The 101,618-nt window shown below is 44.1% G+C and overlaps 2 protein-coding genes across 3 annotated transcripts; both read right to left on the bottom strand.

Moving 5' to 3' along the window:
* Positions 1-16,615: 16,615 nt before the first annotated feature.
* KDSR (3-ketodihydrosphingosine reductase) lies at positions 16,616-57,383 on the bottom strand. Of its 2 annotated transcripts, XM_069958119.1 has the most exons (10): positions 57,015-57,382; positions 54,039-54,128; positions 39,807-39,863; positions 39,651-39,716; positions 36,996-37,091; positions 35,341-35,532; positions 33,383-33,466; positions 29,782-29,865; positions 28,467-28,568; positions 16,616-17,333 (listed from the first exon to the last, which is right to left on the bottom strand). In XM_069958119.1, exons 1-10 carry the CDS (start codon positions 57,120-57,122, stop codon positions 17,214-17,216), a joined length of 999 nt encoding a protein of 332 aa, XP_069814220.1. In that variant the 5' UTR covers positions 57,123-57,382; the 3' UTR covers positions 16,616-17,213. The 2 variants fall into 2 exon arrangements, with proteins under 2 accessions (XP_069814220.1, XP_069814221.1); XM_069958120.1 differs by lacking the exon at positions 29,782-29,865 and having other exon boundaries at positions 57,015-57,383.
* A 9,697-nt stretch (positions 57,384-67,080) lies between these two features.
* Positions 67,081-94,272, bottom strand: VPS4B (vacuolar protein sorting 4 homolog B). Its single transcript, XM_069958113.1, has 11 exons — positions 94,009-94,272; positions 88,431-88,542; positions 84,401-84,557; positions 79,053-79,117; positions 74,946-75,065; positions 74,467-74,623; positions 74,087-74,235; positions 73,923-74,004; positions 72,724-72,943; positions 69,886-70,026; positions 67,081-68,633 (listed from the first exon to the last, which is right to left on the bottom strand). The coding sequence occupies exons 1-11, from the start codon at positions 94,033-94,035 to the stop codon at positions 68,532-68,534; spliced, it is 1,332 nt and encodes a 443-aa protein (XP_069814214.1). The 5' UTR covers positions 94,036-94,272; the 3' UTR covers positions 67,081-68,531.
* Between the last annotated feature and the right edge of the window lie 7,346 nt (positions 94,273-101,618).

Genomic DNA, 101,618 nt, shown 5'->3' with positions numbered 1-101,618 from the left:
CACGGAGCAGACACCAGCCCAGCGTCCTGCAGCCTCTGCGTGACCCCTGATGGCAGCAGCCGGGGATCACTGCCAGACGCTGCAGGACGCTGTCTGTGCTCTCCTCTCCTACTGGAACTGCGGGAGGGGGCCCCTGGGGGATGGGGGCCCTGGGCATTTGCCCTGCTTGCCCCCCCCTAACGCCGGCCATGCCGGTGCTGCCGCCGCCTTTCATCTCCCCCCGCCGTGAATCTACGGCGGGGGGAGATGAAATAAGTGTCCCCCAGACCTCAGATCAGCCCCCCCTAGTAGGGCGATCACTAACCCCCTTCCCCCGGCGGCCATCATTTCCAAGATGGCCGCCGCCATCGCTGTGAACCGACTAATGTCGGTTCACAGCGATGGAAAAGTTAAAATGAATGAAAGCCCCATGCTCTCCGCCACCGGAGGTAGCGGAGAGCATGGGGCAGTCATCGGGGACCCCCTGTTGGGTCCTGGTACAAGCGATCAGCGGTATATACTATATACCGCTGATCGCTTGTACCATGTGCTCCTGGCACTTTTTATCCCCTGTCACCATGAATGATTGGTGACAGGGGATAAAAAGTGATGTCCCCCCACCCCCCCTGTCACCCCTGTCCCCCAGTCACCCCCCCTTCCCCATATACTCACCTGATCCTGGAGCTCCTTCCTCCTCGACGTCCTGGCTGGTTATGAAGTGCGCATGCGCTTCACAACCAGCCAACTCTGAAAATTTAAAGTGACAGAGACCAATTTGGTCTCTATCACTGAACTATGATTACTGAGATAGAAAATATCACAGTAATCATAGTAATACAGTGAAAATGAATATGTAAAGTACAAAAAGTGACAAACATACAAAAAAAATAAAACACACACTTTTTATTATAGTAATAATTGCAGTTTACTCCCAAATTACCCCTAACCCCTCCCCAGATTACCCGTAACCACCGCACGTTGCCCGTAACCACCGCACGTTGCCCGTAACCACCGCAAATTGCTAGTGACCCCCTCCCGATTGCCCGTAACCACCCCAAATTACATGTACCCACCCCAGATTACCTATAAGCACTTCAGTTTATCAGTAACAATCCCAGATTGTCTGTAACCCTTCCAGGTTGCACATAACCCCCCCAGGTTCCCCGTAATCATGCCAGATTACATGTAACCCCCCCAGATTGCACGTAACCACCGCGCGTTGCCTCTGACCACGCCACGATGCCTCTGACCACCGCACGTCGCCTCTGACCACCGCACGTCGCCTCTGACCACCGCACGTCGCCACTGACCACCTCACGTCGCCTCTGACCACCGCACGTCGCCTCTGACCACCGCACGTCGCCTCTGACCACCGCACGTCGCCTCTGACCACCGCACGTCGCCTCTGACCACCGCACGTCGCCTCTGACCACCACACGTTGCCTCTGACCACGCCACGGCGCCTCTGACCACCCCAAATTGCCAATGACCCCCTCCAGATTGCGGTGCCCATGCCAGATTACAGGTATCCACCCCAGATTGCCTATAAGAACTTCAGTTTATCCGTAACCACCCCACATTGCCCGTAACCACCCCACATTGCCCGTAACCACCCCAGATTGTCAGTAAGCCTGCAGGTTGCCCGTAACCACCCCACGTTGCCCGTATCCACCCCAGATTGTCTGTAAGCACTGCAGGTTGCCCGTAACCACCCCACGTTGCCCGTAACCACCCCAGATTGTCTGTAAGCACTGCAGGTTGCCCATAACCACCCCACGTTGCCCGTATCCACCCCAGATTGTCTGTAAGCACTGCAGGTTGCCCGTAACCACCCCACGTTTCCCGTAACCATCCCAGATTGTCTGTAAGCACAGCAGGTTGCCCGTAACCAGCCCACGTTGCCTGTAACCAGCCCACGTTGCCTGTAACCACCCCACGTTGCCGTAACCACAGCAGGTTGCCCGTGACCACCACACGTTGCCCATAAGCACCCCACGTTGCCCGTAACCACCCCACGTTGCCTGTAACCACCCCAGGTTGCCGTAACCACAGCAGGTTGCCCGTGACCACCCCATGTTGTCCGTAACCACCCCAGATTACCTGTAACCACCTCAGGTTGCCCATAACCACCCCTGGTTGCCCGTAACCACCCCACATTACCTGTAATCTCATTTTTTTTATTTTATTTTAGTAACTGCGCTATTCTAATAACTATTACTAGCTGCGGTTTTGCTCCTGTAAATTGGCGCTCCTTCCCTTCTGAGCCCTGCTGTGTGCCCATACAGTGGTTTATGCCCACATATGGGGTACCGTTGTACTCAGGAGAACCTGCGTTACAGATTTTGGGGTACATTTTCTCTCCTGTTCCTCGTCAAATTGAGAAATTTCAAACTAAACCAACATATTATTGGAAAAATTCGAGTTTTTCATTTTTACTGGCCAATTTTGAATACTTTCCTCTAATACCTGTGGGGTAAAAATGGTCACCACACCCCAAGATGAATTCTTTGAGGGGTGCACTTTCCAAAATGGGGTGACTTTTGGGGGGAATCTATTCTGCTGACACTACAGGGGCTCTGCAAACGCACCTGGCGCTCAGAAACTTCTTCAGAAAAATCTGCACTGAAAATGCTAATTGGCGCTCCTTCCCTTCTAAGCCCGGCTCTGTGCCCATACAGTGGTTTATGCCCACATATGGGGTACCGTTGTACTCAGGAGAACCTGCTTTACATATATTGGGGTGTCATTTCTCTCCTGTTCCTCGTGAAATTGAGAAATTTCAAACTAAACAAACATATTATTGGAAAAAATCGAGTTTTTCATTTTTACTGTCTACTTTTGAATACTTTCCTCAAATACCTGTGGGGTCAAAATGCTCACCACACCCCAAAATAAATTCTTTGAGGGGTGCACTTTCCAAAATGGGGTGACTTATTGGGAGATTTTACTCTGCGGACACTACAGGGGCTCTGCAAACGCACCTGGCGCTCGGAAACTTCTTCAGCAAAATCTGCATTGAAAAAGCTAATTGGCGCTCCTTTCCTTCTGAGCCCTCCTGTGTGCCCATAGAGTGATTTATGCCCACATATGGGGTACCTTTTCACTTAGGAGAACATGCGTTACAAATTTTGGGGTACTTTTTTCCTCTTGTTCCTCATAAAATTGAGAAATTTCAAACTAAAAGAACATAATATTGGAAAAATTTGAGTTTTTCATTTTTACTGTCTACTTTTGAATACTTTCCTCTAATACCTTTGGGGTCAAAATGGTCACCACACACCAAGATGAATACTTTGAGGGGTGCACTTTCCAAAATGGAGTGACTTATGGCGAGATTTTACTCTGCTGGCACTACAGGGGCACTGCAAACGCACCTGTCGCTCGGAAACTTCTGCAGCAAAATCTGCATTGAAAAAGCTAATTGGCGCTCCTTTCCTTCTGAGCCCACCTGTGTGCCCATACAGTGGTTTACGCCCACATATGGGGTACCGTTGTACTCAAGAGAACCTGCGTTACAAATTTTGGGGTACTTTTTTCCTTGTGTTCCTCGTGAAATTGAGAAATTTTAAACTAAACGAACATATTATTGGAAGAATTCGAGTTTTTCATTTTTACTGTCTTCTTTTGAATACTTTCCTGTAATACCTGTGGGGTTAAAATGGTCACCACACACCAAGATGAATTCTTTGAGGGGTGCACTTTCCAAAATGGGGTGACTTATGGGGGTTTTTCTCTCTGCTGACACTACAGGGGCACTGCAAACGCACCTGGCGCTCGGAAACTTCTTCAGCAAAATTTGCATTGGAAAAGCTAATTGGTGCTCCCTTCCTTCTGAGCCCTGCTGTGTGCCCATACAGTGGTTTACGCCCACATATGGGGTACAGTTGTACTCAAGAGAACCTGCATTACAAATTTTGGGGTGCTTTTTGTCTCATATTCCTTTTGAAAATGAGAAACTTTAATCTAAACGTATATATTATTGGAAAATTTAAATTTTCCATTTTTTTACTGCCTAATTGTGAATACTTTCCTCCAGCCCCTGTAGGGTTAAAATGCTCATTATACCCCTAGATTAATTCTTTAAGGTGTGTAGTTTCCAAAATGGGGTCACTTATGGGGGTTTTCAGGATACCAGACTTCTAAATCCATTTAAAAAAAGAACTGGTCCCTAAAAAAATCAGTTTCACGAAAATGTGATAATTTGCTGATAAATTTCTAAGCCCCATAACACCCTAAAAAAGTAAAATATGTTTACCAAATTATGCCAGAATAAAGAAGACATATTGGTAATGTGACTTAGTAACTAATTTATGTGCTACGACTTTCTTTTTTTAGAAGCAGAGAATTTCAAAGTTCATAAAATGCTAATTTTTTATATTTTTATGATATTTTGATGTTTTTCACAAAAAACACACAAAGTAGTGACCAAATTTTGCCACTAACATAAAGTGCCATATGTCACGAAAAAACAATCTCAGAATCGCTAGCATACGTTAAAGCATCACTGAGCTATAAGAGCATAAAGTGAGACAGGTCAGATTTTGAAAAATTAGCCTGGTCATTAAGGCCCAAACTAGCTGCAGCACGAAGGGGTTAAAGAGATACTCCAGCAAAAAAAATATTTCAAATAAACTGGTGCCAGAAATTTGTACTATCGAAAAAATCTCCAGTCTTCCAGTACTTATTAGCTGCTGTATGTTCAGCAGGAAGTGGTGTATTCTTTCGCAGTCTGACACCATGAGATCTGCTGCCACCTCTGTCCATGTCAGGAACTGTCCAAAGTAAGTTCCTGACATGGACAGTGGTCGCAGCAAAGAGCAATGTGTCAGACTGGAAAGAATACACCACTTCCTGCGGGACATACAGCAGCTGATAAGTACTGGAAGGTTTGAGGGTTTTTAGTAGAAGTAAATTCAAATATTGAACAAAATACTGAGCAAAAATACTGTGTAAGCTATAATATACAGCAGACACCTGCTACAGATGGTACAGTCACAGCTCTTGTACCAGCAGCAAAATCTCTGCGTTATATGTATATGCGCTCATATGGTTTAGTCACCTTCATAACGCTACATGCTGCAAATCACTAGAGAAGTGCAGGTTACAACCTATGTTACAAGGCAGCATTACAATAAATTCCATGATGTGAATACAAAAGGACAGGTGTCTACCCTCTGCAATATAATAGTGCCTTCAGATTGCCAGCATATATATTATAGCTAAGTGAGTGTAGTGGTATTCGTGTAGTAGACTATATGTTAGCCTAAGCAATAAACCCATAACAGATTACAGGCTTAACCAGGATTTATCCAATATATAAAATAAAAACATCACAACAGTTGAAGAACTTAATGTATTAAATAAATCCTTTAAACCAAATATTTCTGAACAGTGTAACATACCTTCATTTGCGATACAATGTATTGTGGAATTTAACTAGGTGACCAATATGGAGGAATAAGCTGAAGCATCTACTACAGTGGAGTAAGAAGGAAAACTCCTTTAGGGTATATTCACACGGGCGGGCTCGCAGCGAGATTCTCACTGCGAGCCCGGCAGGTCCTGGCAGTTCCCATACACTACATACTTGCTGCGGTCTAAACGACCGCAGCGAGTATGTAATTCTGCCGCCCTTAACCCCTTCTGCTCCCGCCCGGCTCCCCCGCTGTAAGTATACATTACCTGTCCTTGCTGCACGGGTCCGGCGTCCTGCTCTCCCGCCCGGCCAATCAGTGGCTGCTGCTGGGCAACACACTGATTGGCCGGACGGGAGAGCAGGACGCCGGACCCGTGCAGCAAGGACAGGTAAAGTATGCTTACAGCGGGGGAGCCGGGCGGGAGCAGAAGGGGTTAAGGGCGGTAGAATTACATACTCGCTGCGGTCGTTTAGACCGCAGCAAGTATGTAGTGTTTGGGAACTGCCAGGACCTTCCGGGCTCGCAGCAAGAATCTCGCTGCGAGCCCGCCCGTGTGAATATACCCTTACAATCTAAGTGAAGAGGAGTGCGGGATCTTGTGTTTGGATCCTAATGGAGTTTTTTCTTAGGGTATGTGCACACAGGAATAATCTAGGAATTGAAATCTCCTTTTCTTCAGCTCTGGCAGAATAGGAGCGGAATTCAAGCCCCATTGACCTCTTTAGGATTTCTCTAATGACATGTCAATTCTTTGGGGGGGGGGGGAAAGCAGACCCGCGGCAAAAATTCTTCGCAAAAATTCCGCAGTGTGAACAGAGCGGAAATCCTATTAAACACAATGGGACATTGCTCTGTTCATATTTTACAGGCAGCATTTGAAGCAGGAAATGAAGTGGCTTTAAATTCCTCGCCTATTCCCCAGCGTCCACATACCCTTATCAGACACAAGATTACAAAGCAAGGTGTCCCAGGGTATAGACAAGACAGGGTTGAGCCATTCAAAATAGGTCATCACAGCTCTGCTCTTTTCTCCATCTCTCTGTTAACAGAGCAGAAATTCAAACAATATTGTTGCCCCTGAACGTGACAGTTTACATATGCAAACTTTGCAGTCTCTTCAGGGAGACACATTACTTCTTTAGACTGCCAAAAATGTAAATTAAAAATCAATAAATTACATATAAATTGTTAATGGTCTAAATTAAAAAAAAAAAAAAAAGGGTGTGCAGATCCTGTTCAGATCTCCATGGTTACAGACTACAGATGATTTCTGTGTAGTCTGATACTAAAGTAATTGTTCCAGATTTATCAATCTAAAACAAAAGCAGTCACATTTTGCCTAAAGCAACCAATCACAGCTCAGCCTTCATATCTTAATTATATCTGGTTTTGGAAGGATTATTAACTCTGAGCCATTTTCCTTTTCCTGTATTCCACTACTTTTGGTTGTAGAAGGCTATTAAAAGGGGTTATCCAGTGCTACAAAAACATGGCCACCTTCTTTTAGAGACAACACAACTTTTGTCTCCAGTTCAGGTGCGGTTTGCAATTAAGCTCCATTCATTTCAATGAAACCGAGCAGAAAAACCGCACCCCAGCTGGAGACAAGAGTGGCCTGTCTCTGGAAGAAAGTGTCCATGTTTTTGTAGCACTGGATAACCCTTTTAAGATAGTTTGCAAATACTTGAAACAGAATAGATCTCTGAGTTCCAGAGTGTGGACTGATTTATTACAGTTTAGACTCAACTTGATAAAACTGCAACATTTTCAATTCCACTTTCTGACCATTTTAAGAAATAGTGAAGGTGAAATGGAATGAAATCTGCCATTTCAATACTATATTCTAACTGAATGTCCTATATGTAATTTCTCCTCATCAATAAGTTTTCAATATCACTTTCAAATTAGGTGAATAACTTTAAATAGCTTTCCCTTTAAATAAAGTTATGCATTAGCAGCAGATGCATTATTTACAGACTAAAGTCTTTGTACAGGCTATATGTATTACATACACATAAATAAGAGGCTCAATAACATTATAATGGTATAATCACACAAAGGATAAGAGGTTTCAGCAAAGCATGAGATTTCTATGCTTAATACTTACAGTATTCCTATATGATTGATGTTCTCTCTGTGTACTGCCATGACAAATACAAGCGAACGCCCGCATAGAAATAGGATACATTGAGATTAAACAAATCTGTACATCCTGAATACAGATCTTGTTTCAAGTACTTAATGGCCACTGCCTGGCTTTGAAAGTGCATAACTTTAAACATAGCTCCATACCCTTGTTCCCACTAATGGGAATTACCCAATTATACTTCTGCTGTGGGTTTTAGGAATATAATATAGTGTCAGTTTTAAAGTTAGACAACACCAAACTTAAGTTTCAAACATATTTTATTATTAAGTCAGTCACAGCATGATATACTTTCATCTCACTCACAACACAAACACAGTGGTAATGGGTATGGGGCCCTACTCTTGGATGTAGTAACAACTAGTAGAACAATGCACCACTTGGGCTGAGGCACATGGTCACATAAGAGCTCTGCATAAACTCTTTGGTATTTTGCTGCTAAATCCATGTACTGCCTCTTCAGATTCTGCACTAGGCAAAACAGTGTAATTTCAGGCCAGAGTCTTCCTTTCACATGAATGACATGAGAAATTTAAAGGGGATCTGTCATCGGCAATTCAAGTTATAAACTGCTGACACTGTTAGGTCAAAGACACCCATGGCTCCTTTCATAGATCTGTCTGTGCTTCCATAATGTAGAGAAATACTTTTATTCTAAAGTACAGAGTTAAAGGGGTTTTCCCAAGCTCCTGAAGTGTAGCAAGCTGTAACACCTCCTTACTCCCTCGATTTGACAGGTACCATGTGCCTCTTCGTCCTAACATTTAACAGTGTCAGCAATTTGGAATGTGAATTAATATTAACATATTTTCTTTAGGTTACATTCACACAATGATTTTGAACGGCCAGTTATTTGATACTTATTTGAGTAACAAATAATGGAAGTTGCTTAACATACGTTGGCTGGTACATATTTTAAACATTTATGTTTGCCATCGCCGCTTTTTTACACCATTTTCGTTGTGGCTATTTTAAAGTCTCATTAACCCCTTAAGGACGGGGCCCATTTTTGTTTTTGCGTTTTCGGTTTTTCCTCCTTGTGTTTAAAAGGCCATAGCACTTGCATTTTTCCACCTAGAAACCCACATGAGCCCTTATTTTTTGCATCACTAATTGTACTTTGCAATGACAGGCTGAATTTTTGCATTTGGTACACTACAAAACCAGAAAAAAATTCAAAGTGTGGTGAAATTGAAAAAAAAACCCGCATTTCTTTTATTTGGGGGGGAACTGTGTTTTTACGCCATTCGCCCTGGGGTAAAACTGACTTGTTATGCATGTTCCTCAAGTCGTTACGATTAAAACGATATATAACATGTATAACTTATATTGTATCTGATGGCCTATAAAAATTCAAACCATTGTTAACAAATATACGTTCCTTAAAATCGCTCCATTCCCAGGCTTATAACGCTTTTATCCTTTGGTCTATGGGGCTGTGTCAGGTGTCAGTTTTTGCGCCATGATGTGTTCTTTCTACCGGTACCTTGATTGCGCATATACGACTTTTTGATCGCTTTTTATTACATTTTTTCTGGATTTGATCAACCAAAAATGCGCAATTTTGCACTTTGTTTTTTTTTTGCGCTGACGCCGTTTACCGTGCGAGATCAGGAATGTGATTAATTAATAGTTTGGGCGATTACGCACGCGGCGATACCAAACATGTTTATTTATTTATTTGTTTACTTTTATTTAAAACCTGGGAAAAGGGGGGGTGATTCAGACTTTTATTGGGGAAGGGGGCTTTTTACTATAAACAACACTTTTTTTTTACATATACTAGAAGCCCCCCTAGGGGACTTCTAGTATATACACTTTGATCTCTCATTGGGATCTCTGCAGCATAGATATGCTGCAGAGATCAATGAGATAGGCACTCGTTTACTTCCGGCTGCTGCAGCCGGAAGTAAACGAGTGCCGAGCCGGGGACGGCGCCATCTTGGACGAGTCCCCGGCCGGCATCAGTAACGGAGATCGCTCCTCCGGGACAACGTCCCGGAGGAGCGATCTCCCCCACTAGACACCAGGGAAAGGTTGCCTTCGGTAATCGGAGGCAGCTGTCAACTTTGACAGCTGCCTCCGATTAGCTAATTAGCGGGCACGGCGATCAGACCGTGCCCGCTAATAGCGGCGGTCCCGGGCTACACGTGCTTTGAAGTGCTAATGAGGACATATGACGTACCGGTACGTCATATGTCCTTAAGAGGTTAAACAGAGAACAACGTAAAATAACACCCGGTTTGCTTAATTGACACAAACATTAATTTGACAGCGCCCGTTACTTTATACATTGTGTGAACCAATGGCCATTCAATAGACGTCAATGGAAATCATTAAAGGGGTTATCCAGCATTAGAAGAATATGGCCACTTTCTTCCAGAAACAGCATCGCTCTTGTCTCCAGCTTGGGTGGGCTTTTGTAACTCAGTTCCACTGAAGTGAATAGAGCTAAAATGCAAACCATACCTGAACTGGAGACAAGAGTGGATGTTTTTCTAGCGCTAGATAACAGACTTTAAGTGACACTGTCACCTCCTTTGTGCATTCTGACATCTCTACACAGGTGTAAAGGGTAAATTTAGCGTTTTTCATACCTTATTTCATATCATACGTCATGGTGTTTGTTCAAGTAAAAAGTGTCCTTTTATCAGCTGCAGATTGTATTAAGTGGGCATGGCCTCACGGCATTAGCGCCACTTAGCCCTGCCCACAATGGCACCATTGGCCCCGCCCCTTTGACAACCGTTGGTTGGCTGACATAAAGAGGGTGTTTGATCAAATAGTTTGCAAAGATCCTCACTTTTCTAAAAAAAATAATTTATATTTTAATTTTTAATATCTACAGAGTAGGTGTTTACCGTGTGTACGCTGGGAGAAGTATATACGGTAAGCCCATACACCTGTGGGTTGCTGTTGCACCTTTTGTTTTTTGTCTGTACTTAAGCCACAAGCAGCGTGCAACCTGCAGTGTGAACAGAGTCATAGATGTGCTGCCAAAATTTCCCTTTTTTTCTGTTGAATGTGGGGGGTGTGGCTACCTCCTCTTGGCCTGCACTCCACCCATGTCCCAAGGCTGCTATAAAAGATCATTTGGCTCCTATCTGCCCAGTTGTAGGCTTATTCAGCCCATTGCTAGTGTGAAAATGCTAGAGTAAGGTCAATGTCTCGAGGACGCCTTAACGTTGGTGACATGATACACTCTGTTTAATCAAATAGTTTGCCAAGATCCTCACTTTTCTAAAAATTATATTTTAATTTTTAATATCTACAGAGTAGGTGTTTACCGTGTGTACGCTGGGAGGAGTATATACAGTAAGCCCATACACCTGTGGGTTGCTGTTGCACCTTTTGTTTTTTGTAAAGGGGGTGGGGTCTAGAGCTTTCGGCCAACCTGTTCCAAAGGTCGACGAGGGGGTGGGACCAATCATGTGTTGTGGGCGGGGCTAAGTGGCACTAATGTTGCGAGGCCCCGCCCACTTTACACAATCTGCAGTTGATAAAAGATGACTTTTTACTTGAACAAGCACCATGATGTATGATATAAAATAAGGTGTGAGAACTGCTAAATTTACCCTTTACACTTGTGTAGAGAAGTCAGAATGCAAAAAAGGGGGTGACAGTCTCACTTTAAAACAATAGCGGTTATTTTAACAAAGTGTCGGCTGTTGTTTTACAGCGTGACTATGGCCTTAAAAGGTTTCTAATAGTTACATTACAAAATCTGAGAATTACTGAAGGATGGCAACAGTTTACTTTCTATTACCTTATGTCAAGATTGTTTGCAGTTATAAAGCTTTTCATTTATCAATTAATTCAACCCATGTAAGAGACAGATTTTTTTATTGTTTTTTTTGTTTGAATTACAAAAACATTAATCTGTTACTGGTATGTTATGGCACAAGTAAGCAAAGCAAAAACAAAATGATAAAAATAGTAATTACTTAATGTGGTGACAAACTGTAACCTGATGTTATTATCTTGCTACTTTACATTTTACAGTTCAACTGCAGCAAGACCATTACTAACACAAAAAAAAAAAAAATTACACACAGTAAGTACATATGGTAAGTATGTATGGTCACAAAATGTGTTAGGCCAACTATCACAAAAAAAGCTGTGTTTTGCAGCCCAAGTAATGTCTACCAGTAATGTTCGTCAAAATGAGGTTTCAGTCAGTTGGGCAACCAAAGGTTTCTAATATCCATAGCTTAACAGATAAAATTAACAAAAGGGTTGCCTGCAGTGAATTAAAGAGAATGTACCATCAGGTACATCCTCTTTAATTTGACCCACTGATAGAACGGCGCAGTCACAGGGAAGCCGGTGCCGCGGTCCTTTTTTCGATCTGCTGCCCGGTTCCCGTATTTGGCGCCGTTCTTTGCACGGGTACCGGGCCGGTGCTCAAGCACTGGAGGCCGGCCTACCCCCAGTGGGAGGGAATTCCCCCCCCCCCCCTTTATGACGCCGCTCCTTTAGAATCAATGGAGCCACGTCATAGAGGGGAGGGAATTCCCTCCCACTGGGGGTGGGCCGGCCGGCCTCCAGTGCTTGAGCAGCGGCCTGGTACCTGTGCATAGATTGGCACCGTACACGGGAACCGGGCCGTGTATGGAAAAATGGACCACTGCGCCGTTCTATCGATGGGTCAAATTAAAGAGGATGTACCTGATGGTACATTCTCTTTAAGAAACAAGCAAACCCTACTGACTTCTTATAAAGGATCTATATAACTCAATTTTGTGGTGATGGTGAAAGGAACACAGACACACATTTCCTTCATTTTAGTGTTAACTTATTTGTAAAAATAAAAAAGGGAAAGGGGAGAGGGCTGATTTTTAAATAAGTCAGTAAAGCAAGGTTATGCCAACAATAAAGTGCAAAGCATTTAATGTTTTCTTTGGCATGAGGCAAGTTTTAGCAACGAAAGAAGCAAGAGATGTCTCTCACTTTTCCTACATAACATATGTTAGGAATAGAGACAGGCAATACAATGTGTGTCTAAATGGAATGGTAATAAAACAGACCTTTGGAATGGTGGCTGTGTAGAACGGTTTCTGTAATTTTTAGAAACACTTAATAAAAGGGCACCTATGCAGCCATCCCTCCACAGTGTCCTCCAGTATCACATCTAACCTAGTACCATGAATATACCAGAAATGTATTAAATGTGGATACCCCTTTAATATTGTAAGAATGGAGCTAAGGTACATTAATATTAAAGAAGACCTGTCACCCCCGGTGCCGGAGTGACAGGCTTCCCCCCCCCCCCCCCCCGCTAGAGCCCCTCATACTTACTTTATCGCGGCAGGTCCCGCTTCTTCGGCCGATCCCGGGATGGAGATATCCCCGCGGGAAGCCCGGTGCACACGCCACTGAGATGTGTCCGACGCTCGTAGAGAATGAATGGTGAGTCCGACGCTCTATTAATTCTCTATGAGCGTCGGACTGATCTCAGCGGCACCCCGGCACCAGGGCTGACAGGTCCTCTTTAAAAAACTGTCAATAAATAACTGCAAGTTCCAAATGTTAATAATTTCTGCCAGGCTCATCTAACAGAAGAAAATAGCTCTCTGTATCAGGGTTATCAATGTTAATATTCTCAAGAACTTCCAAATTAGAGTAAGCAGTAGAATTATATATATATATATATATATATATATATATATATATATATATATATATTTTTTTTTTTCTAAACCATCTGCAAAATCCAACAATGTGAGATGTAAAGGCTGCCAAGGCTGAATAAAAGGAATGTTAGTTGTGGCTAAGATGGCACTGCACGTAATATCTGTGATAAGCACAAGTGCAAAGAAGGATCCAAGACATATCTAATAGACTTCAAGAAGATATAAAAGGAGTTATTGTATGAGTTATTCAACACACATACTTTATCTGAGCTCTCACTCCTGCAGCACAGGTTTGTGGTTACAGAGATTAAAGAAGTATTACTACCACAAACATTTATGCACAGGTTAGAAGGGGGTATGATCATATGGTTGTGACTGCTGGGACCCCTGCCATCTTGAGAAATGGTCTACTAAAGCTCCATCTCTAAGTATATGGGTGTGCCGAAGATCAAGTCAAGTACAGTTAACTCCCACAATGAAGGGAGCAACAGTGCATATACACGACCACCACTTCACCAGACCTTTGTTCTTGAGACTGTTGAAGTTCCTGTGGTCATAAACTTACCCAATATAGCTGCAGGTTTCTCATTATTCCTAATGCCAAAGTTAAATAAATCTCTAAGGACCACCTAAAATCAATGAGGATCATTGGTGACCGTTTGGATTGTTTATAAATTATAAACAGAATCCATGATGCTTGTATGATATCCATGCCAATTTTAGAACCTATTTTACCCATAACACTACAAAATAACCCTTATCATTTCCACTGTATTGCACATTGTTGCAGACCTTCTGTACAGATTCTGCAATACATAAAAGTGTACAGACTAATTTGGCATACCTAGCAAACCAGTCCATGACATTCACCCCAGCATCAATGCCATGTGTGTTACAATGTTGAAACACCAACGCAAAGATCTACTTAAAAGTAGAATCTTCAAAATAAAGAGTTTCTTTACTTACACAAGACATCAATCCATACCTTCACATTTCACACAAAATGAAATGTCCCTGAATAGTACTAATAATATGCACACACAGGATTCTTACATAATAGGTTACATTGACAATTGCAAAGTGGCTTGTGTGATGCTTCAAATTAAAGAGGTTTTCCAGGATTTTAATGTTTTTTCAAAAATCATCTAGCATTATTGGCTAAGTCAAGAAAAACCTCCCCATATACATTTTTCTGCTCTATCAGCTTCTATTGAGATGAAAAAGATCTTTTTATATCTTGTATTGTTTGTTTACAAGCTGCTCTGTCTGTTTACATATGCAGCACACCCAGTGGCCAGAGTTGGAATTGCAGTGTATAACAAGCTAATCAAATACCACATGTGCTGCAGCCTCAGGCCAGGTTCACACTATGTAAAAACATTGTCCGTATTTCATAACAATGGCCATAGTTGTTATGAAATGCGACCGTTGTTTTTACATAGTGTGAACCTGGCCTAAGACATAGAATTAGATCTATTTTTTTGGACTATTTTCCTCCTGCTTCCACAGCTTCTGCCTACGGTGCAATGGTAAGTGTCAGGATTACTGTGCTCACTGAAGGGTTCGGGTCGGTGACAGTTTTTATTTTTTTCCCCCGTCTTAGGGTCCGTTAACACAGAGTAAGAACGTCGGAATTGTCCTCTGCAGAATGCCGCCAGCCTCCGTGTCATAATGACGCTCTATGGGAGGCACGCGCGGCTCCTCTCCCTGCGCTGAAGAATGAACATGTTCATTTTTCAGCGCCGAGAAATGCAGGGCGCACCTCCCATAGAGCGTCATTATGACACGGAGGCTGGCGGCATTCTGCGGAGGACAATTCCGATGTTCTTACTCTGTGTTAACGGACCCTTATTTTCCAGTGATGGCTTGTGCTAAGCATTATGGTGATTGTATTTCCTCTGCAAACAAGAAACACTGAGGTATTATACAAACATGATGAATTTTCAAAGAAAATAATGCTCTACTGACAATACCTATTGACTGTATACCTTCTAAAACTGCCCTGGATATCTGTATACATGTATTACCTAACCAAGTCTATAAATAAATAATAAAACCAAATCTATTTGCCACAATATAATAATATTATTATATTGTGGCAAATAGATTTGGTTTTATTATTTATTTATAGACTTGGTTAGGTAATACATGTATACAGATATCCAGGGCAGTTTGGTATAGAGTCAATAGGTATTGCCAGTGGAGCTTTATTTTCTTAGAAAATTCATCTTGTTTGTATAACACCTCAGTGTTTCTTCTTTGCAGAGGAACTACAATCACCATAATGCTTAGCACAAGCCATCACTGGAAAATAAGATGGAAAAAAAATAATCTAACTGTGACAGGATGTGAACCCTGGTCAGTGAGCATGGTAATCCTGACACTTCCCATTGCTCCACAGGCAGAGGCTGGAGAAGCTGGAGGAACATAGACCATAACAGTGTTCTGCCACACAGAGATCCTCTCCACCCCTGTCCCGACCTCCTCCCTCCATAGACATAGGAGGACACCAGCAGCAGCTCTATCTATAGGGAAGTTCTCACTGACATCCCATGAGCCCTGTGTGTGTGGAGGGGTGGCTTAAGGACGGGGTGGAGATGAGCTCTGTGTTGGGACAGAGAGAGCTATCAGATCGGCAGCAGCACAGACACACAGCATTCCCCCTCCTAGAGTGACTCTCACTGCTCCTGCTCTGGAAGGGAAGCAGCCTGCTGCAGCATTGTGTGATTCACTCTGGGGACGGAGAGACTGTGGATGTCTGTGCTGCTGCCGAGAGCCAATCAGAAAGCATCAACACCTGAGTCCCTCCCCCTCTCCACACACAGCACTCAGATGCTTCCAGCTATATCAGAGGACACATGCAGAGACAGGAGTGACGTCACCGAACCAGAAACACTATGTTTCTGGTCCGGGATGTGACAGGAAGTCAGAAGCTCAGGAGCAGGCAACTCACGTGACCAGCTGGGGGATCTCCTAGAGCTGTCAAGTAATGTTAGGGAAGTATATTAGAAAAGGGTTAACCTTGGTTAACCCTTTCCTAATACCTAAAATCATTTTTTCCTGGAAAACCACTTTAAGGTAAAACATTTTAAAAAGGTATCTGTGCTGTTTTATTGTCCTGTACATGAGTTATTAGTAAAGAAAACCACCAAAAACTTACCATTCACAATGCCATAGTATCCAACATTAGAAATACTGATTGCAGTGGTAATGTATGTCGGAAAAGAAAAATTATCTACGAAACCAGTCTAATCATTATCAGACACAGAACACAACCTTTCTTTCTATAACCACTAGTCCATCACATTCTGACAGTCCTGGGGTACCACTTTGGTATTCTGAAGGTGCATAGAGGTAGAACGCAAACTAGGAAATTAATACTATTGAATACAAATTACATATACCTGAACACTTGTAAAAGGGGTTAGTCACACAAAATATGCAAGCTACAGGAAAGTTTTATTCATATAAAAATTTAGATTTTGTAGCATCTGTGTTTTCTGCATATACATGAATTTTGTTTTTTTTTCCTTTTCCCATTTCCAAAGATCAACACCATGCCTGTGACATGACCAACAGCACAGACAATGGGCACTAGAAAATTGGGCTCCAGAAAAATATTTTTGAGGCACAAGAGGGTGGACAGACTAGGTGAATTTACAGTTTAGAATTAAAACAGAGTATCAAAAAAAACAAAAAAACAAACAAAACAAACAACAACAACTAAAAGGTAGAAGGGAGAGGGAGGGGGCAAACACTTTAAATGAAGTAGCATAGTATGCACCACCTGAAGTTCATTCATTTTTTCTGCTGAAATAAATGTCACAAAAAAAAAAAAAAAATGCCTTTCAAAACAGTTTGCATAGTCATTATCATGCTGGTTGCCAGCAAACAGTTATCAAAAATGCACTTTCATGATCTTTGTATCCATAAGTGCCAAGATGGGTAAAGTAGACAAAGTGATAGGATGGGTTGTTGTTTTTTTTAATCAGGTCATGTGCTCTCTAGCAGCAAGCATATGTTCTTGGCATGTAAATCTCAGTCTGTTTTCTCCTCTTTTTCACAGTGCTCCCTCTGCATCATGCAGCGACGGACAATGCTGTCAAAGCTTCCAAGGTAAAACAAAGCAATTGTCCGAAACAGTCCCATTGTGACAACCTACAATCAAGAAGAAACTCAATAAGTAATTTAATCAGTGCAAATGTACAACACTTTGGGGGGATTCACGAAGAGTACGCCAGAGGCGTACGCCAGGGAGAAGGTGCAGATTCGCCCCTTCTCCCTGGCATACACCTCCCGTACGCTCCGCTCGCCCGATGGGCGGGCTGGAGGAGCTTGCGGGGGCATGATAAGGAGGGGAGGAGGCCTAATTTATCATGACCTGGCGCCCGTCTGACTTCAAAGAGGCGTACACCTCTTAGTGAATCCTGCCTGGAAAAAGGGGGCGGGGCCTAAAATAAGTCCAGTGTACTTGAACTTGTGTGTAAGGGTACACCAGTGATTTCCTTTTAAATGAACTGATGTCAGAAAGTTATCATAATTTGTAAATTGCTTCTATTTAAAAATCTCCAGTCCTTATCAGCTGCTGTATGTCCTGCAGTAAGTGGTGTATTCCTCTCAAGTCTGACAGTGCTCTCTGCTGCCATCTCTGTCCATGTAAGGAACTGTCCAGAGCAGTAACAAAATCCCCATAGAAAACCTCTCCTGCCCTGGACAGTTCCTGTCTCGAACAGAGGTGGCAGCAGAGAGCACTGTGTCAGACTGGAAGAAAACACCACTTACTGCAGGACATACAGCAGCTGATTAAGTATGGGAATACCTCAAATATTTAAATAGAAGTAAACTGCAAATAAATTTTCTGAAACCGGCTGATCTGAAAGAAAAATCCTTTAAAGGCCATCCACAATTTTTTTTTATACTGATCGAATGTATTTAGAACAATAAAAAACCTTGGAATATAATCCTAACTAAAACTGGTGTGTGTGTGTGTGTGTGTGTGTGTGTGTGTGTGTGGGGCGAGATTACAATATTCAATAACATATTGCATATAACATATAAGCATACCTATCATTTGGACCGCGCATCAGTATATGTTGAAAAACTCCTGCAGATAAGCTGTCTTTTCTGACACATGGAACTCCTGGAAGTGGCATAGACTGCATTGTATCACATTTACAATGCAATGTATGGTGCTTCCCGGGGAATTCAGTCTACCGCCAGAATAAGAACAGAGTACCAGCAGGAATTCTTCAACGTACTATGCCACGTTGTCCAAATGATTGGTATGCTTTAAATAGGCACCGTTATTACCAATAGATTATGTGTAAGGCTGGGTTCATACTTTATTTTTGTAATCCATTTTTTCCATCCGTTTTATGAAGAAAAAAAAAAAATTTAAAAAAAAAAAAAAAAAAAAAAAAAAAAAAAGGAACAAGGATTTTTTTTTAGTGTAGACAAAAATGTGGACGATCGCGTTTTTGTGTATGCTAAAAACAAACAAGTTTTGATCCTTTTTTTTTATAATTGAAGTCAATGAAAACACACTGATCAAAACAGATGCACACAAACGCATCCCTTTCTTTCATCAACTTTTTATCATTTTTTTTGCATAAATCGGATGAAAAAAATGGATTGCAAAAACGCAGGGTGAACCCAGTCTAATTGTCCATAGTACAAGGGATTTAAAAAAAACTCTGTAATAGGTTTTATTAAGAAAAAGAGTTTCCTACTGTACTCAAAAAGCTGTTTTCCAGGGGTTGAGTGAGCAGGGAGAGGAGAAAAACAGCCTGTTTATGGGTGCCAGCACAGCACAACATCCTGCAATCTTACCTCACCAAGTTCCCAGACCAGCACAGAGTAGTCTGACCTGTGAATCTAGCATTTTATGTGGCCAGTCTCCAAAGTGCGCCGGCTGTTTGTCTCCTCTTCCTGCTCACTGATCCCCCTTGGCCCCTCCCCCATCTATAGATTATAATGAACACAGCAAACCAGTCTTCACTTTGCTCCTCTGTAATGTAGATGACTTTGCCTGATAATACACAGATAAAAAGTGAGGGGGGCAGGAAGAGGCTGCAAAACAGCCTTGTGTGAGTACAGAAGGAAACTCTTTTGCCTAACAAAACCTATTATGGGTTTCTTAAAATCTTTGATTTCTGAAAAGTAGTTTTAAATGACAGTTACAGTTAACAATCTGCTGGGGAGGTCAATATACTACATCTTTTTAATATACTTATTTTCTTAAATCAGACACTAAGGGGGGTTTTATGAAGACTTGCGTACAAGTATGCTGGTCTTATATTAAGCTCTGCCCCCTTTTTTCGCGGCAGGATTCACTAAGAGGTGTTCACTATTCTTAGTGAATCCAGCCGACTGGGCGCCCGAATCTTTGCCCGGCGTACCATATCTACACTTGCTTCCAGCAGGTATAGATTTGCGACATGATTTGCGCCTGCGAGCAGGAGTAAATCATGATAAATGTAAAAGGTATATTTTATTTTCCTTTTTAGATGCATCTTTACTTTTATTTTCATTTTTCACAAGTGGATTAGTCTTAGCAATGTCCTAATCATACATATAATACACTGTAGTGCATCATGCCTGCCAGTGTTCCACTAATGGGCACTGCAGATCAGACTTTGCCTCAGTTCAGAGCCTGATCAGCTTCCATCCACTTATCATGGCTACTATCGGTACCCCAAGATTGTTCTATGATGTACCGATGGAGGACAGAGAGCCCTCTCCCTCTGTCACCCTGCTAGATGCTACGGTCGGACTGACTGCAGTCTCTAAAAGGTTGACTGTCAGGATCGGAACAACTGGGGTGGCAGCCAGGCCCACCGTAGATAACAACGGCCCTGATGCTGAGCTGACGTTAACCATCTGATGTACCTGCTATGCCAAAACTGCAGTTAAACATTTGCAGTCCTCACATACCAGGTTAGTCAATCTACTGAATGGTGGATAAAAAAGGTTTACATTAAATGGATGCTGAAAACAGATTTTGCAGCATGCCATAAAGCAAAATCTGTTTCCCATTGCTATGCATTGTAATCTGAATGCTAAGCAAATATTAGTCTTTCAGTGGACAAAATAGCACAGGCTAGTTATAGCCTGCGCTATAAGTCCTCATATAGCTACATTTACATGAAAGAAAAAGAAAAAAAAGCACACAACAAAAAACATTTGACATGTCACAGGGACAATTTTTTTTTCTCTTGATGGGTACACTTTAAAGGACCTAGCCTGATCTAGCAGTTTTAGAGCCAAAATTAGAGGTAAATAAAAAAGGAAAGGAAAAAATAAGAACTATATATAAACCTTGAGCATGCTGGAGTCTGATTGTTCAGCATTTGAATACCTGTGGGAATCTGGGAAAACATGGATGCAGCTTTAGGACTTAGGGTCCTATTAGACAAAGCAATATTTAAAGGGGTGCTCCAGCGTTGGGGCACTTTTTTGGGGGGACCGGGGAGGAGGTGGCTGAAATAAAAGACGACCACTTACCTCCCCGGTTCCAGCGGCGGGTCCCGCATCACGGCGCTCTGGTGAAGGAGGCGGGATCCGTTTGAAGTCCGCTCGGATCCCGCCTCCTTCACTGAGTGGCTGAGCGGCCCTGAGACGTAGCGTCTCGGGCGGTGTCAGACACCCGGAAGCGGCCGGGAACCGGGCACCGGAGCGCCGTGATGCGGGACCCGCCGCTGGAACCGGGGAGGTAAGTGGACGTCTTTTATTTCAGTCACCTCCTCCCCAGTCCCCCCAAAGAGATTTTGGGGGCGACCTGAAATTGTTCACCATAACTTACAGAACGATAGTCATTAGTTACTACAATCATTTACTCCTCCTGATCCTAGCAAAACAACAAACGATGTGTACAATTAATGAATATATAACAAATGATTAACAATGATTTTAACCCCTTAAGGACAGAGCCTGAAATGGCCTTAATGACCTGTGTCACTTTAGTCATTAATAACTTCGGGATGCTTTTACCTATCCGGCTGATTCTGAGATTGTTTTCTCGTGACATATTGTACTTCACATTTCTGGTAAATTGGAGTCGATATTTATAACGAATATTTATGAAAAAACCCCAAATAACATGAAAAATTGTGAAAAAAATGCATTTTTCCAACTTTGAAACTTTTTTGCTTATACAGAAAGTGGTTATACCACATAAATTATATATTAAATAGCATTAGCAACATGTCTACTTTATGTTGGCGGCATTTATTAAACTCTCTTTCATTTTTTTTAGACAATAGAAAGCTTAAAACATAAGCAGCAAATTTCCAAATTTTCAGTAAAATTTCAAAATCAGATATTTTTAGGGACCTGTTCAGATTTAGGCTATGTTCACACTACGTAACATTGTGTGAACAGAGCCTGTGTTTTTAATCCACTCCTGGTTTTGGTTGCTATGAGGACCTGACATGAGGACCAAATACAGCTTCAAATATACGTAGTGTGAACCCAGCCCCCAAGTGTATTTGAGGGGACTGTATGTTAGAAAGCCCCACAAAGCACCCCATTTCAGAAACTGCACCCCCAAAACTCTGCAAAAGCACATCCAGAAAGTTTTTTAACCCTTTAGGGAAGTCACAGAAATAAAAGCTAAGTGTGTAAGAAATTTGAAAATTTTAATTTTCTGTGCAGATTTTATTGTAATCCAATATTTTTCATAATTATAAACCTATTACCAGAGAAATGCACCCCAATAATTATTGCCCCGTTTCTGCAGTTTATAGAAATACCCCATATATGGCCCTATTGCGCTATTTGACACAACCACAAGCCTCAGATACAAAGGAGCGCCTAGTGAATTTCAACGCCTCTGTTATACTTGGTCATTTTTGACTGTACCACTTCAGATTGGCAGAGACTCTGGGGTGCCAAAACATAAAAAACACCCCTAAAAGGCACACCATTTAGAAAACTGCACCCCTCAAGGAATGTAACAAGGGGTGCGGTGAGCATCTGGACCCCACAGGTGCTTCACAGATTTTCCGAACAATATGGCGTGAAAAAAAGAAAAATTTATTTTTTACACTAAAACGTTGTTCTAGCCTTCAATTTTTCATTTTCACAAAGGGATAAAAGGAAAAAAAAAAAAAAAAAAAAAAACGTGTAGCGCAGTTTAAAGTGCCAAGCGGGCGCAGGACGAGCCTCCAAAGGGAAGGAGCGCCAATTGGCTTTTGGAAGCTGGATTTCACTGGAATGGATTTCAAGGGCCATGTCGCATTTACAGAGCCCTCGTGCTGCCAAAACACTGGAGAACCCCCACAAGTGACCCCATTCTGGAAACTACACCCCTCAAGGAATCTAACAAGGGGGGCAGTGAGCATATGGACCCCACTGGTGACGGGCACAAATGTGGAACAATGTGGCGTGAAAATGAAATATTGGAATAATGTGACGTGAAAGTGAAAATTTTCATTTTTTTCACTTTCATGACACAAATGTGCCCGTCATCAAGGGGTCCATATCCTGATTGCACCCCTTGTTAGATTCCTTGAGGGGTGTAGTTTCCATAATGGGGTCACTTGTGGGGGGTTTACAGTGTTTTGGCAGCATGAGGGCTCTGTAAATGCAACATGGCGTTCATCATCCATTCTAGCCAAATCCAACCTCCAAAATCCAAATGGCGCTCCTTCCCTTCAGAGGCTTGCCCTCTACCCACATGGCGCTTTATGTTCACATGTGGGGTATTTACGGACTCGGGGGAAATTGCTCTACACATTTAGTTTTTTTCTTCACTTTTAACCCCTTGTGAAAATGATAAATTCAAGGCTAGACCAACATTATAGTGTAAAAAATGTAATATTTCATTTTCACGCCACATCGTTCCACATTTGTGCCCGTCACCAGTGGGGTCCATATGCTCACTACACCCCTTGTTACATTCCCTGAGGGGTGTAGTTTCCATAATGGGGTCACTTGTGGGGGGTTTCAACTGTCTTGGCAACACAGGGGCTTTTAAATGCAACATGACCCCTCGAAATCCAATCCAGCCTCAAAAAACCAAATGGCGCTCCTTCCCTTTGGAGGCTTACCCTGCACCCGCATGGCGCTTTATGTCCACATGTGGGGTATTTCCGTACTCAGGGGAAATTGCTCTACACATTTTGTGTTTTTTTTTTATCTTTTAGCCCCTTGTGAAAATGAAAAAATCATGACGAGAATCATGAAAAATTACACTAAATGTTGGTCTAGCCTTGATTTTTTTCCATTTCCACAAGGGGTTAAAAAAGAAAATGAATGCAAAACGTGTAGGGTAATTTCCCCTGAGTACGAAAATACCCCACATGTTGAGATAATGTTCCATATGGGCACAGGGCAAGCCACCAAAGGGACAGAGCGCCATTTAGAGGCTGGAATGGAGGATGGAGGCCATGTCGCAATTACAAAGCTCCTGTGCGGCCAGGACAGTAGAAACCCCCCACAAGTGACCCCATTCTGGAAACTACACCCCATAAGGAATCTAACAAGGGTTGCAGTGAGGATATGGACCCCACTGGTGATTGGCACTTATGTAGAACATGTGGTGTGAAAATAAAAAATACCTTTTTTTCATTTTCACGTCCCAAATGTGGCCGTCACCAGGGGGCCATATCCCCACTGCCCCACTTGTTAAGATTCCTTATGGGGTCACTTGTGGGGGGTTTCTACTGTCCTGGCCGCACAGTGGATTTGTAATTGCATCATGGCATCCTCTAATGGGAATGGCGGCCATACCTATTTAGCTGGGGAAAAGGGACAATTCTAATTTATTTGGGGGTATTAGGCCAATTATTAGTTTATAAGGTTGAAAATGACAGGTGTCCATCAAATTCAACCTGTGTTGATCCAGAGGAAGGAAAAAACCCTCATGAGGCAGACGACAGTAGCCTCATCACTGGGAAAAAATTCCTTCCTGACTCCATAATGGCGATCAGAATAATCCCTGAATCAACATGACCCCTGAAATAGGAATAAGGGGAAGAATTTAGATAATGTGGAACTCCGATGACGTGAGGTACGCCTTGAAGCAATCCAGTATGCAGAGGCCGGGGTGATCAGGACAGGTGTCACACTGGAAAATGGTGTCCTTCCTCATCCCCCTGTTACGCCACACTCTGCACTTCTTCTGGGGGCTCCCGTTCTCCAGGGGGGGGGGACGTCACCTGGAAAATGTTACCCTGGTGCGATACGGGGTCCTTCATATCCAGAAGCGCTGGGTCCGCTCCATGGCTGCTAAATATTAGGGCTCTATTACTGCTTCTGATATTTTTGGATTGTGCCGCAAGCTACAGTAGCTCGGGCAGCGAGGGACCGGAAGAGGGGGTGCTGGTATAAAAGTTATCCCCGTACAGGTGGTGGTGACCTTTATCCAGCAGTGGGAAGATCAGTTCCCGAACGATCTTCCCACTAACTCCGAGGATCGGAGGGGGGGGGGGGGGGGGGGGGGGGGGTATGCAGGATTCGGGTGTCCCTTCCTTCATACACTCTAAGGGTACATGCACACTGCGGAATCGCAACAGATAACCCCTAATGCATTCCGCAGCTGGCACCCACCGGCAGACTGATGCAGGCGTGCATCTCCGTCCGTGTCATAGACTCCATTCTATGCACGGGCGGATTCCGCTCTCCGACCAATGTGTTCATTCTTTGGATGGACGATGGAATCTACCCGTGCATAGGATGGAGACTATGACATGGGTGGAGACGCACGCCCACATCAGTCCGCCGGTGGGTGCCAGCTGCGGAATGCACAAAGGGTTATCCTTCGCCATTCCGCAGTGTGCACGTACCCTAAATCTGTAAGTGTAGCCTGAGGTACCATCACAGAGTTTGTAGAATTTCACGCCATACCGTCATCTCTTATTGGGACGGTACTGGCGGAAAAGACGTGTCTGGGGGGCAGCGTACGCTACCCCCAGACACGTCACTGGATGATGAGGATGAATGGAGGAAAGAAGGATCACATTCATCCTCACTGGCTGTGTCAGTGTCTGAGGCAATAATAACGTATGCGTCCGACGCTGAAAACACCCGGGGGCCATCTTTATACGGGGATCGGTATATGGGGTATGTGTGTAGTGGTGTAGTGTAAAACTTTATTCCATGTAGTGTGGTGTAATGTAGTGTTTTTTTTACGTTTTTTTTGACAGTAAGAAAAAATATCCCTACGCCAAGAAAGGAGCTGCTGATAAATGCCACACTTATGTGCGGCACTTAGCAGACAGTGGCGGTAGGATATAGGGGGGAAAAAAAAACGCCCCTACTCCAAAAAGGAGGAGTTGCTGATCAGCGGCGCACTTACGTGCGATGCTGATCAGCACTCAGCGGCGTTAGGGCGAATAAAGAGAAAAAAATTTTTTTTTACCCCAAAGCAAATGATCAGTGTATAATATACACTGATCAGCCGCTAGGGGGCAGTAGAATGGAGCTGGCGGAGACGGCCAGGATCAGGTGAGTATGGTACACCTGCACCACACACACCTGTTCTGCACCCCTCAGCTACCTAGCTGAGGGGTGCAGAACCCGGCCGGACACTTTTTAACTGTTAAATCGCCGTGATGGGCCGGCCGGTACTGGCCGGCCTATCACGGTGATCGTGGGGGTGGCACCGGCGGCATCTTTCTGTAGCACACTAATGGCGATTGGTGCTGTCCTGTATTCAGCTGCTATCGGCTGATCTGTATTGCATTATAGCAGGCCATCTTCCCCGACCGCTGTGTGTGAACACACAGCGAGCGGGGAAACATTGGGCGTAAATTTACGCCCTGGTGCGTTAAGTACCAGGCTGCGAGGGCGTAAATTTACGCCCGATGTCGTTAAGGGGTTAAGGTAATCTTAAAAGATGCGATCAAGGACATACAAACAATTTTCCAATCGTTGCCCACATACACACAAAACGATCATTTAAATTTGATTATAACAATTTTTTGCACAATAAATATGTAAATAGGGCCCTTAGGGAGTCCAGGAAAACATGGATGTATTAATGTTTAGCCAGACTCCCTAGGGCAATAACAAACTTCTTCAGCCACTGGGATTCAAATGCCAAACGATCGGACTCTGAATATATCCATTTCTTTTTTTTTTTTTTTTCTTTCTTTTTATATTTTCCAATAATCAGGGACACAACCCCGATCTTAAATAATACCTAAGACAAAATACTAACCGGATAGACAAACATTTATTAACCATACCACCCCCCCCCCCCCCCCGACCTCCCAACCCGAGACGGTGTGAAAAGAAAAAGGGGGGGGGGGGGAGGTCAAACAGAACAAAACCTTAATTCAACCATAGGCCCCAGCTCTCAACAAATTGTCTATGTGCTTTCCTCCCTTTAAAGAAAAACATTTCATATTTACCAATTTTTCCGGACAACTTTACCCAGTGCGGGATCTGTGGCAGGGAGACATCATCCAATTTCTAACTATCACTACTCTTGCTAAGTGTAAAAGCTTCTCTATTAGGTTTTTCATATTTACAACAGTAATGCTTTCTGTATTTCCCAGTACTAACAATGTGGGAACCCCCGGTATCTCAACCTCCAGTTTACTCTCTATCTTATCAGTAACTCCACGCCAAAAATCCTGCACCGCAGAGCACTTCCACAAAATGTGAAGGTGGTCTGCATCTACCATTTCGCACTTAAAGGGGTATTCCCCCCCAAATCTTTTTGACACTATGTAAAAGCCCACCACAGCTTCACATATTGGCCAATACAAGTTATTATGTGTTCTGTGTCCTTTTGCTGCTTTTCCTGTCTCCTCACCCCACGTGCATGCAGAGAATGAGCTCAGTCCAGTCCACCCTGACACGCTCCCTCCTCCTGGCCCCCACCCTTGGAGTCGGCTGTCACGTGTCCTCCCTCCCGTCAATAGGCTGAAGTGAGGACACCTGACAGAAAAGCCCCGGCCCCTGCTGCCGAAGTCTATCTCCACCTCCCTCAGCCTCCTCACTGTGTGTCTGTGTGTTGATCAGTTTCCTTCTCCCTCGTCCCCAGCAGCTCTCCCCCCTCCTCCCCCCCATGCTAATAACGTTCTCCCTCACGGTGTAGCCCCCTCTGGGCAGCTCTCCCCCCTCCCCCATGCTTTTATCTCTTTCATTCTCTCTGTGTGTAGCCCAGGACTCTGTCATTTGCATATAGCTGTGAGTGTTAGCTGTCAGGGACCGGACTGCATGAGACCAGAATGACACAGTGAGAAGCATGGGTCAGGGGAGGAGGTGGTTGCTGTCATGGACAGGGCTACACAGCCCAAACAGTGATCCTGCAGCAGGACTAGGAAGGGTGTCCGCTGTCAGAGAGACCTGGCCAGGAGCTGCTGCACATCAGTCTGCCTCTCTGACTGCTCTATGGCAATGACACCTAGCCCCCCCCCCCCCTTCCCTCATGCAATGTAGTAATGAGGAGCAGTTGGCAGGAAAGAAAGCTAAGGGAGAAGAACTGCATGATGGGAAATGTAGTTTCCTGGCCGGCGCCATCTTGGACATAAACAGGTCTTTTAGAAAAACTTTTGAACCAGGAACGTCAGCAGCTAGAAAGATGGGAGACTGCTCAAAATACTCAGGGAGACTTGGTAAGTGAGACCAGCTAGGTTTGGGAGCATTTAATTTTTTAGCGCTTGGGGGGGAATACCCCTTTAAGACACTTCTTCGGCTCCTGAAAAGCGGAACTTATTCTTTACTACGGACATAAACCGTAAAGATAAAATTTCCTGCTATATCCATTTCTAACTTCAGCTTAAAAACCACCATGTGTGACAGCAGCCTTGAGTTTATATTTTTCTACAAAGATATAGGTAACAAGTAAAGGCTGCACTGTAAACGCATCTTTTTTTATATTTACTTGGGAAGAAGAAATTAACATTTCTGAAATCAAAATGTGTATGTGAATAGAAAAATATAAACACTTTAGCTAATCTGCACTGGAATAAGTAAGTACAAATTCATTAGGAAGCAAACTTTGTCACATCTGTGGATGTCCTTGGCCATATACTGAAATCTAAGGCAGCAAGAAGCCTGGAGTATATTTCAGCTAAAATGTACATAAATTTCTGGCTTATTTAGATGAGGTTAGCTAAACCATGGGAGGCCTGTACCCCTCTCACTACATCCTGCAGTTTTTTGGCATGTATAGTGCAAACATCAAGAAGGTTCCCACTCACAAATGTGACCTTGTTATGCTAGAAAACTGGAGCAGAGGCTTAAAAAAGTCCAAATGTATCTGTAGGTCATTAAAAGAAATGCCGGTATTTAGGTCATCTAGATCGAACAAAAATAAAAAGGGATGTGAACCCTTACCTGCTGCAGGCCCTCTGTTATAGTAGTGACAGGTGACATACCACATGTTAGTGATGACAGCATATAACCATCTGAACCAACAGAACTGTTAAAATTACCTTGCTGTAAAAAAAACAACACAGAGAGCAAAGTTATTAAAGTGGTTATCTTTGATTACAAAAACACAGCTACTTTTTTTAATGCAAAAACAGCACCACACCTGTCCCAAGTCTGTGTGTGGTATTACAATTCAGCTCTATTCATTTTAATGGAACGGAGCTGCCAAACCCACACCCAAACTGACACAAGAGTGTCCATTTTCTGCTAGAAACAGCATAATGTTTTTTGTAAACCTGGGTAACCCCTTCAACCATGTAAAATGTAGCAAACACAGGTAAAGCCAAATTTACACTTAAAGAGGATATACCATCAGGTACATCCTCCTTAATATGACCCACGGATAGAACGGCGCAGTCATGGGGAAGCCGGTGCCGCGGTCCGTTTTTAGAACCACGGACCAGTTCCCGTGTATGTTGCCATTCTATCCACGAATACCAGGCCAGAGCTAAAGCACTGGAGGCGGGCTAGTTCAAAACACAGACCGCGGCACTGGCTTAACCGTGACGGTACCGTTCTATCCGTGGGACATAGTACATCCTCTTTAAGGTAATTAAGAAAAACAGAAAATAAGATATACCTACTCCTTATGATAGTTTGTATAGTCTCAAACAGCCTGACAATTGCCGATTTTGTAGACACTAAATCGTTCATGTGGGTCTCTGCTTTACTTGTTTGTCAGTCAGTCACACATCCCATCACGTTACACAGGAGATGTGTGCCCGACAATTGAGTTGCTTGTTCGACGCCTATGATTGAATGAGTTACATTGCAATCGAAGACTATTGTGCTATACTATAAAAGAAGCTATGTGGACTTGGACTGATCACTGTTGGGTTAAGTGTTTGTAGTAGTACCACCAAATTTATCTTGTTAACATAAAGCCCAATTGAGAAGTCTGCTGTAAGCTCCTGCCAAAGGTAAAGGCTTTAGTTGTCGTTTAGGCCGTGTTCCTACATTGCAGATGAAACCACCCATGTGTTAGCAGATGGTGACACAGGTTTACCAGGACTTTTGGCAACAGCAAATTATCTCAGAAACTGAGTAAAACTTAAACTAGAGCATTAAAGCTCCACAGGAAGTGGATAGAATTGAAAATTCATTTTTTGTCAGGAGTTTTACCTTATAATGCATCACAACACAAACAAGGAGGCAGTTTTTTTAAGGCCTTTGAATAGAAACAATTTCTTTAAGTGCATATAATTTAACACATACTTACTACAGCATCCTTAACAATAACTTTGGCTACTTGGTCTGCTTGGCAAAGGCTTGAGGTCTCAGAAATTAGCTTAGTCTCCAATGGCTAAACAGAAGAAACAGGGTATTCAGAAAAAAAAAAAAAAATCCCCCGGTATCTCAACCTCCAGTTTACTCTCTATCTTATCAGTAACTCCACGCCAAAAATCCCGCACCGCAGAGCACTTCCACAAAATGTGAAGGTGGTCTGCATATACCATTTCACCCTGGTGCCTTGACCCAGGGTATTATATATCTTTGTTAATAGGCTGGCACTACAAACCACAAAATGTTCACTAAACATTACCTAGCAATAGATACACCAGTTTTAGGCCATGACAAAGCATCAAGAAAACATGAATAAAAAAAATAAAAATAAATTGCAATTGTTTAAAAGCGTGCAGTTTAAGGCTATGTTCACACCACGTAAAAGTACGGCTGTTGTTGCCATCGGCAACAACGGGCGTACTTTTTGCGGGGTAGAACAATGCCTTATTTTCAATGGGGTGCCGGCCGGAGCGTATACACATCGTATACGCTAAGGCCGGGATCCGTGCGGCGCCACAAAGAACTGACATGTCAGTTTTCTGCGGCCACAATTCAATGAATTGTGGCCGTAGGAAACCCTGTCAGTTTACACAGTGAAGAGAGCGGCTCCAGGCCGCTCGCTTCACTGTGTGCTATGGAAAGCTCTGATACGGCCGCACGCTGATCAGAGCTCTGCGGCCGGAAAGATCATCCGGCCGGTACCCAAGTACCGGCCGAGATGATCCGGGCAGAGACTCGCCATTCCATGACCCAACAGGTGTCACGGAACGGCTGGTCCCTTACGTTGTGTGAACATAGCTTAATGTGAATAGCTTATCAGTCAATTTAAAATTAGTAAAGGTGTTAAACTATTAATGGTTTCATACCATAAATGCAGAAATGCTGTAAATTGATGTTTTAAAGTAATTTGTACAACACCGAAAAAGAAAAACAGGGGTATGCGATATAAAGGAGCACTCCAGAGAAAGAGATAATGCAAAAATGTTTATTAGAAATACCTAGAAAATTAACATATACAGACACCGTGGTTTTACCCTGGGGATCCCCTATACAGTGTGGGTCCCACCATGTGTGTTTTTCCTTTGGGAATTTTAATTGTTTTTAATGTGTAGGGATTTTTTTGTTCCTCTGCCTACCTTGTGTCTGTATATGTTAATTTTCTAGGTATTTCTAATAAACATTTTTGTATTATCTCTTTCTCTGGAGTGCTCCTTTATATCGCATACCCCTGTTTTTCTTTTTTGGTGTTGTGTATCTTTATAGGTATGTGAGGTAGCACCCGTGTATTTTTCATATTTGGGTGGTGCATGCCCCAATTTTGGTTATAATTAAAGTAATTTGTACTGACTGTTCCAAGCATTAAAGAGTCACTGTCGTATTTTTTTGCAGAAATCAATAGTCCACGCGATTTTAAGAAACTTTGTAATTGGGTTTATTAGCCAAATATGCCATTATCTGCATTTAAAAGGCCTTTTCCAAGGTCCCCCCTCCCTCCTCTTTTCCATCCACTGCAAAAAAAATAAAAATCAGTTTGGTCTATAGAGAGGGGAGGGGGAGGGGGAGGAGGGAGTTAGCCGTCAGCAGAAAGCAGATAACAGAGGATTACAGGCACTGAGTTGGGTGACACCTGTAATCAGAGCTCAGAGAGGTCAGTGGTGACTGTCAGAGGAAATAGAGGGTGATGTATTTGTAGATTAACTCGTTGTCCTGTTTTGGTCTTTTATTTCCCTCTCTCCATAGGAGAACAATGAAGACAGGGGGGAGTGCTTCAAACTTCTTTTTCATGATAAAAATGCATTTTTCGGCTAATAAACCCAATTACAAAGTTTCTTAAAATCGCCTGGACTATTAATTTCTGCAAAAAAGAAATAAAAATATATATATTATATATATATTATATATATATATATTCACGACAGTGACACTTTAAAGGGGTATCTTGGATTAGATATGGCACAGCTACTATCTTGCAAAAAAACCACCACATTTACACCCGGGATGTGTATAGTATTGCAATTCAGTTTCATTAACTTCAATGGAACTAAGCTGCAAAAACCACACCCAAACTAAGGAAATATATGAAAGCCTGGACAACCCCTTTTGCTTTTTTGCCCCCTTAGTGCTGCTTCTAATTTGTGCTGTTAGCAGAGGGTTCACAGACAGTTTACTTCCTCCTCTGCCATCTGTCAGTATAGTCCTCTCCAAGCAAAAGGAGTCATACTCAAAGGAGTAATACTGCCACTCTTTAGGAAGGTCTAGATTACGAGTAATATGCTATTTATAGTGAATTACCTGAACCTAAAGTCATTGATAACTTAAAGGTATTATCCAGAGCTACAAAAACATGGCCACTTTTGCACCACTCTTGTCTCCATATTGGGTGGGGTTTGAAACTCAGTTCAATTGAAGTAAATGGAGCCCAATTGCAAACCACACCTAAACTGGAGACAAGTGTGGGGCAAAAGTGGCCATGTTTTTGTAGCACTGGATAATCCCTTTAAAGAGTACCTATCATTTAAACAAACTGCTCCTTAAAGGGGAACTCCGGATAAGAAAAACTTGTTTTCTATTAAATGTACATTAAAAGTTATACAGATGTGTCTATACAATGTATTACCCTATCTGTACAGTTCTGCCACACTGGTAGCTGATAGAAATCCAGGAAGTGAAAAAAATGGCTCCTGTGCCAATTCACATTGTCTCCTGCTGCTATCCCCCCCAGGAGACAAATCTTACATGCCTCTGTCTCACATTGTGTGTGTTTGCTGATGATGCAGACAGGGGGCAGGGCGTGGTGTCACAAGAGGCTTGGCTGGATAACCCAATCCCCTGAGTGATTCACCATCTCTAAACGAACAGAAGCAGCTGCTGCACTAATTTTACTGATTGTAATGGGTGGGGGCTGTGATGATCACATGAGGGAATGCATTCCATTCTGGGAAATGCCAAACCAGGAAGAACAGAGCAAAAACCCCCCAAACAAATGGATTTTTGGTAGTTTCAAAACTGGGATAGACAGGTAAGTAATGCGTTATGCTTCTGCAGAAGTTTCATTTTTTTAACCTCTACCTGGAGTTCCCCTTTAAGTAGCAGTCGACAAAATTATAGTGGAGCCCTATGGAACTTCTGGTACAGTGATTACCGGAAGTTCCATAGGGCTCCATTATAACTCCGTTGACTAATACTTAAGGAGTGAGATGGAGATGAAGAGGCAGAGCGCGCAGAAGCATGCCCCTTCATTCTAGCAATCGCTGGGGTCTCAGCACCCAGAGCCTGACATGTCAGAAGTTTGTTTAAGTTATAGGTACCCTTTAAATCAAGGAAGAAGCTCACTTTCATAGTAGTTCTAAATTGCAGTTTACAGTACTCTACATACAACAGCAGGCTTATGTGCTATAATGCGGTCTATAATGGTATGGGTATTTTAGTTAGGAGGTTTAAACATTATCATTTAGGAATACATGCATTAAGCGTTTGCATTAGCAAGTCTTTAACCCAACCTGTGTGGAATAAGTGCACATATGCAAACTACTTACCTTAGATTTATTTTCCTCTGCAAACCCAGGAGTATCAGTGTCAGGAGGATAAGCAACAGTCACATAAACATTATATGGCTTCACCTAGTAAAAAAAAAAATGAAATGTCAGACAGTGAACGCAAAAGTAAATCTAATCTGTATGACAAGAATCCCTTTATAAGGCTCATGTCTATACTTCTCATCTTGAAAATCTGAGCTGGGACCTCAATTTTGCTGAACTTTGATAAAATATATTGGTACAGATTCAAAAATTAAAAATTCAGATTTAAAAGAAAAGCCTACAGCTCCTCACAAAGTCCAATCCTAAATCATAAATACGTAACCAACAGCTACAAGTGCTACAAACATAAAAGTTGACAAAAGTGGCATTCAGAATTTAGAAGATATTGAAGAACGAGAAGCTAGAGGCAGATATTGCTAGTGACACAGTCACCCCCTTTGTGCATTCTGACTTTTCTACACAAGTGTAAAGGGTAAATTTAACGTTTTCATACCTTATTTCATATCATACATCATGGTGCTTGTTCAAGTAAAAAGTCATCTTTTATCAACTGCAGATTGTGCTAAGTGGGTGGGGCTTCACGGCAGCAGCACCACTGCTGGCCCCTATGTGACGTCACATTCAAAGGTCAGCGAGGGGGCGGGGGCATATGTGCCGATGATGTCATGGAGGGACCAATGGTGGTGCTGTGGGCGGGGCTAAGTGGCGCTGTTGCCGCAGAGCCCCGCCCACTTAGCACAACTGCAGTTGATAAAAGATCACTTTTTACTTGAACAAGCACCATGAAGTATGATATAAAATAAATTATGAAAACTGCAAAATTGACCTTAACACCTGTGTAGAGAAGTCAGAATGCAAAAAGTGGGCAAAAGTGTCACTTTAAATAATGCAAAGTCTCTTTAGGTTAGACAGGCCCAAATGAAACAAATAGGTTACAGTGTAATTATCACTTCAGGTAACTTCAGGATACACTGTCCTGTGTAGGTATACAAAGAGCAGCACTATATCTGGCCATTCACTAACATCACTAGTATATCGCATTTTCCTGCTAACTACATCTGTGTCTGTTCAGCTGTAGTGTGGACAGAGACTAGCCTCTGTGCTGGCTCCTATACACTACATACACACTAAAAATGGGATCTTGCAATCCTACCTCACTGTAGCAAACCTTCCCAGACCAGTACTGAGCAGTCTGACCTGTGAATCCAGTGTTCTCCGGCCAGAAAGTCTGCATCCTCTGCTTGTCAGCTCTTCCTGCTCACTCATCTTTCTCAGCCCCTTCCCCCTTCATAGGCTTGTATGGGCAGTATAAGCCCATGCTCACTCTGTTTTGAAGGTGTTCCCTTACTGATGAACAGATAAGAAAGGATAACAGCCTTGTAAGTACGAAAGGCTCTTTAGCCTAATAGGTTTCTTATATTCACCTGCACTATTGATTTCTGCAAAGTTGTTTGAAATTACACTTTATAGTGTACCCATTTTATCATTTTAGAAAGATTTCAAAAGGTATTATCAGTGGGGTTCTAAATATTCCCTGACCAATCAATAGAACAAGTGGGGAAAGAAGTATGCAACCGAGTGCTTCTCTCCCTGTGACCAAGATGGTCCAAGAGACCTACACTAGACTGAGTCCATCTCAGTAATTGTAGTGACTGTGTGGCTGTACACACAAAAGAGTGGTGTGAAGGGTACCTATCACAATGGTTTTATCTTCATATCGGCATGCAGTCGCAGTAGACACCAGAAGTTTGGGATGCCTTGAATAAGTTCCACACCAGGTGAGTTCTGTGCATGATCCCTATTCAAACGAATAGGACTAGAACTATTTGAGGATAGGCCATCAATGTGTATTTGCTGGGAGTTCACTATCCACTCACGTGCAGAAACAGGTTGTGGAACACAATTGTGGCCATTATGCATAATATTATACTACAACATAGGATATAGTGCCATACCTCCATTTGTAGTGCTTCTGCAAGACCTCTGAGGGCAAACTTTGTTGGAGAGTAGGCAGTGTAGCCAAATAATCCCAGCTGTCCTGCTTGTGATGAAACAAATACAATTCTTCCCATTCGCCTCTCTTTCATAGTAGAGATCACTGCACGACTAGGGTAGACACTGCCCAAATAATTCACTTCCATCAGTCTCTAAATAATAGATGAGGATTAACAGCAGTAATTACAACTTCAATAATAAAACATTATAGGCTAATGTTCCCACAATGTCTTATGTGAAAAATGTCCATCTCTTGATATTGGCGGACGTCATTAATGTTCATGATTAGAGAGGAGTGATTTTATAGTAATAACCAAGTGATGTGCTTCGTTATCCCTGAAATCTACTCACTGCAGCTCCTCCCCGGGTCCTGGGCAAGCTGGATCCAGTTTCCCCAGCACCCGGGGAGGAGCGGCAGTCAGATATAAGGCAGCCGGCTAATGAGAGGATTGCAGAGATAACAAAGGGCTTTGATTCATTATTACTATTAATTTCCTCATCTCTAGTCAAATCCATTAAAGTGACTCCGTACCCACAATCTGACCCCCCCCCCCCCCCCAAAGCACTTGTACCTTCGGATAGCTGCTTTTAATCCAAGATCTGTCCTGGGGTCCGTTAGGCAGGTGATGCAGTTATTGTTTTAAAAACGACTTTTTAATCCTGCAGCGCTGTGTATAACGGCCGGGGCTTACATTTGTATATGCATTAGGCTGGCACCACCTCTGTCCTTCCTCCCCACCCTCCTCATGATTAGGAATGCTCTAGGCAGATTGCTTCCTATTCCCCTTCTGTGTGTATAATGAACATGGGCTGGATCGTTAATACACCTGTGCAAAGCTCAAACAGCAGTAAATGTTCCTGGATCATTCCTAATGATGAGGAGGGTGGGGAGGAGGGAAGGAGAGGTGGTGCCAGCCTAATGCATATACAAATGTAAGCCCCGGCCGTTAGACACAGCTCTGCCGGATTAAAAGTTGTTTTTAGGACAATAACTGCATCCCCTGCCGAACGGACCCCAGGACAGATCTTGGATTAAAAGCAGCTATCTGAAGGTACAAGTGGTTTGGGGGGGGGGGGGGGGGGACAGAATGTGGGTACGGAGTCGCTTTAATAACGTTCGTCATTATCAAAAGATGGACTTTTTTCACGAAAAAGACATGAAGGGACATGAATTTTTGACAACTCCATCTTTGAATTTAACATAAACCATGATTTAAGCAATAGGTTGTAATATCCTAATGACACATTCTATTTAACTTTTTTAAAATAATCCTAAAATCTCACTCATCTCATTTTATTTTTACCATTAAACCTAAAACTAAGCAGAGCCGTCCAGTTTTGTCGGTGATAAAAAAAATAAATAAATAAGACCAAACCTGTTTTAATATCTGGCCCCGATTGCTAAAAATACATTTACTTTAAACATTACATGGACTTTTTATTGTAGCACTGTAATATTGTTATCCATAGAAACAGTTCAAGGGCCATTGTTCTAAAACCTCTCAGTCAACACCATAATGCAACTGCATGTTTTTCTGCTGAAGAATTTAAATGCTGTACCATTACCAATCCTGTGTGAATATACCCCATGAGATTTTAAAAAAACACAACTTACTGAAAAACGTTCAATGTCTATCTCTTCAAATTTTCCCGCAATTGATGTTCCAGCACAATTCACCAACATATCCACTGGACCAAGTTTCTCCTGAGCCTAAAATAGACAATTCTACCAAATATCACTTTTATTGCACATAGTACATATACATTATCAGTAAGTGGAATTTATCAGATGTGAAGTAAATACCCAACAGTGGGGACATTGTTTACTATATAAATGCAATACCACTGCCTATGTCTTTTACAGCACATATCATACCAACAGTGGTGGAGTATCATTGGGGCGGAAAGGGTGGCCATTCGGGCCCAAGGCTCCCCAGAGGCCCATAAAACTACTGGAATCTCACTTCTGTTGTAGGCCATGCTGCAGTGTATAACACAGACACTCACTGGCTGTGCTGAATGCGAGAGTTCAGAGAGCCGGAGTGTTCTGCTCCCGCTCTGTGTGCAGATACCTGGTGACCTTTTCGCTCTCCTGTACAGTCCCCTGCCCCACACTGACCTCCACATAGATAATTCTGTGGAACTTCCCCCATTCCCCTACATGGCTACAAAGAAAAGATGCAGGGAGCTTCCTGGCTGCTCAGGGGCTCTGCTGCTTCATGCAACTGCTGTCGGTTCCTACTGGGGTGATGTTATAGAGAAGAGTCAGGCTGGACTCCACATCTGTCCACATGTTCTGATGACGGTAAGAGGGTATACAGAGAGGTTGTGAGTCCTGGCTGCAATCCGTAGCTGGCGGCCATGGCTAGTAGCCGACATGGCACTGTAAAAACTAAACGCAACAATTAAATGGCCTGGATTACCTGTCATTGGTGGTCCAGTGGGGATGGGAGGAATAACTGCTTTAAAGATTTACAAATATCTACATGGTTTTATTAGATTAATCCTTCTGAATGCTGATAAGGTAACTTTCTGGCTCGCGCTCACTTCCGCCGGCGCTGTGACTCCTCTTCTCGGCCTTGTAATTTGAACGCCGGAAGTCACGCGCTTCCATAGAGAATGCAAGGAAGCGAGTGACTTCCGGCGTATAATGACAGGACAGAGCAGAGGACTGACAGCAGCCGGCGGAAGTGAATGAGCGCCGGATTTGAATGGCACCGCGGGACGGGACAAAAAAAAAAAAAAAAAAAAAGTGAACTGCTTCTTTAAGCACAAAGCTACTACTGTTCCTGAGAAGCTAAAGCAAGGGGGAGATTACACTGGATCACCGTGGATAGGTACACTGGTATGCACAAGGGACACCTGCCTTAAACTAATGCGAGGTGGAAAGTTTTTTGGAAAGTTATATTGAAGTAACACTTTACAGTTTGGGAACTCCCGGCATTATAATAAACGATGATGAAACTCTGAATTTATTGTCTGTTATCATGGACTGTGCATGAAACATGTAAATGCCCCCTTGAAATGATATCAGGGCAGCATTTAACAGTACACTAAGGCCCAAACATGAGAAACAGTAAGGTGTTACAGCTTCCCGCACTTCAGGAGCTCGGGAAAGCCTCTTTCACGAAAGGTTACATATGTATCCCTGATCTAACAGCATCAGCCGTTTGGAATATGAATTGGAGCTGACAGATTCCATTTAAAAGGGAATGTGTCAGCACCTGGTCCCTACCCGAGGTGCTGACATTATGCTGTAGTTGGCAGTACCCTTGTAAGCATGTTACCTTTTGGTAATTTGTCTGTAAAGTGGATTATGCACAATCTCAGGTAATGAAGAGGAGAGGAGTTGTGGCTCAGCGTTTGTGTCTTACCACTCTTCTTCATGAATAATCAATGCTGCCCGGCTTCCTACTCACTCATCAGTATCTGCCAACCGGACTGATGTGCAATCATATAGTTAAATCTCCTAGCCTGTGTTGGGGCTTGGGTCTAGGGGTAAATCATCTGTCTAGAGACCAGCAGCAAATCTTATTATTGTTCACTTTCCCTGATGGAAATAAAATATAGTTATTTTTTATTATTTTATCATTTTAAATAGGATAAAGAATACCCAATCTGGTATAATAATGAGACAATAATACATACAATACAATAATGAGAAAAAATAAAATATAAGTACAATATTTTATTTCTATCAGGAAAATTGAACCCAGGGGAAAAAAAACAAAAAAAAAACAAACACTGTTATTGGCCTCTAGGCAAGTGATTTACTTCTAGATCCCAGCTCCAACAAAGCTAGGCTAGGAGATTCAATTATATCTGATTGCACATCAGTCCTCTGGCAAACCCCCCCGCGGCCCCCCCACACTCACCCGCTCGCTGCTATGTGGAATAGCAGCAGCGAGCGGGGAACAAGGAGCAAACGCGCTCGTTTGCTCCTGTCAGTCGGCCCGTGGAATAGGGCCTTATGAGACACTGGCTGACAGCGAGAGCAAACAGGAGGCCAGCAGCAGAGATTAAACGCTGAGACACAACTACTCTTTAACTTCATTACAGTAGGGGACCTGAGATTGTACATAACCCACTCCACGGACAAGTTACCAAGAGGTAACATGCTCACTAGCGGACTGCCAACTACAGCACACTCAGCAGTAGGGCCTTGGTGCTGACAGATTCCCTTTAAGCATTTTTCAGCATTCTCAGGCACAGAGCTACTACAATCAATAAAAGATGTACAAAGCAAAAAATACATATATAATTATTTTACCTGTTTTATGACATTTTCTACTTGTCTGTAATCTTTGGACACGTCAACAGATATACACAACACGACCTGGTGGAATTATTTAAAAATACGTAAAGATCATAAAATTTGCAAAGACTGTAAAATATACGCATAACTGGTGTAAAACATCATTCTTACTTGTTTGTCATTTATGGCATGCTTTTCTATTTCTTTTTTGGCCTGAAGAAGTTTGCTCTAAAACGGGAAAAAAAAAAGAAAGGTTACTGTTACAAGTCATCAACTTTTAGTTGTTTTTTTTTTCGGTGAATACTTGTCTGAGAGATAAGACTGCGGTGTAGTTCAGCAAAGTTATTAGATAATGCAGGTTGAAGTCCAGCAACACATATCTATTTTTGTCCATAATGAAAGTTCACTTTTTTTGGGCTACAGTAGGATCACATTTCTATGACCATTTATTCTAAAGCTGAAAGAATTCTATAGCTACAGAGCGGTTTCATAAAAAGCAAAAGGTGTAATGCAAAAGTTTATAAGACTGGAATAAAAAACAAAACAAAACAAAGCCTCCCTTGGTCCATTGGCTGTAGCTGATAAGCTGATGAGTTGGAGCTAGTTGTAGTCGAGAAAAAAAAAATGTACCAACTCTAAATAAAATAAAAAAATCTTTCAAAATTTTATAATTGAGTTTTCATAGGAATTTTACTCATCAATTTTATGTTCTATAAATCTAAGGCCCTTTCCTCCATATATCAGTAATAAAACACTGGCCCTATTAGCTAAGGGTGGTCGGGGAGATGTTGGTGGTCACTATTTGGCAGTTTATTTCTGAGCTGGAAGAGTCCATTGTGTGGGGGGTGATCCGTGCTGTTCACTTCCTAAATGCTGGATGACTGTATATGAACAGCAGTGTAATATGAACATATTCTGTGTAATATAGAGAAGGAGGAGGAGGAGGAGGAGAAGGCGGCATAAGTTGACTGCAGCAGTTTACTGCTACACTATGTATTCTCTCTGGGAGAAGACTGTTTTTCTTCAGTGTGTTATAGCTGCAGCAGGCTGTGTGTGTCAGAGAGAGAGAGAAAGAGAGAGAGAGAGAGAGAGAGAGAGAGAGAGAGAGAGAGAGAGAGAGAGAGAGAGAGAGAGAGAGAGAGAGAGAGAGAGAGAGAGGCAGAAATTAAAGAGGTATTGCAGAGTCAAGGCTCATGGTTCCCCGGCAGGCTCCTGATCATGTGATGTCACGGCCCCACTCAGAAATGCCCACTCAGCCAATTAGTGAGCGAGTCGGGGCACAGCTGCAGCTATGACTTGCTGAGCGGGTAGTTCCTGTTGGCTTGCAATGATTCAGGAGCAAGGACGCTGAAAGAGAGCTGATAAATCAGGGCCTATGTCTGACCCCTCTATAGCGCTATATGTGACCTCTAGATCACAGGTATCTGGTATTGTTAACCAGGGCTATGGAGTCGGAGCTAGTTTTGGCTGGAGTCTGAGTCGGAAAAAAAAATGTACCGACTCCAGCTTTAAAAAAAAAAAATCTTTAAAAAATGTAGAATTGAATTTTGATATGAATTTTACAAGTTTTGCTCATGAATATATATTTTGAGCAACATTCTAATAGGACACTGGCCCTATTATAAAAGGGTGGTCATGGAAAAGTTGTCGGTCACTATTTGGCAGTTTGTGTGGGGGGGAGATCTGTGCCGTTCTATTCTTGGATGCTGGATCACTGTATATGAAGAGCAGTGTAATATGAAGATAGCAGTAACCTCTGTCCTCAGTGTGGTGTTTTCTCTCTGGGAGAAGATTGTGTGTTTTTCTTCAGTGTTCTATGGCTGAAGCTGTGTGTGTGTGTGCTATGGCTGCAGTAGGCTGTGTGTATATGCTATTGCTGCAGCAGGCAGTGTGTGTGTGCATGCGCTATGGCTGCAGCAGGCTGTATATATGTGTGCTATGGCCGCAGCAAGCCGTGTGTGTGTGTGTGTGTGTGTGTGTGTGTGTGTGGTGTGCGCTATGGCTGCAGCAAGCTGTGTGTGTGCGCTATGGCTGCTGCAGGCTGTGTGTGTGTGCGCGCTATGGCTGTAGCAGGCTGTGTGTGTGTGTGTGTGTGTGTGCGCTATTGCGTGCTCCCACAGTGACCTTCTATATCACTATGTGTGACCCCCTCTCTATATCACAAGTATCTGGCATTGTTAGCAGTGTTTCTTTAAGTATGGTGAATATTTAGTTAGAAACATAGAATATTGTCAGCAGGAAAAGACCACCTGCTCCATCTAGTCTAGTTGTGAGTAGTTCAGGATATGGAGGCTGGAGACTGGCTGCATCCACTGCACACACAGGAGAATCTGCTTTATATACAGTATTCCTTTATTGACTCAAAAGTCGCCCCATGATCATGATCAGGGAGAAGCTGCTGAGCCAGTGTGATAAATAACTCCCCTGGTATATGACTGGCCATTTATGAAGGAGCAGGAGTCTGAGTCGGGAGTCGGTCCTGATAAAATTCAGGAGTCAGAGTCGGAGTTGGAGTCGGAGCTGCGGCTTACCGACTCCACAGCCATGTTAACAGTGTATCATTGTGTATGGTGAATATTTAGTTAGAAACATAAAAGGTTGCCAGCAGGAAAAGACCACCTGCTCCATCTAGTCCAGTTCTGAGTTGTTCAGGACATGGAGGCTGGAGACTAGCTGCTTCCACTGCACACACCTAGGAGAATCTGCTTTATATCTTTCCTTGTTTCCTTAGAAGTCGCCCCAGGATCATGTAAAACATAAGGAAGACGTTGCCGAGCCAGATGTACTTTACACCAGTGTGATAAATAACTCCTGGTGTCTGACTGGCCATTTATGAAGGAGCTGGAGTCAAGAGTCGGAGTCAATGCCTGATAAGATCAAGGGCTGCAGCTTACTGACTCAACAGCCCTGCTGGAATGATCACGAAACTAAAGACAGCCTGCGAATCCCCCTATTCTGTACAATATTGTCTTTGAAGATTTTGCAACATCAACATACTTTTTCCTAGAATTTATCTGCCATCAGAGAAACTATTCAATATGGTGTACCGGTCATTCGGAAGAGAAAACTTGACATGACAGGTACTCTTTAAAAAGTAGTTTTTTTCTTTTTTTAACCCCAAAACAAGCAGGGAAACGCACACAGCTGAGCGCTCCTCTCTCCACAGCCAGACCACTGCTTTTAGAGTAAAGCTAAGTTGGTAACTTAGACATAGGAATACCAAGGGGTTGGCATTTTCTGTTAAAGCATCCTTTAACCCCTTAACGACATCGGGCGTAAACTTACGCCCTCGCGCCCTGGTACTTGGCGCATCAGGGCGTAAATTTACGCCCGATGTTTCCCCGATCGCTGCGTGTTCACACACAGCGGTCGGGGAAGATGGCCTGCTATAAATCATAGCAGGCCATCGTAGCTTCACGGCACGGGGGGTGGTTAACACCCCCCGTGCTTACGATCGCCGCTATAGGCTGATCAATTCAGATCAGCCAATAGCGGCGATCGGAACCTTTCCGGGTCATCGGCGACCCGATGACCCGGAAAAAAATGGCAGTCGGTGCTGTCCGAGGACCGCACCGACCGCCATTACTGTAAAAAGTAATGGTGATCGCCGTGCCACCGGCCCGATCGCCGTGAACGGCCGGCTGGCCGTTCACGGCGATCGGGCCGGTGGCACGGCGATCAGAGTCCCACAAAATAGTAAATACCTGCCCTGGACCCCTCAGCTAGGTAGCCGAGGGGTCCAGAGCAGGTATTTGTACATTACTCACCTGTCCCGGGCTCTTGATCGGCGTCTTCCGGGTTCGCGGCATCCTCGTCTTCGTTCGGGTCTTCGGCTTCTTCCGTGACGTCACGTTCGGCTTCTCTCGGCTATTTTCGGCTCCAGCGCCGGCTCTTTCCGTATTTTGCGCTCTGCTGCCCTCTAGTGGCTGATATGTGTAATACACTTATCAGCAGCTACAGGGATGTTCAGAATGTAGAAATTTTTTTTTTTTTTTTTTCAAATTTTTTTTTTTTCCTATTTTCCGCACCCTATCGCCGCTGAGTGTTGATCAGCATCGCACGAAAGTGCGCTGCTAATCAGCAACTCCTCCTTTTTGGCGTAGGGTGTTTTTTTTCTATATTCTACTGCCACAGTCTGCTAATAAGTGCCGCACATAAGTGCGGCATTTATCAGCAACTCCTTTGTTGGCGTAGGTTTTTTTTTTATACTTACTGTAAAAAAACACGTAAAAAACACTACATTACACCACACTACATTGAATAAAGTTTGACACTACACCACTACATACCCCATATACCAATCCCCGTATAAAGATGGCCCCTAGGGTGTTTTCGGCGTCAGAGGGATACGTTATTATTGCCTCCGACACCGAAACAGCCAGTGAGGATGAATGGGGGATCCTTCTTTCCTCCATTCATCCTCATCATCCAGTGACATGTCTGGGGGTAGCGTAGCGTACGCTGCCCCCCAGACACGTCTTTTCCGCCAGTACCGTCCCAATAAGAGATGACGGTATGGTGTGAAATTCTACACACTCTGTGACAGTACCTCAGGGTACACTTACAGATTTCGGGTACGTGCACACTGCGGAATGGCGAAGGATAACCCTTTGTGCATTCCACAGCTGGCACCCACCGGCGGACTGATGCAGGGGCGCGTCACCATCCGTGTCATAGACTCCATTCTATGCACGGGCGGAATCCGTCGTCCATCCAAAGAATGAACACGTTGGACGGAGAGCGGAATCCGTCCGTGCATAGAATGGAGTCTATGACACGTGTGGAGACGTGCGCCTGCATCAGTCCGCCGGTGGGTGCCAGCTGCGGAATGCACGAAGGGTTATCTGTCGCGATTCCGCAGTGTGCATGTACCCTTAGAGTGTATGTAGGAAGGGACACCCGAATCCAGCCCCAGATGCCCCCTCCCCCCCCATCCTCGGAGTTAGTGGGAAGATCGTCCGGGAACTGATCTTCCCACTGCTGGATAAAGGTCACCACCACCTGTACGGGGATAACTTTTATACCAGCACCCCCCTCCTCTGGTCTCTCGCTGCCCGAGCTACTGTAGCTTGCGGCACCATCCGAACATATCAGAAGCAGTAATACCAGCCCTAATATTTAGCAGCCATGGAGCGGACCCAGCGCTTCTGGATATGAAGGACCCCGTATCGCACCAGGACAACATTTTCCAGGTGACGTCCCCCACACTGGAGAAAGGGAGACCCCAGAAGAAGTGCAGAGTGTGGCGTAACAGGGGGATCAGGAAGGACACCATTTTCCCGTGTGACACCTGTCCTGATCACCCCGACCTCTGCATACTGGATCGCTCCAAGGCGCACCACACGTCACTGGGGTTCTACATTATCTAAATTCTGTCCCTTATTCCTATTTCAGGGGTCACGTTGATCCAGGGATTATTCTGATCGCCATTATGGAGTCAGGAAGGAATTTTTTCCCTGTGATGAGGCTACTGTCGTCTGCCTCACGAGGGTTTTTTTTTGCCTTCCTCTGGATCAACACAGGTTGAGTTTGATGGACACCTGTCATTTCCAACCTTATAAACTAATAATTGGCCTAATACCCCCAAATAAATTAGAATTGTCCCTTTTCCCCAGCTAAGTAGGTATGGCCGCCATTCCCATTAGAGGAGGCCATGATGCAATTACAAAGCCTCTGTGCGGCCAGGACAGTAGAAACCCCCCACAAGTGACCCCATTCTGGAAACTACACCCCATAAGGAATCTAAGAAGGGGGGCAGCGGGGATATGGCCCCCTGGTGACGGCCACATTTGGGACGTGAAAATGAAAAAAAATTGTATTTTTTATTTTCTCGGCCCATGTTCTACGTAAGTGCCCGTCACCAGTGGGATCCATATGCTCACTGCACCCCTTGTTAGATTCCTTATGGGGTGTAGTTTCCAGAATGGGGTCACTTGTCGGGGGTTTCTACTGTCCTGGCCGCACAGGAGCTTTGTAATTGCGACATGGCCTCCATCCTCCATTCCAGCCTCTAAATGGCGCTCTGTCCCTTTGGTGACTTGCCCTGTGCCCATATGGCACATTATGCCCACATGTGGGGTATTTTCGTACTCAGGGGACACTACCCTACACGTTTTGTGTTCATTTGCTTTTTTAACCCCTTGTGGAAATGGAAAAAAATCAAGGCTAGACCAACATTTAGTGTAATTTTTGTAAAATTTTTACTCTAAATCATTAATCTTGTCATGTTTTTTCATTTTCACAAGGGGTTAAAAGATAAAAAAAAACATTTAATGTGTAGAGCAATTTCCCCTGAGTACGGAAATACCCCACATGTGGACATAAAGCGCCATGCGGGTGCAGGGTAAGCCTCCAAAGGGAAGGTGCGCCATTTGGTTTTTGAAGGCTGGATTTGGATGGAATGGATTTCGAGGGGCCATGTTGCATTCAAAAGGCCCCTGTGTTGCCAAGACAGTTAAAACCCCCCACAAGTGACCCCATTATGGAAACTGCACCCCTCAAGGAATGTAACAAGGGGTGTAGTGAGCATATGGACCCCACTGGTGACGGACACAAATGTGGAACAATGTGGCGTGAAAATGAAATATTACATTTTTTACACTATAATGTTGGTTTAGCCTTGAATATATCATTTTCACAAGGGGTTAAAAGAGGAGAAAAAAAACAAAATGTGTAGCGCAATTTCCCCCGAGTCCGTAAATACCCCACATGTGGACATAAAGCACCATGCGGGTGCAGGGTAAGCCTCCGAAGGGAAGGAGCACCATTTCGTTTTTGTAGGCAGGATTTGGATGGAATGGATTTTGAGGGGCCATGTTGCATTCAAAAGGCCTCTGTGTTGCCAAGACAGTTGAAACCCCCCACAAGTGATCCCATTATGGAAACTACACCCCTCAAGGAATGTAACAAGGGGTGTAGTGAGCATATGGACCCCACTGGTGACGGGCACAAATGTGGAACAATGTGGCGTAAAAATGAAATATTACATTTTTTACACTATAATGTTGGTTTAGCCTTGAATTTATCATTTTCACAAGCGGTTAAAAGAGAAAAAAACACACAATATGTGTAGAGCAATTTCCCCCGAGTCCGTAAATACCCCACATGTGGACATAAAGCGTTATGTGGGCGCAGGGCAAGCCTCCGAAGGGAAGGAGCGCCATTTGGATTTTGGAGGTTGGATTTGGCTAGAATGGATGATGAACGCCATGTCGCATTTACAGAGCCCTCGTGCTGCCAAAACACTGGAAACCCCCCACAAGTGACCCCATTCTGGAAACTGCAGCCCTCAGGGAATCTAAAAAGGGGTGCAGTGAGGATATGGACCCCTTGATGACGGGCACATTTGTGCCATGAAAATGAAAAAATGAAATTTTTCCCTTTCACGTCACATTGTTCCACATTTGTGCCCGTCACCAGTGGGGTCCATATGCTCACTGCACCCCTTGTTAGATTCCTTGAGGGGTGTAGTTTCCAGAATGGAATCACTTGTGGGGGGTTTCCAGTGTCTTGGCAGCACGAGGGCTCTGTAAATGCGACATGGCCCTTGAAATCCTTTCCAGTGAAATTCAGCTTCCAAAAGCCAATTGGCGCTCCTTCCCTTTGGAGGCTCGTCCTGCGCCCCCTTGGCACTCTATCGCCACATGTGGGGTATTTCTGTACTCGGGAGAAACTGCGCTACATATTTTTTGTCTTTTTTTGCCTCTTATCCCTTTAAGAAAATGAAAAATTGAAGGCTAGAACAACGTTTTAGTGTAAAAAATAAATTTTTCTTTTTTCACGCCATATTGTTCGGAAAATCTGTGAAGCACCTGTGGGGTGCAGATGCTCACCGCACCCCTTGTTACATTCCTTGAGGGGTGTAGTTTTCTAAATGGTGTCCCTTTAGGGGTGTTTTTTAGGTTTTGACACCCCAGAGCCTCTGCCAACCTGAAGTGGTACAGTCAAAAAATGACCAAATATAACGGAGGCGTTGAAATTCACTAGGCGCTCCCTTATATCTGAGGCTTGTGGTTGCGTCAAATAGCGCAATAGGGCCACATATGGGGTATTTCTATAAACTGCAGAAACGGGGCAATAATTATTGGGGTGCATTTCTCTGGTAATAGGTTTATAATTATGAAAAATATTGGATTACAATAAAATCTCTGCACAGAAAATTAAAATTTTCAAATTCCTTACACAATTAGCTTTTATTTCTGTGACTCCCCTAAAGGGTTAAAACACTTTCTGGATGTGCTTTTGCAGAGTTTGGGGGGTGCAGTTTCTGAAATGGGGTGCTTCGTGGGGCTTTCTAACATACAGGCCCCTCAAATACACTTTAAACCTGAACAGGTCCCTAAAAATATCTGATTTTGAAATTTTACTGAAAATTTGGAAATTGCTGCTAATGTTTTAAGCTTCCTATCGTCTAAAAAAAATGAAAGATAGTTTAATAAATGCTGCCAACATAAAGTAGACATGTTGCTAATGCTATTTAATATATAATTTATGTGGTATAACCACTTTCTGTATACGCAAAAAAGTTTCAAAGTTGGAAAAATGCATTTTTTCACATTTTTTCACATTATTTGGGTTTTTTTCATAAAGATTTGTTATGAGTATCGACTCCAATTTACCAGAAATGTAAAGTACAATATGTCACGAGAAAACAATCTCAGAATCAGCCGGATAGGTAAAAGCATCCCGAAGTTATTAATGACTAAAGTGACACTGGTCATATTCATAAAATTTGTCTCTGTCATTAAAGGGGTAGTCCACCCAAAAAATTTTTCTTTCAAATCAACTGCTGCCATGAAGTGACAGAGATTTGTAATTTACTTCTATTAAAAAATCTCAAGCCTTCCAGTACTTATCAGCTGCTGTATGCCCAACAGGAAGTTGTATTATTTCCAGTCTGGAGAGCAGGAGGGGTTTTCTATGGGGATTTGCTCCTGCTTTGGACAGTTCCTGACATGGACAGAGGAGGCAACAGAGAGCACTGGGTCAGACAGGAAAGAAAACACAACTTCCTGCTGGACATACAGCAGCTAATAAGTACTGGAAGACTTAAGATTTTTTAATAGAAGTGAATTACAAATCTCTGGCACTTTATGGCACCAGTTGATTTGAAAGAAAAAATTTTTGGGTGGACTACCCCTTTAAGGCCATTTCAGGCTCTGTCCTTAAGGGGTTAAGATGTCTTTTGTTCTATTTTCAGCAGGTAATCTCACAGATTCCAAAAGTTTTTTGCTGCATGGCTGAGGAGGCAGATATACTAAATGTAATTTGAAGCTGCCCAAGATTTCAACTATTTTGGCTTATAGTACTAAAACTTCTAAAATTTTACAATAGCCTAGGATGCAGACTAAATGATCTCTAGCTAGTTGTTTGCAGTGACAGGTATGCTTTAAAGCGACTCTGTACCCACAATCTGACCCCCCCCCCAAACCACTTGTACCTTCGGATAGCTGCTTTTAAATCCAAGATCTGTCCTGGGGTCCGTTCGGCAGGGCATGCAGTTATTGTCCTAAAAACAACTTTTAATCCGTCAGCGCTGTGTCTAACGGCCGGGGCTTACATTTGTATATGCATTATACAAATACAAGGACCTCTCCGTCCTTCCTCCCCACCCTCCTCATCATTAGGAATGATACAGGAACATTTACTGCTGTTTGAGCTTTGCACAGGTGTATTAACGATACAGCCCATGTTCATTATACACACAGGTGGGGAATAGGAAGCAATCTGCCTGGAGCATTCCTAATGATGAGGAGGGTGGGGAGGAAGGACAGAGAGGTGGTGATAGCCTAATGCATATACTAATGTAAGCCCCGGCCATTAGAGACATTGCTGCCGGATTAAAAGTTGTTTTTAAGACAATAACTGCATCCCCTGCCGAACGGACCCCAGGACAGATCTTGGATTAAAAGCAGCTATCTGAAGGTATAAGTGGTTTGGGGGGGTCAGATTGTGGGTACAGAGCCACTTTAAACACTGTACTACAATGAGCTTCTGTGAGTGCTTCATGTGACATATGACCTGAGTAACTCAATATAGGATGTTTAAATGGCAGGTAAGGCAATATAAGCCAGCCTACCTCAGTCCTCAGCCTACCTAAGTCAGAAATGTATCTTTCTATAGCACTGTGCACTTTAGGGTGTAATTCAAAGGAGTCTTTACCTGCAAATCATACAAAGCAGCTCAGTATACATTGGTGTATACTGAGCGTTATTCCCCTTTTCTCCCTTCTACAGTCATTATCACATTATAACCATTACCATCACTGTAGTTTGCCCTGAATCCTCAGAGATTCTCCAGTGAGACATTTTTAAAAAGCAAAGGGCAGTGGGGGGGCTCTCGTGAACTTTACAGCTCCCTTGAGGCTGCATACTGCCCCCAACTTATCAGATTTAATTTGTTTTTGAGTGGATCATATACAACAAGATGATACAGCTGCCAAAATCTAAAGGTTGTTTTCACAAGTTGAAGTTTTGTTGCATTTTTGAGAAAAATAAAAGTTGTTTTGTGACAGACTGGCGGAGGGAGGGGGTACATGCAGCCCCAAAGTAAGGTGCAACAATCATAAGAGAGTTTACTACCTGACAGCATTTTACAGGAGGGCCCTCAACTATTGGCCCACAACCCACTGCTTTGTGGCTAACCATAGTAATCCTGAGTTGTGAGTAAACTGGTAGTTGACAACACTGCAGATTTATCCTAAGCACAGAACAGTGATCATTTGGATGATATTTTAATTAGAGGAATTGAATAAAGTCTCCACCTTGTGCAGAACAGCAGAAGGTTTCAAACACAAGATTTCTGCAAAAACTAGATTTCTAATGTAGCTGCATTAGCAGCCTAAGCTGCACCTAAATTAAATGACATGTGTCTCTTGATAAATTCATAGTGATTGTATGCTGGTGGGGGATTTTGTAAAGCGTCCCTGTCATTATGCAGGTTTCCCCGACTGGTGTGCACTCACTCGAGTAATCACACATACATCCACACCAGGCGAGTTCTGTGCACAAGCCCTATTCTGATACAATAGGGAACTCGTGCACAGTATATATTATAAAGTATATTAAGAAATCCAGCTAAAAGGTCTGGCTACAGATTTCAGCTTAGCCTGTCTCATGTATAGTACCTTTCTGCAGTTTTTTTCCCTCTACAAGTACAACACTTTAAAGGGGAACTCCAAAAAAAATTCAATTTACTTTATAGAATAACTTTATTAAAGTAAATGTATATCTTTCTTTATATACTATTATATGTTGAATGGGAGCCGTAGGGGGCAAACAGGGTTTTCACAAAAATTTTACACCAAATCTTTGTGCTAGGAACTGCAAAGCCCGCTGCGAGTATGTAAGCGCTAGCCCCCTTAACCCCACGCCAGCTGGAGCACACATTACCGGCTCTATGCTACAGCTTGCTTCGGGGTTCCCGGCTGGACGTCCTGCTCAGCCAATCAGTGTGCTGCCCTGCTGCAGAGCACTGATTGGCTGAGCAGGATGTTGGGAGCCCGAAGCAAGCTGGAGCGTTGGGCAGGTAATGTATGCTCTGGTCGACTGGGGGTTAAGGGGGCAGTCACTTACATACTTACAGCGGGATGACAATCCCTCTGCGAGTATGGATTCTCACAAGGACTAACAGGCAAGGGATCCGCAGCAAATTTCATTGCATGGCTGCGGGGGTCACGATCACTTGTACCGAAAGGCGGTGGTAAGCCACTTACCTCCATCCTGTCGGATCGGCCATCTATGTATAGTCTGCTCTCAGGCAGGCTCTATGCACAGATCGCCGATAACACTGATCTATGCTATGCTATGACATAGCATAGATCAGTACATGCAATCTATTAATTGCATGTTTTAATGTGAATAAAAGTGTTTTAAACTTTTTTTATTACACTTTTTTTAAAGTATTTAAAAATTATTAAACATATTATATATTGTAGCGTGTGGAATTGTCTGATCTATTAATATATACAAAGGTGCCTTGGATTACGAGCATAATTCGTTCCGGGACTGTGCTTGTAATTTAAATCCACTCGTAAACCAAAGCAAATTTTCCCATAAGAAATCATAGAAATGCATAACCTCCACAGTCCTGTCCTCTGATGCAAGCCCCAGCCTAAAGTGGATCTGCTATGATTTGGATCTGCCATGCCCTCCCACCCAGTACAGGGAGCTCTTAAACCAAAGCAATGCTCTTAAACCAAGCCACAATTTTGAAAAACTGTAAGCTCTTAAACCAAAACTCTCTTAAAGAGAACCAATCATCGATGAAAATCAAAAAAATTTTTTTCCCTAATTAGATGTATTTACTTATTTTATTAATATTTGTAAATATAATTGATTACTTTTTTGGCTGTGTTTTTAAAATATTTACTTTTTACTTTCCTATCTCGCGCCGGCTCTTTTCAAAAGAGCCGGCGCGAGACAGGAAGCTCCCGTCATGCAAAGCGGCAAGGCGGGCACCGCCATCTTGATGACATCACTTGCGTTCCACCGCTGGAACGCAAAAGACTAAATCAAGATGGCGGCGCTGGCCTTGCTGTAGCGGACCAGAGGATCAGGTAAAGTATAAGATACAGACTGCAAAGGCAGTCTGTATCTTCATTTTGTCTATTTATTAAGATACAGACTGCCTTTGCAGTCTGTATCTTATACTTTACCTGATCCTCTTGTTCGGTGCAGGAAGGCCGCACGGCGCCATCTTGAATACGTCACTTGCGTTCCAGCGGTGGAACGCATGTAGCGTAATTAAGATGGCGGCGTCGGCCTTGCTGTAGCGGACCAGAGGATCAGGTAAAGTATAAGATACAGACTGTAAAGGCAGTCTGTATCTTTCCGAAGTCTATTTATGAAGATACAGACTGCATTTGCAGTCTGTATCTTATACTTTACCTGCTCCTTTGTTCCGATGCAGTAATGCCGGGCGCCGCCATCTTGATGACGTCACTCTGGAACGCACGTGACGTCATCAAGATGGCGGCGGCCGGCATTACTGCACCGGAACAAAGAAGCAGGTAAAGTATAAGATACAGACTGCAAATGTAGTCTGTATCTTCATAAATAGACTTCATAAAGATACAGACTGCATTTGCAATCTGTATCTTATTCTTTACCTGCTCCTTTGTTCCGGTGCATTAATGCCGGCCGCCGCCATCTTGATGACGTCACGTGCGTTCCAGCGGTGCGTTCCAGCGTGACGTCATCAAGATGGCGGCGCCCAGCATTACTGCACAGAGGAAGAGGAATTAGGTAAAGAATAAGATACAGACTGCAAAGGCAGTCTGTATCTTCATAGATAGACTTAGGGAGAGAGAATCTTTGATAATAGGGATAGTAAATTTTAGGTGATTGGTTCTCTTTAAACCAAGTTACTCTTAAACCAAGGTATCACTGTAACATTATTGCACCAAATGGTGAACGGTGTAAACGGAGGGGGAAAAAAAAACAGTATTGCTGATTTTTTTTTTAAATTATATACCAGAAAAAAAATTAAATAAAAAGCTAACCAAATTTTTCTGTTACACCAATATGATATTAAAAAAAACACTAGAGATTATGGCGCAAAAAATGACACCCCAACCAGCCCTGTAGGTGAAAAAATGTAAGCGTTATGGCTCTTAGAAGGCAGAGAGGAGCATTGCATTAAAGGGGTAGTGCGGCGGTAAAAAATTATTCACAGAATAACACACATTACAAAGTTATACAACTTTGTAATGTATGTTATGTCTGTGAATTGCCTCCTTCCCCGTGTCCCACCACCCCCACCCGTGTACCCGGAAGTGTAGTGCATTATACATACCTGATCCGTGTCGACACGCGTCCGCCATCTTGTGCCAAACGTTATTTTCGGCCTGCCGGCCCGAACACCTCCGCTCTTCCCGAGTGCCGGGCGCCCTCTGCCGCGTCATCAGCTGCTCAACCGCGATTGGCTGAGCATAACTGTGCTCGGCCAATCGCGGCTCAGCGGATGATGACGCGGCAGAGGGCGCCCGGCACTCGGGAAGATCGGAGGTGTTCGGGCCGGCAGGCCGAAGATGACGTTTGGCACAAGATGGCGGATGGGCGCGACAATGATCAGGTAATGTATAATGCACTACACTTCCGGGTACACGGGTGGGGGTGGTGGGACACGGGGAAGGAGGCAATTCACAGACATAACATACATTACAAAGTTGTATAACTTTGTAATGTGTGTTATTCAGTGAATAATTTTTTACCGCCGCACTACCCCTTTAATCTGACCTGGACATTTGTGCACCAATGGGCTCGGTCTTGAAGGGGCTAGTATGATTATTATTGTATTTTTCTAAAACCCTTCTGGAAATTCAGAATTGGACGATTCATTCATCATATACCTGTAAACTTAAAAGTAAAGAATATCAAAGTACATTCCAAATTTGTATCTTACCTCATCACGAGCAACCAAAGTAATAAAGGCGCCTTGCTTGAAACATTCGATTGCAATACATTTGCCAATTCCACTGGACCCACCAGTCACCTATTATGGGGAGGAAAAATGTTAAGTTAACTTTACAATAAACACTTTTGTTATGAGCAAAGCAAGGACACAGACTACACAAGGTCTAATGTAAGTTAGGGGAGATGTATCAAAACTACAAGGATACTAAATCTGGTTGCTGCCATAAAATGCCTTTATAGGAAAAAAGGAAATAACCTAGGAAAAAAGGAAATAACCTAAAAAAACTAATTGCCGATCCAACAGATTCAGCAAATCTTACTGTAAATTGATCTGTTAGCCAAAACTAGGAGCAAAATCTACGCAGGAAAAAAAAAAAAAACCTCTTAGGGAAGGACTTTCATCTTTTGTAAAAATAGACTCCAAGGGGGACATTTATTAAGTCCGAGGTTTTTTACGCCGGACTTAAAAATTTCCCCGCATCTCCGGCGCTACGGAGATTTATGTAGAGGCGGACCGCCTCTACATAACTCCCGTGCGCGTTGGTGCGCACGGCAGAAAACCTACGCCACCTGAAAGGTGGAGTAGGTTTTCGGCGTATCTTTTGCCGGAGCAAAAGATAAATTGCGGACTCTGAGTCCGCGCCCCCCTCCACACCCCCACCCCGGCGGATTTATTCGCAAATCGGCCATTTGTGAATAAAATACGCAAATCGGCACTTTCCGCTGATACGCACCTTAATACATGTCCCCCTAGTTTTCACTAAAACTAATGTGAAGGTGGCCTTCCACTAACCTGACACAAGATGGTATATTTTTGTAAAACCACGGCCATTGTACAACGGCCGTGATTATTACGAAATTATACGTTACCTTGCTGCCTACGGCTAGAGCATATATACATAGTAAACGCTCCGTCAGTTTTCTGCAGCCGCTATTCATTGAATAGCGGCGGCAGAAAACCATATCAGTGCAATGGAGCATTTCTGCAGCAACTACACAGTGGCAAATCCACACCAAATCATGTAGACTGCAGTGATTTTGTTGCCTCCAGCTATGGCATGTGATGTGGCATCCGGTGCCTGCAGACACATGTGGCGACACGTCACCGCCAAACACTGTGACTGGCAGGGGATGTGCATGTCTCAAACCTCAATCTCATCCACTCGCTCATACTGTATTCTGATGAAGATTTTCTTTTTGTAAATCGGGACAGAAAACGCTCAGGATAAGTATAAAAAGTGTTACTTAACGTAACCTAAAGCATTATTGTCATTTCAATAAAGTATTAACACGTAGCACAGGCATGTTATAGGTTTTGATTGGTCAGGGTCTCAGTGCTGAGACCCCTGGCGCTCATTAGTTATAGGCAGGTGAAGCACATTCACTCCCTGATTTGCTGCTTCAAGGGAAACTGTCAGGTAGAAAAAGACATCCCAAACTGCTTACATGGAAACATAGCTACCTAAGCTGTGAGACTTTCCATATCTTTATTGTAGTTGTCTCAGTTTGAGACATCTGTTCTAGCTTCAGTTTCGTTTTTAGGAATCAACAAGGAATTTGAAGCGGAATCCGCGCTTAAAGGGAACCAATCACCTCTTAAAACGCATATATAGCTTTTTAAATGTGCTGTTAGGGCACACAGCACACTTTCCATACATGTTTCTATATACTCCCTGCCTCCCCCGTGTAATCCATAAAGTAACTTTATAAAACTGGCGCCCGGTATGCAAATTACATCAGGTAGTCACCTGGGCGGTGTTCGGCTAGATGGTAGTCATAGTCAGTCCAGGTCCCCTGGGCGCTCTTCGGCGGTAAATCACCCAGTAGCTCCGATGTCACTCGGGAGTGCCCCGTGCACGACGTCTGCGCACCTACGTTTTGACGCCGCCGCGCATGCACAGTACAGCAGCTTCCATTCAGGCTGTACTGCGCCTGTGCAGAATAGCCTCAAACTCAGTGTGAGCCGGAGTTAGAGGCTATTCTGCACAGGCACAGTACAGCGAGAATGGGAGTGGCTGTACTGCGTATGCGCGCCGGCGTAAGAACTCGGCGCTCCTGAGTGATGTCAGAGCTACTGGGTGATTTGAATCACGCCCAGAGGGGCGTGATTACCGCCGGAGAACACCCAGGCGACCCGGACTGACTGTGACTACCATCTAGCCGAACACCGCCCAGGTGACTACATGATGTAATTTGCATACCGGGCGCCAGTTTTATAAAGTTACTTTATGGAATACACAGGGGAGGCAGGGAGTATAGAAACATGTATGGAAAGTGTGCTGTGTGCTCTAACAGCACATTTAAAAAGCTATATATGCATTTTGGAGGTGATTGGTTCCCTTTAATTTCCCACAGATTGAGCTTGAAATTCCTTCCATAAAATATGAACAGAGCAATGTCCATTTCATGCGTGCAGAACACGGAACGTTTGAATGCGGAATGCGATGGACTGAGCACCAAACCAAGAGCTGAAGCCCGCTTCCCCTAGCTTTATCTAATGATTGGAGGGAGTCTAATAAACAGATCTGTGCAAAATGCCACAAGTTTAGTTAAATGACAACTTCTCAATGATGTAAGTGACATGTAGTGACATCACCCACTGTCGAGCTGCTGGAGGTGGCATGGAGTCGGCTGCCACTCGTCAGCCACAGATGGGCAGGATTTGTTTGGAACCTCTTGATACATCGAGCATAATGGACACAAGAGAATTAGAAATGAGAAAAGTGTATGAAATTCTGCTCTGGATATAATTACAAAATGCTTAGTCCTGGCAGTTTTCTGTATCTCCTGACCACTCCATCCACTATATGTGAGAGAAGCCTGGTGTGGGGTTAGAGGCAGGGTCTCACCTCTGCCCTGCACTAGTGCCTTGTGCAATGACCCTGATGTCAGACACTACACCCCCAGCAGGGGGAGGCACTGAGCCCACCTTATAGCCAGTGTGCACACTCAGCCCAGCACTTACCACCACATGGGCACCGGCCAGCTTCAGGGGCTTGGGGCTGATGAGCGGAGACACCATGTACAGTAGCAGCACGAACGCCACTAGGAAGGCGGCGGCCAGCAGCAGCATGACGGACTGAGTGAGGGAGTCCAGCCTGAAGAGAGGTGAGGGGGGCACGGGGGCAGGAAGCGGGGCGCTCGGGTACCGGGGCGGGTGCTCTCCTGGGGAAGACGCTGCAAGCCCTCAATGGTGGAGGAGACTCAAGACATGAATGGAAGGCGGAAGAAGAACAAGCAGAGAGCAGTGACGGCTGAGCCTTGTGCACTCTATGTGACACTGAGCGCCTCCAGCACTGACGTACCCGCACAGGCGCCGCCCCCAGCGCTGCTCTTCCTGTTTATTTCGCACTTTCTCTACAGTCAAGAGGGCTCTGGCTACTTTGAAGATTATGGGAGATATAACGTTGCCATCTAGTGGAAGAGCTGGGAATTGCAGTTTTCTCTATCAGGAAAGTAAGAGCAAAACCAGTGTAGGTGCCATTAGGACCTTGTCACTGAGTAGACTCCTTTATGTCCCGTGTCCCTCGCAGCCCTCCAGCTGTTACAGAACTACAATTCCTAAGTCAAAGCATTGGCTGTCCAGATGATGGGAATTATGTAGTTTTGCAACAGCTGGAGGTCTGTGACTTTGCCCCCACTGTACTAGACTCTACACTGACTAGGGGTAGCAGCTAAACTAGACTGTGCACAGCCCATGAAACAGCGCCTACAGTTTTAGGCTCCCATAGAGAATGAATGAGGCAGCACCACACAAGCGCAACCCAGATCTCTATTCTAACGGTCTCCTTTCTCAAGATCACAGAGGCCTAAATGGTCAGACCCTCTGCAGTCCAGTAGTTTGCACTATCCCATAGTTAGGGGTTAACTTTGCAAGGGTAAGAATGAAGCAGGAACGCAGCGGGGGATCGTGGGCAGGTAAGCATCGGATGTTTATTATTGTTAACCCCACAGCAGTTACATAGTACGGTTAAAAAAAGACACATGTCCATCAAGTTCAACCAAGGAGGAAAGGGGGATAGGTGATGGGTACATTCTATACATATGCATTTATATTATTTTGCTCTAAGAACTTGTCTAGGCCTGCCTTGAAGCCCTCTACTGTTTTTGCTGTGACCAGATCCTGGGGTAGACTGTTCCACAGATTCACTGTTCTCATTGTAAAGAAGGCTTCTCACCTCCGGAGATTAAACCTAATATTCTCCAGGCGGAGGCAGTGCCCCCTTGTCCTTTGAGAGGGTTTTACCTGGAACATCTTTTCCCCATATTTCTCGTAGGGGCCATTTATATATTTGAAAAAGCGTTCCACATTATTTTTTTTATTTGTCCCCCTGCAGCAGGCTGAAGCACATACTCACCAGTGATGATCAGTGTCCCACAGCGTGGCTTTATTCTAGTCCTACAGCGCTGTTCAAATTTTGTGCTCAGCAGGGATGATTGACAGGAAGAGACGCCAGTAAGGCCCCGTTCCCACTGAGCAAAACTAGCGGAATTCCGTGGCGGAATTGTCCGCCCCGGAATGCTGTTAGCCTCCCGCTCATAATGGGAGTCTATGGGAGGCGCGCGCTCCTGCCCTGTCAGCGCTGAAAAATGAACATGTTCATTCTTCAGCGCGAACAGGGCAGGAGCGCACACCTCCCATAGACTCCAATAATGAGCGGGAGGCTAACGGCATTCCGCGGCGGACAATTCCGCCGCGGAATTCCGCTAGTTTTGCTCAGTGGGAACGGGGCCTAATGGGCCTCTCTGCCTGTCACTCACCCCACCAAACACGCTTTCATGCGGGGAGCCACCCAGATGACTACCTGCTGCACACGGGGGGATTTAATTTCATTTTCTCGTGTATAAAGCTGCTGTTGCAGCCACGGTCGATACATGACCTGAGCTGCACAGGAGCATTCCCCTTATTAGTTTAGTTGCCCAGCTTTGTACCCTCTCCAGCTCTAGGACATCCTTTCTATGAATCGGTGCCCAGAACTAAACAGCATACTACAGATGAGGCCGCACCTCATTTGCCAAATGGACGCCCAAACACTCAATAGGGAAGATTTATCAAACTGGTGTACAATAGAATTATCTTAGTTGCCCCCTAGCAACCAATCAGATTCCACTTTTTATTCCTTACAGGTTCTTTGAAAAATTAAAGGTGGAATTTGATTGGTTGCTAGGGGTAACTAAGACAATTCTACTTTACACCAGTTTGATTTATCTTCCCCAATGTGTCTTAGTCAGCCTGTAACGTCTGCACATGTTTCATAGACTGTACTGTACTACAAAGCTTGGTGTCATCTGCAAAGATAGAAACATTGCTGTTAATTCCATTCTCAATATCATTAATAAACAAGTTAAACAGAAGGGGGCCCAGTACTGACCCTTGGGGTACACCACTTATGACCAGGGACCATTCGGAGTAGGAATCATTGACCACCACTCTCTGGGTACGATTATTGAGCCCGTTTTTAATCCAGTTAAACTTTCCAAACCCATACACCTTAACTTACCCATCAGACGTCCATGAGGGACTGTGTCAAACGCTTTTGCAAAATCCAAGTACACTATATCCACATTGACCCCCCCATCCAGGCTTCTACTTACCTCTTCATAATATTAAGTTGGTTTGACAGCTTCTGTCTGTAGTAAAGCCATGCTGGTTACCACTTATAATACTATTACCCCTATATATTCCTGGATGTAGTCTCATATAAGCCCCTCAAATAGTTTCCCACAATAGACGTTAAAGGGGAACTCCAGGTAGAGGTTAAAAAATGAAACTTCTGCAGAAGCATATAGCATTACTTACCTGTCTATCCTAGTTTAGAAACTACCAAAAATCCATTTGTTTTGGGGGGTTTTGTTTTGTGTTTCTGTCCGTCCTGGTTGAGCAGTTCCCAGAATGCAGTACTGGTTCCAGAATGCACTGCTTTTCCTCAGCTTTTCATCACAGTCCACAGTCCTTGCAGCAGCTGCTTCTGGCCGGTCAGAGATGATGAATCACTCAGGGGATTGGGGGATCCAGCCAAACCTCATGTGACATCACTCCCTGCCCCCTGTCTGCATCATCAGCCTGATCTCAGCAAACACACACAATGTGAGACAGAGGCATGGAAGATTTGTCTCCTACGGGGGATAGCAGAAGGAGCAGGAGACAATGTGGACTGGCACAGAGGCTATTTTTCTTCACTTCCTGGATTTCTATCAGCTACCAGTGTGGCAGAACTGTACAGCTACGGTAATACATTGTATAGACACATCTACACTCACCGGCCACTTTATTAGGTACACCTGTCCAACTGCACGTTACCACTTAATTTCTAATCAGCCAATCACATGGCGGCAACTTAGTGCATTTAGGCATGTAGACATGGTCAAGACAATCTCCTGCAGTTCAAACCGAGCATCAGTATGGGGAAGAAAGGTGATTTGAGTGCCTTTGAACGTGGCATGGTTGTTGGTGCCAGAAGGGCTGGTCTGAGTATTTCAGAAACTGCTGATCTACTGGGATTTTCACGCACAACCATCTCTAGGGTTTACAGAGAATGGTCCGAAAAAGAAAAAACATCCAGTGAGCGGCAGTTCTGTGGGTGGAAATGCCTTGTTGATGCCAGAGGTCAGAGGAGAATGGGCAGACTGGTTCGAGCTGATAGAAAGGCAACAGTGACTCAAATAGCCAACCGTTACAACCAAGGTAGGCAGAAGAGCATCTCTGAACGCACAGTACGTCCAACTTTGAGGCCGATGGGCTACAGCAGCAGAAGACCACACCGGGTGCCACTCCTTTCAGCTAAGAACAGGAAACTGAGGCTACAATTTGCACAAGCTCATTGAAATTGGACAGTAGAAGATTGGAAAAACGTTGCCTGGTCTGATGAGTCTCGATTTCTGCTGCGACATTCGGATGGTAGGGTCAGAATTTGGCATCAACAACATGAAAGCATGGATCCATCCTGCCTTGTATCAACGGTTCAGGCTGGTGGTGGTGGTGTCATGATGTGGGGAATATTTTCTTGGCACTCTTTGGGCCCCTTGGTACCAATTGAGCATCGTTGCAACGCCACAGCCTACCTGAGTATTGTTGCTGACCATGTCCATCCCTTTATGACCACAATGTACCCAACATCTGATGGCTACTTTCAGCAGGATAATGCGCCATGTCATAAAGCTAGAATCATCTCAGACTGGTTTCTTGAACATGACAATGAGTTCACTGTACTTAAATGGCCTCCACAGTCACCAGATCTCAATCCAATAGAGCATCTTTGGGATGTGGTGGAACAGGAGATTCGCATTATGGATGTGCAGCCGACAAATCTGCGGCAACTGTGTGATGCCATCATGTCAATATGGACCAAAATCTCTGAGGAATGCTTCCAGCACCTTGTTGAATCTATGCCACGAAGAATTGAGGCAGTTCTGAAGGCAAAAGGGGGTCCAACCCGTTACTAGCATGGTGTACCTAATAAAGTGGCCGGTGAGTGTATATAACTTTTAATAGAAAACAAATTTTCCTTATGTGGAGTTCCCCTTTAAGCTTATGGTTCTATAGTTACCTGGAGAAGCCCTAGAGCCCTTTTTTAACATTGGCACTACATTTGCCTTACTCCAGTTCCTTGGCACAATACCAGTCACCAAAGAATCATTAAAGGGAATCTGTCAGCACCTATTTTTGGTCCGAGGTGCTGACAGTGTGAGGAAAGTCTGTGTTTTCTAGTGCCGGGTCATACCTCTATTTTCCAGATCGGTGCTGTACTTGCTGTAATTTATCTTCATAACTGTCAAAGAGGGGGAGTGGTCATGGCTTCATGCTGCACTTGGTGGCGCACTTTGGCCCGCTCACTACTACCTCCTCCCAGCTTGTATTGAATATTCATGCCGTCCGTCCCCCGGCGCCGTCATCTGTAGCTTCCTGGTTCTGTGTGGTGCGTGTACGCTCCCGTGGCGTGATCACGCATGCGCCGAAGCCACGCACTGAGCGAAGCCATTGAGGGCATAGGCTTTGGCCCTCAGTGCGCCTGCACCGCACCGACGCACTACGGTGCATGCGCAAATCACGCCACGGGAGCGTACACGCACCACACAGAACCAGGAAGCTACGGATGACGGCACCAGGAGGCCGGGGGACGGGCGGCATGAATATTCATTACAAGCTGGGAGGAGGTAGTGGTGAGGAGGGCCAAAGTGCGGCACAAAGCCATCACCACTCCCCCTCTTTGACAGTTATGACGATAAATTACAGCAAGTACAGCACCGATCTGGAAAATAGAGGTATGAGCCGGCACTAGAAAACACAGACCTTCCTCACACTGTCAGACCAAGAATAGGTGCTAACAGATTCCCTTTAAATATTTCATACAAGGGTAAAGAAATTACAGAAATGACTTCCCTTAGAACTCTGGGGTGTAATCCATCAGGCCCTGGAGCTTTGCTTACAATCAGGTTATTTAATTTATTTTATAGTAATCCAGTCCAGTACATTACCTGTGTTATAGCTAAAGAAACCATTCAGTAACTCGAACACAAGGAAATCACAACAGCGCAAACCAAGTGAATAAAGTGGGTGCCCCTCTTACCACACCGGCCCAGGAGTGGCAGTAAATCTAAACGAAGAGAAGAGACAGCATGTCCAAGATGAAGTTTAGTAGTTTTATCACACACCAGTAAGCGACGTATCAGCTATGTGGGGCCTTTTAGCCAATCAGGAGATACAGCTGGGGAGTGGATGGCACGGCTGCCACATCTTCTTCCCAGAGATATCTTCTGGTCTCAGTGAGTTTCAGCAGTGTGACCCGCTGCAATCAATAACTTCTGACACATCAAAAGTTACTCACCTCCACTGCGGATCCAGTCCCATTCATCCCTATAGTGCACATACTCGCTGCGGAATTGACATCCCGCTGTGAGTGTGTTAACCCCCGCAGCTCGCCGCTGAGAGCATACGCTACCTGCTTGGCGACACGGCTGCATGTCAGGCTCCCGGTTCCAGTCACGCTCAGCTAATGAGTGCTACCCTGCACTGATTGGCTGAGCAGGACCGATGCAGCCCCGTCACCGAGCAGGTAATGTATGCTCTCGGCCGCAGGCTGCTGATTCGGTAGGTGTGAAGGCACCCTAGCAGAACAATTTGGTGTGAAAAAAAAACGGTTTGAGAAATGTTTCGAATGATAAATACCCAGCAGTGTGCACATCTGGACTGTTTGTTATCTCCCTAAAGAGCACAAAGTATGCCATATGTACAGCAGTTGTACATTCTCTAGATAGGGATCAGCTGTTATGGTGGTGTGGGGCTGTGTATGTAACATATGGCTTCAATATATGGTCCTCCAACTCTCTACTCCACTAGCTTAAAGCAACTGTACCATCAGGAACATTCCCTTTAAATATTGCACATAAATAGAACAGAGCAGGAAAGCCTGTGCCACAGTCCTTTTTTTTAACCATGGCTCTGTTCCCGCGCAAAGCGCCTGTCTGTTGCCAAGGACAATACCGGCCCCCAGTGTGTCAAAACCCCCTCACCTCTGTGACGCAGCTCCATTAAAATCAATAGAGCTGCGTCATAGAGGGGCGGTGGATTCCTCCCACTGGGGTCCTACAAGCGCTCGGTAGACTGGCGCTGTGCGCAGGAACCAGGCCGCTGTTAAAATTTTATTTAGAAAAAGACTGCGGCATCGGCTTCTCTACACCAGTCTATTCATGTGCAAAATTTTGAGCAAATGTGCCTAATGGTACATTTGCTTAAAAAAAAAAAGGGGTGGGGAAGATCACAGGTGGGTAGTTGTTGGGTAGTTTTTCCTGAAATGTTTTGTTAGTGTTTTGTAACAAATCTAATAGAAAAAATATACTTTAAATTCTCACTTGTCAGCTCTTTCTGGTCCTGTTGGATAAGGTTGTTACCAGACACTTACAGTATAACACACAACATCACAAGGCTTTCAACATCATAGAAGCCACATGACATCACAAGTCTGGACCATCTTTTCTCACTTGAGAGATTACAGGGGATGAATCCAGACATGGTGCTGAGGCCTCATTCAGATGTCGTGTAGCTGGGGCTTTAGGTGGGAGTCTCCTTACCCTCCCAAAAGGAGATACTGTACTTCAACCTTATTGGACACTATCATGCCCAATCCTTTATTCCCACAGGAAAGGAGCTGCAAAGGAGTATTCCTGTTCCCTCATTGCAGACATATGGTCACTTGGTTCAGCATGTTTATGTTGATTTGGAAGAAATAGTTGGTGGCGAACAAACATTTGGTCATCAGCTACTGTAACGGTAAGTGCACAGAGAAATCTGCAAGATATCCACATTTTGGATTTCATTGTGGATTACCTGTATAGGCTCAACTTTCATGGCAGAATATCTAGTGTGCATTAGATTGTAAGCTCTTTTGAGCTTTTCATGTATATTAGAGTGTATGTGCTCAGGTGGTGTATCTATTGTGTGTGGAAAAAATGCAGGCGTGTCAGATGTGAATGTGGCCACAGAAGCCCTGCGCCTGGCGGCCCATAAAGCATAAACTCTCCTTAGCATTGTGCCTCCTGTTTAACAGCAGCATGCTTGTTTTTGGTTAGACTGTATGCACTTAACCCCTTAAGGACCGGGCCAATTTCGTTTTTTTGCGTTTTAGTTTTTTCCTCCTTGCGCTTAAAAGGCCATAGCACTTGCAATTTTTCACCTAGAAACCCACATGAGCCCTTATTTTTTGCGCCACTAATTGTACTTCGCAAGGACAGGCTGAATAAAGTACACTGCAAAAGCAGGAAAAAATTCAATGTGTGGTGAAATTGAAAAAAAAAAAAAAAAAGCAAAACTGACTTGTTATATATGTTCCTCAAGTCGTTACGGTTACAACGATATGTAACATGTATAACTTTTATTGCATGTGATGGCTTCTAAAAAATTCAAACCATTGGTAACAAATATATGTTCCTTAAAATCGCTCTATTCCCAGGCTTATAACGCTTTTATCCTTTGGTCTATGGGGCTGTGTGAGGTGTCATTTTTTGCGCCATGATGTGTTCTTTCTATCGGTACCTTGATTGCGCATATGCAAATTTTTGATCACTTTTTATTACAATTTTTCTGGATTCGATGAAACCGAAAATGCACAATTTTGCATTTTGGGATTTTTTTCCGCTTACGCCGTTTACCATGCGAGATCAGGAATAGTTCGGGCGATTACACACGCGGCGATACCAAACATGTTTATTTATTTTTATTTATAACATAGGAAAAGGGGGGTGATTCAAACTTTTATTAGGGGAGGGGGCTTTTTATTAATAATAATAAAAAAAAAAAAAGTGTTAACACTTATACTAGAAACACACACACGCGCACACACACTCTCGCACACACACTCTCGCACACACACTCTCGCACACACACTCTCGCACACACACTCTCGCACACACACTCTCGCACACACACTCTCGCACACACACTCTCGCACACACACTCTCGCACACACACTCTCGCACACACACTCTCGCACACACACTCTCGCACACACACTCTCGCACACACACTCTCGCACACACACTCTCGCACACACACTCTCGCACACACACTCTCGCACACACACTCTCGCACACACACTCTCGCACACACACTCTCGCACACACACTCTCGCACACACACTCTCGCACACACACTCTCGCACACACACTCTCGCACACACACTCTCGCACACACACTCTCGCACACACACTCTCGCACACACACTCTCGCACACACACTCTCGCACACACACTCTCGCACACACACTCTCGCACACACACTCTCGCACACACACTCTCGCACACACACTCTCGCACACACACTCTCGCACACACACTCTCGCACACACACTCTCGCACACACACTCTCGCACACACACTCTCGCACACACACTCTCGCACACACACTCTCGCACACACACTCTCGCACACACACTCTCGCACACACACTCTCGCACACACACTCTCGCACACACACTCTCGCACACACACTCTCGCACACACACTCTCGCACACACACTCTCGCACACACACTCTCGCACACACACTCTCGCACACACACTCTCGCACACACACTCTCGCACACACACTCTCGCACACACACTCTCGCACACACACTCTCGCACACACACTCTCGCACACACACTCTCGCACACACACTCTCGCACACACACTCTCGCACACACACTCTCGCACACACACTCTCGCACACACACTCTCGCACACACACTCTCGCACACACACTCTCGCACACACACTCTCGCACACACACTCTCGCACACACACTCTCGCACACACACTCTCGCACACACACTCTCGCACACACACTCTCGCACACACCTTAAAATGCACTTCAGATAAATTTTAGAGACCAGTTCAGTTCTGATTTGGAAATTTTCTTGAAAAATTCTCTGATAAACATATTGTTCCAATATCCCAAAAAAAGTAAAGGACACTTTATTAATCCAAGATAAAGTAGACCTATTGATGTAAATAGATAAATAAATAGCACAATTTTTTTTTTTATTCCCTGCAAAGCATTTGGAACCTAGAAAAATGTGGTGTACGGATCTTCCGAAATATAAATTTACAATGCTATGGTGCTTATGGCAATTCTGTAGTCGCTTTAGGAGCAGGCTACATACCAGTCAGAGTTTTAAAAGCGTATCCTGTTACACAAGCAAAATGACCAATATAGTTTGAAGAGGCGATGTCCTGAAAATAAACTTTTGAAATGTCAGATTAAAAAAGTTTTCATCGGTCAGGGTCAGAATGTGACCAAAACGAGAGAATGAAGCGCTTCAATAGGCTGTCGGCTTGTCAGTCAGCTGCCTTTAAACTCCATGCCTTTCTGGGTGCCTGAAAAAGCTGCATCCAGCTTTTCCCAGACACCCGAAGTGGAGCAGCATGGAGCTCAAAGGCAGCTGACTGACAAGCCAACCACCTAGCGAAGCGCTTTGCTACTTCTGTAAATTCGCTTAACTCTAAAAGTAAACCTATGACACTGATATAGCTGTATACAAAAGGCAAAATGAATACGCTTGTCCAATAATGAATAGTTTTATTGAGTGTACAAGAAGACTGAGCAGCCATGATTTCATGTATAAACAGTATTTAAAAGTATGGACACAAAAAAACAAAAAACAAAAAGCATCCCGTTGCCATTCGTGCCTCAAAGGGAAAAAAAAAATGTTAAAAACAAAAACAGGAAACATTAACATGCCTGATGAGATTAGTATTTAACATATAACAATGGATTTGTATGAGGAAATTTTTAAAAAAGGACAAAGCCAAGGAATGAACTACACTTTGTAAACACAAATGTAACCATTTTACTTACAAGGCACAATGTCAAGTTTAATATTACAAACCTGTTAAATACATTCATATAACATAATTCATACATATACTGTTTTTCTTTCTCATAGCCAAGTATTTAATCTAGGCATCTACAGTATATATATTTAACATGACTCTTTCACCTGACAATCCCATTAAAAGGGATTATGCAAGACTAGAAAAACACAGCTACTTTATTGCAATAGCAGCACCACTGCTGCCTCCAGGTTGTGTGTGGTATTACAATACAGCTTCAGCCATTTCAATGTAAGCTGCAAAGCCCACATCAAAACCAAGGACAGGAGAGGAGCTGTTTCTGAAAGAAAATAGCTATGCTTTTCCCAAGCCTGGATAACCTCTTTAAGTACTGCACTAAGGATTGCAAGTAACCATGTTAAAGTTGTAGTCTTTTGAAACTTGAAGGGGGCCGACAGTCAAATGCCTCCCTCAATTAAACAGTAATCAAACTGTAATATCTTGGCATGTGATTGACTTAAGTATATATTTGGAAATGTAAAAAAATATATATACACACTTATAATAAACTGTATAACAAGCTAAACAGCCAAGTTTCCCAGACAAAAAGAGAAAAACCTTTCACAAAAGTATATACATCCACATATTACTGTATTTTCTTGAAAATACGAGTCCTAAGGAAACGTGAAAAAGGCATTTTATTTAATCTCAGAAAAAAACATTGGAACTTATAATTTAATATCGCAGTTAGTAATTAACAAGTGTTACTTAAATAAAAAAATTGCACAAAATTCTTTTTGTCTGTGTTTGTCAGCACAGAAAAAAACGAATGCAAATTAAACAGTGGAATAAAATTTCAACTTTTACAAGTGCCAATCATTTTCTTCACCAGCTGAATAAACAGGATCTATTTACACTATAATGCATAACACAAAGCTGAGCCTGCTATGGAATGCCTTAAAGTGGACCTGCAGAAGTCCCATTGCCAGGCTATGTCTGCAACACACAGTGTATAATATGTTCTAGGAGAATACAAGAGAACAGTTGATTGAATGCGTCACTTGTAAGATCAGTTTTGCTGGCAATTCATTTTGTAGTGCCGTGTAAAGTAAGAATACCTATTAAGAGAAAAAATAGCTATTGAAGGCAACCTTGCAAAAATTCTTATTCAGACTGCTTAACCTTCCTGTCCAAAGTCTTCAGTAAATTTCTTTAATTTCTCCAGGTCCTGATCATTTACGGTAGGTTTGGTGTTAGCTAGTGAGCGCAGCATGTCAGGCTGAAAGAGAAAACATAGGCATATTAAGAAGAAGAAAAAAAAACCCACAAAATTGGGGTCATGAGATCAGGTTAACACAACATAATGATATTATTATCTGTTTGAATGTAGTCTTACCATATAAAAAAAAGGTATCACCTATCCAGAGAAGGGATAACTAGCTGATAGTGTGGGGTCTGCCCACTGAGGAACAGTCCATGAGATTTCCAAACACTGCAGTGTATGGGTATGTATCATATACACTGCAATGGGAACACATTGCAGAAACAGATCTGAAGATAGGAATGGGAAATATAAATGGACTTCTTATTCCCCCCTCCCTAATGGACCCCCTTCTGGCTTTGGCTCAAATAAGCACATTTTCTGCTGCAACAAAACCGCATTTCTGCAAAGTCTTCTTTGCTTGTGTGTCTTTTTATGTTAAAAAAAAAAAAAACAAGTCAGATAACAGCTTTCCGTATATGACATGCCTGTATATTGTTGGCACTTTTTTTAAATTACTTTTTATTTTTGTGTGTGTCTCTCAAAAAGGTCAACATAGACCACACGGGGACTTTATTACTTTTTAATTTTACTTTCCCTACAAGTGGAGCTGTAATAGCAGCCTCAGTTACAAAAGAAAACAACTTTGACAAGTGACAATTATCACCGTTAGGGGTGTGCTATTCCAATTGTCTGGTAAGACAGCAGTCATATGAGTTCTAGGTATAGAGCGAATGTGAAGCAAGGTATACCACCAAAAAGGAAGAGTGTACCAGAAGGCAAAATAGGTCTTTTCTGACATACTCTGTTCCCTAAACAACCCTTTTAGTTTTGATAGCTTTTGGTTCTCAAGTAGACACATGGTACCTTTCATCCATTCATGCTTCCATAACATAGAAAAATGGTTTGAGTGGCCTATGCAAAGAGGCTCTCCCAATCTCCTGATCTGCTGCAGGCTAGAATGCCTCCCCATCCCTATCTATGCTTGGTCCCAAGCAGGTTGAGGGATGGAAGAGCATTAAAGGATTGATGTTTAAAAAGGAAGAATGGTAACATATTATTGAAGTTCCCTTTTTCCGCAGAACTTTTGTGGTTTTCAGTTTTAGTTTTTTTTATGTAACAGATTATCTCTAAGTTATCTGTAAACTCTGGATAGCTTTGAGGCTAGCCTGCTTCTAGAAAATATATTAGTATCTTTAATCCACAATTACATAAGATTGTTTCTTTCAAACTAGTGGTACATATATTTGTTGCACTAAATACAACTTACCATGCTAACAACTGGCTCCAATAACTTATTTCCAGGAACATCCATCCATGTCATTTCAATAGCATTAGGATCCCCGGGAGAGCATGGAGTTAGTAAATCATTGCAAATTACATTGGGATCAAGCGGAGATTTCCCTTGTACCTAGGATAATGGATAGGGGGGGGAAAAAAAAGTCTTTGGATACATTTACATAGAAGCTGCAATATATGTTAGAGGTAGTGATGTCACGATCCCAGAATTTTGAGTTCGACACCAATACCAACTTCTTTTTTTCAATGCTCGATACCAATTCGATACTTCATAAATCATATTAAAAACAAAACACTAGAATAGAAATGACCCCCACCCCCCGACTGTTAGGTCAGTACAAACCAATTTATGTTCCTTTCATCTTATTACTTTACAAATAAAGTCCTCCTTATTTAAAATAAATGTACCATGTTTTTATGTGGTACTGAATTTGGTGGTTTCTGCACTTGCTCTATTTACCCCACGTGATCAGGAAGGTGACAGGTAGTATGGACAATAACACTTCAGCTATCAAGGTATGATGGGGACTGTAGTCATGTAATACACACCAGCAATCAGGGGGATGATGGGGGTAGTAGTCATGTAACACACACCAGCAATCGGGGGTGATGGGGACTGTAGTCATGTAACACACACCAGCTATCAGGGGGATGATGGTGGTTGTAGTCATGTAACACACCAGCAATCTATGAGGGGGGTGATGGAGATAGTTTCACTATTTCTTCCAGCAGGGTGACCTGGATCTGGGCGGCTACAGCCCCCCTTCCCTTCCCAGTGAGCCAGGCCGGCTGTTCTCTCCGTCCCCCCCACACACACACACACACACTTCTCCTCCAGTCTCCCCTACCTCCAGCCTTGTTCTCTGATCTCCTCTTCCGGACCGCAGCACCATTCTCTTCCCTCTGCAGCTGCCAACCCTGCTCTGACCTTTTTAAGTCCCTGAGCTATGCAAGGCTATATATTATTGCTATAGCATTGCATAGCATCAATAAAATCAGGGCTCTGCAAGTAGAATCTAGCTGAGCCAGACTCTATTAGCAGACACACCGGGAGGGTGAGTGCAGACCTCGGGCTGTGAGGTGACCCATCAGCGCCCCGCACTCACATTGCGGGAGAGGGGCGATCGGACACTTCACAGCCACCTCAAGGGATAAATGACTTCAGCCTGCGGAATCGCGGGCTGCAGTCATTAGCAGCCGGGGTCTGCTACACACAGTAGCCGACCCTGCTGCATATGGAGGGGGTTAGGAGAGGGTTAAATGCCGCTGTCAGTGTGACAGCAGCATCTGTCCAGTTACATAGCCGGCACAAGTGATCGCTGTGTGCTGGCTATTTGAAGTTGGCGCCGCTGAAGCAGAGAGAGGGAGGGCGGGCTGAGGAGAAAGATAGTACAGGGGACACACAGAAGACATGACAGGCACTCGTCTCGCTGCCCGCCATGTCTCCTGCTGTATACTTTATGATAAGCCGCACTGCTGCACGGCTTATCATAAAGTATCGAATACCAGGAAATCCTGGTATCGAACCGAAAATATGCCCCGAAAATCGATAGTAGAATCTATTTTTCGGTGCATCGTGCATCCCTAGTTAGAGGCTGAACAGAGGAAGTGCGGTATAAATCAAGCATTCATATTTGCTTCATCAGCACTTATCGGAGCTGTGTAGATGAAGACTGTTTTGCAGACATTTACTGGTTATGTACAAATTCACCCTATTCTCTCTATAATTTATAATTTTTATTTATATATATATATATATATATATATATATATATATATATATACACACACACACATACATACACACACACACACACACACTCTGTATATATATAACATTATACACACACATACATACACACACACCGCCAATAAATGGTGTAGTTTTGACATACTACTGACAAAGTCCCCTGATGAACCGCTGCCTGGAAACATTTCAAGGACTAGCCGTTTTGATGATCAGTATGCCTATATATTGATTAATTACTAGTTGATGGAGGTCATACTGCATCACATGGAGTAATGCCTGTAAGTTTTTGTTATCTTTTTAGACCACCCAGCTCCTACAGCTTTCCACTGTATATACAATGGGACTGGAACAGGTGGCCAGAGAGGCACTCTACATGGTCTGTTACAGATAATATACAGTCTCTTTTACAGTGTAGGGATCTATTAGGTTCTCATGGACAGGATCCGATGCTGGGCCACCCTTTTTGTGTTGACAACTTGGCCTGGGTTTAGGGCTAGGAGTAGGGGATATCAGAGCGAATGAGGATACTGATATGTTTGTCCCATTGTGATTTTCTTGAATGCTGCCCATCCCTGTGAAATAATATGCAGGTTGCACATGAGGTTATTTTAGATGTAAGTGTTGTATGGTTCCTATACTAGAGTGATTCTGTGTATGTTTTATATTTTGAATTGAGTAAGTTTAGTGTTTAGCTTGTTATGCAGGGTGACCATCCTCCGAATAGGCTGATAATTTCCCTGCGTATTAAGGCTAGTGATCAGCTAATGAGGGAGCATATGCTTACTGTTAGCTAAATCAATGTGTTCTAACCTGCCCATCCCCCAAAAAGTCTGTCCACCGCATATCTCCCTGTGTAATAGGGGATTGTGTGGCCAATGGACCACAGAAACGATCATGCTCATGCGACCCAGCCATATGACTGATTTAGCCTTGTAAAGGTTTTGTAGACAAGTGCTGATCATCAAGACTGCCTTAGGCCATCTAATATGGTCCTTAATGGGAAAGGCGCTAAAGGACATGTCAAATCTAAAGCTTTGTATAGAAACATCAAAATAATACCTTTTTAAAGTGTGTAGCAGACTGAACTTTTCTGACTGGTTGCATTAAAGCATCACGTACAATGATGCTGATGTCTGCACCAGAATACCCATTTGTTCTTTTTCCAAGTTCTCTGAAGTCTGCATCAGTAAGACTGTGTGAAGTTGTCCCAAGATTGAGTTTAAACATATCAGTCCTGGCATGTTCTTCTGGTAACGGAATATAAATTCTCTTTTCAAATCTGTAGAAAGATTAAGATTGTTTACCAAATTATACATGCATATAATCTTCGTATACTGAAGCTAGCCCAAAAGTTACAATGATACAGAAAACTGGCCTCTCCCTCATAATAGGCCCAATTAGTGTATATTAATCCCACTGATTGGTATGCATTAAGTCAGGTATAACTTAAAAACATTGTTCAGTACCATAAAGGGAATGTGTTATCAAAAAAATGACCTATGTAAATCACTTTTTTTACGCACCCACAATATTGCTCAAATTGTTCTGAATGATCTATAACCTACTGTACACAGACAACTCACAGATCTAAAATGGGCAGTGTGTTATACCTAGACTTCCATGATTGTGCTGCATGGGGAAAGTGGCAGGTTTTCCCATATCATATTGCTGGCGGACAACAAATTGTCAAGGGACCCTTTTCTTTAGTAGGAATTGCTCTGAGCAGAGAATTCTTTTAGGGAACAGTGCTATCGAAATTATGTCAACATAATCAGTTGTATATTTATCGTATAAAGCACTTTATCCACTTACCAGGCTCCTTTCCTCTTACTGACCCCAACAGCTAAACTGATCATTCATTTTGAAAAAAAAACAGCCCAAGAGACTATAAAGTTCAATTAGGGATTATTTACAGGCTGGAGTAAAGTCCATTCTGCTTCTGATGGCGTGCTACCTAGATATAAGTGAGCAAGACCCACCATAGAGGCTAGGCTCCAAGCAATAGCTAAGAGAGAACTATAATTTAGAGATGAAGCCTGCAGAGCATACATCTGATGCAAAATGCCAGGCTCAAGTTATATATTGTCCATAAATAGTGCTACACACAACAGCTTATCCTGAAAAATAAACAAAAATAATAGGTATGACCTTTATATGGTACTTTATTATATTTTGTGTTGGTCCCACACTCTCCAGATTTGGATGTCAGACTCTCATACTGCAATGCATCTCAGACAATTGACTGTAAATTAACATACCGTCTTCTAATTGCAGAATCCAGCACCCAGGGTATATTTGTGGCTCCAAGTACTAAAATACCTTCATTGTCAACTCCAACCCCTAAAAATCAATAATAAAGATTAGATACAAACTTTCTTTAATTCCACCTAGAAAGCGTGCAGTGATGAGGAATCTCTCTTGCCTTGCATTTGAACCAAGAATTCTGTTTTGATTCTCCTTGCAGCTTCACTTTCATTCTCACTCCTTGAGCCACACAGTGAATCGATCTCATCAATGAAAATGATTGAAGGCTTGTGTTCTCTGGCAAGCTGAAATAAATTCTTCACTAACCTGTAATACAAGTAATGGCTCATTAATTTGTGGAAAACATTACAAGGAAATCACTTGAATACAGAGCTCTCAATTGCATGTCTATACTATATTTTTTCTTGTTGCTTCTTTCTGTGTTTTTTATTAATTGTAGCAAAATCTCAATTTCCACAAACCATGTTTAAAAAAAAAATAAAAAAATAAAAATCGACAGCTGTAAACACATGCATAGAGGGAAACTGGTTTACGCACTTTTCACTTTCTCCCAACCATTTGGAAACCAGGTCTGAGGAGGATATTGAAAAGAATGTGGAGTTGTTTGCTTCTGTAGCCACAGCCTTGGCCAAGAAGGACTTCCCTGTTCCTGGGGGTCCAAAAAGAAGTATTCCTCGCCAAGGAGTTCTCTTGCCTGAATATAAAAAAAACAATATAGATTAGGACCTGTTCACACTCACTAGTTCACTGTAGTGTTTTGTTGTTTTTTTTTTAAGGCAGGACTAGTATACTACTGCAATACTGACCATGCTGAAAGAGATTTTGATCTTTACATAACACGTAATAGTAGGTTTTGTTTTTTTGGTGGGGGTTAGGGTACACAAAGGCAGAAGCACATGTATACACAGCCATATGTTAAATCACTTGCCATTTAACACAATGCACATGTGAAGACAATGGATATGGGTGGGTGATGTAACAGAACAAAACAAAATTGACTTGTACAATATGTTTACCTGTAAACAGATGAGGGAATTTTATTGGTAAAATTACAGCTTCTTTCAGTGCTTCTTTGGCACCTTCCAATCCAGCAACATCATTCCACTTTACATTTGGTTTTTCCATAACAATGGCACCTGTACATAATTAAGAGAAAAAAAAAACAATTTGACTTTTCGATCACTCTTCCATTTTTTTAGGGTGGATTGACAAAATTCTCACATTGTTTTCCTTTTACAGTGTTCATCATGCAGGTTAAATAAATGATATACAGTCATCCCTCAACTTACAATGGCCTCAGGATACAATATTTTCAACATACAATGGCCCTTTCTGGAATATCGTAACTTGAGACAAGACTCAACATACAATGCAATGTACAAGCAGGATCTGTGGCAGAGGTGAATAACTAGATGGCCATTTTACTGGTAAAACCCCAGTATTACTGCAGTGCAAGCAATGATTGGTTGTCTAGTATCTCCTCTCTACAGAACAGTGTGATACTACATGTCCTGTACTGCTGTGTGTGTCTAGTATATTCCCTCTACAATTCAGTGTGATACATGCCCTGTACGGCTGTGTGTGTCTAGTATCTCCTCTCTACAGTACAGTGTTATACTACATGTCCTGTCCTGCCGTGTGTCTCTAGCATTTCCTCTACAGTATAATGTGATACTATATGTCCTGCACTGCTCTTTACCTGTGCCAGGATGAGTTGCTCCTTTGGGCACCAGGTGAGGGGTTTCTCTTTTTCTGGGATCCTGTGTGATCTGTAAAAGACCCTGAAAATGCTCCAGTCCTCTACATAGAATGTAATTTCTTCCGATAGCTCTTTCTGGTTGTTTGTATTCCACAAAGTGCCGGAGCCCGACGTCCATACAGAATGACTGGAGCCGTCATTCTCTATGAGTGTTGGACTCATCTCTGATAAGCGCGCGGCTTGGGACCGGGACTTTGTGGAAGCATTAAGTATATGGGTCTACACCGGGTGGGGGGGGGGGGGGGTTGGGGGCCGGCCGGGCACTGCCCCGGCACGGGGGGTGACAGGTTCCCTTTAAGGGACCACTGTAGTTTTATAGTTCAAGTGATTAAGGCAGGGCAATACATAAATAAACATGCATAGTTATTTATGTTAACAAAAGGGATGAATTTTTGCATTTTATCTTTTGCGTGTGTTGGAGTGGTTATGTTAAACAAAAAAGTTGCGATCGTTCATATAATACACTGCATTGCTAGTGCAGTCTATTATACCAGCTTTATGCTGGCAGGCCTTAGGGACTTCAGCAGGCCTACAGCTGTTATGAAATCCCATTGGTATCCAGCGACTGTCACTAGGCTGTAAATGGGGTAACGGAGCCCAGCAGATCATTTACATGCTGTGGTCAAAACTTTACTGTGACATGTAATGGGTTTAACTGCTAGGGCTGGAGGTTTTTCTGTTCCTGGCAGCTGGTGCAGGAGCCGAGCTGTTATACTGACAACCAAGCTCCCACAATCCCAACATGAGACCTGTGCCAGGGGTCTAGGCTCTTGCTGTACAAAGCCTGTGGCCTAGCTCCGAGTAAAAACACCTATGGGTAGTCATTAAAGGGGTACTCCAGCGAAAAGCTTTTTCCCAGTAACTGAAACAGATTACAAAGTTATATAACTTTGTAATATGCTTCAATCACCTATCCTGCCCCCGTTCCCTACCTTTTCCCCCCTCAAGCCCCCACCAGGAAGTGAAGTAAACTCATTCATACCTAATGACTGTTGACCCCAGGCTGTTCTGTGGCAGCCATTTTGTGATAATGAGATCATCAAGAGGGAGGCGGGTCTAAACCCTGTTAGGCCAGCCTTCCTTTGTCAGATGACTCAGTTTGCTCAGCTCTGATTGGCTGAACGATCTGTAAGCCATCTAACAGTTCTACCGAGTCAGTTAAACATCACAGGATACAAAGTGCATAATGGGAAAGCACAAACCAGGAAGCGGTTCCTATGCAGATGATGTCATTGTCACAAAATGGCTGCCACAGAAAAGCCTGGGGTCAACAGTCATTAGGTAAGAATGAGTTTACTTCACTTCCTGGTGGAGGGTTGAGGGGGGAAAAGATAGGTAAGGGGGGCAGATAGGTGATTGAAGCATATTACAAAGTTATATAACTTTGTACTTTGTATGTGTTTCAATTACTGGGAAAAATGCTTTTCGCTGGAGTACCCCTTTAAAGGAGTCAATACATTTTTTTTACCCCAGAAAAAGAAAAAAAAACAGCCTATTTTTTTTTTTTTTTACATTTTGGTATTTTCAGAAAATCCCACAATATAATAAAAAAATAGGAGCTCATGAGAGTGGTTGGTTAGGTGGTCAGAAGAAATATTTTGAGAGACTTATGGTGCGTTTACATAGAAATTTATCTGACAGATTTAGGAAGCCAAAGCCAGGAACAGACTATAAACAGAACAGATCATGAAGGAAAGACTGATCTTTCTCTTCTTTTCAAATCCCTTCCTGGCTTTGGCTTAAAAAAATCTGTCAGATAAATCTGTCTGTGTAAACGCCCCATTAGGGAGAGATTAATCAAACTGTCTGAGGGTGCGTTTACACAGATTTATCTGACAGATTTTTGAAGCCAAAGCCAGGAATGGATTTGAAAAGAGGAGAAATCTCAGTCTTTTCTTTATGGCCTGTTCCCTGTATATAGTCTGAAGCCAAAGCCAGGAACAAAGATCTGTCAGATAAATCTCTCTGTGTAAACGCACCATTATAAGTTTGATTGTTTACTAGAGGCAGTCAAAACAATCAGAGCTCAGTTTTAATTTAATTGGGGCAATATGGGAAATAAAAGCTGAGCTTTGATTGGTTTTGATGGGCAACAAAAAGAATCTTACTATAAGAGCTTGGTAAATCTCCCCCTTTATACTTAAAAATGCTAAGCTTTTTATGGGTGCCTTCGCACACACCAGGTCCGCAGTGGATTTTATGCGGCGATTTGCAGCGAAATCCACTGCAGATCCAGTGCCCGTATATCCCAATGAGAATACATACTCGCAGCGGGATTGACATCCCGCTGTGTGTATGTAAGTTAACCCCCCCCCCCCCCCGCTGGCCAGAGCATACATCACCTCCTCCCCATTGCGGCTTGCTTTGGGGGTTCCCAGCTTCTGCTCATCCTGATCAGCCAATCGGTGCACTGCCCTGCCTCAGCCACTGATTGGCTGAACTGCACATCCTACCAAGAACCCCGGAACGGGGAGGTTATGTATGCTCAGGCTGGCAGAGGGTTATCTTGCATACACGCAGCGAGTATGTATTCCCATTGGAATGAACGGGCACTGGATCCACAGCTTAATTCGCTGCAAATTCGAAGCATGAAACCCGCTGCGGATACGATATGTGTGAAGGCACCCTAACACAGACATTTACGTCTGCAAGTTTACATGTTTTGAAGAGTTTTTTTAACCTTTCAATTTCTCTTTTTCATATAACCCAAATTAGGTTTATATAGAAACCAAATGGGCAGTGGAATGAAAAATTAATGTAAAACAAACCAAAGGCTAAACAAAGCCCCAAGCACTCTCTAAGACCCCGTCCACACAGTTGTGGACATGACCGCAAAGCATAGACCGTGCACTTTTGAAGGGCATTAAACTCGATGGAGTGGAGGACAGTATTGAAATCAGTGGGTTCTTTTTATGTCCATAAATCAGGATCCTGAAAAAAAACTGATGTAAGGATAAGGCCTATCACCCATATGGTTTCCTCTAAATAAAGCTTTATATTCTCTTTATCTACTAGAACAGAGACTGATCATAGAACCGAAGGATTACCAGTTTGTTGAAGATTACAGGTTTTTTTTTTAGTTTATTACCAATCTAGTCATTAAATTCTTATACAGTTTCTGGATGCTCTTTAGTAAGTAATCCTCATTAAACCATATTTTAAGTCTTCTTACATGTTTGTGATGAATATACTATTGAACATAACATACCATAGTGCAAATTTATGGATCGACTCTTTACAGAACCTTTCATGTACATAAGACTTCTGAAAGTGCACGCCTCCATATGGGTAAAATTAATCAACGTGACCACTAGCTAACTGCAGAACAATAAATACTATTATATGAACCAACCCATATAGTTACCTTGGAGCTGGCTTTGCATTTTCTTTTTTTCTGGATCACCTGACTCGCCATCATCACTTTCATTTCTAAATAAATGTGACAGATTTAGTGAACAAACTTGCTAGGACAATGGCAGTAGCTAACAATTGTTATTTCAGTCTCTGACATGTTTTTGAAGCATACCGTACACATCTTTAGATAAGCCTATATATTTTAGAAATAGATTTTTTACTAGTAAGACACAGTACATAGTTCACAGGAAATTTCAGCATAGAAACTAAATGTGTGGAAATTATCTGACCTGCGTCTATAGAGACAACTTTTTTTAGATGTACTGCAAAAAGCACAGTCAAAACAATATATTTATACAGATCACATAAGCAACCATATTTTCTTTTAGTCAAATCTGATGGATCAGCATGGATGGATACAGAGTTGCTTAGTGCTGCCACAGATCACTAGTGAGGGAAGATGCTTATCCAGTGCAAACCACTGACTGACATGGTGCGCCCTCTCTATTTACAAGAGGGTATTCTGCAGATGCAGTATCCTATACTATTCTGTGTATAGAATTCAGAAAACCAATATGGTATATACAATAATAAATATAGACTTAAAGCGCAACTATAAAATATTTTGACCATTCAGTTTTAGTTAGCTTAGGTCATGAGAAGACTTTTTGCAATACACATTAATAACCTAAAATAAACAGTTTTTAAATACATAAGGCTGATTATGCCCTTACAGCTCTGTCTGGCTCTAACTTATTTCTGCATTCCTGCTGGACACGCCCCCTCCCTGCAGATCCGTTCTCACCCCTCCCCTCACAGAGGTGACTAAGCAGAGCTGAGGATGTTGTGTGTGAGGAGCAGCGCAGGGGAAGAGCTGGATGGAGAGACAAGTGTTTCCAGTGCCACCATCACTCCAATGTACTGCATGAGGGAGAGTGGGTGAGTCACTGAGGGGAGGACTACAAGTCCCAGCACAACACAGCTGTAGTCCTTCCATAGTACATATAACATTCACTATCAGATGTCTGTAGCAGGTGCCCCCACCTCCATGGCTGACATTATCCTACAGTGTTGAGAGCAGATGACTGTATCTAATCCCACTGTGTGTGATACCATCTGTATCTAATCTTACATTGTGATACTGTATGTTGGGGCTGTATCTGATCCTGCTATGTGCGATACATCTGCTAAGGTGCTGCTCAGTGAATGGAGGGACGCAGCCAGGGAGATGAGGGATAGGCCACGCCCACATTCAGTCAGCCAGAAGAAAAATTCATTTATTCTTCTGAGCCAAACAACTGGGGATATCTCAGCACAATCTTTCCCCCCCAAACCACTTGTACCTTCGGATAGCTGCTTTTAATCCAAGATCTGTCCTGGGGTCCGTTCGGCAGGTGATGCAGTTATTGTCTTAAAAAACAACTTTTAAACTTGCAGCCCTGTGTCAAATTGGTGTGGCCTAGAGTGTCTGTGCCCTTACCTTGCACCGCCTCTCCGTCCCCCTCCCCCACCCTCTTTACCATTAGGAATGCCCCTGGGCAGAATTTCTCCTATTCCTCACTTGTCTGAACACTGCACCGGGGGCCTTAAAAGGGTTGTCCAGCGAAAATCTTTTTCTTTCAAATTAACTGATATCATAAAGTTATATGGATTTGTATTTTACTTCAGCAGAGAGCACTGTGTCAGACTGAAAATAAAACACTTCCTGCAGGACATACAGCAGTTAATAAGTATGGGTAGACTTGAGATTTTTTAATAGAAGTAAATTACAAATCTATATAACCTTCTGATATCAGTTGATATGAAAGAAAAAGACTTTCGCTGAACAACCTCTTTTAAGATCCAGCCCATGTGCAGTGCTCACACAGGTGATGAATAATAGAAAACCTGCCTGGAGCATTCCTAATGATGAGGAGGATGGGGAGGAGGGACAAGCCTAATGCATACACAATCTAGGCCACGCCAGTTTGACACAGGGCTGCAAGTTTAAAAAGTTGTTTTTTAGGACAATAACTACATCACCTGCTGAACGGACCCCAGGACAGATCTTGGATTAAAAGCAGCTATCTGGTGGTACAAGCGGTTTGGGGCGGGTCAGATTGTGGGTACAGAGTCACTTTAAGACCATATTACACCGCACAATAATAAAGGGGAAAGCAAGCACTGAACTGTCAGGTCAGTGTACACTTCCCTCTCATTCCCCACATGCTGTCTGTGCTAGTTACTTTAGGTGTTCTCTATACCTGCCTACAGTCTTGAGCTTCCATACAGGCATCAAACTTTCTGGTTGATTTCTAAAAGGCTTAGAATTTACAGTATCAGGTACATATCCCATATTAATGAGACATTGTATGTTAGGAGAGTGAAAGTACCAACAATATATTCTTTAAAGTGACACTGTCACCCCCTTTCTGCATTTTGACTGCTTTTCACAGGTGTAAAGGGTAAATTTTACAGCTTTCATTTTATATTATATGTCATGGTGCTTGTTCTGGTAAAAAGTGGTTTTTATTATCTGTGGAGTGGGATATGTGGGCAAGGCTTCACGATCTAAGCGCCACATCGCCCTGCCCCTTGCACCCCTTAGCCCCATCCCCATCCATAAAGTCATCACCACATAGGCCTTGCCCCCTCAACAGCCATTGGAAGGGCCAGCCTAAAGATCTAGGCCCGACCCCCCTAGACTAACCCACACCAATGGCCGCTGAGGGGACGGGGCGATGTGGCGCTTAGGCTGCGAAGCCCCGCCCACATGTTCCAATCCACAGATAATAAAAACCACTTTTTACCAGAACAAGCACCATGATGTAAAATATAAAATAAGTAATGAAAGCTGTCAAATTTACCCTTTACACCTGTGGAGAGCAGTCAAAATGCAAAGAGGGGGTGACAGTGTCACTTTAAATAGTTTCGAAGTACGTGTAGAATGTTGAGGCTATAAAAGAGCTGCAACTGAATAGGCATGTGCTAAATTTCACAATAAGTTTTTCTGTCTATGTGGATAGGGCTTGGAGAATTTTATCCAGATGCACTGTACAGCAAGAAGTCACAGATGTCAGTGAGCAATTCCACCATGCCTGAAACCTATTTTTCTCTTGGAATTGTTTTACTAACTTTACCCTCTAAGGTTATGTTCACACAACAAGGTTAAGTATTAAAGGAGAAGTCTGGCAAAAAATTGCTGTGGCCAGATTTCTCCTTTTAACCCCTTAAGGACAGAGCCCAAAATGGCCTTAAGGACCGGGACAATTTTCAATTTAGCGTTTTCGTTTTTCCTCCTCATCTAAGAGCCGTAACTCTTTTATTCTTCCAGCTACAGGGCCATGTGAGGGCTTGTTTTTTTCAGGAACATGTGTACTTTGTAAAGACGCATTTTGATTTTTATTAACAGTAAAACTTTTTTTGCAAATAGGTGTGATTACAATGGCCCTTTTTTGACTCAGCATTTGACTTAGCATTTCTATTTTTTTACGTAAGAGGTGTCATTTTTTGCGCCATGATCTCTAGTTTTTATTAATACCATATTTGTGTAGATAAGATGTATTAATAAATTTTCATTCATTTTATTTTAAATAAAACGTAATAAAAATAAATCAATCCTGACAGTTTTTTACCGCTTTTTGTTTACGCCGTTCACACAAAGGAGTGTGCAGTGGGGAATTCAGATGTGGGCGCCCAGCATCCGAAGTGAAGATGATCTTCAGTGACACCGGCCGTTCTGTGACCCAACCAGGTCACAGAACGGCTGGTGTTATACGTTGTGTGCACATGGCCTGACTATAGAGATGTCTCTCTAGCAGGTACTGACAGTGGTGTTCACAGCAGCCACTATGATGGTTTATTTTGCTGTACAAGTATCTCGTGCCAGGGCTAGCAGCTGCATAGCCAGAACCAGCAAAACTGCAAATCCCTTAAGATCAGTACCAATCACTACTGACTATGGCATCTAAGCAGTTCACTGAGAGGTCAGCCATCTTGGGCTACTTATTAGATGCTGTTTTTCTTTGACAGGCATATTACTCAGAAATACAGCAATACAATACATAATGGTAAAGAGATTTACATAAATAAAACAAAAAAAATAAGTAAAATCCAGCCTTTTCTTCTCAAGTAAATATGGCAGTAACTTGCACAGTCACTACAAATAGTACAGCATTTGCAAGTATGGACTGGCTTGCAGAGCATGTAAAACACTTAACAAGCTGCAGCTCTTGTATGAGCGTCACACCTCCTTCAAGACAACGGTACAAAGCTTAGTCGGGTTTAGTGCACTAGCCCTATTAAAGGGGTTATCCAGTGCTACAAAAAAAAATGACCACTTTCTATCAGAGACAACACGACTCTTGTCTCCAGTTCAGGTGCGGTTTGCAATTAAAGCTCCATTAACTTCAATGGAACTGAGCAGAAAACCCCCGCCCAAGTTGGAGACAAGAGTGGGGCTGTCTCTAGAAGAAAGTAGCCATGTTTTTGTAGCGCTGGATAACCCCTTTAATTAGAAAAGAGCTCATACATGGAATTGCCTTGGCAACCCAAAGCGCCACGTGAGCTGCGTCTCTTCGCATTAAACTTTGCACAATGCATGGCACAGCAACTCTGGAACACTTTAAAAGGGAAATAATCATGCAAAAATCTCTGCTGGAGCTACAAATAAGCTCCTATATGCCCCCCAGCACGTTTTCAGAGCATATAGGTAAATTATATGAGCGCTACTTATATGTCTTATGGTGCGTTTACACAGACAGATTTATCTGACAGATCTTTGAAGCCAAAGCCAGGAACAGGTCATAAAGGAAAGACTAAGATTTCTCCTCTTTACAAATCCATTCTTGGCTTCGGCTTCAAAGATCTGTCAGATAAATCTGTCTGTGTAAACGCACCATTAATCATCTAGGCACTTGGGTACTCCAGAGCTCCTAACTAGTCACAGTTGGAGGGAAATCTTTCCAGCAATCAGGCCTCCTTGGAAGCGTCAGCATCACAGAGGGGCCTGTCCCTAAGCACCAATGCTCCCAGGTAGGCATGACAGCTTGCAAGATTTCCCGCCAACAGTTACTAGTTAGGAGCTGCCCACATAAATTTATAAGTTTTAAAACATTTTTTTCAGGAAATATAAGTAATGCTCATAGCTTTTACTTAGCTTATATGCCCTGAAACAGTGCTGTGGGAATAGAACAGCTTATTTATAGATTTAACAGCAATTCTTGCATCATTGGTTTCCTTTAAAACTAAATAAAAAAAAGAAAGCAATGACACAAAAACCACAAGAAAAAAAGTAAAATAGTCTTCAAATGTTGCTAAATAAAATGTGTTGGTAAGTTTATAAACTGTAGACATCTGATAAAATGTTTAAACACAAACCCCTTGTCTTCAGCAGCCCGAGGTGCTCCTTCCTTTACTGGTTTTGGAGGAGCCTTTTCAGCTTTCTTCAGATAAGCTTTAAGCTGTTCTGCTCGGTCAAGATACTCTATGCACTTAGACCTGATGCTCTGTTTTGCCTTTTCTCCTTGTGCATCATCTAGAAACAGTTGTCCACAGGTTTTATTTTAGTCATACATAAAAATGCTGACAAAAAATATTCTGCTCAATAATGTCACTGAAAGCATTTAAAACGTAAAGCTCTAATTTGCACAGCAAAAGACATATTAGATATCACAAAGCATTTATAATTTTAGTACACCAAACTGATTTTTTTCTCCAATGTCAATTCTAAAATAAAAAAAATACATTTGGAAATCACATAAAGAGGTATAGGAGAGCTCCCTACCTGCCAAAGTAGAGAGTAGCTTCAAGGAGTGGCATTTGTGTGCTAATGCTAACAGCTTTAGTGCTACAAACCCTCAAATATAGATATTACTGCTCATTATCAGCTCTCGCTTTAAGAGGTGGACTGTCCTTAGAATATAGCCTCTTTCTTACAAATCGAGAGCCTCAACTGTGGGAAATTAAAGAGATGTGTACAAAAATAAAAACCTAGCTCCCTACTTTCTGGCAAAAAGTGCTGCAAGGACTTCCCTGTCCATTGGTTATGTGGCACTGCAGCCAATCACTGAAGCCAGTGATTGAAGTGTTAAATGCCCAATGTAAAGGGAAGACGTTGCAGCAACGGTACAGGAATTGTGGTGACCTGTCGTGTGCACAGTTTTTGTGTTTTTCCACACTCTAATCATATCCATAAGCAATTTTGTTCTTAAGGCAATGTTCACACAACGTATGTGTTGTATACATCACAGACGTTGTTTCAAAATAGTGGCCGCAGATGACATGTCAGATCACACAATGGAGCGAGCGAAAGGCCAGTCTTATAAGCTATGTGAACATGGCCTAACACTGTATGCTTTGTATTTTGTTAAAGGGGTACTCCAGCTAGAGGTAAAAAAAAAAAAAAAAAAAAAAAACAGCTACAGAAGAGGCCGGTCAGAGATGGTGAACTGGTGAATCAGTCAGGGGGTGAGAGATCCAGCCAAGTCTCCTGTGACATTGGACATGATGTGTTGACATGGGGGAGAGAAGCTGGGGGGGCAGTACAAGTTTTGTGGTCCTATTTTCCACTTGCTGGTGAAAAGCCAGAAAAGCCACTAAAGCAAGGACTATTGGTAATTAAATTATATATCTTTGAGTGATAGTCTAATTTAAATACAATTTTCTCATACTGGAGTACCCCTTTAAAGGACAACTCCGGCGAAAATTTTTTTGGCTTATTTAACACACATAACAAAGTTATATAACTTTGTAATGTGGTTAAATACCCGGTCTGGCCCCCTTCCCCCACTTTCCGACCCCCGACCCCCCACCCCGGAAGTTAAAGAATATATACATTACCTATTACGGTCGTCACGGTCCTCTTCTCTGGTGTCGGGTGATGTCAGAGCTGGGGGCGGTCCGGGTCTTCTTCCTCCTCGGCGTCTTCATTGAGAGTGAATGGGAGAGAAAAGGCTGCTGGTGCACATGCGCAACAGCAGCCTTTTCATTGGCTGGAGCGCATCACATGGCTTCCAGCTTGCTCAGCCCTGATTGGCTGAGCTTGCTGGAAGCCATGTGATGCGCTCCAGCCAATGAAAAGGCTGCCGGTGCGCAAGCGCGCTGGGAGCCTTTTCTCTCTCATGGACCAGGAAGAAGGAGACATCGATGGACGGCGGAGGCAGGTGACGGTGAGGCGGACGGCGGGCGAATGGAGTGGCGATCGTCACCGGAGGGATGGTGAGTATGGTGTCTGTGTGTGTCTGTGTTTTTTTTTTTGGGGGGGGTCCCGCCGGAGTTGTCCTTTAAGTATTTGAAACCCCAAAACAAGCAGGAGTAAAGCCAAAAACATACATCTGAAAACAGAGCATGTGGCGCACTCAGTTTTTTTAAAGGTTTGCATTTTTTGCTCTCTATTTTTTTTTTAAGTAAAAAAAAAAAATTCAAAAGACAAGAGAACTAGAGTATTCCTCCATGCTTCCTGTTTTTTGTTAAAAATAACACGTCTAATTAACATCAACCATGCTGTGTGAAACCACCCATGGTCTTACAAAAATGCACAGAATTTTCCTAGTAACATTACTCCATGCCATACTGTTACTACTATGTCAGAGATAGCTTGGATTCCAGCAATTTAACACATTAGAGCTCACTGCTGACTGTGGGATCTGGATAATAAGACAAAAAAAAAAACCATCTCCTACTTCCAAGCTTGCAGGGTTTCTGTTGCAGCTGGGGGAGTGATGACGGCCATTCCAGAGTAAAGGTAGTAACTTGCATACCCAAACAGCCTATATATTAAGGCTGGGTTAACACTTACATTTGTCCCTCCACCCGTTTGGCAATCAAAGAAACAGAAATAAACTCAGTTTAAATCCCCAATAAGAATGTACAGTGGTGCCTTGGATTACGAGCATAATTCGTTCCGGGGCTGTGCTTGTAATCCAAATCCACTCTTAAACCAAAGCAAATTTTCCCATAAGAAATCATAGAAATGCAGACAACTGGTTCCACACCCCAAAAATAATTATTTATTATTCTGAACAACATGTAGAACAGATGAAACAAACATTCAGAAAAAGCAGAATATGTGATATAAGTTACTGTACAGTAATGGAGAGGATGGGAAACACAAGGGCTGACAGAGACTGCAGGTAGCATGAAGGAATGATCAGGAAATATGGAGGTACAGTATAGCAGCACTCTCTGTATGGGGAGAGAGGGGTAACAGCTATGAGGAGATTACCTTCACAGTCCTGTCCCCTGATGTTAACCCCAGCCTAAAGTGGAACTGCAATGATTTGGAGGGTGAGGGAGACTTCCTGGGTCAGAGTGCAGAGCTGTAGACCCAGATATGCAGACCATGCCCCTCCCCCACTCGCACTCCCACCCAGTACAGGGAGCTCTTAAAACCAAAGCAATGCTCTTAAACCAAGTCACAATTTAGAAAAACTGAGCTCTTAAACCAAGTTACTCTTAAAGCGTCATCAGCTGCTCAGCCACAATTGGCTGAGCACAGTTATGCTCAGCCAATCGCGGCTGAGCAGCTGATGACACGGTAGAGGGGGGCAAGCATGAGGGACGGATGGAGCGGTTCGTCCGGCCTCCGGAAGATGACATCATTGTCCCACAATGGTGAACGGGGGTCAACACGAATCAGGTGAGTATAGTGCACCACACTTCCGGGTCTAACAAGGGGGGGGGGGGGTTAACACGGGGAAGGTCCCCCCCCCCCCCCCCCGGCTCTGACGTCTTCATCACCAGATGCCGCCCGGGAGAAGAAGAGGACCGTGACGACCGTAATAGGTAATGTATACATTCTTTAACTTCCGGGCGGGGGGGTCCGGGGTCCGAAAGTGGGGGAAGGGGGCCAGACCGGGTATTTAACCACATTACAAAGTTATATAACTTTGTAATGTGTGTTAAATAAGCTAAAAAAAATTTCGCCGGAGTTGTCCTTTAAACCACGGTACCACTGTATTTGTATCTGTTTACATCCATTTCATTAACTTTTAGGTATTTTTAACAGAGAGGAATGGCATGCACATTTCTTTTTTTGTCTAAAAAATTGGAACACAAATATAGGAGGTTTTTTTTGGTTCTTTGTTCACTAAAGTCAATAATGATGAATATAAACTGAATAGTATTCCATTTACTATCCATCTGTAATGAATGTTTTTTTGGAACTAAGCATGCTACTGATTATTTACATCCACCCATGCCATGTGAACCCAGCCTAAAAAGAAATCTGGTTTAAAAAAAAAATAAAATCTACAAACGTGTGGTGCTGTGTGCAAATTATGACTTCCAGACCTCTTCTTTTCTGGACATACTATTAGCCAGTATTCGACACAGTCATACAAATATCAAAAGGTGGACCAATCAGCACAAAATAACCTAGAAGAAATATAATCTAACTTTCCACACTTACATTTTACTACATGAAGGAAATACTGGACAGCACTCTGATATAATCGAAGAGCTTCCTCATAGTTTCCTGCTTTGTCTTCTTGAGATGCTTTGCTGGCCAGATCGATGGCTTTCTGTTATAAAAAGACATAATAAAGTAAACTTAAATTAATGCTAATTCATTTGACAAATAAATTTAAGGCAAACAGGAGAGGCATAACTTTAGCTGTCATAGGTTAAAGAGGACCTGTCATCCCCCGTGCCGGGGTGACAGGCTCCCGACCCCCCGTTAGAGCCCCCTATACTTACGTGATTCCGCCGGGTCCCGCTTCCTGAGCCGGTCAGGTCACAGAGATTTCAGCGCCCGAAGCCCAGCGCGTGCGCTGAGAGATGAGTCCGATGCCCATAGAGAATGATGGAGCATCGGACTCCCCATTCATTCTCTATGGGCATCTGACTCTGCTGTCAGCACGCGCGCCGGGCTTCGGGCGTTGATATCTCTGTGACCCGACCGGCTCAGGAAGCGGGACCCAGAGGGATCACGTGAGTATAGGGGGCTCTAACGGGGGGTCGGGAGCCTGTCACCCCGGCACGGGGGGTGACAGGTCTCCTTTAAAGGAAGTATTACACGTAGTAATTATTGTTCAAACATTCGCTATAACGATCGTTCGCTAGCGATAACTAGCGATTTTTTAGCGAACGATTCTGAGGTAATTACATTCACTGATTACTGTTTTGAACGATAACTTTTACATAGTTATATGGTCGCTAATCGTTCCTCAGGACAGCCCACACAACATGTTTTATCAGCGAACGACTTATTACACGAACAAATATGCAAACGATCTGCGGCCTACCAGCGATAATTTTTCAACATGTTGTAAGACCAAAATGAATGATTTTTCATTCGTCGTTTCATCGTTGGGTGTTATTACACTGACAGATAATCGTTCTTTTGGATCATTTTAGCGAATTTTTAAACGCTAATTGTTCAGTGTAATAGGGCCTTAAGACGCACCGAACGCTCAACTCAGCTGACTGACGGAGAACCACTAACTTACAGAGACCTTTTCTCGCCAAGTCATGTCGTGCAGGTTCACTTAATAGGGACTGCAGAAGTCTCAAACAGTAACTCGGCTATCTCTGATGGCCCTCGCAGACAGTGACGGGAGCTGCACTGGCACCACACTATTCCAACAGATTTGGGGCTCTGTGGTCAAACCCTCCTTCCACAATCAGGAGTAGGAGAAAAGTGGTATATACTGGAATAACCCTAGGCTAACTTCTTACATGGACTTCATATCCTGTAACCTTCATTCTTACCAATGTGTTCATATGAATAGAATTCACATCATTGGAGTAGCTACTTTCTGCACCATACTGTATTATTGTGGTGACTGAGCTAGACCACTTCTACAGGAACATAGGTGTCCTAGAAAAATGGGGCCTACTGGCTTATGACTGGAGGCATTAGGATCTGCTGTAGGTTCATTCAGTGTTTCATCTGCAACTAAGTGTAACAGATACTTCCTTTATGACATCCACAGCACTAATGTGGCAGGTTACATGTGAATGCCTATTCAACCAGTCACTGCTTATGTAACACCTTCAGTCACGAGGAACCATTAGTAATGGGACTATACAATAAATTAAATAGCCCTCAGAAAAATCAATAACTACAGAACCTTTACTGTATCAGAATGTGTAATGTATGTCAGAGCAGTACGAGTCTCCTGACATTTTCTCATGGTGCATGTTCTAACGGTGTGTATGTTATGGCTGCAGCAGGCTGTGTGTGCAAGTGTGTATGTGTGTGCTATTGCATGCCCCCACAGTGACCTTCTATATCACTGTGTGACCCCCTCTCTATATCACTATGTGTGACCCCCTGTATATCACTATGGCTGACCTCTATATTACAGGTATCTGGCATTGTTAGCAGTGTTTCTTTAAGTATGGCGAATATTTGGTTAGAAACATAGAAGATTGTCAGCAGTAAAAGACCACCTGCTCCATCTATTCTAGTTGTGAGTAGTTCAGGACATGGAGGCTGGAGACTGGCTGCATCCACTGCACACACAGGAGAAGCTGCTTTATATACAGTATTCCTTTATTCCCTCAGAAGTCGCCCCAGGATCATGTAGGACATTAGGGAGAAGCTGCTGAGCCAGTGTGATAAATAACTCCCCTGGTATATGACTAGCCATTTATGAAGGAGCAGGAGTCGGGGGTCGGAGCTGCGGCTTACTGACTCCACAGCCCACAGAAATTGTCAACTCCACTGGTGCCAAAAAGTTACACTGATTTGAAAAATTCCTCTAGTCATTTCCAATCGGACATGGTGCTCTCTGCTGTCACCTTTGTCCAGAGTAAAAACAATCACCCCACAGCAAACCTCTCCTGCTCTGGATAGCTATATAGACTCAGGTGGAGATTTAGCAAACTCGTGTAAAGTGAAACTGGCCCAGTTGCCCCTAGCAAGCAATCAGATTCCACCTTTCATTCCTCACAGACTCTTTGGAAAATGAGAGGTGGAATCTGATTGGTTGCTAGGGGCAACTGAGCCAGTTTCACTCTACATCATGATTGATAAATCTCCCCACCTCAATCGGGATATTCAAGCCTTCTAGTACTTATCAGCTGCTGCATGACCAGGAGGAAGTAGTGTATTCTTTCCAATCTGTCAGACTAGAAAGAATACACATCTTCCTTCTGTTCATAAAGCAGCTGATAAGTACTGGAAGGCTTGAGTTTTGTTTTGTTTTTTAAAGTGTACCTCCAGTTATGCGCTCTGCACAGCTCATCATGGAGAGATGAAGCTCATGACTGGGGGTCAGGTTACTGAGGTGACTGTATGACGCCCAGCATGTTCTATGCATGACTCCTAACAATTAGAATCGGGTTCATGCGCAGACAATACTGGGCATCAGCAACCAGACTGCCATCACTGTACCTATCACAAATCTGTATACATTTCTGGTACCAGTTGATTGATAAAAGCGCTGCGGAATCTGTTGGTGCTATACAAATAAATATATTATTATTATTATTATTATTATTATTGATGCTTATGTCAAGTGGAGGATCATTTCATCTATATGTCAGGTGATTGGTAGCTGAACCATTCAGTGATCACTAGAGATGAGCGAACCTCAAGCATGCTCGAGTCGATCCGAACCTGAACGTTCTGCATTTGATTAGTGGTGGCTGCTGAAGTTGGATAAAGCTCCAATGTTGTCTGGAAAACATGGATACAGCCAATGTCTATACTTATGTTTTCCACATAGCCTTAGGGCTTTATCCAACTTCAGCAGCCACCGCTAATCAAATGCCAAACAATCGAGTTTGGATGGACTCGAGCATGCTCCAGGTTCGCTCATTTCTAATCATCACCTTTTTTTGCCACTGGGACTATTTTCAAAAATGTAGTATTATACAGAGGGATGCGGGGGACCAAACAATCACTATTTATACACCCACACATATCATCTTAGTTTTACGCTAAAGTATCAGAAGGGGAACTATGGCCGTGTTACCATTGGGTCAGGATGTAGGGAAATAAAGTGTTAGTGACCTCAGATCTCTCAGGGCACTGGGGTCTGTACCTACTAGCACAGGGTGATCTCTCAGGGCACTGGGGTCCGTACCTACTAGCACAGTGTCATCTCTCAGGGCACTGGGGTCCGTACCTACTAGCACAGTGTCATCTCTCAGGGCACTGGGGTCCGTACCTACTAGCACAGGGTCATCTCTCAGGGCACTGGGGTCCGTACCTACTAGCACAGTGTCATCTCTCAGGGCACTGGGGTCCGTACCTACTAGCACAGTGTCATCTCTCAGGGCACTGGGGTCCGTACCTACTAGCACAGTGTCATCTCTCAGGGCACTGGGGTCCGTACCTACTAGCACAGGGTGATCTCTCAGGGCACTGGGGTCCGTACCTACTAGCACAGGGTGATCTCTCAGGGCACTGGGGTCCGTACCTACTAGCACAGGGTGATCTCTCAGGGCACTGGGGTCCGTACCTACTAGCACAGGGTGATCTCTCAGGGCACTGGGGTCCGTACCTACTAGCACAGGGTGATCTCTCAGGGCACTGGGGTCCGTACCTACTAGCACAGGGTGATCTCTCAGGGCACTGGGGTCCGTACCTACTAGCACAGTGTCATCTCTCAGGGCACTGGGGTCCGTACCTACTAGCACAGTGTCATCTCTCAGGGCACTGGGGTCCGTACCTACTAGCACAGTGTCATCTCTCAGGGCACTGGGGTCCGTACCTACTAGCACAGTGTCATCTCTCAGGGCACTGGGGTCCGTACCTACTAGCACAGGGTCATCTCTCAGGGCACTGGGGTCTGTACCTACTAGCACAGGGTCATCTCTCAGGGCACTGGGGTCCGTACCTACTAGCACAGGGTCATCTCTCAGGGCACTGGGGTCCGTACCTACTAGCACAGTGTCATCTCTCAGGGCACTGGGGTCCGTACCTACTAGCACAGTGTCATCTCTCAGGGCACTGGGGTCCGTACCTACTAGCACAGTGTCATCTCTCAGGGCACTGGGGTCCGTACCTACTAGCACAGGGTGATCTCTCAGGGCACTGGGGTCCGTACCTACTAGCACAGGGTGATCTCTCAGGGCACTGGGGTCCGTACCTACTAGCACAGTGTCATCTCTCAGGGCACTGGGGTCCGTACCTACTAGCACAGTGTCATCTCTCAGGGCACTGGGGTCCGTACCTACTAGCACAGTGTCATCTCTCAGGGCACTGGGGTCCGTACCTACTAGCACAGTGTCATCTCTCAGGGCACTGGGGTCCGTACCTACTAGCACAGTGTCATCTCTCAGGGCACTGGGGTCCGTACCTACTAGCACAGGGTGATCTCTCAGGGCACTGGGGTCTGTACCTACTAGCACAGGGTGATCTCTCAGGGCACTGGGGTCTGTACCTACTAGCACAGTGTGATCTCAGGGCACTGGGGTCTGTACCCAGGGGCGGATTAACTTCACCATAGGCCCCGGGCTGTTCACCAACTCTACAGTAACTATGGCAGCACTAGCCTGGTGCTCATAGTACAGGATAATGTCCTGATTTGTGCAAAACTGTGGTAAAAAGGCAGGGATTTTTGCAAATCATGGCAGAACTGTAATACAGCACTGAAAGCCTTTTTGGGTGGCCATGGTCCCTGGGCTGCCGCCTGAAAGGGCCCTATTATAGCCCGCTACTGTCTCTACCTACCAGCAGGGCTCCAGTCCCATCAGGTTTGGGGAATACCATTGTACAGTAAGGAGGGAACAGCTGAGAGGTCACACTGGTGCTTATGTCCCATGACATGTAACGGCCAATCACCGAATCCGCATTATAACGCACTGGGATTACCGACTCGGTGTTTAGATCTGTCAAAATGACGCTCATATGAATAGTTTTATTTTTGCTTCTGTAAAGGTCAGGCTCTGAGCCCATTCCTGCCATTGTATCTATAAGCCGCCATTCACACAGCGCAGTACGTGTACACCGCGGCATACACAGGAGCCCGGTCACCCGACCTGACTAGGAAGCCTCCAGCCTCGCCCGGAATATCGGCGGTGAAGCGGCTTACCTGTAGAGTTGTCCCGTTGGCGGCCATGTCCTCTCAGCCCCTCACCGGGTGCCCCGTATGTCCGCGACTACTCTGCCAACTTGGCCCCTCACGCACTCACTTAGACAGCGCCAGACCAGAGACCCACTTCCGGGTGTGTACTAACACCCTCGGGTTTTCTTCTACTTCCGTGTAGAGCGCGATACATCCTAATTACGTCACTGCCTATCAGCCAACCAGCTGACTCAGGGAGTTCCAGCACATGACACGATGACGACAGCGATGATGTCAGGAAGCCGCACCCGCGATCCCAAAACGCCCCTCGAGAGCGAGAGATTAATCGTCAGCGCATGCGCGTGGCTGAGGTTACGCAGCAGCTGTATCGCGCCTCATAAGCAGTTATTATTACTTCCTAGTCGGCTAGAGAGCACGTGATCACGGTCATGTGAATGCAAGAGCAGCAGGTAGAGGAGTGTACAGTACATGAGGTGACATAACAGGAGCTTCCTCATCATGGCTGCCGCACAGATAAGGCTGGATGTACAGCCTGTGTCCTTGCTCATCTAGCTAGGTCATGCCTCAGATTGTGACTAGACATGTCAGTCCTTCTGGATTTTACCAAGTCATGTCTGTGAGACAGATCCAGAGCACTCGTCAATGTTCTAGATTATCCGTCCTTCTACACTGGAGCTATTGCCAGTAGCGACCACTCAGATTTCCAAATGAACACAATAATGTTTGTCCATGCTCTATGGGTATCCGAAGACCTGGACGGTTTGACCCCATATTTGATTTTTGTGTTGGTTGTATCCAGCACGCCCAAGCTATTCGCCATTATCACAGCCTGTTCCCTATAGGCATCCAACGCCTGAACAGTTTGGGGGCGATTCATCATGCTGATCAGCTCAGTTTTCCCAAAGCAATGTGGGAAAGGAAAGGTGAACAGTGATTGGTTGCTATGGGCAGCAAAGTGCATCCTACTATAAGGGTACGTGCACACTACAGAATGGCAACAGAAAAACCGTTGTGCATTCCACAGATCGCGGACCGTTGCGGGCGCATCTCCACTCATGTCATAGACTCTATACACGGGCGGATTCCGTCGTCCGTCCAAAGAATGTACCGGGCCACTACCAAGAAGGGGGGGGGGGGGAGGTGGGGGGGGGGGCACAAGGCCCCCCTTGCCACCACACTGCCCCCTCCCTCTTGTGACCGCAAGCAGTGTTTTGCTTGCGATCACAAGAGGCTGGCTCCCCGGCTTTGTCCTGTCCCTGGCAGCACACACACCAGTGGGCTCTGTGTGCACCGGGGAAGTGATTCCTGCGCAGGGAGCGTCTATAACATGCGTCCCCTGTGCCAAAAGTACTTCCCCGGTGCACACAGAGCTCACTGGTGTTTGTGCTGCCGCGCGTCAGCTGGGGAGGGGACAGCCTGCAGAAGAGAAGAGAGACACGGCGGGGTAGCGAATTGCAGGTGAGTTTTTTTTTTCTTATCTGCTTTGCACAGATGGGGGGGCATCTATAAGGGGGATACATGGGGAACATCTATAAGGGGGATAACAGTAGGGACATCTATAAGGGAGATAAATGGAGGGGCCATCTATAAGGGGGATAACGGGGCATCTAAAAAAGGGAAAAATGGGGCAATCTATAAGGGGGCTAACACAAGGGGGGCCATGTATAAGGGGGCTAACACAAGGGGGTCCATCTATGAGGGGGATAACATTGGAGGGCCATCTATAAGGGGGAAAACATGGGGGGCTTTGCACAGACGTGGGGAAACAAAAGGGGGATACATGGGGGGCATCTATTAGAGAAATACATGGGGGCCATCTATAAGGGGGATAACATGGGGATCATCTATAAGGGGGATACATAGGGGGCATCTATAAGGGGGATACATGAGGGGGCCATCTATAAGGGGGATAACATGGGGGCCATCTATAAGGGGGATACATAGGGGTCATCTATAACGGGGATAACAGGTGGGGCATCTATAAGGGGGATACATGGAGGGGCCATCTATAAGGGGAATAACAGGAGGGGCATCTATAAGGGGGATAACATGGGGGGGCATCTATAAGGGGGGATAACAGGGGGCATCTATTAAGGGGAAATCTATAAGGGGAACAACACAGGGGCCATCTATAAGGGGGATAACACAAGGGGGTCCATCTATGAGGGGGATAACATTCTGTGGATTTGTGGCTCAAAGAAGTTCTCATAATGGCCCAGGACGGATGGAGAAGAAGAAAATGAAAAGGGAAGAACTCTGATCAGAGAAGACGTCCCCTGTGAGTCACTAAATACAACTGCACTGTAATGTATATGGTGTACAAAACCTGTGTAGAGCTGCGTCTACCTCTATATGACTGTATGAGGTGATAGTGATATGTGTACAGTGGATTATTCAGTAGCAGTGGTGTTAGTCAGTATGGTGTGGTATTAATCAGTATGTGGTGGTGTTAGCCAGTATGTGGCTCCGGGCCGCCGCCGCAACTCCTTTCCGTGTCAGGCAGCCGCCGGTGTCCGCGTGCAGGGACCCGGCGCTGCGGCTAGTTCGCCTTACCTCACCCCGCTCCTGTGTCCGTCTGTCCTGGCCGGCGTGTGCGTCCCCGCCTCCTAGGGCGCGCACGCGCTCCGTCTGTTTCATATTTAAAGGGCCAGTCCGCCCCTAATTGGTAGTTGCACATAATCACTCCCTATAAATTCCAGCATTCCCTGTCCCTCGTGTTGGAGCCTCTATGTACTTCCCATAGTGTTTTGGCCCAGCTCCTCGTTGTTCCTGTCCGCTGCCCTTGTCCGTTGTTCCTGTCCGTTGCCCTTGTCCGTAGTTCCTGTCTATTTCCTCTGCCCCCTGTGGTTACGCCTAGACCACTATCTGCACGATCTACTGCCTACTGCTCCAGCGTCACCTTGCCCGCCGTCACTAGCAAACCAAGCCAGGGGTAGAGACCTGGGGGCTCTGGTGAAAACCAGCGGCCCCTTAGACTCCGCTCCCTGGTGCGGTTTATGCCATCGCTGGTGACGGTACGGGGGATCCACGACCCCAGTTGTTACAGTAGGCTTTAACCTTGATTCCCGGCGAGGTGCCTGATTTCCGTGACATCGCCAGAGTGGTCGCCCAGCAGGCTCAACAGATCCAGCAGCAGTCCCAGCAGATCCAACAACTGACTGCCGCCTTATAGCAGCGTACTGCAGCCCAACGGTCGCCTCCGGCAGCACCACCCCCTGCGCCAGGTCCGTCTCCTCTTGGTCCGAACCTACGGCTTGCGCTTAAGAATAAATACGGTGGAGAGCCCAAAATGTGCAGAGGATTCCTCACCCAGTGCACTATGCATAATGAGCTCCTAGGCAACCAGGTTACCACCGGGCACTCCAAAGTGGCATTCGTCATCAGCCTCTTGGAGGGTAGGGCCCTGACCTGGGCTACACCCCTGTGGGACCGGAAGACCCGGTTGCTGCCAACCTCCGGACCTTCCTGACCAAGTTTCGCTCTGTCTTTAAGGAGCCAGCCCGAGCTTCATCGGCAGAGACTGCTCTCCTCAATCTGGTACAGGGGAGCTCCACTGTTGGCGAGTCCGCCATCCGATACGCCTAGACCACTATCTGCACAATCTACTGCCTACTGCTCCAGCTTCACCTTGCCCGCCGTCACTAGCAAACCAAGCCAGTGGTGGCGACCTTTGGGTCGCCTGCCACAGCAAGCCCGTCCCCCGGGCTCTGGTGAAAACCAGCGGCCTCTTAGACTCCACTCCCTGGTGCGGTTTATGCCATCGCTGGAGACGGTACAGAGGATCCACGACCCCAGTCGTTACAGGCAGGTCTTACTTTAATTTAAATTTAAATAACTTTAAAATATCTGTGAAAAGGGTATTTCCATTTAAATATTGGGGTTCAGACCTGTTTTTGTGCCTAGACCTTATACAAAGCACCATTCTTTCCTCTGACATCAGGTGAATTTAAAAGGGCCACATGGACACATTATATAGTGGTCCAAGCCGGCCAAAATGGGCCAACTTTAATTTGTATGGCTAGCTTTAGGCTGCCTCAGCTAAGTTTGCACTGTAAATCTACCCCAGAATTAGTAAATCTACCCCATTTTTTACTTTTGATGCTGGAAGGTTTGTTTGATGAGGGGCAAGTACTAATATCCACAGTTTTTACACACATATTTCCCATTTAAAATTCTGTTGTGACTATGCATCTAAAAAACTGGTATAAAATATATTAAAGGGGCTTTCCTACAATCTACGGGATAGGGGATAACTAGCTGATCACAGGGGGTCTGACCACTCCATTTTAACGAAAGATTCAGGTTCCTGTTCCGAAGTTTGTGGGAGACCCCAGAAGTCGTATCCTTATTGGATAAGCAAGTTATCTCCTACCCCAGCGTTTCCCAACCGGGGTGCCGGGAGAACCCGCCAGGGGTGCCGCGGGACCCTGGTGGGAAATGTGCACTGTCTTTTTAAGCATCCCGAGAAGCTGCGGCCGCGCAGCTTCTCGGGATGCTCAGTTCGCTTTGATGTTCCGCCCGCACAGTGAGCAGGCGGAACATTAAAGTGAGCAGAATGCAGGAGCAGGACCTGTCAGTGTCCTGCTCCTACATTCACTCCCATAGGCTGTCGGCACTTCATACCAGCAGCCTATGGGAGACCGGGAAGTGACCTCTCCGGCAGGCGTGATGATGTGGCGTCATCACGCCTGCCGGTGGTCCCGTCCCTACGGCTCGCAAGAGGGCCATTATTTTTTCATAGGAGGCACCTCTGGGGGCATTATTAGTTCATGGGGGCACCTCTGGGGGCATTATTAGCTTATGGGGGAACCTCTGGGGGCATTATTAGCTCATGGGGGCACCTTTGGGGGCAATATTAACTCATGGGGGCACCTCTGGGGGCATTATTAGCTCATGGGGGAACCTCTGGGGGCATTATTAGTTCATGGGGGCACCTCTGGGGGCATTATTAGTTCATGGGGGCACCTCTGGGGGCATTATTAGTTCATGGGGGCACCTCTGGGGGCATTATTAGCTCATGGGGGCACCTCTGGGGGCATTATTAGCTCATGGGGGCACAGCAGGGAATCCTACATACAGGGGGCATCCCACTTTTCTACTCGCTTTGCTGCACATAACACCAAACAGCGCAGTTACTTTGGGAGCCTACAGGAGGGAGAAAGAAAAAGGAAGTTGCTAGAAATGTGCGGAGCCTAAATTGTTTGTCTCGCAGGTTCTAAAAATATGAAACGTAGCTGGAAGAAATCATCATGAACGAATGGACAGGATGGAGAGGAAAAGGGAAAGTGATGCCTCAGATCAAAGAAGACGTCACCTGTGAGTCACTGTATGACAGTTTTCTTATTTTGTAGAACATTATTTAGTTGGGGTGCCCCGAACAATTTTTTTTTTCCAAGGGGTGCCCCGAGGTGGAAAAGGTTGGGAAGCACTGCCCTATCCTGTAGATTGGGGATAACTTTCTAAAATCCCTTTAAATTTCAGATTGGCCACTAGATGTCAGTACAAGCTGTGCAGTCTTTACTGGTAGCTACAAATATCTTATTTAGAATATATTTAACTTTATAACATAATTACTGGTGTAATCGAGTTCCCATGAACTAATCTTTGAGATTGTTGCGCTACAAAAAATAATTGATAAAAAGGTAATGGGAATTATTCTACTCCAGTTTGGCCTAATTCTCTTTTAGTGTCTCAGTTCTACAGTAGCTTCATGGACATATTTCTGGCCTCATGGACAGCCTATGAGATGCTGTGACAATGTTTATAAAAAATAAGACCACATGCAATTGTGAGACAGGTAAAATGTCTACCATAAGAAATGAATATGCACCAAAAACCAGGGCCGTTAAGTCGGAGGCGGAGCTAGTTTTTGCAGGAGTCGGAGTTGGAGTTGGAAAAATGTACCGACTCAAGCTTAAAAAAAATCTTTAAGGGTAGCTTCACACGTACCGGATTAAAAGCCGATTTCAGGCAGTGAGTTTGCAGCGGGATTTTCATTCCGCTGCCAGTATGTAACCCAGCCCCTTTAACCCGCTGCGGGTATTTAACCCCATTTAACTTCACTGTACAAGGATTTGCAGCAGACTCGCAGTGTGATATCGGCTTCGAATCTGGTATGTGTGAATTTTATGAATGTTCCTCATTAATATATTTTATGTTCTATCAGTCTAAGCCCCTTATTTATTGAAACCAGAAAAACCCTCTCTCACATACATTTAGTTTTCTCCATATATCAGTAAAAAAAGCACTGACCCTATTAGATACGGGGGGTCAGGGATATGTTGGCGGTCACTATTTGGCAGCTTGTTTCTGAGCTGGAAGAGTCCATTGTGTGGGGGGAGATCTGTGCTTTTCTTTTCCTGGATGCTGGATGACTGTATATGAGAAGCAGTGTAATATGAAGATATCCTGTGTAATATAGAGGAGGAGGAGAAGCCATAAGTAGTGTAGCAGTATGTCCTTAATGTGGTGTTTTCTCTCTGGGAGAGGGTTGAGTGTTTTTCTTGAGTGTGCTATGGCTGCAGCAGGCTGTGTGTATGTGTGCTATGGCTGTAGTAGGCTGTGCGTGCTATAGCTGCAGCAGGCTGTGTGTGTGTGCTATGGCTGCAGCAGGCTGTGTGTGTGCTCTATGGCTGCAGCGGGCTGTGTGTGTGCTAAGGCTGCAGCAGGCTGTGTGTGTGCGCGCTATGGGTGCAGCAGACTTTCTGTGTGTTTGTATGTGTGTGTGCGCACGCTATGGCTGCAGCAGGCTGTGTGTGGTGTTATAACAGCAGCAGGCCATGTGTGTGTGTGTGTGTGTGTGTGTGTGTGCGTGCTATGGCTACAGCAGGCTTTGTGTGATCTAAGGCTGCAGCAGGCTGTTTGTGTGTGCTACGGCTGCAGCAGGCTGTGTGTGTGTGTGTTATGGCTGCAACAGGCTGTGTGTGTGCTATGGCTGCAGCAGGCTATGTATGTGTGTGTTATGGCTGCAGCAGGCTGTGTGTGCGCGCACTATGGCTGCAGCAGGCTGTGTGCACGCGCTATGGCTGCAGCAGGCTGTGTGTATGCTATGGCTGCAGCAAGCTGTGTGTGTGCTATTGCTGCAGCAGACTGTGTGTGAGGGGCTATGGCTGCAGCAGGCTGTGTGTGTGTGCGCGCGCGCGCTATGGCTTCAGCCTGGCTGTGTGTCTGCTATAGCTGTCTGCTAAAGCTGCAGCAGGCTGTGTGTGTGTTTTTGCATCAGGCTGTGTGTTTGCGCTATGGCTGCAGCAGGCTGTGTGTGTTATGGCTGCATCAGGCTGTGTGTGTGCTATAGCTGCAGCAGGCTGTGTGTGCTATAGCTGCAGCAGGCTGTGTGTGTGTGTGTGCTATATCTGCAGCAGGATGTGTGTGTGTTATGGCTGCATCAGGCTATGTGTGTGCACGCTATGGCTGTAGCAGGCTGTGTGTGCTATGGCTGCAGCAGGCTGTGTGTGTGTGCTATGGCTGCAGCAGGCTGTGTGTGTGCTATGGCTGCAGCAGGCTGTGTGTGTGTGTGTGGGGGGGGGGGGGAGTTGGTGGTGATTGGATCATAATAAAGAAGTCCTATTTACCTGCCCATGTGCCCCCGCAGTGCAGCATCATGGCTCATGGTCCTC

The sequence above is a fragment of the Dendropsophus ebraccatus genome, chromosome 2 (genome assembly GCF_027789765.1).
Source record: "Dendropsophus ebraccatus isolate aDenEbr1 chromosome 2, aDenEbr1.pat, whole genome shotgun sequence".
Taxonomy (NCBI): domain Eukaryota; kingdom Metazoa; phylum Chordata; class Amphibia; order Anura; family Hylidae; genus Dendropsophus; species Dendropsophus ebraccatus.
This window is presented reverse-complemented; position numbering and strand designations above follow the sequence as displayed.

Excerpts from the sequence above, each read along its gene's own strand:
- KDSR (XM_069958119.1), bottom strand. The coding sequence starts at position 57,122 with ATGCTGCTGCTGGCCGCCGCCTTCCTAGTGGCGTTCGTGCTGCTACTG. Across the intron at positions 39,864-54,038 it reads CTTTGGTTGCTCGTGATGAG|AGCAAACTTCTTCAGGCCAA; the intron begins GTAAGATACAAA and ends TTCCCGTTTTAG. Across the intron at positions 17,334-28,466 it reads TAACAGAGGGCCTGCAGCAG|GTTGTCACAATGGGACTGTT; the intron begins GTAAGGGTTCAC and ends TCTTGATTGTAG.
- VPS4B (XM_069958113.1), bottom strand. The coding sequence starts at position 94,035 with ATGGCCGCCAACGGGACAACTCTACAG. Across the intron at positions 74,005-74,086 it reads ATTCTTGGTTCAAATGCAAG|GGGTTGGAGTTGACAATGAA; the intron begins GCAAGAGAGATT and ends ATTGATTTTTAG. Across the intron at positions 72,944-73,922 it reads GATTCTGCAATTAGAAGACG|ATTTGAAAAGAGAATTTATA; the intron begins GTATGTTAATTT and ends ATCTTTCTACAG.